The sequence below is a fragment of the Patella vulgata genome, chromosome 3 (genome assembly GCF_932274485.2).
Source record: "Patella vulgata chromosome 3, xgPatVulg1.2, whole genome shotgun sequence".
Classification (NCBI taxonomy): Eukaryota; Metazoa; Mollusca; class Gastropoda; family Patellidae; genus Patella; species Patella vulgata.
Genome location: NC_065881.2, coordinates 60280129 through 60424307, shown reverse-complemented (window position 1 = coordinate 60424307; position 144179 = coordinate 60280129). Strand labels below are relative to the sequence as shown.

General features: G+C 36.3%; 3 protein-coding genes across 4 annotated transcripts; 1 reads left to right on the top strand and 2 right to left on the bottom strand.

The window, feature by feature from the left end:
• Nucleotides 1–16916: 16916 nt before the first annotated feature.
• Nucleotides 16917–38165, top strand: LOC126815164 (fibroblast growth factor receptor 1; the record flags this gene model as incomplete). The annotated part of the gene is made up of 7 exons (XM_050540722.2): nt 16917–17106; nt 24550–24738; nt 33027–33097; nt 33499–33713; nt 34328–34465; nt 35634–35795; nt 36729–38165. Coding segments are annotated over 7 exons (1689 nt in total), but the record flags the coding sequence as incomplete, so codon positions are not given.
• Nucleotides 38166–48358: 10193 nt separating this feature from the next.
• Nucleotides 48359–58283, bottom strand: LOC126814236 (type I phosphatidylinositol 4,5-bisphosphate 4-phosphatase-A). The gene is made up of 8 exons (XM_050539273.1): nt 58167–58283; nt 57366–57562; nt 56803–56909; nt 54254–54359; nt 52331–52380; nt 51441–51531; nt 49764–49818; nt 48359–49437 (listed from the first exon to the last, which is right to left on the bottom strand). The coding sequence occupies exons 1-8, from the start codon at nt 58204–58206 to the stop codon at nt 49352–49354; spliced, it is 732 nt and encodes a 243-aa protein (XP_050395230.1). The 5' UTR covers nt 58207–58283; the 3' UTR covers nt 48359–49351.
• Nucleotides 58284–69010: 10727 nt separating this feature from the next.
• LOC126815389 (uncharacterized) lies at nt 69011–143777 on the bottom strand. Of its 2 annotated transcripts, XM_050541003.2 has the most exons (3): nt 143170–143777; nt 106098–106132; nt 69011–70983 (listed from the first exon to the last, which is right to left on the bottom strand). In XM_050541003.2, exon 3 carries the CDS (start codon nt 70975–70977, stop codon nt 70150–70152), a length of 828 nt encoding a protein of 275 aa, XP_050396960.1. In that variant the 5' UTR covers nt 70978–70983; nt 106098–106132; nt 143170–143777; the 3' UTR covers nt 69011–70149. The 2 variants fall into 2 exon arrangements, with proteins under 2 accessions (XP_050396960.1, XP_055955654.1); XM_056099679.1 differs by lacking the exons at nt 106098–106132; nt 143170–143777 and adding an exon at nt 86027–86092.
• Nucleotides 143778–144179: the final 402 nt, after the last annotated feature.

The following is a 144179-nucleotide window of genomic DNA, read 5'->3' as shown; positions in this document are numbered from 1 at the left end:
TTTCGGTTGAAACTGAAAACCGCGTTCCCGAGTATACCATTGACCGCGGTTAAAGATGCCCAGATTGGAAATCAAAATAAGAGTCTATGGTAGCTCCGTTCCCAGGGCAAAATGACAACCACAATGGCCAGTTAGAAATTAAACCCATTTCGTTTCATCGATAATAGCGACCCTGCGTCCTACTGGGCGTTCAAATTAGTGTTCAACTTTGAAATAATCATAACGATTTTAATTTCGCCATTGTAAACTTTAAAATAACTTTAATTTCGCCATTGTAAACTTTCAGTTGCGCCAGCCTAGTATACGTATCGCAAAGAGGAAGTTATGACATATACCTGACGCATTTTTAGCTCATTTTAGACTACCAATCGTATTTTAGATACGATCCAGCCCCCCACACCGCAACTATTTCAAAATCTCTTAATGGTACATCGAAACGCATTGTAGGCTACGGGGCCATCAGTAATTACGAGTGTCTCTACTGGGTTTCTATTTATTCACGGGTGATTGTATTCGAAGTTCCATGTACATACCTTCCTAGTTCGCGAGATAAATAACTGTTAAGCTTAAAAATCTCGTGTTCATTGACCATAAATAGATAACTACTATCAACTGTGTTCCTTTTTTCTATACACTTGATCTCATCCGGGGCAGATACATACTTGGTATATCTGTACCAAACATTTTCCGATTCTCTAAGCTCATCTATGTTCAGGATACTACCATTACGACTGTTACTAGCCGGTTCATGAAGATTTTTAAACAAATCTGTACTAACCACGGTGTAATTCGAACTAAGTGAACCAATTTCGAGTAACGTGGTTAAGGTATACCTAAATTATAACGCTTAGCTTTAAAAGTAACAGATGATGAATTAGCGTTTTGACGAATTTCCTCACAAATCAACTGGTACATCTTCACTATTGACTATTCGCTTTCGTGGATGTTAACCTCCGCTCTTCTAGGACTAGAGAATGACCATGAATTGATACCACGAAATGTGTGTAAATTAGATAAAGACTTGTCCTGATTTGGAATTCAATAAAGGAAATTCTGTCTACACGGGTGTTATTTTATAAAAATTAGGTTATGGACTAATTTTGGAAACAAACTTTGTGAGAGAAAAGAGGTCGATGTTGGTATTCGAATATCTTAACAACTGTGTTTTCATCTAAATTCGTTCTATAAATTCTGTGATATATTATATGGACATATCTGTACTTGCAAGAACACCTGCTGTAAATTGCTATAGGGATCTACGAAATCTAATAAATACATCAAAATTTCTGTCTGAAGCTAAGGACCGAATGGATACAATCGTTCATAGATTTATCATCATATTTATGTATAAGTGGACTACAGCGAAATGGGCAATATACCAAGAATAACTATCGATAAGTGATTGAACTTCCGTGGTGTAACATAAATGTGTTCACGACTATAACCATTTTTCTCCAGGAAATTATAGCTTAATAGCCATTATTAAGCAGTTGCGTCAATTTATCTGCACGATTTAAACGATTACATTGATATATTCTACACTCCATATCTCCCATCTGACGAAATAAGGCTCACGACGTAAGGTGTTCGTGTCAACTAGATGACCATTAATATTAAATAGTCTAGCATTTCGTATGACACCTATCTTTGGCTGAAACACACACACACACAGTCTCAGCGACTTCCAATTTGAGAGGTAAAGTTCTGGAATATCAATTGACAAACCTTCGATTTCCGGAATTTGTGGTCGATTCAAAACCTTTTTTTTAGACCAGCAGTCTGTTACCGGCATACTACATTCGTCACATCAATTGTTGTACTTAGAGATTTATCATAAGTTTACTTTGTGTAGGCGAGTTCAGACGAACATATTCATTTAAGTCGATTTATGTTAAACATTCATCGAGTATACCGTTGAATAATATAATCCGACTACCATGCATTTTGAAGATAAATCTAAATTGTTCGGAGGGGCTGTCTACTAATCAGTATCTGGGGTTTCTTCTATTTACGTCTTTATATTAGCCTATGAGAAGGCAGGGTATGGTGACTTGTCTATTTAAGAAACTCTGATACTTTTTATGATAACAGAAAGTTCCAAACAGTATTATACCACAAAATGACACCAACCTGATTAAGTTTGTGAACCTACGTATTTTAAGTGTAGTTTTATAAACATCTGTTTTGCCAAAAGCATTTTTCCACCAATCAGACATGAAAACCATGACACATTTTATAAAACGTACAAAAAGTTGATTTCTGAAATAGTATAATCCGAAGAGCGCATTAAAAAATAATCCGGCCACACAGATAGAAAGCTCTTAAGACGGAGTTTTCGTATCTTTCTTTCACTTCTATTTTGCGTAGCAGGAAGAAGTGGAGTTGGTAAGGGGGCGGTGTCCTTAAACCGTATGCGTGTATTAAAAGTGCCCTAGAATGTCACGAACTGCTTAAAAGAGAGTCCAGTTGATTGTGGATGATATTTTATTTATTATCTAGTATCAACCATCTTCAACCCAAATCGACTCGTCTTTTATTAACTAATGAACACACCGAAAGTGTATGTTATCAGGAACGCGTAGCTGTCATCTAATGATGAGCAAATCAAAGCGATAAGGACGTGTTATATTAGCAATCAATCGAATAACTTTCTTAGTGATTCACCCTTATAGTCACATAATTACAAAATACGAAGAATAGCTATTATCGCATGCCCATGTGACTCTGTTTACAAAAAGTAACCGTTAGTTATCTTGGAATGTCGCATCCCACATTAATTCTCTCTCTCCCATTGACTTCAGTATCAGATCCATGGCATTACTGGGCCGTTGAGATTTTTTATACATCTCGATGACCTTAATCTGTATAACAATATGTCACAATCATCTGATACAAATATTGAATGGGGGGTCTTGACCGTTTCGGCTTTTTGTTAGACCTGGTCAACGAAACATATAGGCAGTGACGTCATTTCAGTAGACGATCACCCCAAGTCCTGTCTCTTTACTTCCCGGTCACTTCAAAATTATGCAGAAATTGGGAATTCAAACACTTTTCTTCGATGCAAAATGATGGGAAATTGAGAAAGATAGAAATCATGTAAATAAGGTCACTACATTCATCAGATCAGCGGAAGCAATCACTAGCCTTAGTCCTGCTGATGGGTACCTAGTGATGGCTACTGTCGCCCAGATTGTCTTACCAGAGGAAATGTTTTCTTGGACTGACGTAGATCTTTTGTTTATATTAAAGTGGTGACTATTGTATCCTTTGTTTCAGCCCCAGACAGACTCCGCAATCTAAATGGTACAATAGGACCTACATATAAGGTTGGCGATCAAGTTTTAGCTGACGTAACTTTAAGATGGGCTTTACCTAGTTATGTTAGTGCTACTAATCCTATAGATCATCTCGTGCTAATATGGAGAAAAGAACCACCGATCCATCTTAGTAAATACATTGCACCACACCATGATGACGTGATTCTACCAAAGGTGAGATAAATGAATCGCAGGATAATATAACAATATGGTCTTTTGTAACGGCGCTAGAATCCACAGAGGGTGCTAAAAATTTGCTTTATTAGAATGCTAAAAACTTGCTTTATTGGAGTGTTAAAAACTTGCTTTATTAAATCATTACAAGTTTACTGAAATATTCTATATTATAATTTTACTCGGAAATTACAATTTCACATAAATATTATAATTGTTCTATGATAGCACAAAATGTCTGGCGCATTTCCTATTACATGTTAGTGTATCGAATCACAAAATACGATAGACGAGAAATCCTCTTGTAACAAAAGTCATCATGGATTGATAAATTCGTTTCCTTGTTTAACAATCGAAACAGTTTGGACAGAAAATCTTAAATTTGACTGCAATTCACATGTAGTATTCTTTGGCATATTTGTCAAACCGATTATCAAAAAAACATTGAGAAATTGGCCATTCACCAATGGATACCACAAGACTTTGAATGACCGAATAGTTCATATGGTTTAAAGAGTTTCAACATTTGAGCAACTAGGTTGTGTATTTAAGTAGAAAGCAATACCCGCCGTAATCATGTCATATGTCTACTATTTTACAGGATGTGAATAATGTAACAATAAGTGGATTACATTGGAATAGTGTATATGCTATTACTACCCAGATCAGGTCAAAGGGCGGTATTAGTCGAAAATACACAGTTCATGCTGTTTTAGGTAAGCATGTCACTTTCAGCACAATATGCATTATAATAATCTTTGATATCGCCTGGCGGTGTTTTATTAAGAAAATTTATGAAGCTGTAGAAATATATCTGTCATTTGAATGCATGTCGCTGTTTCAAAGTAAGGCGACGAAATTCCGCAAGGCGGATGGAGGGGTAGTGGAAGGGTATTGGAGAAGCACACAATTGCAGGGCCGACGGAAGCAATTCTTGATTGCGGCCTAGGACATTTGATGAGAGTACAGGGGCCGCCTTGGCTCCGGAAATTCCTGGGGGTTTAGACCGTCGGAGACGCAATCTGAGCGATTTCTGGCTAATAAATTTACTCATTAATGAAGTGGGGTTTAATTCTTTTCTAAACCCGTTACCATGAAAACACAGTCGGTGGTGGTTTCCTATGATGCTGTAACATACAATGAAAAAAACTCTTGTGTTAAACCTATTATACACAAACTTGTGTTGTTTTGCATTGCATTAACACAAACTTGGGTTGTTTTGCATTCAATTAACACAAATTTATGTAGATTAATAAAATCTTGTGGGGTTTTTTTTCATATAATTAACACAAGTAATGTGTACTATCAAGAATTTTTTTCTGAATTGGGACGTACACAGGTTTACGAACCAATATAGATCATAGTTTGGTTAACACGGCATAAAAAAATAATGATTGCAAAATAATATATTTTACAAAACATTGTTTTGTATATATATAAATACCAACTATGTTGTTTATCATTTAATAAAATAACAATTGACTATTAATCATTTGAACGTGGTTTCAACTAATTAAATTAAAAAGATAAATTCGAACCCCGAAAATTACATGCTGCTAAATTCTTCAAAATGCGGATGTGAGTACTAATTAATCAACTGATTAGTTAGCCACAAACACAAGAAATCATGTAAAATAATAGAAGCTTTGAAACCGCATCCATGTCCTATAAATCACCGTAGACTAAACATTATTCCATTATTAATTACATATTATGTTTAATCCTTTGTCATAACGCCGCTGTCCAGATAAAATTTCTCTCATAGTGTATGGCGTATGCCCGTCTTCATGACATAATAACAACCGAAGACAAAAATAAAGTCTTACAGTACCCGTGAATTTGTTTCATAATTACACTATTGAAGAGAAACAGTAATCCCAGTCATTAAAATCACATGCATATTATTTTATATAAAAGGGTCAGTATGTTGCAACGTACATAATTATTTCCATGTTTGAAATGGATTGCCGTGGAAATCCAAATTATTGCTCCTTGAATAAACTCTAAAATTATTTCCATGATTTATGTAATTAATTACAAAATTACTTTGTGGTCCCTTAAACAAGTTAGGCAAAATGAATATCTATAGCTTAACAATTCGGGTTCAGCAAAGGTTACGCGTCTCCCAAAAGCATATATATGCATTTAGTAAGTATTGTTTTTATTCAGAGCAAACGTGTATTTATAGCAAAACGATATTGTTTTCTAAGTTTAGGATATTTTAATCTGTGTGGCAAATTAATGTTCAGTCAGATAACCTGATACTATAGTAGGCTACATGAAAAATGAATTAAGTTAGCATCAAGAGCGTCCTGACATTGTTTTGAGCAGTGATATTTTGAAAAGTAAAATGGAAACAGAGAATACAAGACCGCAGGTTTGTAAATATTTAAAAAAAACTTGTGCCATGTATTTGTAACATTTATTTTAGCATCGAAATTGTTTCTATGTATTAATAATTCATTAACAAGTCATTCCTTTTAAAACAAACTAAGCCAATCCGGATTCACCGGAAGTGTTTTATTAATTATTTTTTTTTTTGTTATTTTTTTTTTTTTTTGTTGTATACGGTATGTTAATGCATGTCACAAAACCCTTGTAGAAAACCCTGCAATGGACCAGATAATACCTACTTGCAATTTTGTGTTAGTTGATTGGTTGAAATTAAATCTAAAATGACCAAAATAAGCAGTTACATGTATACCCCCCCCCCCCCCAACCAAAAACACTCTGTTCAATCAAATTATGCAATGTGTACCGTAACAAAAAAAATTATTTCAGGCCTTGTTAGACTGCTTACAAGCCAAGCATGCAACCACAACTTTATTATACTATATTAGGCTAATAGTACTTATTGTAGATATATTTGTGTATTATTGTTGTTTTATATTGGTAATTTTGTTTTGTGGCCTACCCAAGTACGAACTTTGTGGTTTGATGATAATACATTCAAACATATTCTAAACTAAATTACCTATCAAAACTTTGTTTTAAATCGATGGCGAAACATGTTAATTGGAATAAAACTTACATTCTACCTGAGTATGATTAAAAAGAGATTTAAATCGCTGAGTCTACAGTACGTTGACCTTGATTATTTTCATTTCTTACTAAAATGAACATGAAGTTATAACATACTACCTGACTAAACCACATAAATTATTTACTGAAAATGTTGAGACAACTGGTTAAATACATTCCAAATGTACTCTTAAAACATGTTTGCTAATGTTGATCCACAACAGTGATTTTAAGAATTGATAAAATGGCATAAAATATGTCATTTCAGAACTAACATATGGTTCAATTTTATTTGAATGATTCGCATGCTCGTAAGGTGTATTTAGAAAAGGGAGGAAACCGGGGGACCCTGTGAAAACTCACGAGGTTAAACAGACGACCCTACACATAGTCACGTTCAAGCCGGGAATCGAAACCATGATAACCCTGACTCAATGACAGACCTTGTGGTTTCACGTGCATGTGTTCAACCACTAGCCCGCACCTACCCCCTCTATCGGATAAAAGTATGGCAGGTACAGAACAGAAATGTAAAGGTCGAAATGTGAGAACAGTGAAAATTTGAATAACATACTTTGCGGAAAAAGAAGTAAGCAAAACATGATCTGACAATGTACTTAAGGTACTAAGCTATAATGGATCTTATTTCTGGTTGCTGAAATGAAATGGGGTTTAACGTACTATTGTTCCGCTCCATCTCTTATAGGCCTGCAGCCGAAATTTTTAGCTTGCTTAGAAACACAATTCCGCTACATGGTCCGCCCAAATAAACAAACTATACATTTTTGGAAAGCTTATAACACTAGGAACACAAATCCAGAGAGTTCCAAGCAAAATGTTTGCTCTAACTCGATTTAGGGCCAGATGAAGATTGTGATAATTTTCAAGTAAATGCTTTATTTATACTAACAATTGTGAAGTTGACATAAAATTAAATATTGGCAAAAACACTCAATGCCTCCATCCTTAGCAAAGAATATGCTATTGGTTAAATTTTGATTTAAACCAAAATCCCGAAAACATAATGGACAAGTCAACATACAGAATTTTGGAAATCCATTAACGGTAATAGAGAGTTATCTCCCTTTCTTCCAAATGTCTGCAATTAATAACCGTATTTCAGGTTGGTGTTGACTACTGATGCTCTATGACCCACAAGACCATGTGTGAGCACACAAGCCCAATATTTATATCGTTAATGGGGTCCTAGGGGACTGCAAGGGTTGGTGAGCGGGTGTTTACTCAGAAATTATGGGTCTAGTCTGATGAGCAAAGAAATATGTTGACATTTGTTGAGCAATATGTCTATGAAGTAATGGGGACCGGACTTTTTCCGTAGTTTTGTAAATCGCATTGAAACCATGTGATTTTTTCCACTAAAATTTAAACCTACACCTACATACCCTTTCAATTAGGCCCTACATTATTTTTACTACAGGTAGCTGTAAACCTCTAGTTCAGATATTTAAGGCTGAATTACAAACATATTTAAACTGAAACCGTATCTATAAGTGTGTAATTGGCTAACAAATATAGATATAAGAAAAAAAGTGAGCCTATTTGCCCGAAAAATTTCTTTGTCACCCAAATTTTTTGAGTGAATCAATCATTAACTAAAATGAATTTTCCACAAAGCTGTGATGGTAGTTTATTTTTGATTTAATTAGACAATTATACAACTATATTTCCATGAGATATGATCGCATTCTCCATTCTCTGATGCTTGTGCCGAAAAACTGAAATAAATTGCCCGAAAAATGGACGGTTCAAGGAATCTGGAGGTGTGGGGGGGGGGGCATATAAGTTCTCCCAAAACAGTATTTCTACTAAAATATCTGTAAACTTTTAATTCAGATAAGAGTTGGGGCTAAATGTTTGAATTGAAACAAAGAATCTATATGTAATTTTCTCACTAAAATAGATATATGGCAAATGCTAAATAATACTGTATGGGAGTGGCAATTGTAATGTAGAGAAAAAAAATCAAATGGAGTTTAATGCCTAACTGTACAAAGCTGGAAAGTTTGGGGAACTATCTAGGTCAACACGGGGATCAAGCCCCGGATCTCCTGATTAGTGAGCCACGGACAATGGGGGAACTAAGCCAGACTAGGATCAAACCCTTGGCAGTCCGATAAGTGAGCCAACCCTTTACTGAGTCACCGCGGCTCCCTTGCACATTGATGATGACATTTACCTACTAGCTGTACACGTACAATGCCCCCCTCCCCAAGCATCACGTATAACGTATGCTCATCTTCATTATATGGGTTGGTGCAGAAGAGTAAGACATTAAACTCCATTTATGTATTTTTTCTCTTCAATTACAATATTGTGACTCCTTTTACAGTAGTTTGGATTGTTCGTACTTGGTTTTATTTTATTTAATTTTGGCCATATCTATTTTAGTAAGAAAACTAAATATATGTAGATGCTATATTTCAGGTTAAATATTTGTTAGACTTTTAGCCTCAAATCCTATCTGAAAAAAAAAAGTTAAACTTATATAGGCTCTAGTCTGTAGTTAAATCCTATTCAGTTTATCAAATAAATTCTTTAAACAAAATACTGTTATCAATGATTATTGATATTTTCCATAAAGGGAGATAACTCCTTTACCATTAAATGCATTTCCGAAATTCTGTATGTTCCCCTGTCCTTTATGATTTCTGCATTTTTCTTTAAATCAAAAGTTAACCAATAGCATATTCTTTGCATAGGATGAAGGCATCGGGTGTTTTCACCAATATTTAATTTTATGTCAACTTCACAATTGTTAGTATAAATATAGCATTTACTTGACAATTATCACAATTTTCATCTGGCCCTAAATCGAGTTAATGCAAATTTTTTGCTTGGAACTCTCTGGATTTGTGTTCCTGGTGTTATAGGCTTTCCAAAAATGTATAGTTTGCTTTTTTGGGAGGACCATGTAGCGGAACTTCACTGTTGTTGTTCTTAGCGTTTAACGTCCGCTTCCACCGAAGGTGATATCGCAGACAAGTTCATTTTAATGATCTTAGCGCACGCGCAGGGGTCTTTGCTGTGGGAGGAAACCGGAGTACCCGGAGTAAACCCACGAGGTTGAGAAGGCGCCCCTATCTCCAAGCCACATACGCTCACACCTGGGATCGAAACCACAGCCGCAAGCCAGAGGTGACCGGCCAACTAGAGGTCGAAGCGTGACACTCTAGACCACTAGGCCATCCCACTTTTGGCTGTAGGCCTGTTATATCGAATTCCAATTACCAAGGGATCATTTATATGCAAGCCAATGTGTACAAGGGACCTCAGTTTTTCATAACATCCGAATGACTAGACAGGTGTCCTTGTCAAGCCCTCCGTTCTGCACCTCTGAAAGGGGAAACCACGCCTGAAAACCCGGATGAGCTTTCTCGGCCAATACTGGAAGCCAGCGCCTTACTCATTAAGCCACAGTGGCTCTCTTCTAATTACTGCGACATTCCAGTCCAGTCACATGGCGAACAGGCATTATTAAAATAGGTTTTTTATGGCTTGGGTAGTTCCTTGGGCTTAAAATGTTTACAGAGAATTTGTAACAAACGTTTGGTAGATACATTAGTTTCATTTCATATCACACAGTTTGTATATGGTAAGGTATCTTTAAATATCAATTACCTGTCATGTATTTGTTGTTTCAGTTTCAATATTAGATGCCATACAAATCATCCAAGAAAAGATCATATCAAAGCAGTTAAAAGTTAAAAAAAAAGTGGAAGAAGAAAGGACTGAAAAAATGATGATTACAGCAACTATAATTTCTGATAGGTGTTTTTGGAGGGTAAGTTTTCAAATCTAATAGAAAAGATTGTTGTTATGGTATTTTGGAATCATACCATAATATGTTTGGCGCAATAGCCCGATTGGAGCTGATGTGGCATAAAACTCAATTTCATTATTTTGGAATCTAAATTAAAATTCAGTTTAGTATAGTAAAACTGTAGACGTTCATGTATGTGTACAGACAGAATGTTATTATATCTAGATACATATACATACGACTCTCTCATCTGTGACAAAGTAAACCAAAACATCAAACATACAATGTAAATAAATTAATACTTTCATTTTTTTTTAACTAAGTCAAAACGTTCTGGTCAATTAAAGTCAACTAATACATAGAATGTTGTTTTCAGTTACCCACCTGGGAAGATCAAGACAGTTGGAAATGGCTTCTTATTGTGGAAACTTTTCTCACATAGCTTGATAATCAGGTAAGGTCTATGTAAGTACCATACATATATTTTTTTTAATCAGGAACTGGTTCTACACACTTGGGAATCATGTTCTACTTTTAGGGGATTTTTAAAAAAAAACCAAAAAAACCCAACACTTTTTATGAGAAAAGTGTCACGGTCATGTGCTTTATCCTTTATCGTCAGAAGGTGGGATGGGTTGGGCACTGAACGCGCTAGATAATGATATAGGCATAATATGTGATATCACTTAATGCTTTGCATCAATGAAATTTAATCACAATATCATCGTATTAGACAGGAGGCTCAGTGCCGGGGGATGAGGGTGTCCATCAAATGGGCACAAAAACAGACCCAACATTTCTATAGTAAAATTTTGCGAAAAATACGATGCCGACTGGTAATCAGTCCGCCGTTGTGGCGTTTTCGAGATATTCGAGGTCAAATGGGGTCATGCGCGGCCATTCTTGTATCATGAAAACATGCTGAAAATGATCGAAAGTAATTGAGTTTTCAATAGAAATGTAAACTTGCTAAATTCGCCTTTGTTCTTTGTGACTCCGGAGGTCAAAAGGAGGATTTAAAGTAATAAAATGTCAGCGTAAAATATAAAAACTAAAGCGAAAACTGTTCTAATTAATAAGAGGAACATTTAAAACTTATCTTTAGGTGGTCTTAGCACCTTACATTTACTTTGGAACGTCCAAAAAGATCTTGCATAACAGAACCAAAACACTTCGAAACCTGTTTCAAAAAATAAATCCCCTGCTTTGCTTGTAAGAAAACAAACTGGAAATGAAATGGATTTTAACTCCTACTGTTCTGCCATACAGTGTTGGGGGGGGGGGGGATTTTGCCCGGGCAGCGGCTCTATGGTCACTCTTATATCGAATTCCAACTACCAAGGGATCTTTTATATGCACGCCGATTATGTATACATAGGACCTCGGTTTTTAGTCCGCATCCGAATGACTAGACAGCTGTCCTGCACCACTGACAAGGGGAAACCATGTCGTAAAATCGGGATGAATTTTCTGGGCAATGCAGGGATCGAACAAGCGACCTCCAGGCTAGCGAGCCAACGTCTTACCCACTTAGCCACCATTGCCACCATTTGTAAGAAAACAAAAATATTTAGGACGTTACTGTGTATTTTTACAGTAAATAGCAGTATAAAAATGATGGACAATAATTTTACTTTTCAAGTAGATTTCAATAGATTTTAAAAGGTAATATTCAAATTGTTGTTGATGGAAATAGAAAATGGATGGTTTAAAAATTATTAGATATTGCCAAGTAAAAAGGTGCTGCCTTGATGTAGTAGGGGGTCTGGACTTGGAGACACAATGTGATGCAGGTGAATAGTTGACATATTTCTGACTTCTGACCCATTTTATCATAGTAATCTGCTTGGGTCTGCAAAGTTGAAACAAAATAGAGACTTGATGTGCCAAATAAATTGTTTATTTGTGGATTTAAACTTTGTGAATCATACAAAGTATTCTTATTGCCTAATTTATTTTTCAGACTGGAAGAATATTTGATGTATGATAACAACGAGAGAACCCAACCATACCTTTTGAATATTAAACCATCAAATTATTTTATAATTCTAGAATAGAATTTAAATATTTTATTTTTTGTTTTTAATGTTAAATATGCTTTTCAAACACAATTAGATTTTAATTCTCCCCAGAAATGTGTGTAAAGTAACCTATAAATCACTTAGAATTTGGTCGGAAATCATAAAGTTTTAAAAAGACATTATCTAGAAACCAAATGTGGATCAAATTTTCACAGAATTAGGAAAAACCATTGACCTACATTAAGATGACTTTCTCTCTGATCTTTATAACCTTTGTTAATAACCTGTAATCATGGTGTTTTTATAAATCAATGGGCACCCCTTTTATGTACAAAAGATTCATTTTATATAATTTGTTTTAATAGTGCATTTTCTTTTGTTAGTTGTTCTGCATACGCTAGTTATTTCTAGATGCCTCATAAATCACTTGTAATATGACTTTAAACCTTTTAAATATTTTGTAAATGTCTCTTCTATTCGGAGCAGAACAGTAGGACGTTAAACCTCATTTCATTTAGTTTTCAATTCTATTCCATTTGTTTATATAGCGCTTTTCAGTATTTGAAAGTATTTCAATTTAGTGCATGATTTATCTCACCATTGCTTGGTTTGGTAGTTAATATATTTAAATATATTTAAATTATATATTTTGGGGAGTATGGGGTAGGGATTTTGTGTACATATCTATATATTATTTTCTTTTTGTACATTTAAATAACTATTTTTTTATTTTGTGATTTTGTCATTATATAACACAATTTTATTAGTACTGGAATAACATTTTTTTATTAATATTATATACTTTTTTCTAACATTTAATGAATAAATTATGATTTAACAAACAAATTTATTGATATGTCATTTATCAAACTTTTTAGTTTAAACAGGACAAAAGGGGCAGCACTGCATGGGAAAGGTTGCTATACTGGATAAAAATTGGGAAAATACAACACAAGTATGTTGGTGGTCATACACAAGTTTGTATGAAACCACACATGTTTCTTAAATTTCAACACAAGTTTCATAAATTTCAACACAAGTTTCGGAAATTTTAACACAAGTGATGTGTAGATTTTTACACAAGCTTGTGTTGTTCGATAAATTTTGTGTTGTTTCAACATTTAACACAATGTTGTGTTGTTTCAACATTTAACACAATGTTGTGTTGTTTCAACATTTAACACAAGTTTGTGTTGTTTCAACGAAAGTTGTTAAATAGAGACACCTAACTTGTGTTGAAAATAACACAAGTCTTTGTGTGTTGTTTCAACACAGGTTTTTTTTTTCAGTGTACCCAATACGACAACGTGAAGTTGGCGCGTTACTCGGGATTCGGGTACCCAATACGACAACGTGAAGTTGGCGCGTTACTCGGGATTCGAGATTCGCGAATAACGAATAACGAGTCAGCACGTTATTCGGGATTTGGGATTCGGCACTAGAAAGACAGATTTACCTTGCATCCGGCCATTTCCTCGCTACCTCCAATCGTAGGGGTAAGTGACTGTTAGGTGGCCGACTAACACGGAGGCGACCGTTTGTCAAGCGAGTAGGGTGTTGGCTGGTTTATGGAGTGCACGGGGCAGGCCTCTCCAGCAATCGCCTGTTTTATTGCCGAATCACGAATAATGAGCCAGCACGTTATTCGGGATTCCGGATTCGTCAGTGGACTGGTTTGTTGGCGTGCACGGGGCAGTCCTCTCCCGCACCCACCTGTTTTATATTTTAATATACATGTTATGCTAGAATATTACAGGTCTTTTGATTATAATGATACAATTTATAGTATTAATCAGCAGATTTTATCAGTTAATATTCAAAAACAACTAAAACAACAGTTTTTTGGGTAAAAATACGAATTAATTATGTCCTTCAATTAACAAAAAAAAATAGAGATTTAAAAAAACAAATATTTTTTCTACAGTGCAGCCCGGCGATTAGACAGATTGTAATTATAAACTTTCAAACTCTGCGTTGAAAGATTTTCCCCAATCACTTCTATGTTAAAATCATGCCTCCTTCAGTTAACGTCATTGCATATAACCGAATGATTAAATTGCATGCAATAACCTGGAGGAGAGAGTACTTGCGGCGAAATTATTTGGTGAGTTGGGGTATTGTGTCTTTGTTTCTTTAAACTTGCATGTTTTAAATATATCAACTGTGCAATCATGCCAACAGAATCCAGATTTCTAATAAGTGTTTTCTTTTATTTAAGGTTACGCCTATAATAAAGAGCAATATAACGAAAACTATTCCGATTTAATTTTAATACCAAAAGAAGAACAGTTAAATAGTTGTAAGTATAGAGTTTTCACTAATACCTAAACATCTTATATATTTTAAAAAATGAACTAATTGAACTCGCGTACCATATATTAACTATAGTTTATTGGGCTTATTCGGCATGTTAAAGATACATTATGAAAAAATTATATAAAGAGCTGGGAGTTATCACTTTAATAGTTAAAAACTAGATGGTTTAAATGGAATATGCTGAAAATTTCAGTCAAATTGCTTCAGTCCAAGCCGAGAAAACCTTATTTTAAAATCTCTGTAGCCTGGATAATTAACAAAGTCTCGATTTTCCATTTCTACGTTTAATCATCAACAGACGCTGAACAGCAGATCGGATATTCAAATACAATGAAATTCAGACACATAAGATGGCGTCGAGAGTTGATTATAGTCTTTTCATGTTAATAAATGTCTAGTTTATATAAACTGATAGTTTATGTTACATTTCACGCCTAAAGAAAGACCTGAATAAATATCGGTTAGATTTTATTGTATATCAGATGCAATCTTCTTTGATATTACTGTAATCGAAAAGTCTTTTTCAGCGTGCATATAATTTAACTTGACGTGTGAAAACAGTTTATGTGTATAATCAAGCTTTTATGTGTTCGTTTTATGTCAGATATGTCCTGTGTGTTATTTTTTATCATATCATCACATTTTAATAATTGGTCTTATGCTGTCTAAAAATTCTAGATATATCTTTTTGATTTTATAGCACTTCCCGAAACTAATGGCATCACTAGTCTATATTATCTGTTTTTGATACCAGCTATATTAAGTATAATAGCTATTGCGTTGGTGTTAATCTGTAGAAGATATACAACAATGAAACAGAAACCTCGACAACATTGGCATACTAGAGGAGAGGTAAGAAATATAAACGTGACATCACACCCACTGACATCCATCAATCGAATCAAATTATTTGATTCATTGACTCCAGTATAATGGGGTATTTGGCACTTTGAATGTTACCTTGCATAACGGCGGGCATGCAATATAACCAACTTGCCCATATTAAGAAAACGGGTCAATCGAAGACAATTTTGATCCGTGTAAAAATATAATGGCTCGAAAGATAGAAAATTGTTAAATCTAGCGGTTTCATTCCAACTTGCTGATATTTAATTCGATATCATTGAAACTAAAGTGATAATCGAAATTTAAAACAAATGAATACTAATTTTTTTTTCAAACCTAGCGGAAGATTAGTTTCGGATCTAGAATTTTGCAAGTATTATTCCCGGAATATGCAAATTACAACCTTTTTCAAGCCTTCAGACTCTCACGGAACGTGTCCAGTAAATTGAATGAGATGAAAGAAACGGGCAGTACGTGCCGAAAAATTAAATTTATAATGATTTTATGTTTTGCAAATAATGACTTCACTGTGCACTGAAAATTCCTGTTCATCCTTGTTGCTTCATTTAAAAACCTTCTGTTTATCTTGTATTGAACACATAATATGCTCTCGTTCGATCGGTCCAGAAAAATGGGGCGTTAAACCCCATTTCATTTCCGCCTATATAGGCCTACCATTATTCTAAATTTAATCGCACTATTGTTGTCCCCCTAAACTCGGACTATTTGTGCCCGGCTCCTTTAGCTACAAGCCGTGACGGGTGTCGTTCCCGCGACATGTTATTCCTTAAGATTTCCGCAACATCTAATACCATTTGTTGATGGAAAATATGTAAGATAGCTGTCGTATAGTAGTATTTATTTTATGTCTTTGTGAAGGACTTGACCGATCACTTTGATATTGGTTTGTATTCTTCTGTGTTTCTGTTGGGCGGTACGTGGTACGCTGTCTATGAAATGAAATGAAATGGGGTTTAACGTCCTACTGTTCTGCTCCTAACCTGGGCTAATGAAGACGGGCATACGCCATACAGTGTGCTATGAGGGAAATTTTGCCCGGGCGGCGGCGCTACGGCCTACTCTTATATCGAATTCCAACTGCCAAGGGGTCGTTTACGTGCACGCCAATGTGTACACGGGACCTCGGTTTTTCGTACCATCCGAACGACTAGACAGCTGTCCTTGTCAGGCCCTCCGTCCTGCATCACTGACAAGGGGGAAACCACGCCGGAAAATCTGGATGAACTTTCTCGGCCAATGCAGGGATCGAACACCCAACCTCAAGGCTAGCGAGCCAGCGTCTTACCCACTTAGCCACGTGATTCCCCGCTACGCTGTCTAAGAGACAGAAAAAAGATGCCTTACTTACGTTACTAAAGGATGAAAATAATGAGTTTAGACGTTTTTTAGGAGATTAATCCAATATATGAGACGTCCAGATGTCCTGAATTGTTTACTGATGATAAAAGCCTGTTAGCGGATGAATATGAATTAGACATAAAAAGATTGATCATGTCTGAGATTATTGGGGAAGGTGCTTTCGGCAGAGTCTTTAAGGCAACAATGTCTCCAGAAAAAATTACCAAATCGTCCACTGGAAGGGTAGTTGCAGTTAAGTTTTTAAGAGGTAAGGTGTGTTATTTCCAGGGGGGGGGGGCTAAATTTGTATTTGTTTTGTGATCACTACATGGACTGATGGGTTTTCATATGTTTCTTATGTAGTACTACAGCCAATCTCTGAATAGGCCAAACTTTGGGTCTATATCTATTGCTTTGTAGCTCCTGGAGCACTACAAAATCCAGAAAATGTACAATTACACCAATTATTTTTCGGTTTTCGTGGCCAAGTAGCATGTCAACCCTACCACTCATCTGTAAACATACATTATGCAAGAGCTAAATCTGCCTAGTGCAGGTCTTTCTTTAGGCCTGGAATGCTATATAAACTATTAATTGGAAATTTATTAACAAAAAAAGACCATAATCAACTCACGATGGCATCGGATACTCGAGATTTTAACTAAAAATTTTATTTATAAATGTGAAAGTGAGGTTAAGTCTTGAGTGCGCTGGTTACCACTATGCACACGTCTTGCGTGCGCGTTGTATCATAAGGTCTGTCATTGAGCTGGCGTAGTTTCGATTCCCCGATTGTATGTGACAAGGAGTAGGGTCGCATGTCCAACCTCGTGGGTTCTCTCCATGTCCTCCGGTTTCCTTCCACTGCTAAAGACCCCTACGCACAAGCGAATTATTGAAATAAAATTGAACCATATGTTAGTCCCGAAATGACCCAGTTTGTATCGAGTGTATGTTAAATACCACCTCTCTCTCTCTCTCTCTCTCTCTCTATCTCTCTCTCTCTCTCTCCAAAACAATGATAATTTCGCTCAGAATGAAGTGATATGAATAATATCAATGAAGTATTTTCATTTTACATTATCTATTTTTGAGCTATTATAGTGAGAATGGTCAGATCTTTATCTTTATCTTACATAATGTATATTTAAGACTTTAAGACTACCAAATTTGAGCTGTATATCTTCACTAGACAGGTAAAAACAAGATATCTGAAACTCCAGTAAATTATTGATAGATATTTTGTTTCGATAACTTATCGGAATCACATGAAACTCAAATGCCCGTATCTCAGCCAATTTCCACGCAACAGACCACACATTTTGCTCGATTTCTAGTTTTTACATATGTACAATAACATATATTTTTCAAGACTTTTTCGAGGGGTCAATTTCCCACCCCTGGTCCAGTTGACATGGAATGACCCTACGGCATCGTTTGGCTTAGTAACTAATCATTATAATTAATTACGTCATATTTAACGAATTACATAATTGAAGGCCGAAACCCAAGTGTAGAAAACCATCAGATCTCTGGGTGATCGACAGGCAGCCGCTAGATTCTTAGATAGCTGGATCATGTAGATCCGAGAGAGACTGCCGAGGTTCAAGAGACACTATCTGGATTGAGTAGACCCCATTGATTTGTAGGAGCGCCTTATGATGTAGTGTTTTCCGTCAGTAAACTCGATCTGCGAGTTTGGGGTAGCAGAGAAAGACCTGTTAATTTTAAGTATTATAATGTAACCTAAGTCTGTAACCTTTATATTCAGTGCTTGACATCAAAATGTAGAAACGAACTGTGGTATTGATATACATGTAGCCATAAACTGAGTAAGCGGATGGAAGAAAATGCACAACATGAGTCATAAGAAACAAACATAACTAGAGACAATACAAGACGATCACAATGCTATTGAAATTATATGTAGCAGAAGAGAGCATGCGTCACACGTCGGCTGTGGGGAGTTTTCCCGTGTACTTTCCACATCTAACCAGCGACGCATAGTACTACATATTGCTTATGGGCTACCACGGCAAAGTTTGTAGATTGTCAAAAAATAAATTCTCTTGAAGTAACTCGAAAGATATGTTCTTCCTTCGCTTAGTTAGTCCCCCCCCCCCCATCCTCTCCATTTTTATTTAATTGCTGAAAGATATGTCTAGTTAGCTTATTACCCCACCCCATTCTTTTTCAATGCCCGCATGCATTTGACAGGATCATGCACAAATTTAAGACTGCAATTTGCGTAGAGACAGTTAAAGTTAATAACCTCCATAGATTTTAGTGCCATTAAACTACTGTTACGGCTCTTTGATTTTACATTAACAACTTAATTGTAATAGGTACGATAATAACGCGAATGGGTTATCCAAGTCCACGGTCCTTATCGTGTCGTATTTTAGCCGTGCCGTATAATTAAACGTAATAAAACCATGAATGGTTTTCTGGCCACTAGTTTAATGGCAGTATACGCCATTGAATTTTGAATGCAAACTATCTTTCGATCAACAATGGATAATTTAGTTAGTCGATATTGCATTGGTCGGTGCGTATAATTCCCAAGACAATATACAGATCTTAATCAGCTAGTGCCCACGGGTTATACTTTTATTCAAAATAATCAAAGAGTACAGATATATCAAAGTACCCGCCTATTTATCAGTTTAAAGGCATGTTTCTTCAAAAAGAATCTGACAAACGTTACTATAACTTATATAGGAATCCTATGTAATTGTCATAGGTGGTCAGTGAAACATGCATGTCATAAAAAAAACCTTATTTTGGTAGCCTACTAATTTAAGAATTAGAGTTTTCAAACGTTGTGCTTTCGAAATGTAGAGAGAGAGAGAGAGAGAGAGAGAAATGGGGTTTAACGTCCACTCGACACAAACTAGGTCATTTCGGGACTAACATGGTTTTAATTATATTTACATAATTCGCTTGCGCGTAGGGGTCTTTAGCAGTGGGAGGAAACCGGAGGCCACGGAGAAAACCCACGAGGTTGGACAGGCAACCCTACTCCTTGCCATGACGTACAACCGCGAAATGTAGAGAATTGTGCAAAGGTTGGAGGTGGTTGATAACAATATTGTTTTTATTTTAGTATAAAAATATAACAAAACCTACATCCACAGAAAACTATTAGTAAAACAATTTGACTTGAAATAGACACCATCATTTAAGTTGAGATAATGTTTATAGCATATTGCAAAGGAACTGTAAATTGTGAAGTGGACATGTTTCCCCTTTAGAGTAATTTCCAAATGGTGAAAAACTTTGGCAAATGGGATAGAAAGTGTTTCAGAATAAGTGATGAATTCGATAGTTCATATGATGAGTTGTCAAGTGACGATTTGCTTATTAAAGATGCATTATGTAAGATTTAGATAAAGAGGTGACAGTACTCGCTATAATATTTTAAAAATACATAATAAAATGGGATATATTGAAATTTCTGGTAAATTAATTCATTCTTGATTTTCATTCCTACTGTTGTTACGATAATAAACATTATCTCGATTATCCATGGTCATAGTGTTTCAGTCCGTTCATAGTCACATCCATCCGATGGTCTAGGTAGTTGCTTGTGGACAAAGGGTCGTGTGAATAACCTATATACCATTAAAATTTGAGGCCAAAAGAAAGATCTACAAAAGGCATATTTAGCTCTTACAAAATGCATCTTTAGCTATTATAAGTTTCTATAAATACATAACGTCATGGCTAACTCAGTTGCTTGTTGCTCAAAACACGGTTATTTTAACGACCTCATTTAACTCAACGGATCGTTATCTTGCTAACGTGCCGTTTGTTAACGGTCCGTTAAATTCTGTTGCAGGAAAGTCAACTTCATTATCCGTTAGCTTACGGACTGATTAAAGTAAATCCAAGAGAAGACTGTTTGGTCATTGACTGAATTTTAAAATTTTATATTCAATGTACATAATATATTATATAACACAACTTCACAAAAGTTAGTATTAAGAAGAAACTAAAGAAAGTGGGACAACTGTGCTGTTTGTTCACAAAACAAACTTGATTAAAGAATATATAGATAACTGTTGAATATCCTACAGAAAACCCTGTAAAACTATTTTCCTGTAGAAATATTAGCATAAACCTGTATGAAAAATTATAGGATTTGCACTACAGAAACTGTGGAATATTTGGGACCGTTGTTTCCTACAGACCCCCCAAGATTCTGTAGAATACTATAGAATTTCATCCTATAGAGAATGGGATAGCCCCCCCCCCCTCCCCGCCAACCCTTTAGAATTTTCTATACAATTTTACAGAAAACTAAAGTGGTAATCTATGACTTTTTGCTAATGCCATCGTTAAACAGATAACATAGCCCAACGCCGTTGTTAAATATAACGGCAAGTCACCGGAGCTTCCAACAACAAACTGTCTCTTCGTTAAAGATAACGATCCGTTAACACCATGTTAACGAATCGTTATAAGTTAACCGAGCTTTAAACAACCGGTCCCTGGTCTGCGTATATAAATTCCCTTCTTATTCCATTTACCATTAATAAAAGGTTATATAAATTCCTTTCATGTACAATTCTATGTTTTCGATTCGTTAGAACAATACGAATTGTGTGGACGACTGAATACTGGTTCGAAATGATTGCCTCTTACAATGGCTTTTACATGTAGACGATGTCATGCAGATATTATCACATTTCTCTAACCTTGCCATACCGTAACACGGCTTAAGTTTACATACGATGAACTCTTTATGTATTAAGATCAGGGAGATATACTTCTCGGAATTAAGTAATTAGATCATTTGAATAACACCTTTTGCTGATGATTTTAATAATGAAATAGACCAGGAAGTTCGTGTATAAACGTACATTTTTATACGTCCACATTCATAATGTGGACGTATTATGCCGTCACCCCTCTGTGGGTGTGGGTGTGTGTGTGTGTGGGGTGGGTGTGTGTGTGGGTGGGTGGGTGGTAACCTTACAGGAAGAACACGTTTTCAGAAATTGTTTACAATATATTTCAGACATTTATGTCTTAGTTCCTACATAAACCCTTATAATCAAGAACCAAGTCGTCTTATCAAACTCTGTGATTGCGGTAATAATTGTTTAAATACCGTTAGAAATGCATATAATATGTTGTTTAATTAAAAACATGTGAAGATCTTCTTCCTCAAAATCTTACTGTTTCATATTTTTTTAAAAATAAGGACTCAATTGTTTTTGACTTTGACCTTGAATTAAAAACACCGAGGTGGTTACTCTTGCCACTCTTTATAATAAATACATTATAAAAATCAAGGTTAAGATCAGCAGGGAGTAAATTTTCTTGAAAATGTCAAGCTAATAGTTTTTTTAAAGGATTAAAAGCAACTTTCCATATTACACACCATATGTCGGATTGCTAATAACAAAAAACGCCGCGTGTCGTTAGCAAAGAATCTCACGTTATAACCCAGGCCTTCATACAGTATGTCATTAACAAAGAAAAAAAGAGATATGAGACGGCATGATATCGTCTTATTATGCCTTAGATTTATATTTAATAAATAGAATGTAATTGTGCAGTCGTGGTGTTAAAATGTAAAGGCACCGTATTCAGATTTTTGTATTATTATAACCTTTGCCATTCTGGAATATTCATCCATTTTTTTTATGGGGGGGGGGGGTAATTAATGTTTAAATATTTTATGAAAGACAGTACAAGAAAGGATTAGAGGTTGCTGTGTAACGTAAGGGCATGTCTCGTCATGACTAGGGATAAATTGAGATCGTTCCAACACTGTTCCCTTTCAAATGTAAAAACAAGTCTCGAAAAACTATAATGAAATAACACAAGGTACAATTTTATAGTTACACAATCACTGAGTTTAATACTAAGCGACGTTTCGACGACGAGGATACTCTCGTCTTTATTTACTCAAAGATACATTTAGATAAAGAGCTAGCCATTCTTGGTAGTTCGAAAATAGATAATGTAAAATGAATAATTTGAAAATTTCATTTAAATTACTCTATTGCGAGCGACGATATTAGCCTTTGATGGTTTGACAAGACGTGTGCAATAATTTCAACCACCGTACTGGTTGTTCGAAGCTATGTATCGCTCCTCCAATTTTAGCTTAAATAAAAAAATATGACTGAACTGTTCTAATCTATTTAATAGGTAGATTTAGCTCTAAAGTCCCGGTCCCACTGCACTTACGGATGCAAAGAGGATGTAAAACGGGGAAAAAAAACGTGCCCTCCGTTTGAAAACACCATGCATCCGTTGTGTACTCATTGCATACGTGTTTCATACGCTCTATCCATCGAGCATCCGTTCACTTTGATTTCATCCGCGCAAAAAGTTTTGAGCTGCACAAAATTTTTATAACGGATGAACTTTCTGCCATGCACGATGTAAATGCGCGACATATACGAGCACCAAACGTTCCATGTCCGTTATCATCCGTTAAACGTCCACTGTATCCTCTCTGCGTATTTTGGGCATCCTCGCAACTCACATCGTTAGTAGCACGGAAATAGAAAGGAAAGATAAGGTACATGGAACGTCTATACATCGTTAGTAGCACGGAAATAGAAAGGATGTAAGCGTATGCATCTCGTATATAATTTTTCAAAACGGACAAAGCGTTTGTATCTGGGATGTATCTGGTATATTGAAGGATGTCTGGAGTTTGCCTAACCCCTTCGGAGCTGTCATCCACTTCCATCCGCTTTCATCCGCTAGGCTTCCGATGAACATCCATTTAACATCCCCGCTATATACTTCCCACGTTCGTTCTTTTCCGTTCTGTTTTCGCAAATTTTCGTCAATTTTGTCCATGAAAATGGATGGAGCCACCCACGAAAGTTTGACCGTCCGCTGTGTCCTTTTTGCATACGTTTTGTGTCCATCGGCCACTGGGACCGGGCCTTTTCATAATGTATGTTTAATAAAGATGTTCAATTACTAAATGCCTATCCAAGAAGTTATAATGAAATAATTTTATAAGCTTCAAATTTAACAGGTTGTATTTGAAATCTTGTTGGTTATGATAAAATACATATACTTGACTAATGGAGAATTGTGGACATTCATTCTATGTGCTAAATATATCAGTCTATGTAAATACTTTAAATTTTTACATGATTTTCAACGATTTCAGATAATTACTTTCCGAATTATTTCCCTTTACCACTTTAGAAAATACCGTGGACGCTCTCCGATAATTGTGCTCATAACTATTGCCTTTTATAATGCTACACTGAAATAATGTTACGTAGCCTATTGGTTTTCAACGATTTTGTTTATTACTAAAACAGATCGATTGACTACCCTAAACATCTTGTGGGAGCTCTAGATATCAATCTTCGCACGACTGTCAACAAATCAACTAGGGAATCATAATTTGACCTCCGGTCGACTTTGCTGCTGTGGGCTCAGTGTTCCATGCCGCATAATCTACATTTTATAATATGCAAAAATCTACCAATACTGTTGTTATAGTTGCATGAAAGTACATTGTAATACATTTACTGCAGACATTTCAAACATCACCAAGGCTTTAATCTTCTGAAATTTTACTCTAATTTAATTCTTTTACTGCTCCATACTTTAGGGCTACAAAGACTTGCGACATTATTGTGTGTCGTTGCTGTTCGATATAGGGTTGCTGGGGTTATTTGTTAATAAACTGTTTATAACATGACATGACATTTGTTTTCAGTGCACGCTCTACCCGAGGAACGTCGTAATTTATTACTTGAGATTGACGCAATGAAGCAGTTAGGTCATCACCAGAACCTTATTAGTATCATCGCTTGCTGTACCACTGGTCCAGAAATCTGCCTAGTTATGGATTATTGCCCTTTAGGGGATTTGAGAAATTATCTTCGCAGTTTTCGACAAACGGTAGGTATATCTAACTCGTGATGCTCTATATTAGATTTCTGTCTAGCTGTCCATTATGTTTCGTATTATGTCCATCGGACGTGAAATGGTCAGAAGGTGGGCTTAGCGCGACTGAATTCTAAACAACGGCACGTAACCCCAATGGCATTGACAAATTCCTAACACAAAGCCGTGATTCAAGAATGAAACCAGTGTACTTGAACAGATATTCAAATGAATATTTTTTCAAATTAATATTTCTGATATAGCATGAAAAAACATCTTTTGATGATTAATGAAATCGGGTGCAATATCAATATCTTTTTCAGCATGGCGCATCGTACGTTTGTATGGTGGTAGCATTATCTGTATAAACGACAAATCCAATATACACCAAGGTTACATATTATGTCATTTATAAATGTCAATAAAGTTTGTTTGCCTCAAATATTTTCTATAGTACCTTTAAACGACTTTAGTAATAAATTATCAGATACACTTCAGACTATATTAACTAGTTGAAGTAGATGTCAGAACGTAACAATGAGATAATTACCCAGTTAAAATGTTTATATGAAGTTGGCCAGACTGTATGTCCGCATTTCTCATTGATACCAGTAACATCGATTAAAGATATTATTACAAAGATTTGCTCTACATGGTAGAATTTATACACGCAACCACTTTCCATTATAATAAAAACATCAATAGGCAGATCGAACGTTTTGCGATTCCTAGATATGTAGACATTATTCTATTCTTATTCAAACATACTACAATTACTACTCCCTGAACTAACAGAATTTAAATTTGTATTAGGGTGCCATGTTCCGAAAATTTTCCCTACTAAAAGTGGTACTCGACACGGTGAATGTGCACGCCTCAGTGGCTTGTCTCGAAGTGATTTCTGCCTATAGTCATGCACTCTCACCTAACTGGTTAACACGTGCATGCTGTATCATAAGGTCTGTCATTGAGTCAACTGGCGTGGTTTTGAATCCCCGGTTGTACGTGACAAGGAGAAGGGTGTGTGTTGGGGGGGGGGGGCTCGCAACTGTCTAAATTTCATCACTGACAAGGAGGAACCACGCCGGAAAATCTGGATGAACTTTCTCGGCCAATGCAGGGATTGAACACCCGACCTCCAGGCTAGCGAGTCAGCGTCTTACCCCTCTTAGCCACCGTTACCCCCCCTCCCCCCGCCCGGAGAGATGAGTTAATTCGACTTCCGCGTACAACTATTATGGACAGATCCATGGTTTCCTTTATCCCCGCTTATTTCTGAAATTTACATGATGTCACCAGAAGAAGGCACTTTAACCGCTCTCTTTAACCAATTTCTGGTTCAGAAAGATGGATAACACTTTCGTCATGTTACAAAAAGAAGATGACACTGTCGTCCCCCTGAATCACCTGAACAACCAACATCCAAGAATGAAGTTCACAATGGAGAATGAAACGAACAACAGCCTCCCATTTCTTAATGTGATGGTAAGAAGAGATAACTCCAATGTCACCACCTCAGTGTACAGAAAACCAACACACATCGACCAATATATCTACTACAAATCTGGAAGTACAACATCTAAAAGACGTCTTCGTCCAACACAGCGACTATTCAGAACATAGTAAACATGTTCACCAAAGCCACATTATCCAACCTATCAAATCATACACCCCCATCTAATTTAGAAGGTTATTTAAAACAGAAGCAGGAATAGAAACCACATTCCCCAAAGGCGCAACAACTAACGAGTTAGTAAATGCTAATGAAAAGTCAAACCTCCCAAAGCCTACCTTCCCGAAAGGCTGTGTCTACCAAATTAACTGTAGATGTGGAGAATATTACACTGGTGAATTCAAACGACCCTTGACCTTCGAAGTAAGGAGCATGTGTCCAAAGCCCCACCAATGTCTTTCCTAGCTCCCTTACTATAATCTTACCTAATGCTCCTTTAATTTTTTTAAAAATAAAGTAGAATTGAGTTAAACGTTTCGTCGACACAATACCTCGATCATTTCTGGACAACCCCATGGGTTATTTTCTTCTATGGTGGAACTTTGCCCAGGCACTGGCATTTAAGTCCATTAGTACAGACTGCTTTATTCCACTCGGAGATATAGAGTTCCTATATCTTGATAATACATTTATATTGTCTAACATTGATAGTTTTTGAGTTATTGACTGCTCTTTTCTTATTGGTCGACCCTGACCTTTGACCCCGCCCAAAAATATTCCCCAAGCGATCATGATGGGTCATTTTTTTCTGGAGTACCTACGGACCCCACCTTTAAATCAAGACCAAGTTTGCTTTGATGGGACTTTTTCCAGGAAATAATCTAAATCCGGCAGACTAGTATAGCCGGAAAGTCTATATTTGCTCTTTAGTCTGGAATACAAAAGTATGATAATTGGTTTTGGATGTTCTATAGTATAATGGGTAAATATCCTGCCACGCAATTATATCTATCTTGTCCCTAATTGAACAGAAGCTATTAAGGATATTGCATGAGGAGATCCGTTCATAAGTTAATTAGATGGGTCTAATAGTATCAGTTCTCGGGGACTTGCTTTTATGTACACTTTGAACGGATTTTAATTAAATAAGACAGAGGCGTTCCCAACAGTGGGTACGAACCGCCAGGTCATACATGTAGGTGTATTTTTAAAACTTTTATAGCTACGTTATTCCAAAGAGTGCACTTTTTTTATTATTATGTCGTGATCAGACAGTAATACATGCGTATCATATACTTCATATTACATCCTCTTATCTTGTCCCTTTCTATAGATTTCTATTAGATAACAATGCTTGGTTGGTTTAAACATTGTATATTGTACTAGAACATAAATACACTTTAATACAGTACAAACGGGTTGGGACAAAAGTTACGAACACTTACCGATGCCCTTTCCACATAAATTGTAATTGGCAGTTATAATAGTACAATTGTTAAGAACAAAAAATGAACGATATAAATGTAATAAATAGTTAAAGACCCCATTATAGAAAAATTCTTAAATATTTGATTTATGAAAGGATTTTTTTTTAAACATGCCCAAAGAATCTCATTGGAGGATATAGTGTCTTCATTATGAGTATTCACCCTTACGAATAAAAAAAATCGAAATAAGAGTGCTTCTAGTACTGTCTGAAATGTAGTTATTTTAAGGCCAATAAAGGAAGCCTGAATTCTAACAGAAATGTGATGAAGTTAGCATGTTTCATTCTTGTAATATATCATTGTCAGGAAAACTTCATATTTCACAGTCTCGCCTATTTTAAAACTGTACATTGTTACCAGTTTCTGGTAGGGTGAATTTTAAGATTTTACTATATTAACTTCCTTTTCAATTTTAAATGTCTAAATGTCATACTCCTCGCAATGTTTCGTTTGATTAGAGCTAATCCCACTACTCACTGCTGTAAAGAAAGCAAATTCTTGTTCTAAATTATGACTGGTCAATAGTCCGATTAACAACCAATAGCTAACTGCGTAACAATACCAAACAGGGCTCCAAATTGGGCCAAATATGTTTACATAACGTTACGTCATGACTCACGATTTTATTATGCCAAATTAACCAATGCATAGGAAAATATTGCAAAAAAACTAATTGTGTGACAAACAAGGCTATCAACTGTCAACACGGATATAATGTTTACAAACAATATTGTTTTGAGACGAACAACACTTTCACCGTTTTTAATACCTTAAATCACTGTCCAAAGTTTTATGGAAGGCCCCTGATTAAAAGAAGGGCTGTCATGTTGCTATGTTTGGGGATAGATTTGATTGAACGGGAAGAATAGACACACTCCCTCAAAAGCGCAAGTATCAGAAGCTAATCCAGCAATGGCCAGAGAGGGATTTCTCGGGCCATTGCTTCAGGAATATGAAATATGTTAGCTCCAACTTACCTAGCTGAACTTTTATCAATGTTACATACCCGGTATAAGTCTTAGGTCATAATATAATGAATAATGATCTAAATTCTTTCATTGTTATATTAGATTTTAGTCGTTCGGAATGAACGAAAAACCGAGGTCCAGTGTACACATTGACGTACACGTAAAAGGGCCGTTGACAGTTGGAATTCGAAATAATAGTAGGTCATAGCGCCGCTGTTGGGACAAAATTTCCCTTCTAGCTAGCTGTTGTGTATGCCCGTCTTCATTGGTCCATTCAATAAGACGTTAAACCCCATTTCATTTCATAAGAATTAGCACCATTCTACACGATACACTGATTGATTATCAGACGTAATTTCCAGTATGAATAGTACACTCCAATAAGGATAAATTATCTTTGGTCGCAACCGTACCATCGAAACATTGCGCTGTTCATCTTGGTTCATAACAAGAGAATTATCAATACTGGACATCCAATAACTTAATAACGGAACAAAGTGAATACTGGTTTTAATATTTGGTGAACACCCGAGGAGCTGAAAATAAACAAAATGGTATACAGATCCCTATCAATATTCAGCGCCCCGTGACCTTTGTTCCAGAGTTACCCCCCTTCCCCTTTTCCGGAAACTTTCATAAAGCAGCTACAGTTTGAATGTATTTTTTTTCAAATTTGGTGTGAAGCATTGGGGTTATGCGAGGACGAACACTAAGGTCAATTTTATAAAGCGTATTATTTTCTATTGATTTCCTACGGGATATGCATTTCTTTTATACGCCCTATTTCAGCGCCACACCCTAAAATACAATTAAATTAAACAAAGATACAATTTACAAATCTGATATAACAAAATTAATGTCTGATTTATAAAACAAATATTGATTTTAATTTAAGATACAAATGTTAATTTTAGTGTACAAATGTATAAATACGACAACAAATGAAGAAACAATAATTAAGGACTATGAAATAATTAAGAACTAAGAATTAGGAACATTGAATAAAGAGCTGTTTCGTATTCCATAATTATAATGGTACCAATATTTATCTAACGGAAAGCCCAAAATAAGTTTGTTTGTTTGTTTCAACAAAAAGTATGAGCTGCACCTCTTTGTTTTAGGTCGTACTAAAGGGTAATTTCGATTAGTTATAGGAAAAGCTATACGACTAACAACTTCTTTTGAAAGATTAAGCAGGAAAAACACAATCTCAACATTTGTTATATCTCAACGTAAATTCAATGAACTCGACCCCCATTAAAGAGATCTTGCTATTTTAAGATTATTATTTTTTTTTTACATTGTCTTATATTTTCTAGCCTTCTGTTGGTTATAAAAGAAATTCTGATAGTGGTATAAGCCAAGCTGGACATGAATCTAACGGTAAGGTCATCCATAGACAGCGCTTTTATTTTCATATTCTATGCTACGCTTAATACAGTAAACGCTAACAACACGGTCTTCAAAAAGTCCCCTTTCACTTGTCCCGCCCCAAAATGAACTCCCATCTACATCTGTGTCCCAATAATGCTATCAGATTCCTCAACGAACATCTGAATAGATGACTTTTCAATGCCTCATAACAAAGTAAAATAATAAAAATCAAAGGAATTTGATTTTTTTACATTGATCTTATGTGTATGCAAACAAGGATTGAATAAATTAATACACATTTAATGATAGCCAATAGAGATATCTAATTGTTTATTGTAGAATATAGACACGGTGTTGATACAGGTGATAAATTATTATCAGTACATTTACCATATCCTTCTAAATGTGATACAGGTAAACCATTATTTGTATAGTTTATGATTCTAAACTGAGAAAGGTGTTTACCATATTAAAGGGGTATTATGTGCGATTATATAAAAAGCTGACAGATCTCCCTATAATAGTTACAAAATAGATAAAGTAAATAGAATATGCTGAAAATTTCAGTCAAATTGCTCCACTCTGAACCGATTATCCGTTTTGACGTTAAATCATCCATGACAAAATGTATTCAAATCCAGTAAATATCACAAGCTAGCGATGGCATCGAGAGTTGATTATGGTCTAGATAAGTTAATTAAACATGCTTTATGCAAGAGCTAAATCTGACTATCGGCGGTATTTCTTTAGGTCTGAAATGTTATCTAAATTATTAATTAGACATTAATTAACTTATCCAGACCATAATCAACTCTCGATGTCAAGGCTAGCCTTCGATATCGACTGGATTAGAATCCTATATTATTATGCTGCAAACGCTCATTGATAATTAAATCAAAACAATGGTTCATAGTGGACCAATATGACTGAAATTTTCAAGAAGTTACCTTTACATTATCTAGTTTTTAACTATTATAGCAAGAACTGTCAGCTCTTTATCTAATCTCCCATAATGTATCTTTAATGTCTAAATAATAATTTACATAACATTTCGGGCCCAAAGAAAGAGAAGCAATAGGCGGATGTAGCTCTTGCATAATGTATGTTTAATATTTATCCTTGCCCATATCTGCGAACGCTAAGACTCTCAATGAAATCATCAAGGGTAGATAATATGAATTTAGATTATGTATTTTTTGTGGAAATGTGTATCTAATACAAAATTTCTGTGTTAGCTGTCATATTGTACCTAATGTCCATATATAAAGAAGGCATCGCTTACAGAAGGCGGCGTCAAATTAGTAGAAAATAAAGCGAACTTATAATTTACCGATTTTAAAATGGTTGGGTTCAATATGTTTTTCGTTAAAAGACAATGTTGGCGTCAGCCAATATTACATATGTGACAGACCTGGTTAAACACATTCCAAGTATAATTTTAACGCAGAGTAGAGAGCGATAACAACATTCGATTTTCAGCTCACTGATAATCCCGTTGTAATTCTGTGAGACCGTGGTGGTGGTGGTTGGGGGGAGGGCGTATCTGTTCGAAACCAATTATTCATAAAAAGAATGGATTGTCACGATATAAAGCCGCGGTCACATCTTACGGTAACGCACTTAGTTGACCGTAGTTCATTTGAATTAGGGTCCAGTACGTTCAAACTACGGTCACAGTATCTTTTCATCCAAGGTCACCGCAGAGATATCCTGAACATGTTCAAAAAAATTTGTCAGTACTCCAAACATGGGAAGTGATATGAGGTGTTTTGGAAGAGTAAGCTTATCTCGAACACAAGAACGACCAGTACTTAGAATCAGACGTTGAAGTACCGCACCCAATTACAAAACGGGCTTTAAATATGCAAATTAGGCCTGAAAAACAATCTGGATAAAGATAGTGTTCATATAGTCGAACGTAGAATTCTCCAGTAAGTAGGTCAAGCATTACTGAACAACTCTTCGGTAGGGTTCGCCGATTTGTAATCCAAGTCATGGAGACATTCGTAACTTTTAAGAAAAATAAAATAATAGTACGTCTATATTTATAGGGCCGCCGGCTTAAACTATAATAATCACATTAAATGTGTAAATAGAGAAATGAAACAAAATATTTTCCTCGCATTCTCCTATCCCAAGACAGTCAATTCTTTTCATGTATAATTCGTTTCGAACAGCAGATATCCTCCCACGATGTCATAGAACAGCTTTACGACTTACGGGATAATCAGTGGACTGAAAATCGACTGTGTATCTAATCGACTTCAATAGTAAGGATAACTCGTGATTTAAAGGAGCTAAGTCGCTAATATTTGGGACCTAGAAATTGACACAAATGGTTCGCAACGCATACAATAATATAATATGAATGTATATAAACTGATTTACATTCAATCGTTTCTGTTTTTACTGTAATTTATAATCAGTTAGAATCGGCGACATACGCCAGTATTCTCAATCGAATTTCAATCTCTAGCTTCTGGTTATTCCAGTCTACGCCGATAGTATTTATTAGGCATGCTCTCCAGATAAGAATATAGCGTCACCGTTTGACATGACTTGTGGAATATGCCTAGCCTCGTTTTTCGAGTCCCTTATTACCCATAGCGCTGAAACGCATTATGATACACGATTCGTGTACCAATTGTAAAGTGTTTATTTTGTCTTAAATATTGGGTTTCAGAAGGCCATCTTTTCCCGGTAAGATCACAACATCAATGTTGATTTAAACAGGCAAATAAATCGTGTTTTCAATGTCGAAGATTTTGGATGATATTGAGTTAGAGACTTAGCTACTTTAATTGTGCGTCACTTCCTGATTCTTCGTATCTATGTTACGGATTAATCGTAGCGACGATCTCTGTGTTAAAATTATATTTGGAATATGGTTAGCCAGATCTATCACGTCAGATAATATTGGCTGGAACCAATATTGTTCTTTAAGTGGACTACCTTTTTATTGTGTGCAATCGGAAAGTCTACATTTGCCGTAAATAACAAAATATATTCTCTTTTTATAACCTAGAACCGAGTAAAGATGCTGATTTCAATCCCACCACCTTGTTGTCATATGCCAGACAAATTGTAATGGGAATGGTAAGAATTAACCTGATTTATTCGTTGATATTTATTTCTGTATTTGCCTTAGATATTTGTTGCTGTTCGTGTGTTCTTGCTTGAAATAAATAATAGTAATGTGTATCTGTTATCGCTGTCTACTTCAATGTTAAGGATATACCCGTGTTCCTTTTTCTTGCGTCACTTCCTTATTCTTCAAATCTTTGTTCCATAAGTATGCGTTATAGTTTATTGCGATTCCCATTTACTAAATCAATGCCAGCAAAGGACTACAAGTATATACTAGTATTACGTATTACGATTGACAATAAACGCCAATATGGCATTAAAGATACGTCTGGGGTGGGGTGGGGATATTATCTATAAGATGGTATTAAAAAGATATTTACAATTTTAAGCAGTGTATATCTATGTTTTAGGAATATTTAGCGGAGAAGAAATTTGTACATCGAGACCTGGCCACCCGAAATATTCTTCTGTCCACTAAACAACTACTTAAAATCACAGACTTCGGTTTGACCCGAGATGTTTACGAAACTAACATGTATCAACCGACGTCTAGTCGGAAGTTGCCTTATAAATGGATGCCCTTAGAGACCATCTTTGATCAAGTCTTCACTGTCAAAAGCGATGTGTAAGTAATCGATCTATTGAATTATCTCTATAATAAATAGTCTAATTGCTGAACTTCTGGGAATATGAAGGCGAAATTACAATTCTTCCATTTCAATCTTCCCCCACTTATTCAAATAAATTGGTCTTCGAGGAGAGTATTATATTTCAGGTTTCTGGTGAAATTTATTAGTTTCAATATATTATTGAATAATAGAATTTGTGTTTTGTACATACACAGAAAATCAAGAAACAGGATTTTGTTACATCTTTAGGACTTGCCGAAACCTTTGGTTTTATCAGATGCCCACATATCCCATTTCGTTTCGTTTATTATTGTTCAAAGTTTGTTCTGTGTAGAGTGGAGTCTTTAGAGCAATTAAGTAAAAAAAAAACCGAAAGGATTTTGGCAGAGATGGCCATTGCGGAACTTTCGCACAATTTTAAAATCACATTATATATACGAAAACCGTTTCATGCAGCAGATACGCGAAAGTAAACCCTTTCCAGTGAACAAATTAATACATAGATCTAAAATAACCTCCAATTTACTTGTTAATAATTGATTTTAAATATGCATCGATACGTTGACAGGTGCCAAGTAGTACTTTTTTTATTTCCGTTTTGTCTCAACAGGTGGTCGTTTGGAATTGTCTTATGGGAAATTGTAACTCTGGGTGGCTGTCCGTATCCTGGTATTCCGAATGAAAATCTTTTCAAATTGTTAAAAGATGGTTACCGCATGGAGAAACCAGATAATTGCGGACAGGAACTGTAAGTAAGATAAATGTGTCTGTGCCGACGTAAGTTATATTTATTTAAGATATACAGTTTATAAATTATGCAATGTATTATTAGCCTAGATCCAAACAATTATTACTATCGTTATTTTAGATATCTACACTATAAGAATTATCCATTTTTTATGTGACCGAATTCTTTTAACTCTTTTTTTTTCTGTTAATCGATGGGGGGTGGGGTGGAGAAAATGTGTTAAAAGTGTGAATTATTTCTTCAAATTACGTATTTTTGTGTATTTATATGGAATATTCAGTATTAAACAGGACATTTCGTTAAATTTAGGGATAAGAAAATAATGGACTTATGTTACCGCAGTATATGTTTAGTGAGGTAGGGCTACGGGCTATGTAGGCTATACCCAACTGATTTCTGTTTGCAATATTATTTTTATTTATTTTCAGAATATTAGCCCTCCAAGCGATAAAAAGAAAGTAGAAGTGAAAACGCGCGCAAAATTGTTCGGTTTCGGTATATCCGTTGATCTGAATCAAGCGCGCCACACTCAAATTTTGACTGCGAATAACCCGATTCGGAATAGTTGTTCCAGATTGAATTCGGTAAAATATACGGACTCGTTATTTCAGATTCAATCGGATTTTAGCGAATTGAGTGTAACGCATAAATGGGTTACCTTACTTTCGTCTATCGATTAGGATGTTCTGTATTCTTATGTTACCAGAAAGAGGTTGCGTATTAAGTCAATGGTAAGCCCCTGGGCATGCTACAACAGCGAAGAGTTAATTACCTCTAAATCAATGACATTTATTTCTCTTTCATGCGCTGAAAACAAAAATTACCAAGATTTTTTTTTGGTATTTGAAAACGGAATTTATGTTAATTGATGGAATTTCTGTAAATTACAGGAAAAACAAATACGGATAAAATTTTCCTGTAAATTTTTGTTTCCGCAAATTTTTACGTTTGCGAACTTTCTGATTAAAGTCAACGTTACATTTTAGTTTTTCTTTAGTTTTCTTGATTGATCGCCAAAATTTACTCGCTAGGAAAAATCTCATCATAGAATAATTATGTCGACGTTGTAAACAAAATATTATATCTACTTTTGTATTGTGAATATAAACGCCTCTTCACAGATTTTTAATCTATGGTAATAACAGGATTACAATAATAAATATTTCAGATATCAAATGATGTTGGCGTGTTGGCATCCTACACCTTCTAATAGACCGACATTTAGACAGTTACGCCTGAAACTAGAGGGGTTATTAGAAGCTACCCAGCCATATATCGATTTAAGTGTTATGATTAGTGATGATTATTATCAGCCTGATAATTCTTCAAGGTAAATTCTTACAGTCTGTAAGTCTATTTTCTTACAAAAAACTATACAAAGTCATATCTAGTGTCCTCAGATCGTCAGTTTGAAAAGTACACATCGACCCTTTGCTGACATATGTTACGTTTCCTGCCAAGCAAAAGGTTGAGGTTCGGCAAGCGACCTTACTCTTTGACAGGTAGAAAGCTGGGATCGAAACCGCGACATTTTGACATGCATCATAATTTAACACTTAAATAATAATAAAGTTGAACGCAGGTTTTATCAATAGACGTACAATTTAATAAAAACAGATGACATTCCACAAAACTAATCAATATACCAAATTCAAAGAAACTGAAGCTTTTATTTTTGACCCAAATCAAAGAGGTCGACCCATATCAAATATGGAGCCTGTGAAAATTTTCATAATATATAAAAGTTCTCGAGCCAAACAGTGTCCTTCAATAGCTATAGCCCCGGACAAGAAGTATTGATTGATCTTTAATTGTGAAAAACAGATACGGTCACCGACCTGGGTTAATTTAGTATTTAACATTTTGACCCAGTGCTTTCTGTGTTATGAAAATTAAAGACTGTAAAGCCAGATAGGCAATATTTGGATATATTGCATGTACAATTGATATGTACATATCTATATAAAATATATGCAAAATTTGATGAATTCATGAATTTCCCCGTGCAAACGAGGTTTGATCGACTGAATATAATTCACCAATGGTGAAAAAGAAGTTAAATATCAACACAGTCAATTGTTTATGAAAAATTGAACTACCGCCATAAAACAGTGTTTCGTAAATTTACGGTAGTTAGCAAAAGGAAAATTAGTCACCAATTAGTCACCAATTATTGCACTATCTTGAATATTTATCAAAGAGATAAGATTTTATTTGATTTATATAATTTTGCAATTACCTTAGTGTTTCCTTTTTTTTATAGTAATGACACCATACTACAGAATAATAGTTTTAAATTATCGTTTAAGTGTGACGATCATTCATGGCCGCAAGATCCTAATATCGACCAACAAGAACGTTACATTGAGCTGCCGAAAACAACCACTAGTTTATCGGGATTGCCATCACACGCTCAAAGTTCGGCACACTCGTCTTCCGAATATGTCGTCAATGGTAATTGGAAGGGGAAAGGAAAGGCTAAATCGAGCATTGAACTGAGAAACACGTCTTGTCCACCCACGAAGTGTTCACGCAGAAAAATTCATAATGGAAATTGCTCAAAATCGAACTTGTACACAACACCGTATTCACGAATACCTATCAAAATCTCGAGATCATATAATGACGTCAGTGATTCAACAAAACGAAAGAAAAGGTCAAAACCTGGACAGAACGGAAGTGAAAATATAGATAATAGCGATGCGCATGAACATATGAATGTGAGTCATGAGAGTAGTTCTAATCTTACTTGTAGTGAAGGCGTAGGAAGTGATGACATTGACAGCTCTTTCTCTTCACTAAATTATTCCAAATCAGTGTTTCATACACCATCGCTAAAACATGGATTACTTAATCTGCTGAGTCGCGTCGGTCGTCGACGTCTCGGTAATTCCGATTGGAGAAAGTCATTTAGTTTAACGGAAGTGTCGAATATCCACATGGCCAATAACGTAGACATAAAATTGGGCTCAACATCCGCCATTTAAAATTTGATTACATTTATTAGCATTTCATGCCTCTATTTAATAAAAATTTACCGTAATATATTTAGCTGCCTTCATCAACTGCCTTAAACTATATAAAATTAATGGTTATTGTGATTTGATTGTTGAAGCATAATGCATATTGATCAAAGTGTAAACAGGTTAATTTTGTAATACCTACGTTGATGATACGCTTACCCGATAACCAGATGAGGAGTTCGGCGAATTCCATATATTGTTTGTGCTTTTAAATCGGTGTGCCGTGTGTATTAAACTGCTGTTACTGTCCACCGCCTTTTTTTGTGTTCGTCTGTATGCCCGCCTATCTTCCCGTGCATACCTTGACTGGGCATCTACTACCTAGACTAAGCAGATATAAACAATTTGATATACGGATGCTTTGTGACACTATAGAGGATATTGAAACTTGGTACATGTATTTAGCTCCATTACATCATTACCACGACAAAGTTCATCGATGAGCATTTTCTACTTTGGCAAAGTAGAGATCAGCGGTATGATTGCTCGATGCTTTACAAAAAGATAAATTTTCAAGGAAGTAGCATTTGCCATAATTAATTTGGGATTGAGGTTTGTATATATCTGGTAAATATTGAACCTGTGTGTTTTAAATCGCTTAGATTCCGATAAAACATTCACGTACGTTCCGAATCAGTTTTCATTCTAAAATTGCTTTCCTCTCCAGGGACACAGAAAATTACCGATGAGGAGATGTGGCTTCAAAAAGTGTTAAACATGTCCGCTTTAAACTTATTATATTTTAAGTGACCTTGGAGTGTTTACATATTCATTTTACGTTGTATATGATATGAACAATATGTGTAAAGTTTTTCCTGTCGACTCAAATAAAGTCACATGATATTTAAGACACTACTCTCTAAATTCATTAATCGCTTTAATGCCGTTGATATTAGTATTGGTGAATAAATTAAATATGCTTTTTATGTAGTGGTTAAACTATCCCGAATTATTCGATATTCGAAAAACTGGGGATTAAAAGGATTAATACCCAACTAGGTGGATCATTTTGTCTATGTTGTTCTGAGTTCCTACATTTCTAATATCTAACATATATTCAGAACAGCTTGTGAGGTGTGTTTTTTTTATTGTTCAGTGGTGTGACGGACCTGTTACATTTTCATTGGTTGCTTACAGTACACAACTAAGTACATAATAAACTTGTTAGATGTTTTAAAACTAAAACTGTGTGCGGAATTAACGAAAACGGGATATCAACCAAAACGAAACAAAAGACTAATTGAAAAACATATTTGAAAGATACCGATGTATGAAATGCGGAGCATCATGTATATTAAATATATACTATACAGTTATAATATATGTGTATATTAATTGTTACTGTTGTTATATTAATTGTGCATATCATATTATGTTAATTGTGCATATTATATTGTTATTAATGTTCAATAAATATAAAAGATAGCCACTCAAAACGTGGAAGTACGTCCACACAGCAGCAATGTCTCTACTTGGATGTTGACCAAATTTGATAACTCTTGAATATATAAATAAGAGGTAAAATGCGGGATATCGATCGGGTTCATCCTTTATTGGTACCAATGTTTCACACAAAATGTTAGAACATGTTAAAACTGTGGCCTATATCGCATTCACTCAAATGACCCTTCGAGAATTGAATTCTGTCAATCCCAAAAATAGTGACAATCGAGTGAAAATGGGAATAGGGTGCTAGAAAATATCCCAACCAACCATGAAAGCTGAAACATATTCGCTGTGTTTAATTACGTCATGATTCTACTCACACCACCTCCGTTGTTGGGACTGACTGAACTGTGAGACAGGACTGAATTGTCCGTCACTCGATTGCAATTCCGTCAATTCGGAGCATCCCCTAGGTCTTCGGCAAGGTGAGTGTGTGTGGGAGGGGGGAGGGGGCAGAAAGTCGCGGAACGCTGGAAATCGATAGGATTTTATCCAATGGCCCCAATGCGTCCCACTAAATTTGCAAAACAAACGTTAAAATCTGTAGCCTCGATTGCGTTCACGAGGTTTTCGGAAAATGATTCATGGTGACAAAATAATATGAAATGAAATGAAATTGGGTTTAACGTCCTACTGTTCTGCCCCGAACTGGGCTAAGGATATTTTGCCTGGACAGCGGCACTACGGCCTACTCTTATATAGGATTACAACTGTCAAGGGATCTTTCGGTACATGTACTAAAATCAATAGTTGGCGTCCTTAGGCTGTAAGGAAAATAAATGCCAAGTTCCAAGACGATCCATTAAGAATTGTGGCCTAGCTGTAGGCAGCACACAGACATACAAAGAAAATTTGGTTGTGGCTCTACCCCTGGGGGTCGGCCATTCACCAAAAACAATAGGGGTGATTCTTAGGCTATAAGGAATAGATATGTAAAGTTTCAAGACGATCGATTAAGAATTGCGGGCTGTAAGTGACAGACAGACATACAAAAAGAAAATGGGCGTGGCTCTGCCCCTATGCTGGGCATTCACCACAAACACTTGGGATGTTCCGTAGGACAGAAGGAATAAGTATGCAAAGTTTCAAGGTGATACGTTAAGAAATGCAGTCTGTAGATGACAAACAAATAAATACAAGAAATGGGCGTGGCAGTGGCACGGGGAGTCGGGCATGCACTAAACACAATAGGGATCATCCTTAGGGTATAAGGAATTCATATAAAAATTGCGTGCGGCCTGTAGATGACACACACGCACACATACACACACAGAGAGACAGGGGGCGACAGCAATATTCTCATCGAAAAGTATAGAATATGTGAACTTCCCAAATAAACAGGAAATGGTGATCGATGTTGTATCCCTTATTAATTGCCCATATTTAAATGGTTTTGTATATTGACGATACCCATGACCTTAGGGTCACGCCCGTAATATCTTTTGTTTTGATGAAGATGCCTATCAATTTAGGACGATAATTTATTATCATTCCATTTATTTCAATTTGGGGTTGTGTGTGTGTAGGTGAGAGACATGGGTAGGTGTTGTTATGTTCATTCTATAAACTTTCTTTGGGATCTGGCTGTTGCAAAACACACTGGTCAACCATACAGCGTCGATTTGTTCATCTGTAAAATTACGAAATAACAATGGCAAAGTAGCTATGACAATAAACACATTTTCAAACGTACCAATTCACAATTTTAAAACAACAAATATTTATTCTATATTAACAATTTCTATTTTCCAACTGTTTTTTTTTTTCTTTTACATTTCTCACATTGTTTTGTTGAATTTATTGACCATAATTTGGTGTCATGGCGAAGCGCAAATGATGGCCCATATACCAAATTATAAAAGTATATGTATATCCAAATACGCTTAATAATAAATCTTTACCTTTTAGAAAATCTAACATATATCAAAGATCTACCTTGAAGTGTCCCTAAGCTGTTATTATTCATTTGTAAGGGGTTATTTTTAGGGTTAGACTTGGATGTGAGAAATGATAGGAGTTCAATGTTGTACTATGTCGGGATCAGGGCGAACTCAGCAAACTTAAAATCTTCTATAGCCTAGAGTATTACAAGAAATAATATGTGCTTATCTCGGCAGATTTAAAAAGTTACATTGTCTAGAGCTTTACAAGAAAACATAAGATACCTTAGTATGGTGAGCGCAAGTGGCTGCTCCCAGTTTCAGCTCTGTGAATTTTCAATTTAAGTACTACAAGTCTAGTTTCTAGATATAATTTTTATAACAGTGTTTTTTGTTAGGATTCCTAGAACCTGTATATTTGGGACTTTTAGCAGAAAAATCTATATTTTTGTTTTATTTGAAGTTTTATAATTGTGCACCCAGTGTTATGGTCATCACATAACAATCACTGAAGCGTGAAACTAGGTATACGTTGAACTAGTGACAGTTGTACATGGTATGGCTGTCTGTGGTGATAACAGCTCAACTGATGTCAAGTTCAAGTATTCTAAAGGTGATCTACTAAAACTAAAACACAGTAATATTTTATCCATCCATGATTCTAAATATATAAAGGGTATTACTAGAAACATTATTAAATTCAAACGAACACGAAGGGGATGCTCATCTGGCTTAAAGAGACATAATCACATCCCAGCTAGAATTACTGGTAGATTTCTAAAGTATTCAACACCAACACAAGTAAATGTTAACAATCTTATCAAAGTCAACTGCGACAATAATGATAATCATAATGTAATTACCAGAAGTAACAATATCAAATTAGACCTGTGCCTATTAAACTCTAGATCAGTTAAAAATAAGACATCGGAAATACATGATTTTGTTTGTGAAAATGACATTGATTTATTCGCTCTTACCGAGACTTGGCTAAATTCCGATTCACAAGGTGTGACGTTATCTGCTTTAGTTCCGGAGAGCTACGCCATTAAACACATTGATAGAACTTCTCGTGGAGGCGGTGTTGCCTTGATATACAAGTCATCTATATCAGTTGTTTTAAATAAACAAGATACATTCACATCATTTGAATAACTAGATAGTACAATCTCTCTAAAATCGATTAAAATCAGGAAAATTATTATTTACCGCCCACCAAATCAAAGTCGTTTTCCTCTGTTTATCGAAGAATTCTCAGCACTGCTAGATAAACTGTCTTCATCAAATCTCAAACTGTTAATTGTTGGCGACTTTAACTGTCATGTTGACAGTGCGACAGAACCAAATGCGCGCAAATTTAGTGAACTTTTAGATGCATATTCACTTAAACAAAATATAGACATCCCTACTCATACCCGAGGGCATACTCTTGACTTAGTAATCACCAGAAAAGATGAACTTGCAGCTAATAATGTTAACATTGAGGACAAACTCTTATCGGATCACTACCCCGTATTTTACTCTCTTGATATCAAAAAGCCCCTCCCATTGATAAAGTACATAACCTTTCGGAAGTATAAAACACTTTACCTCGATGATCTGAAAGACGCAATCAGCAATTCAAATTTGTCAGACATCTTGGGGATAAAATCTGTGAATTTACAGACCGTCCAATACAACAAAATCTTGCAGTATATTGTTGACTCTAGTGTACCGTTACAATCCAAATATATCACAGTGCGACCTGGTACTAGATGGTTCAATGGTGAAATTGGGTCAGCTAAACAGCTCCGCAACAAGGCTGAACGTACTTGGAGGAAAAGCAACCTGGTAGTCCATAAAGAGATCTATAAATCATGTAAAAACAGTGTCACTCGACTTATTGAAACAGCGAAAAAGTCTTACTTCTCAGAAAAGATTGAGACCAGTGAAAATAAACAGAAAGAACTTTTTAAGGTAGTCAATTCGCTCCTTGATCTGAATTTCGGTAAAACTACTTTACCTACTGACTCTGAGAGTGTCGACTTAGCAGAGCGGTTTTCTAATTTCTTTACCAATAAAATAAGTGATATTAGAACTGAACTGGAAAATAACACGTCTTCTCAACCAACAACAGGCTACTACAATCTCCAATCTGATACCAGTCAAACATTTGATCACTTTAATACGCTGTCCGAAAACGAAATTAGAAAAATAATACAGTCATCAGCCTCAAAGTCTTGTTCGTTGGACCCCTTACCAACATGGCTTCTCAAGGACTGCCTGGATGAACTGCTTCCCAGTATCACACATATTATCAATTCGTCTATCAATGAGTCAGTCTTTCCTGGAGTATTTAAAACAGCAAATGTTGTGCCGTTGATTAAAAAATCGACCCTTGACCCAAATCATTATGAAAACTACAGGCCGGTATCTAACCTTAGTTTTATTTCTAAGATTCTGGAAAAGTGCATTGCTTTACAGTTAGTTGAATACATTGGTGAACACAGTCTTCTTGAAACATTTCAAAGCGCTTATCGCAGAAACCACAGCACTGAAACAGCCTTGCTCCGTGTGCAAAATGACATTTTATGTTCCATTGACTCTCAGAAATGTGTTGCTTTGATACTCCTAGATCTGTCATCAGCCTTTGACACAGTTGATCACACAATTCTCTTAGAACGGTTATTGAGTGATTTCGGAATCGTTGGTCATGCTCATAAACTACTCGAGTCTTATCTTGAAAACCGCACACAGCAAGTCTGTATTGGGGACTTATTTTCTGATAAGAAACAGCTAAAATGCGGAGTACCACAGGGATCTGTGTTGGGGCCTATCCTCTTTAGCATCTACACGACCCCATTGGGCAGAATTGTCAAAAAGTATGGCATCGCATTCCATCTCTATGCGGATGATACCCAGCTGTATCTATCCTTTAGGCCTTCTTCTAACTTTAACCCATCTAAATCCCAGCTAGAATGTTGCATCGAGGATATTAGAACATGGATGTCAAACAATTTCCTTAAGTTAAACGACAATAAAACTGAATATATCACTCTTGGTTCTGATAATTTATTTTCTAAAATTGATTCTGAATGTAATCAAAATGTTTTAATAGGAGATTTTAATGTAACCCCGTCAAACTGTGCCCGTAATATAGGTGCTATCTTCGACAGTCGAATGAGCATGGAAAATCAAATAAATAGTGTGTGTAAATCATGTTATTATCAACTTCGTAATATTGGCCTAATACGTAAATATATTTCGGACGAAGCAACGAAATCTTTAGTGCATGCTCTGGTTACATCTCGTCTTGACAATCTTAACTCTCTTTTAGTTGGTCTTCCTTGTCGCCTATTGCATAAACTACAGAAAGTCCAGAATTCAGCTGCTAGACTGGTTACCAGAACAAAACTGAATGAACATGTTACACCCATTTTGTACACCTTACACTGGCTGCCAATTATTTATAGAATCCGTTTTAAGATTTTACTCTTAACTTTTAAATGTTTAAATGGAATGGCACCTGCGTATTTGTGTGAACTAGTAGAATGGTACTCACCATCACGAAGTCTACGTTCATCAAGTGACTATCTCCTTAAACGTCGAACTGCGAGACTATCGACATATGGAGAAAGATCATTCTCGTACCAAGCCCCACTGCTCTGGAATGGACTTCCGATTAATATACGCAGGTGTCACACCTTACCAACTTTTAAATCACTTCTTAAAACTCATCCAATTTGTACAAGCTTTTACATAATTTATCTATGTTTTATAATTTTATAGAGGTTCCATAATTTTTATAGACAACTTATTTTTGAATAATTTTATAGTGGAATCTGCGCTATATAAATTTATGTAATAAAAAATTTATGTAATAAAAAAAATTGCTTTAATATACTATTCAAAAAAAGTAGGGGATATTTGATTTTTAAGTGTTATTAAAGTCACCTAATGAAACTGACGAAGAAACAAATGACAAAATGAAATGAAGTTCACATTCATCGATTTATTCCAAATGATCGTTAGACTAAGTAAGGCACAGACTGACCATTATAAGGGTAACATGATACCCGGGGTCAAACAGCAAAGTTACCACAGCATCACAACCTAGTCAGTAACGGGTAAATCCTCCTCTGTTTGCCAAACAAGCATTGATCCGACGTGCCATACTCCTAATGAGACGTCTAAGGTCATTTTGGTCCAGATTGTCCCATTCCTGTTGCAACGCAGCAGCAAGTTCTTGGACATTGGCAGGACGTTGTTGACGTTGACGTAACCTCTGTCCAAGCATGTCCCAGACATGCTCGATGGGGGAGAGGTCGGGACTCAGTGCTGGCCAAGGTAATGTGGTGATGTTCTGTTGTTGGAGGTAACCTGTAACGATCCTGGCCCTGTGACATCTTGCGTTGTCATCCTGGAAGATGAAACGGCGGCCATGACGTCGTGCGAACGGCACAACATGGACTGCCAAGATGTTGTCCCGGTAGTACTGGCCTGTAACACGCCCTGCAACAACATGTAAAGCCGTTCTTCCAGCAACAGTGATGCCTCCCCACACCATAACAGAACCACCCCCAAATCGATCATGTCTGATGACGTTAACGTCTTGGAAGCGCTCGTTTCGACGACGCCACACCCTCCTACGTCTGTCCAAAAAATCAACAGTGAACCTTGACTCATCTGAAAACATCACATTGCTCCAGCGTCAATTATCCCAGTGTTGACGATCCCTACACCAACGACGTCTTGCCTGAATGTGATGATCTATCAAACAAGGGATCACGCGAGGACGTCGGGCGCGAAGGTGACCCCTATGCAGTCGATTCCGAATCGTCTGGCCACTCACTCTCACACCAGTGTCTGTTTGAAGACGAGCGCTGATCTGATTTGCTGTGATGACACGATTTCTCAAGGCCAAGGTACGGATAAATCGATCCTGGGCTTGAGTTGTCGCCCTTGGTCGACCTGAGCGTGGTCTGTCCTGTACAGATTGTGTATCACGGTATCTGGACCATAGCCTGCTTATGACAGACTGAGAAACATTCATCGTCCGCGCCACAACCGCCTGTGTTGTGCCGATCTGTAGCATGCCAAGGGCACGTAACCTTTCATTTTGGGTAAGCCGACGCATATCAAAATTTGTTTTCTGGTCACTAAAACAATTAAACTGATGTTTCCACCCTGGAATTCAATGCCACAATGACTGTAACATTCAAAGTCAGAGTCGTGCAAATCTTGGGTTGGACCCCCATGATGATCCCAAGCATCACCTGCATTCCATGCGGTAGCTATTGGTGCGTTTGGGCGTCACATGTAACTGGAAATGTTTCTTCTGTTAGGTTCTATAGTGACTTTTTTCGTAGTCATTTGCATATTTTAGTATTATGCCCCCAAAATCAAATATCCCCTACTTTTTTTGAATAGTATATATCGACGGACATATCACAATGAAGCAAAAGCTATCCCGGACAACATATATTATAGTGGATAGGAAGCTTTACAGGCAGGTCCAGTATATTGAATAATACAATGTCATTAACTTCCAGCCCTACACAACATGCACATAACATTGGTTAACCAAACAAAGTGTGCCGCGTAAGAACGTAGGTACTTAAAAGGGGGACATGTTAAAAGACATGACACTTATGTTCAACACATGACATTACACTAATGTTACAACCCATAATATTAAACTTTGACCTGTGAATGATTACAAATAGTTTTGCGAAAACGTTTTTTAAGAGATATATAGGTGTAATCTGTGCCACGCGTTACCCTATCAGATGAAAAAGGAATCAAAGATGTCGGTCATATTTGAAATAAACATGTTTATCGGGATCACAAAGGGGCGTTCTGAAGTGCAGAAACCAAGTGATATTCTCGTCTGAGGGGTACATTTTTTATAGGTTAATTGTGGCACCGTTCTCACGAAAGAAGAATTTTGTCCGCCATACTTGAAGCAAATCAGTCTTCTACCGGGATTTCGTAATGTGTTCAGTTTGGAACCGGTTCTAAAGTAGGAACCCAGGGGATACCCGATCAGCTGAAACAGGAACCAAAGTTGTTTGTAACATTTGAAATAAACATGTCTATTGGGGTCACTAGGGGGCGTTCTGAAGTACAGAAACCAGATGATATTCTCTTCTGGAGGGCACTTTATACTTATAGGTCAATAGTGGCACCATTCTCACGAAAGAAGAATTTTGTCCGCCATACTTGAAACAAATCAGTCTTCTACTAGTTCTACCGGGATTTTGTGATATGTTCAGCTTAGAACCCGTCATATTTTGAAATGAACCTACGCGCTCGGGTCACTATGGGGCGTTCTAAGCCAGAAGCCAGGGGATTTTATGTTCTGAAGGGCACTTTTCAAGTTTGCCTTAGCAACGTGAACAAATGTAGCAAAGATTAACTTTGTTCACAAAAATTTGAATTAAATCGACTTTTTCCGCGATTTCGGGGGCGTACAGCCCCTAAACCCAGGGGATGTTCAACTTAAGAATTCCCATTCTGATCATCGGCCATGATGGTACCTCCGTTAGGCATAGTGCAAATTTTGTCCGCGAGTTTAGGAATAACGGTCAGCTAGCTCCCCTACTACTTTATGGCTTTTATGAAAATCTGTTAAAAACTATATTCTGTAGAGTAGGTACAACTAGGGCATCAACGATCATATATCAGGGGCAGTAACTCTGAAAATATATTTAGGAAAACCCCATTATAGATAGGAATTTTTTTATTCCATTCTAACCATTTCGTGAAAACTTGCGAAGATCAGTCGAGATGTATGCTCTCTGGAGAAAGTACTCGTGCTGTAATATACTTAACCAACTATGCATTTGACACCGTCTTCGTCCTAATACTACCTATACAATTTGATCACGTCAAAAGCAATAAGTCTGGAACTTCATCTCGGAAACACATGACAGGGACTATCTCACTTCGATATTACAGTTACAGTGTGAAGGTTAGAATCGAAACCACGCCAGTTGACTCAATGACAGACCTTATGATACAGCGCCACGTGTAAACCATTCGGCCATTCGGCCATCCAAACCAACGTGTGAAGGTTGGGGCATAGACATCAGACGAACAGCGGCGACGACAATATAAAACCACCTTAATGTGTGAACAAATAAAACGAAGTCCTTTATAAAAAATGAAATGAAATGGGGTTTCACGTCCTACTGTTCTGCTCCGAACTGAGCTAATGAAGACTGACATACGCCCTACAAATGTGCTAAGAGGCACTACGGTCTACTCTTATATCGAATTCCAAGTGTCTAGGGATCTTTTACGTACACGACAATGTGTACACCGGACCTTGGTTTTCCGTTCCATCCAAAAGACTAGACAGCTGTTCTTGTCAGGCCCCTCTTCCTGCATCACTGACAGGGGAGGGGGGGGGCACGCCTGAAAAAGTAGTTGAACTTTCTCGGCCAACGCAGGGATTGAACACGCGACCTCTAGGCTAGCGAGCCAGCGTCTTACCCACTTAACCACCGTGAACCCCGTCGCGTCCTTTGTAGTTTTTACATACTTATACATACTAAACAATATTCCAAGTATATATATATTTGGGTAAGAAAAAAAACTAAACGTATAACAAGCATTATAATACAATAATGGTTTCGAAAGCAGCTTAAAGGTTTCATTTATATTAAATTTTTAGCAAGATAATTGTTTGATCTCTTTCAGTTGCGTTCAAAATAATATTGTCGATTTCAATGGATTTTGTATGTTGCTTTGTTTTGTTGCTTTGACAATCTGCTTTCGTTGAAAAAACATTTACGTCCAAAACAGATAAAGCCATTAATGATATATAACCGGTTGTGTGTTTCACTGTCGACAATAACAGACAAAAGTGGGTCTACAATTAGTAAACAAATCTAATTAAATTCCTTATTTAACCTAATTCAAAGAGGTTTAGCTAGTTGTTAACGATAGCCAAACAAAGTGTGGAACACGCCAAAATGCTTTCCGGAAAAGGGCTCAATGCTTCACACCAAAAAAAGGATGTTAAAAACTGTAGGCTCTAACACGTTTACAAAGTTTTCGTCAAAAGAGGCATATCTCTTGGAAAGAAAAGCGCAGAACATTGAATAATGATTGGTTCGACCTCTCATTAGCTCTATGCTTTACATCAAACACGGGTTTTGAATAATCCGATTTTTACAAAAAGAAATAGGGATTCCCGTCTGGTCAAAATACAAATTCCCTGAAAGTTTCAGAAAAGTCTGCTAAAACTCTGGCCTATACTAAGCTGACAAGCATTACAAACATTACAATAAGTTGCAAGCATTAAAAGGATCCTCGCCGGACAGGGCGATTACAATTAACATGTGGGCGTATATAAATCAATGCATATTTTCACATTAACGTTATAAACAGATGGTTATTAATACATTTATCACACTAATATTTAGTTGGAAAATAGTTTCGAACAAAAACGGAAAATGAAACAAAAAATAAAACAAAAAACGAAATATATTTGATTTACATTGTAAAATTACATTGTAATAGTAAATCGGCGATAGCTGCCCACTCATCATCTAGGTTTCGCTTATTATGGTACTAGTACGTATCGTGTAGAAATAAATGGCTCTAATCAGCAGTGATACAGCTGTTATAAAAGCTCCTGAAACAGCAGATCAATCATTTTAAGAACAATTTAGAGGCATGATAAAGAGACGGAATGGATCCAAATAACTTAGTGAAAGTCTATACAGTATCGACAAGATATAATTATCGAATGTCAAAATTATACTGCCAGAACACTAAATGTGGGCATGCAAAAATGTTTATATTGGTTTTATTTAAGACAACAATGACTCAATGGAAATATTTTGTTTATTGTACCAAGTTGTGCTTATCAAAGTACAGATATGTGTTATTCGTATTGCCTTATTTTATTTCAAACAAACAATTACTGTGTGTTAAAGCAAATGTGTGATGACAACTTACCAATCCACACAATATATATTCCACCAGCTTTACTTGCCGCTTCATACGTACCCACCTAAATACCAAAATATAGGACAGTCACTGTAAAACCGATGTCGTTCACTTATGAACCAATGACTAACTATTACAAAAGAGTTTTATGTCATTAAATGATTTTAGTCCTCATTAATTTAAACTAAAGCATCTACTTAAATCTACTTAAATAAAATGAAATGGGATTTAATATCCTTTAACGCCTTTTCTTTCTCACCCAGCTAGTGAAAACGATTGGCATAATTACGCCTAGTAGTAATGTGCTATAGGTGATATCGTGCCAGGCGGGCGTTTCCTACTGCTCTTCATTGGCACCTGTGTCCATCCCCAGGCCCTCTGCTGGAAATACCCAGGAACTTTCGGGTATAATTATACTATAATGAGCGAGCACTTTACTCACTGAGCAACTTGGCTCCAGGACCTACTTTAAGTCGCTGGTTGTTATTTGCATTTTGAGGACCAAAATGTTTTATTGTTTAATCTACGTTTAGATGTACTCAAATTAATAATGTAACATTAAATAAAGAATAGACAAACATATAAACAGTAGAAAACCGCCTGGTTTGGCATCAATCGCGTTGGGCTCTTTTGCAAAATTCAAATTATCAAAACGGCCAAATACTAAAAATGCGTCTTTTTGATCGAGATTCTATGGAAGGGTATCGCTGCCAACATTATATGCTCTGCTACAATGTCTTTTCCATTGATTATATGTTAAAAGTACAATGTACAAAGTTCTAATACCGGTAATGATAAAGTCAAAATACCTCTATTGCAAGAGTTACATGTAAAACGTCAAATGTTAAGTGTTAAATGACAAATGTTTTGTGGGAAAATGCTTTTTTGACGTGTCTACATTTTACATTTTTCTCTTATTACCTTTTACATTTGCCCTCTGTCACATCCCATTTGTCCTTCACGAACAGGTATGCAAAGTTTCAAAAGGATATGCCAAAAATTGCGGTATGTAGGATATACATAGACACAAAAATTAGTCATCCTTAGGGTATAAGGAATAAGTATAAAAAGTAGAAACACAAAGAAAAAATGGGCGTGGCTCTGTCCCTTTGGGGGGGGGGGGGGGCATGCGCGCGCCACAAACAGTAGGGATGATCCTAAGAGTATAAGGAATACGTATGTAAAGTTTCAAGATGATCTGTTAAGAAATGCGACCTGTAGACGACAAATACAAACATTGGGTGTGTCTCTGATCCTGAGGGTGGGGATGCACCACAAACAATAGGGATCATCCTTAGGGTATAAGGAATGAGTATGCAAAGTTTCAGGGCAATCCATTAATAATTGTGGCCTGTAGGCCACCCCAGACACACACATACAGGCCTGTAGGCCACCCCCAGACACACACACACGCACCACACACCCACACATACATATACACACACACAGAGACAGGGGCGACGGTAACATACGTCCACATTATGAAGGTGGACGTATAAAAAGTATTGTCGATTTTACAAGAAAACATATTATTTAAGTATTCTAAGACATGAATATTGCTTTAAGAATAAACTATAACAGATACTTATGGAAGAACAATCACTGATTTATTTGGCATTTGTTCATTTAAATTTCTGTACGATCTTATAAAAATATGACTATTGTACTTTAAGAAATTATACTTACAGTTACTCCGATACCAGCAGCAATAAAAACAAGAGCGATTATTAAATAAACATGAGCTTTAATTCTCGCATAGTTTTTTCCAACAGCAGTCCTAAAAATACATACATGCTTGTTCTATAACTAATAACCCAAAGATATAAATCAAGCATCTCAAAGCCCAAAATACACTTGATCGTTTCACATTTACTAGACTCTTTTTATATTTTATAAATCTGTAAGAACGGACGAATCCAATATATAGAGAATCTCCTTCGAGTCTTTTTTTTATATCAAAAAATATCAACATATGTTGATAAAGTAAAAAAAAAAAAGGCGCGAGTCTCAAACTCGACTTGCCAGATACGGTGGTTACGACTAATACACGCATCTTGTCAAAACCACATTGATATCTTCGCTCAGAATAAGGTAATTTGAATGAAATTTTCAATATATTCAATTTGCATTATCTATTTTTGAAATATTATAGCGAGAACGACCAGCTCTTTATCTAAATCTTCCATACTGTCCCTTTAAAGAATGGTAAGTCGGACGACATTCTAGATATTTGTTCACTATCTAAAAGTCAAATCCTCGTATATCAATTTATCCTCTTAGCCCAAAGATTTGTAAGTTAAAAGTAATCATTTAATTGTGTAAAATATGGGTTATTACAATATGTTTCAGTATCGTTTGAAAACTAAATAATTCAGATTGTTTTCTCTATTGAATAATTTCAGTGAAGGCAGTTACGATGCTTTGCAATGGGTTTTGTAGTACCCTCGATGTTATGATTATATTAACCATATCCCGAACGGGTTTTGAAATGAATATCTCCCCAAAATGGAAGAAACTGTCTTCAAAGGAGAGATATTGTTACTTTCATTCTACGTTCCTGGTAGAACTATACTTACAACTTTCGACAATGTGGGCATCTTGCTAGTGATTTCTTAGCAACATCAAACTATAATATAAACAAGCCAACAGTGAGGCTGATGTCCCCCGCCGAAATAGGAAAATAATTAGAGGACACATATAAATTTATCACAAATTATCTTTTACAAAGTATTGAACAATCAAACAGTATATCTTTACTTATAGTCTAACAATCAAAGTAGGAGAGTTATTGTTTTCCAAAGTCTCGACCAATCACATTGCGTATCGCTCTGCTTACCCTGAGCAGAAAATGCTCATTATCAAACTTAGTCAAGGTATTACTGTAATGAAACTATACACCAAGTTTCATCAATCTCACTTAATTAGAACTAAAGTTATCGTGTCCCAAAGCATCAACCAATCAAATTGCTTATCTCTGCTTACCCTAAGCGGAAAATGCTCATCTTCGAACTCCATCAAGGCATTGACCTAATCAACACATACACCAAGTTTGAACATTCTAGCTCAATTAGGAAGAGAGTTATCGTGCCCCAAAGTATCAACCAATCAAATTGCTTATCTCTGCTTACCCTAAGCGGAAAATGCTCATCTTCGAACTCCATCAAGGCATTGACCTAATAAACACATACACCAAGTTTGAACATTCTAGCTCAATTAAAAGTTATCGTGTCCCAAAGCATCAACCAATCAAATTGCTTATCTCTGCTTACCCTAAGCGGAAAATGCTCATCTTCGAACTCCATCAAGGCATTGACCTAATCAACACATACACCAAGTTTGAACATTCTAGCCCAATTAGGAAGAGAGTTATCGTGTCCCAAAGCATCAACCAATCAAATTGCTTATCTCTGCTTACCCTAAGCGGAAAATGCTCATCTTCGAACTCCATCAAGGCATTGACCTAATAAACACATACACCAAGTTTGAACATTCTAGCTCAATTAGGAAGAGAGTTATTGTGTCCCAAAAAGTGTGACGGACAGACAGACAGACGGACGAACCCATTTTAATAGTCCCCTGCTTTCTTCGAAAGGCGGGGGACAATAAAAATATACGTTATATACCACAAAAGATTTATTAAGTCGACGCCTAAAGCAACTTAACCCGGGATGTTGTAGTCCTTTCTGTGTTTAAATTGTAATCACGGAACAATAGTCGCATTTCCAAATTAATATGTATAATGCAGTTTAAAATATCAGGAAAAATAAGACAGTTTAGAATTAAAGTCATTCAAACCATCTGCTAGATTGTCGTAGTGTGTGTGGTTCCTTAACTCACAAAATCACTACTCAAACAAGCCCGTATTAGTAAAATATATTTGTAGAGTTTTCTTGTAGAATTAGTAATGTGAACGCCTTTTTATACTATTAGGTTTAGTTTATTCGGTCAGAAACAATGTAAAATTAAATTTTGATCTGGTGGAATATATAAATTAGTATTATTGTTATTGCAGTTGTGTTACCCGGCGTTTAGTGGATAGAATCTTTGTAACATCAACATTAACCCAATAATCATGATCAATTGCATACAACACCAAATCAATAGCTCCATTTAATTTCTTGTAAAAACGGTCATTATGAAATTATCTTTAAAAACAATGCAAGCGTAATTTAGTACGAGAGAAAGATGTTATTGAAGAAAACAATAACGTTCTGGGATGTTTCTTACGTGGCCATGGCCTACTAAATGACAAGAGCGTTTTTTGTCGAAAGCACCCAAGATGTTGAAAGGGTGGCTGCGACACGGTAAAATGTGGGGTTTGTTAAATCTGTCAAGGGTGCAAATATCTTGGACATTCTGTCATTCCGAACAGAATTGTCACCAAATTCAAAATCAAGAACATCATTAAATTTCGCACAAACAATTTATTTTATTTTAGCCGTTTGGTTTTCTATAACAACAACCGCTCAAAAAACTTACTGTAAATTATATATACTCACGATGAAATTTTGAGCACAATACACACACGTTGCTCTTACTGAACTTGGTGGTCTAACTGTTACACTTGGCGCGACACCACATAGATTAAGATTAACAATACGACCACTGTAATACAAAATATCATTTTAAATGTCCCCGCATTTTTAAAAAAACCTTTAGTAGAAGTTCGAAGAAACTGTAGTAGAGCAAGAGACTCGTTTAACAGTTGTGTATACCCTGCTGCGACCACCATCGATTACCATGCCACCTCAAACCAAGGGATATTCTGATAAATTAGGTAAAAAAAATGATGAATCATCTGTATGAATGAACATTTACGCATGCGAAGATTTTAATGAGCCATGGGTTGTGTGTACTTGTAAGGTGCCCCAATTATCTTTGTAAATATATACTGCACCATCCTACAAGTACCTATTTACGACTGGGTCGACTAGATAATGTAAGGTTTGGACACCAAACGTGTAACCCACACATTTACAAATCTAACCACAAATCCCCCCCCCCCCGCATCAATATTGTTATTCGGATGATTTTTAATCAGGGAATGGGGAACAAGCAAAGTATATCAGACCAAAAGGTTTGGGTTTTTTTAGGTTTCTGGTAGTGTTAAGTGAACTGAATGACATCCTAAATGTTTACCAAAACAGAAGTAGCTGAAAGTTCCACATTTTGAGGGTAAATGCCAGGTTTTTTCATAGATCATACAGGACAGTGTTTTTTTGTGGTATCTGGTAGAGTGGGCTGTACTAAATAGCATCCAAAAAGTTTACCAAAATCGGAGTACCGGAAAGTCCCAAATTTTGAGGTTAAATGAAACTGAAACTCTTCCTTAGGTTGTCAGGGCCAATCTTTTCACTCGAACTGTTGTTTATAGATGCCCGATGCTCCCTTGTGTCCTATACCACTACCCTGTAAACCACTAGCCGAGAAGCTACATATATACATGTATATGAATGGGCATAAATCTGTACTGTTTCTTAATAAAATAGCAAATTTGGTAATTCTATCTCACAACCTGTGATTGAAAAACTTCGTCATAATATAGTAAATTTGAAGATATGCTCAGGGGCGTTAACAGGTCCCCTATACCTTTTACGGGGTGCTTCATGACATACTGGCATATTTGATATGTACATGTTTTGAGGGGATACATAATACCCCCGTAACCTGCTGTGAAGCAAGACAGACAATTAGATGTGTAAGGATCGTGCACCAGTTTGCTTTATATATAATTATTGCGAAGATACATGGGGTTGCTCTTTATTAACTTAGTATTTTTCACTAAAATAAGCGCCAATATCAGTAAGTCATATACAAAGTTATAGATTGCATCTATAGGAAAGAATCTATAGGAAAGACCGTGGATCAGCGGGTAAGACGCTGGCTCGCTAGCCTGGGGGTCGCGTGTTCGATCCCTGCATTGGCCGAGAAATTTCATCGGGATTTACCGGCGTGGTTTCTCCTTGTCAGTGGTGCAAGAAGGAGGTTCCTAACAAGGAAAGCTGTCTAGTCGTTCGGATGGGACGAAAAACCGAGGTCCCGTGTATACATTGGCGTATACTTAACAAAATGTTTTTTTTTTCTTGGTATAACCATTTACGGACTATAATTTATCAGTTTGGTTCAATGATAATATGTCAGACAAAATCATACTCAAAATCGGCCATGGCAAAATGACATGATTAACATAATTCAATTTGGCGTTCTTCAGGAATTATCGAGAGCGCTATATCGTAATCAGTGTCTTTCAGTGGTGGTAGGATAAATTTAATTTCGAGAATTCTTGATGGTAGAAATTCAAAATGGTGGAATTTTCATTAATCGTGATTTTTTTCCGTTGGGTATGACTTGTAATATGTGGTATATTAATCCAGAAATGACATAGTTGCTCTTAAATGAATATATTGTTAACGCGCTTTAAACATCTAGATGCAATAGACAAGGTGTAGAAAATTCAAGCTACATTGAAATGTTGGCAATAAAGATCTAAACATAGATTTTAGTTATACACTGTTAACCACCCATAGATGTTATAAATCACATAATTTATTCAGCTCGAGGCAAGATTTCACTAGACTAAACAAAACATTGTGTAGGAATGTAGGCTTTTATAGATTAAACAAAAAGCTGATAAATGTTGTCGCAACTTTATCTATATACGGCTTTGGATTCCGGTACCCTAGATCTAGCTCCGGTTGTAGGTAATCGGAGTCTACCGATGTTTGCCGGTGGTATTTCTGTATTAGGATTGACCATGGTGCGCTGGGGGCATCTTCGTCCTGTCCCAAAAGGAACTGTGTTCATGAACTATCATGATAACATTTCCGGGGCCGTATACCATACTTTTTAGATGGCAATCACAGAGAACATGGCACAGTAGTCCACATTGCGTCATTGTAACCTTAGGGGTAAAATCATCAATTGACTGGTCTATATGTACCCCCCCCCCCCCTTCTGTCTGTTTTGTCCATAATTGATCGGGATTCTATAGCTTCTATTTTGCTATGTGCGATTTCAATATAGTGTATTAAATGAAATATTAATTTACCAGTTTGATCTTGGGCAAGCAATCCTTACAGCCCCGGCTTTACACAGTAGTAAACAATTACACTGACATCTGGCAAATCGTTTTCCTGGTGGTGCAGCTTTAATAGGCTGTAAAAAGAACCTGATATTTAATTTGATTATCGCACATAATATTTTGGTGAGCGATTTACATTATTCTTTTTTCACCCAAGGTCACGGATAACAGCAGACAGTAAATGTAATAAATTTACCTTTATTAGTAGACAAATGGTAAAACAAATAATATAAAAATAAATATAGACAATTGAAAGAAAAATCGAAATGATTTTAAGTAAAGTATCTGTAGTGAACTGTATAGTTGGGGTGAGCATGTTGCTAATGTTTTTAAGTTCAGATTTATAACGATCACGTACATGAAAACGCGAGAAATGAAGTGTGTATCTACTGTGAAAAGTCAGATTGTAATAAAAGCTTTGGTGTAAATGCCTGCTTACTTGAGTAAATAAATTAATTTTATTTTTGTTGCAATTATGTGATTATGCATTTTGTGACAATCTGATGTCGTCTATGAAAGTGCATACCTACCGTTGTTTCCTTACAGATACCACATTTTACAACAGATTGGTGTTGTCTTCCTTCAATGTTGATCAAAGCCTGGCATACTTTACAGTTTATCATTGATGTAACACCCTGGGCTGTGGGGGTATACGGAGGGGGTAAGTCAGTAACCCTGGGTGGTGGAACACCAGAATTATCGGCATCTCTCCTATCTGGTGGCAGCTCTTTAAACATACATTGAAATAAACTTGAAATTGATCCATGTAAATAATGCAATGTTTAAAAATAGTTGCTTGTGTACAGCTTTTGTACACTAGTATATAATAGACTTTTGGTGTATTTGAATTCAAATACGAAATTGAATAGATTAAACGGCTAAATGTATGCACAATTTGAATAGATATGAAAGGGGGAATTTTCCATGGCCCATTTTCAATCACCTTCAGTTGCCCTTGAGTACTTTTAACAAGCTATTATGCATTCATCATTAATCCAGGATCTTTAAACAATATAAAGAAGACTGGTCATTTAAAAAAATTACACCAAACAATTACATGAGACTATGGCAGAATTTGAATTTAAATTTGAATCTTACCCAAAGTCAAAGTGGCTTAAATGTTATAAAACATCTAATGATTTAATAACTGCATGCTTTGTGACATCAAATAGGCGGGGTTAAAAAGTTTTTATCCACCATTGCTCATCGATGGCAACTTATTTTCGATGTTGTTTGTACGTAAATTCAGGATTCCTGCTTAAAACTAACACTTAAATAAAATAAATACTGCTCATAAAATAATTGAAAATAAATACTTTCTATATCGTTACCTGATATTATGAGTTCTTGGACATCTACGGGGGTCGACATGTTCTTAAATAATCCTTGTAGCTTTTACCAACCCGGATCAAAATACTTTATCTTTTTTAGAAAAGACTACTTTTTATTAGGCCACACAAGAAGAATTGTATGTCTATATTTAGTGTTCTGACAGTATAACATTGACTAAATGTCCATTCATAATCATTTCTTGTTGACACTCAAGAAACTTTTATTGTATTATTTGGATCCATTTGAAATGGTTTTTTTTATTAACATCAGTAGCAGGCCTACAGCCCATATTACATGTGACATAAATATATAAATAACAAATAAGTTTAAATAAAATAGAATAAATACATATTGGAGAAAACAAAAAAGATGAAATAGATATAAAATGTTAAAACATTATTCAAATTTCACCTAAATAGTCATCTCTTATTTTCATAGCTCTATGTATATACCTTGCTATAACATCAGCCAAGCCGTCATTTGTCATGTTTTAAATAGTAATCTATAGAACTAATTCTAAGGTTATTCTTACCAAGACGTTTATCTCTTACTGTTTTATATAATGGACATTCTAGTAGAAAATGAATTTCATCCTCAACAATTATAATTTGATTTATATTGAAACAATATTCACACCTTCTCTCATCTCTAACTATGCCATTCCATCGACCAGTTTCAATAGCTAATTTATGGCACCCACATTTAAATCGTGCTAAGATATTTCTTAAGTTTTTACTTGAGAAAATATTCAAATAGGTTTCACAATTTAAAATTGACTTAAATTGCTTGTACAAAATAAATTTCTCAGTTGAATTTAAATGTTCATGCCACTCGTGCTGCCAAATATCTGACAGTCTTACTTTAACATTTTGCAAGAACATTGGTACGTCGTTGACACCCTGTGCTATCCAAGCATAGCTTAAACCTAGGTTATCTAGAATAGTTTTAACGTGAGTTGCCCAGGTTATCCTACCAACCAGATGTAGATCAAAAAGCATTTTATAACACGCCTTTGGATACCTATGCTCAGGCATTTTCAAAATTTTATGCCAATACTTAATTAAATTAAGCTTAAACAACACATTTAAGTGGTGTCTACCTAACTCACCGTAAACGGCAGCATTTCCTGTTGTACAACTAACTGTTAACATTCTCTTACAAAATTTTAAATTTACTGATTCCAGACATTTATAATCTGTGTAACCCCAGATTTCTGAACCGTAGCTTAATATTGGTGTAACCATTCTGTCAAACAGATATAGGGAGTCCTTTACATTAATGTTATTTTTACAACAAAATTTATACAAAAGATTCATGGCTTTTTCTCCCTGCTGGGATAAGTTGTAACAGGATTTACCCCATATTAATTTAGGAGTAAATAGAATACCTAGATATTTATATGCTGATATTGTCTGAATTTCTTCCCCTGCATAGAACCACTTCTCATAGCTCTTAAGAACCCCACCACGCCTGAAAACAATCACCTTAGTTTTTGCCATGTTAATTTTCATTCCAAAGCGGAGACAAAATTTTCTTTTGCAGTCTAATTGCTTTTGTAATCTACCTACACTGTCTCCAACTGCTGCTATGTCATCAGCATAAAATAAAGATGAAATGTTTGATACCAGCTCATATACATATATACCTTCACATTTATCAGTTTAACATTTCTAGTAACTCATTTAAAAATAGGGTAAACAACAGGGGGCTTATCATACAGCCTTGTCTTGTGCCAACTGAACAATCAAAATATTCTGATTATCATAATCTATCTGTCTGTACATTGATGAGATAACCCTAAGGAATTTAACATTAATATTATTTTTAAACAACACATATATCAAAAGGTGATGCTGCACACTATCAAACGATTTGGAAAAGTCTACAAGTAAACAATAGAAACGACCTTTAGAGTGGGATAGATACTTCTAAATCAGCGAATGCAAAGTAAAAATAATATTCGCTGTACTATACCCCCTTCTATATCCGATTTGTTCCTCGTACAACTTTCCTTCGCGCTCACACCACCTAATCAAGCGGTTGTTCAGGATTTTTGTAAATAATTTCCCCATAACTGAAGAAAGTGATATTCCTTTGAAATTATGCGGATCACTTTTATCTCCTTGCTTGTGCAATGGGATAATAATGGCTCGACTCCAAGCTTCTGGATATGCTCCGGTCTGTAAAATTGTATTGTAGAGCTCGACTAAAAAAGGGAGCAACTTGACAAGTGATTGTCGCAGATGCTCATTAAGAATACCATCTGGTCCAGGCGCATTTCCATTCGGAAGGTCGTTAATAGCCTCAGTTATCTCCTGTTCTGCAATCATCTCATCCAGGAGATCTGGCTCAGTATATTGGCGAATCTCAGATTCTCTATAATTCAAAATATTTAAGACATGCTCCCCGAAAGCAGCATCAACATCATACTTCGTATCATTCAGGAGGATTTGGAAATGTGTATACCACTCATCTGGTGAAACTGAACTATTCACTTTATTATTACCCTTTGAAGCTCTCTTGAAGCCTTTCCATAACTCAAGTGAGCCAGAGAACTGGATTGGTATTATTCTTGAATTGTCACGAAGTTCACAGCAGTCTTTCTTTCTCTTACAAGCTGCCTTAAATTGGTTCTTTGCCCGGTTATAAGCTACCTGATCGTCAACCTCATTTGTCCTCCTCCATACCTTTAACTTTTCATACTTCTCGATCCTCTTAGTTCCACATTCATCATCCCACCAAGGTGGTTGCTCTCTTTTGTCGCTGGAATGAAATATCTGACAAGCCATACCACTAACTTGAGCAGCACTGGAAATGGTATCTGATAATCTATTGATCGCATCGTTTATCTTATCACTCTTCAGATAATCTACAAAACACTGAAAGAAATTGGTATTTAAACTGTTATCCAAAATCTCATGAAAGATTTGGGCACTATCAGGTTTCCATTTCAGTCTCTTCCACTTGGTAACATGTATTTTATTTTTATGCAGTTCATCATACCCAATTATAGTTTGTATACAACACTTAAGAGGTAAATAGTCTGATACGTCATTATCAAGAACCGCAAAATCCATAACTTGCTTGTATAAACTTGAAGAAACCAAGACACAATGTTTCGAACAAAGCTATAATTTCAAAAGAACTAATAAAATTAATAAATTCAGAGTTAATGTGTTTTCTTAGTTCATTCACATTCCAAAATTAAGGGAATTCCGTGAAACCCCTACTTGATTTACTGAACAGTGTTTAAAATTCGGCAAGAAAAGTTGTAAGCCAACAGAAACCGCTGGTAGACGCCATTCGTGAAAGTTGTAGGTCCTAACATTAACATGTGGGTCCAATAAATATTAGCAAAACACACATATACTACCCTACCCCAAATGCCTTGAATTTCTAAGTTCCGTAGGTGTCTTCTACTGCCATTTGGGACAGGTTTAAAAGTTAAAATACGTATTCAATATTGATTGACTGTTCACATTAAAATTTTAACTTCTGAAAGATTTAATGTTTATACTTCGTGTACAGAAAGAAAAAAATCATTCCTGCCCAGACTTGATATTTATTTTTCTGTAATAAATAAATATTCACTTGCAATAATCTTGGTGATTATATGTAGGTCTACTTTATAGTAGACACCGTATCTCGAAACTCCATTCACATAGAAATCTGAAGATTAAAATGGCCCTTCACATTCTCCAAAAATTAACAGAAAATATTGCGCATATAAATGAAATGAAATGAAACTGGCGTTTAAGGTCTTACAAAACATAGATTAAAATGTCTTACATTTCAATAAACTTATTAAATTTACTGTCTTGTAGCAACAATCATTTGATTTGTTTCATTCATAATGACGTGTGGAACTGTGAAATGAAAGACCGTGACCTCTTTCAACATGAAAGTGAACTATCAGTGCTATTTGGCAGACGACGCGTCATTTTTTTTTATCATTATTAAACTGACTTTATGTCCACGTTGTGATAGCCTATATTTATGGAGCGATAAACTCTTTGTTATTCTTCCTATATGACATATTGCACGTGCCTGATTTCGAAGACATAGGTCTCCAGTACGGTAGTGAACTCTTCATTTTAAAGAAATAGACTTGATAATCAAGTCTGCTATTAAATCACGAGAGTTAGAAAGAATGGCGGGAAAGGCCACTCGTTTTACCTCGCTGGAATTATTTTGTTACCGGTAGTTAGGCTTTCGGGGAATTTTCAGCTCTGGTTTTTCAATTTCATTTTTACAAGACAAAGGATTTATATTACGTGAATATTTATTCTTGGATTCATAGACAGTAGATAGACTGACCTAGTTTAGTAGCATACGCGTTTGGATCTCTCCATTGAAGGACTACAATAATTATGCCGGATTATGCATGTGTATTCTATATCGGATAAAGACAAATAAGACAGTAAGTAAGGCATACTATCGGAACACACACTCATCTATTCCACACTTGATCAAAATGGTTAAATAATATTCTGCCGAACTCTTGAGAGCGTGCTGATATTTGCAAGCACGACCTCACTCCTACAACGATAATTTCAGTTCCGGTAATGAAATAGTGTTAAATATCTGGATGAAATATATTTCGGATATAAATAGGGGCAATATAAATATTTGATAGAACCATGAACAAAATAGCCATGACAAAAACAGTCGGCTCAAAGGGCCGACCCACCATCTTCAAAATAAAAAGATGTCGGCCCGTCCAGTTATTTATCGGCGCCGGGCCGACATCTTCAAAATAAAAAGATGTCGGCCCGTCCAGTTATTTTTAGGCGCCGGGCCGACGTAAATTTCAATCTCGTACAGACAAATGGGTGGATTGGGACAAAACCAAATCCCTTCTGCTTTGACCGCTGCTATTTATAACCAAGCATTTGAACAAAATGCTTGGATGACATAGTTTCCTTGTATTATGTATATTCATAAATAAATAGTTCTTGTCATTTTATTAGAACAAAATATTATACATTGTAAATTGAGACCAGTAATATCTATAGTCAGACACTAATCTCCTACACTTGTTCATTATAATTAAATGTATTCATTGTTTTAATCTTTAACAAACAGAAGTTTCATTGTCACATTGTTTTAAGATTTAGTATTAACTAAAGCCCTTCTATGTCCATATCCATTGTCTTTATAAATCTAGCATTATTTACTATTTTAATTAACTGTTTAGTTCAAGTCACTAGGGCAACATTTTACTGATCTGTTATTGGGTAACTAACTAAAAATTAGACTACTGGAGATTAGTGTCTTAACAACCAAGTCATATAAATTAAACCCAAGTTTCAGATACGATATATATTATTTTCACCCTAAAGAATGCATGCACATCGTCTTGTTCATTCCTTTTTAGTTATAAAATAAATTCATTTCCAGATTATACAGTTGTTCCTGATTTTATGGAAGTAACCCACTAAGTTATATATTTCCGTCTATACAAGTCAGACAATTAGTCGTTAAAGTACGGTATTTACAACATGTCGACCATCTAGCTTGGTGTGCCTTTAATCTGTTATTATTTATTTGTAAATGGCCTGCTTGTGGGACACGATGTTTTTGTATTTTGTCGGAAGTCTGTTCAACTTTTGACCAGACATATGATAGCACAGAGAAAACATGACATAACGCGAGTGTTATTACATTTCTTGTATGTTAAGGAATAAAATAACACATAATGTATAGAGTTTAAAATATTGTGTCCAACCTATTTACTTTTATCATTATGCAAGTTAGGATATGTGTCAAGAAAACAGCCTGTGAATCAAATTGTACACCAGTACTACCAGAAATGTCGTTCGCATCCGTTGCATCTTTATTACGAGCCGGTGTATCACTACACAGAAGTTAGGTTTTTGATTAATCACAATTTATTTTATTATTCATTTGAAAGAAGGCTTTTTATTTCTTAACCCTTTAATGTCATTTATAGTCATCTTTGTAACACCCTGTTTTATAACTGTGAAATATTTTGACCGTTAAAAAAAATAATGTAAATCAGAATAGTGTTAGGTTTATTTTAACATAAAGGAAAGTTGATAAGCTTTAACAGGGCTTCGCTTTCTACAGCAAAATAAAATTATCATTCTGAATTCATATTATTTGTCGAAAATGTTAGCACTTGACCTTAGAGAGGTTACTTTATGCCTGAATACTATTTACTACTTTGGTGTTTGTTATAGATGTCTACGAGGTTGATTTATTTGTATGGCTTTCCACCAAGAAGTATTCATATACAATTGGACGCCTGCCCAAAGGGCTGGATTAAGGACTTTATATGGATCAAATAAGTATTCAGTAGATTATGCGTCCTAGTAAATATGTATTTAAAATAAAAACGGCACTAAACCATAAAATATTTTATCTTTTATAAAATATTGTTTGTCATTTTTTGTGGGGTCCCTTATTGGGGTCCCTCATTCCATTTCGTTGCCTAGACCTCGAAAGATTCCTTCTGCTGTTGAAGATAGAATTTTAAAATTTAAAGCTAAACGTGTTTCAAATCGTGAAATGTTCCAGTACTTCGTCCATTACCGATCCAACTTACCACTGCCTTGAATCGAATAGTCAAGTGTCTATATCTCAACTAAATATTAGGAAAATAGTCTCTAATTTTGCACACAAAATATATTTACCGATTGGCGGCGATGACCGATATGAGAGTGCCACTTTAAATAACAACGGATGAAGATTTATACAAATGTAAAAAACAAAATGATTTCTTTCGACATTTGGATTTTTACGACACAAAAGGCTGAATAAGACTTCAATCCATTGTGTATTGCTTTGTGGTCCTTGTTTATTTCTAGAGGGTAATTGTAAAAATAATGCGCTTGAATATAGTATCAATAAATATGACATTTTAAGAGGATCAATACCGTCGATTTATTGCCTTATTTCGATGTATTCTTGTTAAATAAAATTTCTTATGAATTTTAAAGCCGGTTCATTATTGATAGGGAAAACTGTGAATGCTGTTAATTATTGTGGATGTTTTAGGCATTAGAATTTAAGCGTGTAGTTTACAGTTTGACATTCAACAATATCAACATATTGGTAATCAAATTCTTTATATATGTTAAAGAAACTAATTGCTTATTCAAACAGTCCATCAAAATCTGGTATTATATTGATTGATATTGGCCCTACTACTTTATATAAATGTTAAATATATTAGGAGATTAATAATTTGTTATCAATTGTTCTTATCCTCTTGTAAAGAATTTTCCAATAAAATATTTTTTAGTAACCGACATTGGCAAACCCTAATTCCCTCATCTTTATTAAAGGAAAATATTCGCTATTCCACTGGCATGGATCTGTAAGTAAACTTTCATTTTGAATATAATATTATCAATATATTAATATCATTGATTTTCTTGGTGATGGAGCAGTGCTTCTTTAACCTTTGGGAAACATGATCAGAATATTATCTCCTTGTTCACACTGACAAAAGGAAAAGGGTGAAATCATTTGTGATGGCTCTTCGTGGCTAGAAGTGTTTTCTATTAGTCTCAAACGATTGATTTGCCCGTTTGTTATTAGTTTGCTGTTATATTTCTGATGGCCTACATTTGAAGAGAGATAAATCTAGTTAACCAATGGCAATGGTAAACGGAAAGAATTAGCCCTCAATTCATTCTAAGGACTTCCACGTTAACCTTTTTCCAATTTGCACTTATTTCCTTCCAGTGCCGAGTACACTGGGAAACACGTGTATACACGTCCCAAAAACATACTTGAACAAAATAAATGCCTGATTATGATTCTCTTGTAGAGGGAAATCAAAAGAACAGGCCATGACTTTTTATAACCAATTTACATTTGTGTGATCTGAAAGGACTCAAAGAGAATTACTAGTCTCATTCACTGAAATATATCTAGGATGTCTAGTTTAAGGATGTTTTTGGATTTGTAAACCCGTTATTTGTTAAAAAAAATATTAGTTATTTACAGAAACTATATTGGACTAGAGGCAGATATACTCTTCAAAAAAAAGTAGGAGATATTCGGAAAAAATACAAAACTGCGGAAATGCACTGCTGTTTTTATTAGAGGTAACCAGTGTATGTTAATAACAGGCCAATTGCCTACACATGAACATAAACAGTTCATATGGGCGGCTTATCTGACGGCCCCATTACACCCGCAAAGAGATACACTGTCAAAAGTGAAAATGGACGTTTTTGATTCTTGTCTTAATAATGAGTAATTGCTCGTCGTGGCATGCTCCTAATCAACCATCCAATCACGATTTGGGACAGTGTGATCCACTCCTCTTGCAGTGCCACGGCCAATTCTTGCAGTGTTGTCGGTTGGTATTGACGTCGACGAATAAGTCTCCCGATCAAATTAAACGAAACACCCTAAAGCAAAGATACGCTGAACAGTAAATCTTATGCAAGAACCCATAGGAAAGTAAACATGGATAGATAAACCAGCACGCGGCAGTTTTCATCAACCCTTCCTTGAAGTGTCAAATTTGACAACGAACCCCTCCCACGTGTATGGCGCTATTGCGTGCCGCATGTGCAGCTCAGTGGTTCTGTTGGGGCGATAAGTTCTTCATCTGTGAACATACTCTCAAAAGCATGTCAAGTGTCCATGACTATTTATCATATCACAACCTGTATAGGTATTTGCATTTCAATATCCCCGACTTTTTTGAAGAGTATGTAAGAGTAGGCCATAGCGTCGCTGTCCGGGCAAAATTTCCCCCATAGCCCAGTCTGAACAAAACTGTAGCACGTAAACCCCCAAATTGCAGGTCCACACAGTACGAGTTTTAAAAAAGCATGTCAAATTAATTTTTTTACGGACTGTGATGTTATGTGACTTCTAAGTATGCAGATCTAGATTTGACGTTCTTATTTGGAGTGAGGTTGTCAAAATCCATATTGTACCACATGTGAAAAGTTAATGATATGGTTAAAATAATTTGAATTTTTCCACTTTAAATAATGTACTAATTTTTCTGGGCCACCCAATATAGTGTCAATAGCAATAAGCTACTATTTATGGCACTATTTCTGTTTGCCTTACGGTTCTTATGCCACTTGGTGGGGGTGGGGGGGGGGGGGGGGCGAATGGTTAGCGCGTGCACGCTGTATCATACGGTCTGTTATTGAGTCAACTGGCGTCGTTTCGATTCCCCGGTTGTACGTGACAAGGAGTAGGGTCGTTTGTCCAACCTCGTGGAATTTCTCTGGGTCCTTCGGTCCCCGCCCACTGCTAAAGACCCCTACGCGCAAGTGAATTATTTAAATAAAATTGAACCACGTGTTAGTCCCGAAATGACCTAGTTTGTGTTGAGTGGACGTTAAACCCATCTCTCCCCCTCTCTCTCTCTCTCTCTCTCTCTTATGCCACCAACATCCTAACAGAAAATATGATGAAACACCACTGAAAATTAAAATAAACTACGTTTAGAAATGAATGTGGGGATGCGGAGAGGGGGTGAAAAGTAAAAGTAATTATCCGAAAATAACGAGGAATTCTAGCTAGGGAGTGAATTAAAGATAAAAAAAAATGTACCGTTTGACTTCTTGTGTGGACCGAGAATACCTTAAATATTTTTACACGTCGCAGCCGACTAGTTAGGGGGAATAACTCTTACGGGAAAATAAGCGGGGATCAGGACTCAGACTAGCAATTATTTGCCCATTGACTTCAATGTTAAATGACTGTAACATCACAGGCTGTAGCGTTTTGCTCAACATTCCATTGGTTCCAATCTTTACAGGCACAATAGGGACCACATTTGGCAATCTCCTCATCATAAATTTGTAGAGGGTTGACCGTTTAGATTTTTTGCAACGGGGATTTGCTGTTGACTGGGGTGAAAATCTCACGTTCGACACAATGATTGCTTTGCAGAAAGACACTTTACACCCACTATCCCTCCGCCGTAAAATCATCTGTATTACCCCAAACTGCTATGAAATTGCAAATTTGATCCCTTTTCTCCAATTCTAGACCAAAAAGTCAACCAAAAAATGCAGGAAGAGTTGACAAAAAAATTTAGGGAAAAATTGTCTATTTATAACTCGCACTGCATCCATCATGAAATAAGGGGCTTAGTCCATAAGCAGCACAGGTAAAATAGATCCCATTGTTGTAATTCGAAACATTATGATTCAACAAGACGACATCAAGCATATTGAGGAGATGATGACAAATAAAACCAGTATGTGTTATTGGTAATCAACAGTCAAATATTAAAATGTATAATGTATTCAGCAAATAGTGTCATATCTCTCGATTGTATGTCTATTACAAACAACCTCCATCGATTGTTTAAGAATGAAATTAAATGGAATGGGGTTTAAAGTCCTACTTTTCTGCACCGACTGGGCTACTGACATACGCCACGCTGTGTGCTATGAAAGAAAATTTGTCAAGAGTTATTTTACGTGTACGCCAATGTGTACACGGGACATCGGTTTTCATACCATCCGAATGAATATACGTTGTCCCTTGCCACTAATGCTAAGCCCTCCGTCACACACAGGGGAATTTTTTTTCAACCAACAAAGGGATCGAACACTGAACCCTGCAGGTTAGCGAGCCATCGTCTTACTCACTGAGCCACCGAAGCTCCCTGGATTGTTTAAAGTCGCAATTATACACCTAAGTGTCATAACATCGGATGTATAAATGACAGGCCCCATTTCAATACCCCACTCCACCCCACCTCGATCGCTACGGATCCAGGAGTCCAATGTATTCATTGTCACTAAATTCATCAAAAATCATGCTTTAACTTTAGGATATTTAAAACTGTGGCATATCGACAAAATTTAAAGACATTAACTCATGCTGCTTCACAAAATATAGATATTTTTTATTTTCATAATACAGTGTAAATAAAAACAACGTTTTTTTCTTGGTTATTTTTGGGTTTTTTTGGGGTTTTTTTACACAAGACCATAATATTCATTATTATATTTATACACGTACCAATATACAAGCAAGTTATTATTATTTACAATTCTTGTACTTACATATTAATTTTATATATTTTATACTCAACATAATTTAAATGGAAAGAAATCACATGACATAAAATATAAGCGATCTAAATATTCCAAGATATGGTGCCTGTCAGAATAGAGCCAAGTTCTCGGTGGCTATTTTTGTCTGTGACAGTCCGAAAAATAAAACTCATTTTGAGGGGAGTTTCCTATCTTTCGGGTGTTGTGGACGATTTACAGTTTTTCACACCGCCGTGTACATAATATGGCACATGGTATGTAAAAGTGTTGGCTGCACCCCTGAAGTAAATAGTAGGACGCCTAGAATACAATCTGACCATAAGTTCCTGCTCGTACCCCAAATCCCACCCCGAACCTTTAAAAAAATTACATCGCGTCCTAAATATTCCAGAACATTATTCCTAATTAAATTTCAACTTTCTGTAGAATATGAACAGGGTCTCCGAATAGAATAGAGTGATATCGCAGACAAACGTTCTTGCCACCCGCCTTTTAAGTATACGGGATAATCAAACCGCTGACATTGGAATTTCATTGGTAAACAGATGGAAAAAGCGAAGGAGGGCATTTTAAGGTAGGGTGGCTTTTTAACACGACACGTTTTAAGTAAAACGCCAGACAACACCTGCATTCGATTCACTCAAAGACGAACACAATAAATTATTTAAAACACAGAACACATTTTATTACCTGGGAACACATTATCACCATTTTTGTAAACACTCACAAGCGGCAACATTTTAAATTCCTTAAATTACAATTATTAATAATATATACCGTACGAGGCAGGGTATGTTTACTCGTTCTGTAATACACGATATACCACTTCTCGGTGCCACATAATTTATGGGCATAAAATAATCCAATAAAAAGGCAATTACACGTTCGTGGAATTTTCAAATCGTTTCCTTATACCGAGAACAAACATATGCCTGTTAAATCCCAACAAAACTAAATTCACATTTCATCACATAGGCGGGAGTTGCATTTGACTTCTAGATTTTATTCTATCGGCATTGCTTAATTTCAAGGTCTGTAACCAACGTTCGCACTTGTCACGTCCGTCATCCGGTAAATGGTTTTGTCCATGATATTTTATAGAATCGTCATCCGAGGTTTCACTGACTCGATAGTCAATACTGACATCGGGAGGGCTATCATATAAATCAGAAAACGTTTTGGAATCGCGTTCACGTCTCCTGTCGAACCTGGAAGACGTGTCTTCGCGTAAAGGTAATCTTAGATTTATCTCCCTTGGAGCACTCTCTGTAGACGCTATCCTGTCGTATTTATGTTCTTTTCGAGCCCTTCTGTGTAACTTGGGAGTGGAGCTTGGCGATGAGGGGTCCCAGCTAGGGGTTGTATTACCTGGAATTGATTTGCTAGTATCACTGCGGCGACTACCCGGAGAAGACGGAGGAGTCGGTGTACACGACCGATCCGAATCTGGACTTTGAAATGTGCGACTGATATTAGGCGAAATATCGTCGGTGGAGGGTTCATCAATTGTTAGGAGATCGCTTCCTGGAGAATCCGGCTTTGATAAAGCTGAAGCTAATTGTGGGCACGAGCGATATCTTGATAATGAAGATGTAGAGGGTCTTCTTGAGGAGTTACCAGCTTCCGGACCGTACATTTCGTCTTCTTCGTAATCTCGTAGCTCTAATAACATTCCTGACTTGCGACGAACGGGTTGTTGTTGTGGTCCATTCGTTGCCGCTGACTTCTCTGACGATTCGTGCTGGTTGACGGTTAGTGTAGCTTTCTGTGTGGCCGAACTCTTCCCGGTTGCCATTATGAACTGAAAACAAATAAGAAGAATAAAGATACAGTACCATTAAAGTTGTTGTTATCAATATATAATGGCCCCAATTGATGTCGTCTATTTACCAGAACCTAAATTGGCTTTGCTTGACCGATCACAGCTATGTCGTTACATATATTATACATTTACCATTACCTGTTCTATTCAATTCTAATAACTTTTCACAAAAGGCTAATCAATTATTCATTATCATGACTTTCGATAACCACTGAAAACATATTATCGCTTAAATTTTAACCAACGAACATACGTTATTTATGTATAATCAGCTACAATAAAAAAACCATCGTACATTTCCTGTTTAAGTTATGTTAATAAATTATAAAAGATCTAAAAGGAACATGCAATAACAATTGTCGATTTATTAAAGTTTGGCGGGTTGATTTTAGGTCTACATATAGAGCCATTGTATTATTTAGTGGGACAACAATCTGTCTTTGTTGAAATTAGTAAATAAACTGACTTCCGCTTAATATTTCGAACAAAAATTAAACAGTCTATTTTTTATCCTATCATAACTCGAAATAACACCTCGGATCAACCTAATTCAACACTCTAGTTTAGCTTTGATAAAACAAAAAAATAGGGAACTCTTTCCAGAAATTGCAATAAGATAGGCCTACTATGTTTGTTCGAATCAGATGAATGATCGCCTCGAAATATTTTATGTTAATGAAGAAAAAAAAAACAAGTCTGTTATAGGTTCTGAAATAACTATAATCGTGACCTTATACCACTTGTTTGAGAATTTCAAATAGCTAATAATATATCTTATGCAAATTACACGCCAAAACGTGAAGAAATATCCTATTTTCCTCTCCTGAAAGTCTCAAATTCAAATATTGCTCCATTCGGGTTTTATCGTTTGATTTGCTTAACGAGCCACGATGTCAAAAAAACAGCTAGTTTTGGAGCGATAGTTACGTATCCAATTTTAACTATCTCATTCAAGAAAAGCTACTGTTAAATTGAATGCGTGACTTCATAATCGCGACGACTGCTTACAAGAAGCACTTTTATTTGCATAGAATTAATTAGTTTTATCCCTAAAATACACACGTGACGTGACACCCCTTTAAAAATTTCACTTGTGACTGTTGTTGGTCAATGTTACCTTCACAAAGCAGGTTCGACCTCTAACAATTTAATTTAAACTATTGTCTCAATTACTTGTAAATTACGAGTGGCATCCTGCACAAGGCAAGGTATGCTTGTTATTTCTAGCTTAGTCTTTCCCACGATGTATCCGGGGCGGCGGGGTCGAGTGGTAAGTGTACTGGACTCTGGATAAGAATATCTCAGTTTCGACTACCGTCAAGGTTCGTGAAGGGTAAAGCCTGCATGGGTGGCATGTATATAATGTGTTCCCGGGACGTTGTTAGGATGGGATGAGAACTTGAGGAAATAAAAGAACACTCAACAGTTGGAATTCGATGAAAGCCGCGGCCCCAACTTCCCCTTCATAACGTTGCACACGTGATGATATAAACAAAACAACCCATAATGTCTGTGTTAGTCCCAAAATCACCACAGTATTGTGTTGACCAGATGTTTAACCTCGTTTCTTTCCTTTCCATCTATGTATTGTCATTTTGGCCAAATAAATGTGAGCATTTTGTGTAATTGCTTACATGTATTTGGATAATTCCCATGGCTAACCTAGTTGTACTCCTTACATAAACAACATTTCTGAACGCCTGTTGCAATTTACCAATATATAGCTAACTCACTGTGTTTTGCCAGTTTCATTGTCATAAAGCTAGTAATGTGATTCAGTCACTTTTGTTTTCTTTGCAAATATTTTTTTTTTTGCTCCCTTTATCATTTGTTATTCACAATATACTGGCCGAGTGAGCTCCTTCGTTACGTCTTTGTCAAAACGAACAGAAATTCAATCTATGTTTTCTTCTTCCGTTGCCGCGATGGAATCAATAGGGATTAAAAAAATCATAAATATTAGTGCTTCTAGACATTTGCTGACATCTTGTAATCTTGGCTATTATATTTAGGTATATCTTGTATTACATATACAGCTTTCAAATTTTATTTTCCCTAATAAACAATTGCAAAACATGTTGAATTTTAATACTCTTATGTTTCGGGTGTTTGTAGGTTTTCGTTAGTTCCAAAAGACTAATGAATCCGTTGTTTTTATTGTCTTGTTCCTTTGAGTGTATAGATTAAAGTCGGATGCCTAATAACAATTTTTTTCCTAATTTATTGAAAATAAAACAGAAATGAGACAGGGCAATATAAACTCAAAGATCATTCTGCCTGTTAGGCAAGATTACTTATTTGTTATCGTTTATTCTGGAATATTTGGCCTGTAAAACCTATTTTAAAAGTCTGTTTTGCCTTTTAGTCATGAATACCGTGCCTCTAACTAGGCAGTTGGATCTGTCCGATTTCAGATAGGGCGTGGTCAGTCTTGTCAATTTCTCCCATCAAAGCATAATTGAGAAATTTTACTACATATATACGCGCATGTTAATGTCAAGTCTGGTTTCTGTTCATCGCCCACCAAACGTAGTTAACACTACGTCCACCGTCCTCCATCTTCGGGATTCTGGCCAATTGTTAGTAATTTCAAATTCTTCTTCACATGACTCCTATTTACTTTCAAGTTCAGTTCGTATTTTGTTTGCGTTTTGATTAATCGGATTTGTTATTGGCGTATTAAATGCACAATTTTAGACATTTTAGTCTTCTGAAATACTTGACGGATTCCGATGAAAGCAATGTAAGAATACTGCATGGATTGTTTTTATTTGAATGTTTTCAAATTTAAGTTGCTGGGCACAGAAAGTGCAAGAATCGTTGATTTTAAAATGCCTCCTACACTCCTTGACCACGCAGGCAAGATGCGCCCACATTTTGCAAGCTAAAAGCAAAAGCGATTTTTTCGTAGAATCAGTTATGGTCTGAAATTCACAAATATCGAAAGGGACCGAGATCTTTGGGATATAAAGATATATTTTTAATTTCATCAAAATCGCATAAAAATTGTGACCTCTTGAGGGTCCACAACCTTCGTATTATATACTTTTACACAATTTGCGTACAAAGAGCAGCCATTTTGCCGGGCAGTTTTGTTTTGATTTTCCCGAAATTCTAATTCAACCTTCATTATAAACATACTTTTCAGGTTTCATCAAAATGGGATAAAAATTGTGACTTCTAGAGGGTCAACATCCTTGGTATTACATACCTTTACACTATTTGAGTACAAGGAGCGGTCATTTTGTCTGGCAGTTTCAATCAGATTTTCACGAAATTCGAACTCAACTGACATTATGGTGTAACGGTGATATTTTCGAACGTTTTGTTTTTAAATCGGATAAACATTGTGACCGCAGTGGGATCACACACTAAAAAATTTTTGTACAATAAGGAGCCATAATTCAGGACTTACGATCAGATATGCGCGAATATCGAAAGGAACCAAGATCTTTGGGTTAAAGACATGCATATCAAATTTCATCAAAATCACATGACAATAATTGTGACCTCTAGAGTGTCCACAAGCTAAAAACGTGATTTTTCGTACAACCAGGGGGCATAATCCATCAAGTTATGGTCCGAAAGGAACCGAGATCTTTTTTGATAAACCTATATTTCAAGTTTCGTTAAAATCGGATTAAAATTGGAGGGTCTAGAGCACAAGTGATCTAACTACCAACCATTTTAGTTGGTTGTTAGATCACTTGTGCTCTAGACCCTCCAATTGTGACCTGTAGACTGACCACAAACAAATTGTGGACGTCCGGACGGACAGGGGCGATGGCATAATACGTCCATATGAAAATGTGGGCGTATAAAAATGTGGAGCAAGATTTGATAGGGATGTTGTTTGGGTGGTACATAGGCCTGCTGTTATGACTTAAATTTATCATAATTTCAATGTAAGTTACAGTTTTGATCCATGTTTGATTTTGACTTGAAATATGAATAGCAATATAGTCAGCGTCGTAAATATTAGTCAGATTATGTAAACATAACAACACTATCTAAATGGCAATAAATGTCATTTTGATTTAGCATTTTATTATCTTGACCATGCTACATTTATGATAAACTAATGGAAGAATTGCGAAAATAATTAAAACATGGAAATATAAACCAAGGTTGTTGTTTTTTCTTGTCAAGAACGATATTACACTGTATTGCAGAAACTGGCACGCACGGTCTCATCAGTATTAAGGTGGATTATTGCTATTATCAAAAGATTCCGACGATTTAGAATCGTTTAGTTTCGTAATTATCGCTTATGAAATATCACGAATAAAATTTCTTAATTGGGCCTTTCATTAGCAAAGAAAAGATCTCTCAACGTATCAATCAATAGACCAATGACCGTATAACGCCCACAAGACAGATCTCTACCATTAAGTTGCTATTGTCCCATCTCTCTTCCATACCATATTATTATTATAAAGTAAAGTGGGGAAAGGGATGTAGGGGGGGGGGGTCAGGTACCTCACATAACATGAATAACAGCGCCTATGACTTGTGCTAGGCCTATCATCTAAGTTTGGATTAAGCCTGGCTTGACCAGGATGTTGTTGGTGGGACGGGGATGCATTCTTTTAGTTTGTTGGTATAAGTTTGGAATAAACCTGTTATTGTTGTCGGGGAGGGGGGGGGGGTCATTCGTATAGATTGTTGGCATCTTGGTATACAGTTCTGCCAGGCGGAGTGGGGGGGGGGAGTGTCCCCCCCCCCCCAATAATTTAGCCGCAAGTTCTCTTTTCTCCGGGTTATTGCACGCAAGTAATCATGCCGTTAGATACAACGAGGTCTTATTTTAACATAGAAGTGAGACTTCTAGAACGTAGACTTTCAGAAGAAAATCCTATTATGCTCTATACAGATCCCTGGGTTGTGAGACCCCCAGTTGCGAGCAAAGGCGTATGGGCTCGATGAATGTAAAGGGGGCAGAACCTGAATTGCCCCCCCCCCCCAAATAATTGCGGGTTACAGATGGTGGTGCCGGTCGTCTGCGAGAGGCGAAGGAGCAGAGCTTACCATGTAGGACTACCTCCACCCCACACCCTTTAAAGATAATTTGGAAAATTGGACGATCGCAGACACGTTTTCCTGGCATGAATCCTGATAGTGGAAACCTAGCATTAAGACGGTTGTATTAACATCTTCAATTTCTATGAAACATCTCAAATAGATATTAGAGTAACGTCCTAGCTGAATAAGTATGCCAATAATAATATATAATATAAAGAAGACGATGAGTGAATGTTTATAACATCAACGGTAAATAAATTCATTATTTATACATTTGGAGCATGACGTAATTTTTATGAAGGGTGTTTCACGTTTTGCCGATATTCTTTTATCAAGATAAATCTATACATAAAATGATCATGTGATGCATAGGCGTATGATTTCGATGAATGTTTGCAAATTTATCTGCAGCAAACGCGTTTTCCTGCTCGACCATTCCGTGAATACAGATACTTCAATGTGGTCCAATATAGCCTACCATAGGTGACTTAGCTAAATCCCAAATCCCAAACAACCAATTAATCGTCGCGGGGTATGGGGGTCTCGTTTTTCTGCTTTTCTAGCCCGTGAATTAAGCCACTTCAAAGTTTCCAATCCCACTCTATGCCAACCCGAATTCGAACCATCCAATCAGACTGTTGCAGCTGCATTCACAAAACATAATCGATGCCCGAAAAATGTCGTACAATCAGGGGCAATAATCCAGAAAGTTATGGTCTGAAATGCGCAAATATCAAAAGGGACTGAGATCTTCGGGATATAAAGATATGATTTAAGTTTGATCAGAATCTTGACAACCTTCGTATTGCATACTTTTACACAATTTGCGAACAAAGAGCGGGCATTTTGTTGGGCAGTTTCATTTCGATTTTTCCGAACTTCGAATTCAACCTTCATTCTGGTGGAATGGTGAAATATTTAAAATCGGAAAAAAATTGTATTGTATAATCTCTAGAGAATCCGCAAGCTAAAAATGCCATTTTTCGAACACTCAAGGGCCATAATCCAGGAATTTAAGTTCTTGTATCCGCGATTATCAAAAGGATTCATGATCTTAGTGTGTAATGGTGATATATTTACACATTTTGTTTTTAAATCAGATAAAAACTGTGACCACAAGCTAAAAACGCGATTTTTCGTACAATCAAGGGCCAAATTCAGGAAGTTACTATCCGATATGCCGAATGTCGAAAGGAACCAAGATCTTTGGGTTATTAACTTACATTTCAAGTTTCATAAAAATCAAAAGAAAATTGTGACCTCTAGAGGGTCCACAACATTGATACCATATTTTTACACTATTTGAGTACGAGGGGCGGCCATTTTGTTTGTCAGCTTTGGTCCGATATTAACGAAATTCGAACTCAACTATCCTTGGGGTGTAATGGTGATATATTCGATTTTTTTTTAAATCGGATAAAAATTATGACCTCTATAGGGTCCACAAGCTAAAACACGATTTTTCGTACAATCAGGGGCCATAATTCAGTAAGTTACGGTCAGATATGCGCGAATATCGAAAGGAAACGAGATCCGATTTCAAGAAAATCGGATAAAAATTGTGACCTCTATTGGGTCCACAACCTTGATGTACCATATTTTTACACTATTTGAGAACGAGGGGCGGCGATTTTGTCTGTCAGTTTTGGGCCGATTTTCACGAAATTCGAACTTAGCCGTCCTTAGGGTGTAATGGTGATATACTAAAACGATTTTTTAAATCGGATAAAAATTATGACCTCTATAGGGCCCACAAGCTAAAAACGTGATTTTTCGTACAATCAGGGGCCATAATTCAGGAAGTGACGGTCCGATATGCGCGACCATCAAAAAGAACCGAGATCTTTGGTTTATAAACTTACATTTCAAGTTTCAACAAAATCGGATACAAATTGTGACCTCTATAGGGTCCACAACCTTGATATACCATATTTTTACGCTATTTGAGAACGAGGGGCGGCCATTTTGTCTGTCAGTTTTGGGCCGATTTTCACGAAATTCGAACTCAGCTGTCCTTAGGGTATAACGGGGATATAATAATACGGTTTTTTAAATCGGATAAAAATTATGACCTCTATAGGGTCCACAAGCTAAAAACGCGATTTTTCGTACAATCAGGGGCCATAATTCAGGTAGTTACGATCTGATATGCGCGAATATCGAAAGGAACCAAGATCTTTGGGTTATAAACATGCATTTCAAGTTTCATCCAAATCGGATCAAAATTGTGACCTCTAGAGTGTCCACAAGCTAAAAACACAATTTTTCGTACAATCAGGGGCCATAATCCATGAAGTTATGGTCCGATACATGCCAATATCGAAAGGAACCGAGATCTTAGGGAGATAAAGCTATATTTCAAGTTTCGTTGAAATCGGATAAATATTGTGACCTGTAGAGTGTCCACAAACAAATTGTGGACGGACATCCGGACGGACGGACGTCCGCACGGACGGACAAACAGGGGCGACGACAATATACGTCCACATGAAAATGTGGGCGTATAAAAACGTAATATTTCGTAAATTAGGAGTCATAATTCAGAAAGCTACGATCCAATACGTGCCAATATCGAAAGGAACCCGAGCCGTTACGATATATCAAAACTGGATGAAAATTCGAACCTCTGACCGACAATCTGGGTATTACATTCTTTTAAGGGTAGCGGCCATTTTGTCGGGCAGTTTCGGTCCGATTTTCACGAAATTTGAACTCAGTCGTAATTAATAATTATGGTGCAACGGTGATATATTTGAACGGTTTTGACAAACAAATAAAAACTGTGAGACCAAGAGGGTCCACAAGCTAAACATATCGAGATCTTTCGGTTATAAACATACATTGTCAGTTTCATCAAAATCGTATAAAAAATAGTGACCTCTAGAGTTTCTACATCCTTGGAATTATTATGCATATATTTGTCAAGTTCAGCATCACAGAAAGTCACCATCGAATGTGCTTGTATGGTAAGGGATTTAGAAACATTGCTGAGTAATATCATTAGCCAGAAAGCGTCTCTAGATCCCCAGGAGCTTCCAGGGCCTGGGCGACCCCTGGACCCTCGCCTAAAGTCATAGGATAGTAGTTCCCTATCCCCCAATCAAGAATTGCTTCAGCCGGCCTTGTGGTGCCAGGCCTGCAGTCTAAATATTGAATATTAAATTACTGAATATAAACATGTGTTTTGGGAGAGGTTTACCTATATAGCCGACTGACAGATGGCTAGTAAATACAATGGAAAAGGTTCAGTAAACATTAATTTAACTCTGTCCTTACACTTGAGACTATGGTTATTTCTGGTCAGTGAATGGTAAAATCAAATTGCAAAATGACGTTCATCGACACGCGTACGTAAGTTCCACTTCTTCCAGACTATTCTTGGAGTAGTATTCTTTTTGTATAATTGCATTGAGGGGTTTCGGTTGTTAGAACTAATATATTTGGGGGGTGTCTATTACTTATAATGTACACCGTTTTGATTCTAGTAGCTGGCTTTGTTCAAATATAGAAAACGCTGTACAATTTCCTTTAAAATGAATACATGAAATGAAATGAAATTGGGTTTAACTCCCTACTTTTCTGCACCGACCTATATGAAATACAGTGTCCTATGGGGGAATTTTTTGTCTGGACAGTGGCGCAACGTCAACTCTCATCTCGAATTCTGTCAAGGGTTCTTTTACGTGCACGCCAATGTGTACATGGGAGCTCGGTTTAACATACCATCCGAACAACTAGACATTATCCTTGTCACCCCCCCCCCCCCCATCCTGCACCACTGACGAGGGGAGATCGCGCCGTAAAACTAAAGACACCGGAAGTAGCCCAAAGATCAGGAGAAACCTCCTATAAAATGTCTAATTTAAGAAGATATTTATGTATTTGTGATTGATATATCCGCCATAAAAGATGGGGAATGTGTTTTTGAAATTACACAGACGGTTATACAATTTGTAAACAATATGTTTAATACATCCACACTGTTATAATAAGGTGATTATTGTTATCTTGTCTACATAAGATATTGTTTTTGATATGTTCTATGTAACAATAGGAATAGTAGTTCTTTTGTTAGTTATTTTGAAACAGACGGGGGGGGGGGCTGAATGGTTAGCACGTGCGCGCTGTATCATAAAGTCTGTCATTGAGTCAACTGGCGGAGTTTCGATTCCCCGGTTGTACGTGACAAGGAGCAGGGTCGCCTGTCCAACCTCGTGGGTTTTCTCCAGGTCCTCCGGTCCCCCCCCCCACTGTAAAGACCCCTACGCGCAAGCGAATTATGGAAATAAAATTGAACCATAATTATGTTAGTCCCAAATTGACCTAGTTTGTGTCGAGTGGACGTTAAACTCTCTCTCTCTCTCTCTCTCTCTCTCTCTCTCTCTTGAAACAGGCCGTGGTATTAAAACAAATAATAGGTCCAAGTGGCACCAAATACGGTTTACATTTTATTCTTGGCATACTTGTACTCAAAAGTGTATTCTAATGGGGACTGTCCACAGTCCTTTCTTATAATATAAAACTTCGTTTTGTTTCAGTTTTGATGACTTTTGCTTCTGCGACGTGCTGGTTATTGCCGTCTACATTTGTTCGCAAGTTATCTTGAACGATGGCGTCTGGTAGCGTTCATCGATGTATCTTTAGAATATATAATAGGTTGATCATCTCCTTTAACGTATTGTCTGCTGTATTTTTTTTGTAGAAGCAGACGTTAAACAACTAAGCCACCACAAACTAGCAAATGTCACCTTATAAACTCACATCTTGCCTGCCAAAGATCTTAGCACAATATTAGATTTCGCCTTCTTGAAAATAGTTTAATCATTATCGTTTACTTTGAACACCCACCGACGTAAACCAAGTCGTTTTAACTTTTGGACGACATCGACCAAAATAGTACGCGCGTTATTTTTAAAACATAAATTACCTATTCTCATTACTTATGATTTGTTAATATACAGGTCGATGTCTTGCCAAAAGCAGTTGGGATACAAACGAGTATATCCTATAGCTTTGAAGAACAGTGGATTGGCTTGCCTATAATATCCGAATGCAGGAGAACGTGTGATTAAAAGCCATATAACTATAAATCATTGAAGTTGCAGTTGTAACTAACAACGGTTTGTAAATAACTTATTCAAATATAATTGCTTTAATCTATCATGTCATGGCAGATAAAGAATTACAAATGTAAGCCTAAAGGACAAAATAACGATGAAAAACGATGACAAGGATAAAACCAGGAATTAAATTGTTATCTAAATGACCTTTTTGTATGATAATGTTTATTTGAAATAATTACGTATATATTAAATACGAGTTTGTAGATTATTTCCTTCTAATCAAAGAATCAACTCAGAAGTGCTACAAAAAAGACTTGAACTGCCTGATAGGCTACCTATGGAACAGTTTAAATTCTCTCAACTAGAAAGTATCCCATTGGATTCTGGACTTGGGCCTAGAAGCAATCTGGTTAAAATCTGAAGTTTTTCCATTCAATTTTCGTTTGTTTTGTTGTTGTTTTATTTTTGTTTTTGTTGGGGTTTTTTCCCATTATATTCAGCATTCTAAAGATTATCGGACTGCGTGTTACTTAACATCTGACAAGTTTTATCATCATGTCGTTTTCTTACTTGCTAACTATAAATAAACAGCCAATGAAAATACGTACATTGTCTATTTGATCTATTTTAAACTCACTGACGTCGAGTGCATAACAGGGTTGACGTCTACCGTCTGACTTCAACATTTCTGTGAGATATTATCCAGTCTAGAAATCAGAACCATAAACGAAATAAAGATATATATAGTCGAAAATAACCTTTTTTGTGATTTTTAAAACTCAATTCTTTCTCAATTTCTCAATGAGCTATACATAATTAAATCATGACCCTTTGAATTTCATCCGTTCCATAGAACAATTTATCAAATATATATTTATAGAACCCTACCTGTATTCTTGTATATAATTAATAGACATAACATTGTCTTATTAATTAATTAATAGTTTTTGTTCTCATTATTACATAATAAACATGAGTGTAAAAGATGTAATCAGTTATTAAAGTATATCATTAATTATGAATAGGCATAGCATGTGTCTTATAATTAATTAAAATTAAATAACGATGCATTATGCAAGATATAGATAACTAGCTGGTCGTTCTCCCTATAATAGTTTAAAACTAGCCAAGTTACGATTGTTCGAAGCTTTGACAAGAATAAGCCTAAATAATCTCGATTGTCAGGTACCATTGGCATGATAATATTAAGTGACGTCTCGATTTCAATCCTGCAGTCGTAAATCTCCGTGAGTAGCGTCCATATTAAAGTTTAACAAATATATGTCGGACATTGTCTAATCTAATCACTATATTAGCTATCCGATAGACTAGAGAACTGATTATGAGTTTTTGTTTGAGTTAATGTCTATCTATATAACATTTGAAGGCAGAAAAAAAAACTGTAATAGACAGATATACTGCTTACATAATTCCTTTTGAAGATCTTTTTTGTTCATTATTACGCAAGAAGTACAATTGAAATTGATGCAATCAGTTGGTGTCGAGATTTCTTCGTTTCTATTGTGTAATCCACTGACCTTAATAGTCTTCTGTACAGGATTCAATAACGACTGATTCAATTATTTGAAATACACAGAATTGTGTAAATCCTCACGGATTCACAGCTTACGGAAGCATAGGAGACGTTTAGACAGAACTTCATTAAATGTGTTGTAAAATAGCATTGTTTTGTATTTCTAGATAAACTCCCCGGCCTTTACGAGACGTTCAGACAGAACTTCATTAAATGTGTCGTAAAATAGCATTGTTCTGTATTTCTCGATAAACTTCCCAACCTTTACGTATGTAATGATTACGTCAAGCAGATTGTGAAATACGACTTCGCGACAATATCCCTCTTTAGTAACTCAATCAATTGTCAATCTACATGTAAAAAGTGCGCCAAATTTCCGCTTCAATACTGTGGTAAGTCAAAATTTGAATTCTATGAATTGTGGGAAAGAGAAAGCCGAGAAGGTTAAAATGGCCGTCCCATATGTGTTTTTCTGACAAAAACGGGTCTTTTTTGAAGCGTTCATTCTCTAATTTCGTTTAATTGTCTAATGCTCTTTAATCTTACAAAATATATATAGCTGGCTTCTTTGTGTAAGGGAGTTACAGTGGGTAAGTGAGTGAAACGCTGGATCGTTAGCCTGGAGCTCGCGGGTTCGCTCCCGGTGTTGGCCGAGAAAGTTCATCGAGATTTTACAGCGTGGTTTCCCCTTGTCATTGGTGCAGGATGGAAAGTCTGAGAATGACAGAAATAACGAGGTCCCGTGTGCACATTGGCGTACACGTAAACGATCCCTTGGCAGTTGGAATTCAAAATCAGAGTAGCCTTCGTGCGGCTGTCCGGACAAAATCTCCCTCGTAGCACACTGTGTGGCGTATGCCCGTCTTCATTCGCCCAGTCGGGGCAGAACAGTAGGACGTTACAACCCATTTCATTTCATTTCTTCTTTGTGTAATTGTCAGCAAGTTTGCTAACCGAAGGCTGTAGTAGTGTCTGGATATTCATATCTATAAACCTGCCGCTGTGTAGTTGATGCGTTTATCAGATCACACATATTCAGCCTGGCACCGTTTAAATAACTTCATTTGAACACAGGCCGGTCAGTTTTTTTTTAAGTGTGATGACTTGTAGTCTTTTAATCTATGGACTTCAAATTTGCAAAACGATAAAGCCTACCATGTAAAATGGGAATAATAGATAAATAGATAACAGTTGTTATATTAATCCCTTGATAAACCCATTTGATAACAGACTTCAATAAATACTCACTTCATTCCTCGGGGATATATTAAAGGAATTAATATAACAGACGTGTCCAACCATACCTTGATTAAGTTAGATTTATCAGTGAATAAAGTTATATACAGGTTATTGATATACACATTATAAAATAACCGTTCAGATTAATTCGATTCGTTTGTTTTTGTATCTTATTCCGTATTATATATTGCTGCTAGTGTCCAATGTATAGTCCCGCTGAACCCTCCTAACCTTCGGTATAATAGTCTCGTAAAACGCCCCAATGTGCCTGTAAATCTATGCATATTAGCCCAAGACTGTATACATGCCGTAATTTCTATGATGCGATGTTGATGTGTATTAAACCATCCTCGGTACCCCCGTTGGTTTCATTCCGTTCTACTCCACTAACCCCTGGGTTAATCTATGTGGGGACATTTTTTTCAAGTTATCTGCCCTTGATGATTGTGCTATTTTTATAGACCAATCCCATAAATCGTTAATTGAAAAGGAAGTTGGCAAAGGGAAGTAACTCTCATCGGACAAGGTTAGGACTAAACGAGAGAAATCCAAATTATTCTAAAAGCGTATTTTTTAACAACAAATTATGTAATATTATATTAACGGAGACCGGACGTTTATATAAATACATGTATATGTAGGTTCAAGAGTTTTATTCAGAATCGTTCGTTCGTTCCCGGAATTTTACGTCCCGTGATATCGCAGAGACGTTATTGCGAATCAAATTTCCAAGTATAAGTTCAATAATATTAAACATACATGTAACAGAATGAAACGTTTCAGACAAAGAACGAATAGTAATACTTATAACAAAACTCAAACATATAGATGTTATACATATTTGACATCAGCGAAACCTACTACAGATTTTGATAATACAATTAAATATAAATGAATTAGAAATATATATTTACATAAATCATTCAGTAAATGGACATGGATATGGTTATCTACCCTTATAAATACGAAGGCGAAACGACTGGTTTGTAAACTGTTTTTTGATAATTTGAAATCGTGGAAACCCTATGGATTAACCCAGGGTATGGTGGAGTGAAACGGAATAAGAACACTGGGGATAGCGAGGATGGTATTAAATAGCCATTATGCAACAGCTAAATCTGCCTATTGCACGTCCTCCTTTAGGTTTGAAATGTTATATAAATTATTAATTAGACATTTATTAAAATGACAAAACCATAATCAACTCTCGATGCCATCTGATAGCTGCGATATATGTAGATTTAAATACGTTTTGTCGTCGATGCGGTTACCGTAAAAATAGATAATCGAGACTTTGTTTAATGTCGTAACAACGGTAGTAATGGCAATCGAGGCTAGACTATAATTGTATTTTTGATATCTGGGCTCCAAGTGAAGTAATTTGACTGAATTCTTCAGCATATTATTCTCTTTTCATTATCTATTTTGTAACTATTATAGGGAGAGCTGTCAGCTCTTTATCTAATATTATCTAATACCGCTTTAACAAATTGCAGCAACGGACCCATAACCTCTCGCTAATCAGCCAATAAAAGATGCGGTCGTTTGTAGACTATCGATAGTCGTGCCCATTCTGTAGAAAGGGATGGATTATCCAGACTATTTGGCGGCCTTATTCACAAAAGAAAGTTTATATGTTGTAATTTCTCACGAAATTTGATTTATACCAATCAAATGTTACTGTTTCTCGTAGTCACGATCAATAATGCAATAACTTGAAAATGAGTCAGACTCATGGTTATGTAATGATCGATTATACAATGGTTAAGTTTTCATTTGAAATAATTGAAATAAAATACAAAATGCACGTGATCTTTAAAATGCTATATTAGGATGTCACGATTTTAATGCAGGACCATGTGATAAATATTAAGAAAATAATCCAGTTTGGATTTTCATTTTTTATAGAAACTACACATATTTCTGATAAATAAACTTATAAATATATTACTATATATACGCGTAGAAAATGTATATAGAGCCATAAAAGTAATTAAAATGTTCTAGAAAAAAATGTAATATCCTTGCACTAAATCTGTCAAGTTTTATAGAATGATATCGCAATGTTAAACACGAAATAAAATAAGGATGTTGTCTATAACATGTCCCCGCCTTAATCCAAAAATACATCGATTAAAATAATACATTTAATTTGCACATATACCTTTTTACAAAACATCTAACCATTATTGTTGACAAATCAAATCGCTTATTCTGTGCTGTATGATGCTCACCGTTGACTCCTTCTAGCTGAAAATTTGAAGCAGGGTTACTGTGTACAGACGGACAAACCCATTCCAATAGCCCCCTTACTTTTTTCAAAAGGCTGGGCACAATTATATGCAAATAATATTATATCTATATGTGGACCCTTTTCAGGAGATCAATGACCCTAACTTTGTAAAACAAACGACAAAGAAATAGAAGCGACTTAAACCACATTAACACATTTCTCGACCACATCCAAAAACTAATATTCCGCTTAAGCGCCATTTTGTGTGTTTACTCCCCTTTTAAAGTCATGTATAGGGTTAGTTATTATATAAATTTAACTACATGATAGCAGCACGATCACAGAATGTCCGACAATACTATTAATTCAACTGACTACCAGAATTTCCAATAAATCAATTGAACAAACCATACAGTAAATTTACCGTGCGTGCAAAATTAGACGAATAATTGACAATTTTCATCATTTTATTACAAATTATCGTGGCTATACAACCCCATATTGATTAGTTGGTAAACACTATCAGATTTAGCGATAAAGTGTGGGATGAACAGAACATTTACCAAATTAAACAGAAAGGCCAATAGCGCTGATAATATCACTCGAGTGGGTGACGTTCTATTTGAAAACATCGAAATTATAAATAAAGACAAGAATGTGAGCAAGTAGAAATAAAACATTGTAGGAGGTAATTTATATTGAGAGTGTGGCTTAGATAGAGCTGGCGGGAAGGAATAAAACATTGATTGATGATCTATGAAAATACATAAAGAGTTCACTCTATTAGACAAATGATATTCATGCACCCTTATCATGCATCACGAATGTTCTATAATAAAGAGGATTGACAATTATACTAATAATGTATAATTATACATTCTTATTTTGTTATATTCTTTCACTAAACAGATTATTATAATTGTAGTATTAGCATGACGTTTCCGCAAGCCACACTTATAAAGTAAATTATTCTGAATAATATATTTCAGAACAAAAACGTGTATGGCTACGTGAATTTAGTTGTTCAATTGTTCTACGAGTAAGCATACCTGTGTGTGACACCCGTCACTAATATATGTTAGGGTAAAGCTATATTGTAGACATCCTTGATTGTTTAATGCATGTGTCAATTTATTCAGCTTTGGTGTTAAATATTCAGGTCTTAATAATTGAATTCTTAGAAATAACCCCTAACTAAACAGTCCCCATATAATGTGCATGCCCGTGCATAACGGTTTAGCTAAGAAATGGTACGGATGAAAGGCGGGGAAAATTTTGAATTGTGGTGGCCTTTAACATAAGCTTAAACTGTGTACATTATTCCAGACAGCCATGTGTATCAGTTTCCAAATATAGCATTCTTGTTCAAATATAAGCCATTTATAGTCAAAATTAAATTTAGCTACAGGAAGTCACGAAGACCATTCTGTCTATGGATATGAATGCTATTCTCACGGACTTTTGGATAGGCTGTATACATTGTCATATAACCATACCAGTTAGTTTCTTGATCTTTGCTCTCTGATAATTATTGTAACAGTATACCAAAACAGACATGGCGTCTAGATATAACTATAAACGGAGAAGAAAAAGTGGAATTATTAGCAATAAGATTTCTAATTAGGATCGTGACTGGGCACATTCAAAGATACGGCAAAATAATGATAAAGTAATTTAGTTTCTTGGGATTTTTTTTAGCCTACAAGTATAAATAAAGACTGGTGGATATCTTTATTCATATAGCTGATCGATAAAAGGAATAACCAATTTTCAATCTGACGTCATTTTACACTAATGCATAGGATATGTTCGTGTTATATTGTATGCTATACTTAAGGTCCATCCACTCATCCTTTAAAGAAATTTGTATAAAATCACTGTTCACTATTAAAAAGTTTTCGACTTGTCATTAGGCCAGTGCCTAATTTAGATGAAGAGAAGCGCTGAGATAGTCCAGTTATGAGGCCCATCAAACCACCCTCACAACAAGGGGAAGGTGGTGTTTTAAAACAAACCTGAGCAAAGCCAGTGGTCGTGACGGGTGTGTAAGGCTACAGTGTTTGTAAGAAAGGCTTATAACAATGCCAAAAATAGTATAAACTTGGCAGACGGCCCTGGACTTCAACCTGTAAATCCGGCTCTGGATATGCAATACGTTGCTCTAAACGGATCTGTATTTTAAATCAGATAATGCACTCGTCTAAGCTAGACTCATGTTCTTGAAGCAACGACTGCAAGTTTTACAACATCTAGCCATTGCTAGTTTAATCTGAAATTGTATTTCTCTGATTTGTTGTATTTTGATATTTTCGTCAATATAATTACATGGAAAAACGACTAGGCGCTTTGCACTATGTCTACGATGAACTACTATGATGTATCGCTGATTGGATGACAATACGACAGATGAGACTTTTCGTCGATGCATAAAGGAACAAGTTCAATCTATTTTTGTTTTCAATATTCAGACGGGAAACTATAATGTAAGACTATCGATCTGGTTTCACTGAGGGAATCTACCCATCCACAGCTGACATATAGGCGTTGTTTTAAAGAATTATTGGTGAATTAAATTAAACAATAAATTAGTCGTCTTAAAGAGTCTTTGCCGTTAAATTAACATAAGGAATCTATATGTGACCTTTTGGATGAGCCCCGTCCTGTCCAATATGAGGGGATATGGGCACTAGGGACCGGGTATTCAGTTAATAGATTGCCATGCAGAAAATGTTAAATACCATCAAGATTCATCAAAAACCGCCCAGTTTGTGCTACCGTTTAGTTTGATATCGGTTGTCTAGTTTAGGAAACTAAATGGTCATAAACTGGATGACCAATATCAAAACTAAACTAAATGGTCATAAACTAGATGACCGATGTCAAAACTAAATGGTGTTTCTTAAACTAAACGGTAGCACAAACTGGGCGTTATTTGATGAATCTTGATGGTATTTAATACTTTCTGCATGGCAATCTATTAACTGAATATGTGTATTATAGATGGTAAGCTCAGTTTCTTTCCTTTTTTCATCAAATCTGAATGATACCCGGTCCCTAGTGGGGGATGGGACCTGGTTTGGGACAAGGTACAGTGTTAAAAATGATTTTGTTATTACATAAAGGCGTGTTGTTTAATGAAGAGTATTTGCTATTCACTAAGGCCCATATTTTCGAACAGTGTATAAAATAATCTGTGATTCGGTCTAATCAGTAACTAGCTAATTAGAGATTAGTAGTTGACTAAGTTTGGCATTCTCAAAAGTCAGATTAGCTAATCTTAGACTAGAATTTCTCTTCGTCAACGATTAAAATTAAGTTTTAAAATTTGATTGTAAACCAAACATTTAAATCACTGATTTCATATAATCATAGATTAAAGAGTTTTCGTTTAGCATTAACGAAAGGGTTCAGAACAGGAAGTAGATCACAAAAACATGACATTGTGTTTGAGAACCGCGTTTCCCAACCTAGGGTTCAAAGGGATCATGAGTAGGGTGTAAGCAAGGAGAAAAGGCAGGTCCGGGTAAAAAGCCATCCAAATAAATTAGAGTGTGAAATGTTTAGTTTTGGTATTGTAGAAATTGTTATAGTATTGGGACAGTGAATTTCAGTGGTTGTTATCCGTCACATTTCCGAGAAGCGATCTAACTGAGTTCACAAAGTAAATTAGAGTATGAATTTTTTTGTATTGTAGAATTTTATAGTATTGGGACAGTGGTTTTCAGTAGTTGTTATCCGTCAAATTTCCCACAAGCGACCTAGTAAAGTTCACAATGGCGAGGTGAGGAGGTGTAATTGTCTTCACTACAATAGAAAAGATCCGAATTTATCATTATTTGTCAATGTTGTATAAACTTGCAATATTTCTATTCAAAGGGAACATCCCGGATTTTAACAGTCTTTGAAACAAAAGTGTAAGTATGAAATCTAAGTGCCAATTTTTAGAGGAATGGTGTATTTACCTTGTCTCAAAATTTCAGTTCGAAATATTGAGTCGTTTTGACGGACGTCAAAACCGCTTTTAAGGGTTTGATTCAATTTTTTGGGGGGTTAGGTGACCTGATATTCTATTGCTGTTCCTTTAAAGAAAGATCTATACAGTGTTTGACCCACGTGCTGTACTTGATAACGAAAGGTACATTTCACCTACAAGTTATTTTTATAAAATAAAAGTCTGCCTTTATCCAGACACCGTATAATACTGCTTGGGACACCGGTCTCCGTTTCCAGATGAAAACTGACGGATTTAAGTTGTTTGAAAACGTATCACGTATATTAAGTTAGTTGCTCGGCTCAAAGGTAGAAATGAAATGAAATGGGGTTTAACGTTCGACTGTTCTGCTCCTATACTGGGCTAATGAAGACGGGCATACGCCATACAGTGTGCTATGCGGGAAATTTTGCCCGGGCAGCGGCACTTTCGCCTACTCTTATATCGAATTCCAACTGCCAGGGGATCTTTTACGTGCATTCCAATACACACACGGGACCTCGGTTTTTCGTCTCATCCGAAGGACTAGACAGCTGTCCTTGTCAGGCCCACCGTTCTACACCACTGACAAGGGGTAACCACGTCGGAAAGTCTGGATGAACTTTCTCGGCCAATGCAGGGATCGAACACCCGACCTCCAGGCTAGCGAACCAGCGTCTTAAGCACCTAGCCACCGTGGCTCCTTCAAAGATAGAGGATTTTAAGGGCTTTTAACACAAACTTAAACAGTTTTATTCTCCAAAATATAATCGAGATTTGCACTTTAAATAATACCCCAGGCGTAGGCCGGTCACCTGGAAGATGAAAATGTAATTATAATTTTTAATAAAGTTGTTCACATCGACCCGCTTGGCATGTCATTATATAAACATAAATTGTGCCTATTTCATGTTTCAATGTAATTTAATTGGCCGTTCAGATACTGCTTTTTCAATTTTTATACATACAACTGTGTACCAATTACATTAAATTTCATGAGATATATTAAATATAATATCATTTATTATATAAAAACATAAACAGTATATTTGTAATTATCAAGCTTCAACGATCAAAAATACAATTATTAACTTAGCTCCGCTTTGAACCTGGCTGTTTTTCATTTCTTACATCTCTTTGTTGGAAATATGAAACGACAACAAAGAATGTAACAAACTATTTTAATGCCACGAATGTCATTTCTAGTTGACTTTGCCTTGTGTTTTTTATCTACATAATCGCTTGAAAGTGTCACCAAAAATGCTGTCTTCGATACGCTCGACGTGACTTTGGTTTGGATGAACCCCACCCCGTTTGAAAAATCATGTATTCACCCTTGTGAACAGGTCCGTAGCCAGACTTGGTGGAGGGGGAGGGGGCATTAGTAACAAACAAGGAAGGCCACGGGCTTTTTTCCGTACAACATATCAAGGTTTTAAACACTCGGTCGTTGCTCCAGGAACATGCATCCTCGAAAATTTCTTGCACTTTGTATTTTTGGTTTGTATTTTTTTTTTTGGGGGGGGGGGGAAACTATATCTAAATATGGACAGACAGCGTAGGTTTAGTATGCGAAGAGTGTGTGCGAATTATGGAAAAAGGGAAATGTATGGTGTTAAAAATAAATAAAGGGAGCTTAGTGGGTAAGATCCTGACTCGCTAACCAGGTGGTTCGTCTGGATTTTCCTGCATAGTTGGTTACCCTTTGTCAGTGGTGCAGAACGGAATTCGGAATAAGAATAGTCCGTAGTGCTGCTGTCCTTGATTAAATACTCTGATGGCAAACTGTATTAACCCAGCAGAAGCAGATAAGAAGGACGTTAAACCCCATTTCATTTCATTTCAAAATAAATGTCGTTTCATGCTTATTTGGTTCATCCCTGCATAACTGAATGCATCATAATGGCATCTCCATTGACTTAATCCTTTCTTCAACTACCCCCCTAAGATGACAAATATTTGGCGTGATTTAGTCAAAGATTAAGTACAAGTCAACGTTCCAGAATATCACATTTTATGGTATTCTCGAACAATGATTAACTCAATGATTAGGCTAATCAAAGTTTATAAAAATCCTAGGTTAAAATTTAGTCAGCTTTCCAGAATATGACCGGTCAGAAAATCGTATAATCTACTTTCGAATATATGGATGGGCCTTTTTGTCTATATAGAATGTCTCACTACGATCGAGGACGGGAGAATGTATACTATAACTTCAGTTTACTTGGCAAGAGTTCACAAATACAGACTGATGGGAATTAAGCATGGCACAGATCGGGAAATTGGTCAATGATAGGCCTAGTAAATAGATTGGTTGAATCGAACATGAGATCGCATAAATAAGCAAGGGTCTTAAGAGTTATCGATTTAGAGCGCATGGATCCAATAAGTTATTTAAGAGATTTGACAAGACGAAGCAATTACCATTATTAAAACGACATAACGGATATTATAAATATCACTCAATAGACTTTAATTCCTTGAAATTGGCCCAGAATCTGCACCAGTTGACCTTCCCTCTCGAGATTTATCCATTCACCATAACATTTTTGCCAGTGTAATTCTATGTTTTATGTACCAACATGCATAATTTTCAACATTATTCCTCCTGTGGCTTAGATAAATCCAATATCACTGTCAGTGCCTTTATAACATCAACATGTCAACATAATTTTTGTGAAATTCTGGTCCAGAATTATTCAAATCGCGCAATTTTGATATACGTTAAAGGGACATATCAGGTTTGAAATTTGGGAACTTATGCCCAACCACGTCATTATGCGAGATTCAAACAGGTGATTTTTTTTGTTGAGATTCACATACTTGAGGGATCCACGGTGGCTCAGTGGTAGGGCATTGGCTCACTAACCAGGAGGTCCTGTGTTGGCCGAGAAAGTTCATCGGGATTTTCCGAGTGGCTTACCCTTATCAGTGGTGCAGAACGTTGGCTCTGACAAGGGACAACGTATAGTCGTTCGGATAGGACGAAAAACCGAGATCCCGTGAACACATTGACAGGCACGTAAAAGAACACCTGACAGTTTTCAGCTGCAAGGAACAGTGTCTAGTCCCGCGTAAATACTGACATGCACGTAGAAGAATCATTGACAGTTGGGGTTCGAAATAAGAGTAGGACGTATAGTGCCGCTGTCCGGGCAAAATTTCCGCATAAAACATTGTATGGCGTATGCCCGTTTTCAATAGGACAGATGGAGCAGAAAAGTAGAACATTAAAGTCCATTTCATTTCATTTCAAATAGATGTACAGGACTAGAATATAGGTTTCTTAGAACCTCCCACTCATTTGTTTAATTGACATATCTCTGAGACGGCTCATTTGTCACATATACGTTCGTATAATGTTTATGTTAACATGATTAGCTTTGGACAATGACGATTTGATCTAATAGGTTTTATTTGACTGATCGCAGACATATTTGATAAAAAGATGTTAGTCTTACGTAGAAACCGGAATTGAATTATTGTGTGGAATTTCGAGCCAATTGATTTGTACGACTATATGTAATGCTTAAAGATGCATTCCCACAAAAGTATTTATCAGGTAATTATTTCCAATGAAAGTATGACAATCTTAATAGAAAATACTGGATTTCCTGAATAATCCAGGTATTCATTTAGACTTCGATATTTATTGTAAATAGATGGCTACTAACAATAAATGCAATCTGAAAAAAGATTCTCACACAATCAAGTCACGTGGTAAAAATAGATTCCCACGACATGGTGTAGTTTTCTTCCAATTAAAATGCTTTGGAAGAGATTTCTAGCAAACTTTTGACAGATCAATTAGTTTGACTATGTTTTAGTCAAAAATTTTTATAATCAAATCACACGGTTTGTATGCGGGAAGGCATCTTTAAAGTTCACTTTGACGACGGTACGCTCTTATCATGCAGAACTGAAAAGGTGGTAACAGGCTGGAAAACCCATGGAGAGGAACTTTCTCGGTTGAGACCATTCAAACAAAAATCTTGGCATTAGGAAATTAATGAAGTGTAGGCGGACTGAGAGCATATTGCATGCGGTGGTATGCCTAGCCTGTCTTCATTATAACCCGTTGAGCACATCAATACACAGTCTATATCGGGGTGAAATTTGGAGTTTGTTTGAAATACGTTAGATATCGACTGATTACTGGGGGGGGGGGCGAAGACTGCGTGTGTGTTTTTATTGGTCATAGCTTTCTCTACATGCTAATTCCAGTGCATGTCAAGTATACAAGCCGAATCACGCAGATACACACAGACATCAGGGGATACAAATTATGTAGGGAAGGTTCATAACATAATATTTTCCTGAAGAATAGATTTTAACAAAATGCTGTTTAGAGACTACGTCATCAGTGTCATCAATAATGGTTTTGCGTATCGGGAAACCCAAGAAGTAACTATATGATTAACCATGTCAGTGCATACGGTGGAAAGCTGTTATATCCATCGATTTAATAGCTATAGATGCAGAGATTTCTGTTACGATGAAGTCAGCGAAATTTTTTGATGAAATATTGGCGACAATCTTGACATTCCAATCCAATCCCTCTACTATATGAAACCTTTAAGATGAGCCAAGAAACATAAATTCTGATATAAAATCCGTACAAAATCATAGTAAAAATCGAGCTGACTGATATGGATAATCAAGTCAGAACGCCCTGACTATTCTTGGCTCGGTTCTCCAATTCTCACCCACGTTTATCCAGCAGAGCCAAGAATTGTGGGATTTTGATATATTTGACTCTTCTGGTATACGCCCCACGTGGTTAACCATTATAGTACTCGCCTGTTGTTGTTGTTTATAAACATAAACCCACGCTTGTGACTTAATGACTTTTAACATTATTTCCCGTGATGCACACGGTTATTTTAATATTAAAATATCCTGAAGTCACGGTCTGGAACATCTGAGTGGCAATGCAAATAAATAATAAATATGGAGTAGAGGAAATTGTGGGCGTATTTTGATGCATGTATTCTAATCACACGTTTGTTTATATAAGAATATGGTTGTAAACAATACAATATGTGGATCCAGGTTGATTTTACTATCTAAATAGAGGCTAGATTTATTTCTTAAGGCCACCTCCAGATTTCTTCAAGGTTGCTGAGATGTGCATAATGTTAGAGCACGTGATTGTTGAGATTGTGGATTAGTGTCTATGAAAGGGTTACGTCTAGGGTTAGGATTAGCCGTAGCCATATTTAGATCTCGTGACCATTTGGCCAAATTTGGAGATGGCCTTAAGAAATAGATCTAACGCTAAATATTACCTAGTATTTAGAGGTAGTGAATTCACTCGACCCAAATTGTCTGCGATATCGCATCATCGGTGGAAGCGGACGTTAACCCCATTAACGAACTATGAATAGAAAAGGCGTGTTTGTGAAGTATATTGACAAGATTCAATATAACCAAGGAGGTAGAATATAAGAATGAATGAATTACATGGGGTCTGACGGCCTACTTTCTGCACCTACCGGGTATACATTTCATGGAAAGTAGGAGCCAGACAGGTTTTCCGTCCCACCCAAATGAATAGGTACTGTCCTTGCCAGATCCTCTGTCCTGCATCACTGTCAAGGTAGAACCTCGCAGGAAAATTCCGAGGAACATTCGCGAAAATTAACCCGGGACTTCATGTCTATAGCGGGTCAGCGCCCTACTCACTGAGCACGACGGCTCCCTATTACGAAGGAAGTAGAAGCTCTTTATAATTCTTTTGATTAGTTCGTTCTTTGGAGATCGTTTCATTTTCTATGAGTTTCTCGGTGGTATATCTTTAAATTATTTCAAGAAAATGTCTAATATTTGGTATTTTAGAACCGCATATAATCTAGATTAAAATATAAACTAAGCAGCATAAGAAACGTCAGGTTGGTATGTTACGCATTGCATAAAACTTGTCGAATGTTTTTATTGTATATTTGTGATCACATCTTCAATTTTACCGAGCAATAAGGATCCTCCCCAAACACTGAATTGAACCCAGGAAACGTTCTCAAAAACGCAACCTGACTTCTGAGATGGTAATGTGTTCTCCATGATTTTCATGTAACTCATGCTGCACGTGCTGTTCACCGCGACCAGCCCTATAAAATGCAACCCCATACCTGGTAGAATCATTCACACTACAACGTCAGCAGCATGCCACGACTCACGGCAGCTCAGAGGAACCAGGCGCTTGGAAGATTCGACGCATGCCACACTGCCCAAGCCGTTGCCAATCACTTCCAGGTCAATGTTCGGACCATGTACACTTTCGGGCCACCAACACCACGGATGATCGCTCCCCAAACTGGTAGACCAAGGGTTACCACAAGGCGACAAGACCGCCATGTTGTGCGACAACACGTGCAGAACCCCTTCACATAGACATCTGAGACAGCACGTCAGACTGTGGGAACACACGGAAGACCCATCAGTACCGATACAGTGCGCCGACGTCTCACCAGAGAGAACATCCATTGCCGTAGACCGATCCTCACCCCTCACCATGGACGTGAACGTCTACAGTTTGCCCAACAACACCAGAACTGGCAACACAGGCAATGGAGAACTGTTCTGTTCACAGATGAGAGTCGGTATTGCGTATCAACTGCAGATGACAGGAGCAGAATATGGCGTCGACGTGGCCAGTGTTATTCTGACCAATGTGTCATGGAACGAGGCTCATGGCGAGATTCAAGCATAATGGTTTGGGGTGGAATCAATCTGAACCAGAGAGTGGGTCCTGCGGTGTTCCAAAATCTTGGTCCAGGGAGAGGAGGCGGCATCACAGCAGTACGTCCGCTACATCGATCAAGCTCTCAGGCCCCACGTCATACCACATTTCGCACGTCATCGAAACAACGTTTCCCAGCATGACAACGCCCGTGCCCACACCCCCAGAGTTACTCGGGACTTTCTACAGCAGAACGGCGTCAACGTTACGCACTGGCCAGTCCTTAATCCGGATTTAAACCCGATTGAACATCTTTGGAGAGTGTGGATCTAGGTGCCAATGGCGTTCATCAAGCGTCTGGTCCACTACATGTACAGACGCTGCGCTGCTGTTATTGACACTTGCGGTGGACACACCAGATAGTGATGTATAGACTGTGTACAGACTCTAAACCATCGCAATGTCTTGGAATTGTGATGAATTAATCACTAATGTGTCAACATACTATTCACAAAAAATTGCTTTGATCCATTTAGTAAGTCGTTTTCTAGAATGATTTGATTAAAGTGCCTCTCTGGTTTTGAAATCGTACTGACGTGGTTTTTTTTTTGGGGGGGGGGGGGGGTTGGGGGGGGGGGGTGTTTGGGGTTTTTTTGTTATTTTTTGCTGTTTAGTATAAATATACTCAGCCAAATTAAAAACTTGACACTCGGAATTTTTGGGACTAGATTTTTAATATTTGGTTTAAGGCAACTATTTTAGTGTTATGTTGTGCACAGACGACCTTGACATCAACAGAAAGCAAGAATACGTCTCGCCGAAAGTCCTTGACATTGATAACGTTCGTGATGTCACAGTACCCCCAAAAATGAAATTCACAGACTTGGAGAACAATCGGAATAAAGTGTTTAGTAACGGTTGTGGCCTCCTCTAGCGTCTCGTACTGCCACACAACGTCTTCTCGTGGATCTCAGAACATTAGTAAACACTACCCGAGGAAGACGTCGCCACTGCTCAGCAAGAGCATGTTGAAGATCCTGCAACGTCAGGACTTGGACACCGGCATTTCTTAAAAAATTCTGGGTAGCAATTGCTGTATGGGGTCGAGCATTGTCTAGTTGAAACGTTAGTCCAGGCCCATGTCTCTGCAAAACGGAAGAAGAACAGGTTGCAAAATCTGATCCCTGTACTGGACAGCATTTAAGTTCCCTTGGACAACAACAAGAGGAGAACGTCCATGTGCACAAAAAGAACCCCAAACCATGACGCTGCTACCACCAAATCGGTCAACTTCTCTGACGCATACTTCAGCGTAACGTTCACCTCGTCTGCGGTACACTCGGACCCTGCCATCGGCAAATCTCAAAGTGAATCGAGATTCGTCACTAAAGACAACCGAATTCCACTGTCTTTGAGTAAATCTTATGTGTCTTGTGGCCCACACAAGTCGGTTACGACGATGAAGAGGTGTCAATATTGGTCCATTATAGGGCCTCCGAGCTCGAAGACCAGCAGCCTGCAAGCGATTTCGAACAGTTTGTGCAGTTACCCTTCCACCAAACATCTCTCTACTTGTGGAGGTTGCAGTGACAAATCTGTTTCTAAGATGACGTAATCGTATTGCATGATCTTCCTGGAGTGACGTCACACGTGGCGCTCCCGCCCTTGGGCGGTCGTCAATAGTTCCAGTTTGAAGCACTCTCATTCTAAGATTAATTATTGTCTGGCGTGAACAATTAAAGGCTCTTGCAACAGCACGTAGACGTTCTACATTTGAAAGGCGCGGCATTTTCTAACAAAGATGAAAATAACAATTTTAATTTGTTTTTCCAGTTTAAGTTACGTGTGCGTGTTCCGTTTAAGCAAACTTGCATCGATTGACCTCACGAGTTTGTGTTTACACGTGTTTTTCATCTTTATATGCTCAAAAGTCACGTGATCCACGTGACTTTACAATTTTATGAAATTAAAGGCTTCTTACTACTTACTATCGTTAGAAACACTTTAAAATTTATTTGACTTACCAGAAAAAAAAAAATTGTTGAAATTCATCAGTGTCAAGTTTTTAATTTGGCTGAGTATATTTACAAACCAACTTTAGTAACCTGAACCTACTGTTTTCCAAAAGTCTTGCATTTTTAATTCCTAAACCGATTCATTTAACATGCATTATGCAAGAGCTAACTCTGCCTAATGCAAGTCTTTCTTTAGGCTTGAAATTTTATCTAAATTATTAATCAAGACTAAAATCTGGATGAACTTTTTCTCGACCAATGCAGGGATCGAACATCCAACCTCCAGGCTGGCGAGCCAGCGTCTTACCCACTTAGCCACCTCAATATAAAAGCAAATGGCCGTCATTAAATCCTTCTTATTACTACAAGGACGACTGACCGAAAATCGCCAACCCGTTATCGACAACGGGGTGTTGGGTAGCCAAGACTATAATCAATTCTCGATATCATTGTTAGCCTGCGATATTAAGTGGATTTGAATACATAGCGAGAACTGTCAGCTCTTTATCTAATCTTATCTAATGCTCGTTTACCAAAGTACTCCGAAGAAAAATTTTATCACGTACTAATATTATAACTTATGATTCGTGTAATAAAGGACTGCTTAGCTGTGGGTTATAGACAGACTATAGAAACCCCTTGAGGTTTGGGAATTCTACTTTAGCCTACAGAATTGGTATTTTTGTCTGCTTTCGCCTACAACCATATATTTAAACCCGCGAAATTTGATAATGCGTCTAACCGACCCTCATCAATTGTTGAATTGAAGATAATGTAAATATAACTGTAGATCGTTTAAATTAATTATTTATCACCGAATTAATAAATACACATGATAAGAAGTGTGGGTTTTTTTTAATTTTAATACTATTCTGTATTCAGTCTAAATTAAAAGATATGTATTATATGCTTTTATTAGGTCTCTAAAAGCATTGCCGAAGTCACATTATTAGCAATGTTAATACATCATCACTCACTATTTCCACAAAAGATCTATAAAATAACTGAATAACGATCGGAAAACAGCGTCAAGTTTAAAGTTACAATTTCATATTTTCTAAGAAAGTCAAAACATAATTATTTCTATGTCTTTTGCTTAATAGGTTCTCAACTCACTATTATACGATCATAGGAGTCATTCTCAGACTTGAAAATCATAACACCGGAAATAATAACACAATTAACCCCCTTGTTTTCCTATTCCCCACCATGGAATAGCTATCTTCAAACGTTTGAATTTGAAGTTGAAAATGATACTTTGGCCAATTTCTCAACTGGCAATAGTGAATTATAGGATTAATAGGATTATTCTTTAACAAGGTAGGGCTGTTTATAGATACCATCTATTTTAGGGCTTTATTTTAATACATTTTAAAAATATAACTTAAAAATATGAAATTGTAACTTTAACTATTTCTTTAATTTGTGGGTTGGGTTACTACACTGAATGGTAAGCGGTTTGCCCCCAAATCACACAGGGATAGAGCAAAAACATCGCCACGAGGGTTAACTTTACTTGTCATAAAAAAAAAATGTTTTAGCACTAAAAGAAAAGGAAAAATAAAAATTAAATCCATATTTCAACATCTTAGTAAGTTATTATGTACTGACAATAACCCCTTAATAAAAGATAGGTTGCCAGGCAACAAAATATACGCCCACAGCAGCTAAATCGTCTGAGCAGTCGACAAGGGTTGTCACATATTTATTCTTTTGTAGGTAATTAGGGGAATTTAATAAGACAATTTCATACAGATGACATTATAATTTTCATTGTTTGAAGGTTCACAAGGTTCTAAAAACTAAAACAAGGGCCGTAACTCTGGAAGCAATCTACAGAAATTCGACGGGCTTTTTTCGTTTTACTAATTCAAATATTGCATATAAATTTCATACAGATCGGATGATAACTTTTGTTGTTCGAAAGTTCACAAAGTTCAACAAAGTAAATCAAGGGCCATAACTCTAGACGTAATTGACGGAAATTGCTGACATTTAATAGGCTTGTTCGTCTTCATTTCACTAATTTAGGTGATAACTGAAACTCAATAGGCTTGTTCGTTTTACTAATTTAAATGATACATATAAATTTCATACAGATCGGATAATAACTGTTGTCGTTAGAGCATTTCCATGTGGGCGTATAAAAATGAAATGGAGTTTAACGTCCTACTCTTCTGCTCCTAGCTGGGCTAATGAACACGGGCATACGCGATACGGTGTGTTGTGAGGGAAATCTTGCCCGGACAGCGGCACTACGGCCTACTCTTATGGATCATTTACGTGCACGCCAATGTATACACGGGACCTCCATTTTCCGTAGCATCCGAAAGTCTAGAAAGCTGTCCTGGTCAGACCCTCCGTCCTGCATCACTGACAAGGGCAAACCACGCCGGAAAATCTGGATGAACTTTTTCTCGACCAATGCAGGGATCGAACACCCAACCTCCAGGCTGGCGAGCCAGCGTCTTACCCACTTAGCCACCTAAATATAAAAGCAAATGACCGTCATTAAATCCTTCTTATTACTACAAGGACGACTGACCGAAAATCGCCAAGCCGTTATCGACAACGGGGTGTTGGGTAGCCAAATTGCCCATGTCGTGCGCTTTAGATCATAAGGTCTGCCACTGAGTCAAGGAGCGTGGTTTTGATTTAATGCTTGTACAGCCTCGTATATTTTCTACTGATCTTGCAGGTCCCTTCCACTGCCGAAAGACAATTACGCGCGGGCGAATTATTTAAATAAAATTGAACCATACATTGGTGCATGACGAAATGACCTAGTTTGTGTCAAATGGGCGTTAAACACTATGCAATAATATCTGATATTGATTTTTTAAGAGATATGATAGAAATGGACTCCTAAATACTTTTGCTCAATGACTGAAATTCAGTCTGCTTTATTCAAATGGTAAAACTATCAAAATTCATTGCTTGCTTGAACAGATTCGTATTCTAGTTCTATTTCTAAAGAGAATGAAATAATTGGTCACAAAAACTAGATACTGGCTCCTCAAAACATGCAAGTGCTGCGAAATAATTATCTTTCAAGCATAATTGCATCTCTACATTTCCTCAATTGTTTGATAAAAAGATAAAGAATCCGAATTCTCTAAACATCAATCATTCCCATAAAGAAACCGTATATACAGTTACTAGAGAATTCCGTTATTAACAGTTGGGTTCCGGTTATTTTTTAAAGATGCATTATGAAAGAATCACATCTACCTTTGTTGTGTCTTTTAGGGGCTTTGAATGTTATATAGATTAAACATTTAATCATATGACAACTAGACCACCAGATGACTTAGAAATACGTTAAACGGTAAGATGGCCGAATTCGCGACTTGATTTATTATCATCTCTCTCTCTCTCTCTCTCTCTCTCTCTCTCATTAGAAGCATCTATAGATTTCCTATTACCTTGTCCGATATATTCGACCTTAATTCCAGAGTAAATCGATCAACGGCTGCTATTTTGTTAGCAATGAAACCTTCTGGGATCTTTAAATAATGGCATGAATGAATAATTTTCCCATTCTCAATAAAGACCGAATTATCTACTGTCACAGACAGGAAATTACTCGCCTATAAAAAGAAGCCACATTTATTTTTAAAATTTAGTACAAGAGATCTGACACGCTAAACTTCTAAATGTGCACTATTCATCTCGTGGAATTAGTTCCTTACATAATATGCAGCGTTGAATAACACATTTGATTTAATAAAAACTTACATAAATATTACGCAAGTAATTGCGTCTATAATATTAGGTTGTTTAAACATACATTATGCAAGAGCTAAATCTGCCCATTGCAGGTCTTTCTTTAGGCCTGAAATGTTATCTTAATTATTAATTAGACATTAATTAACTTATCCACACCATAATTAACTCTCGATGGCATCGCTAGCCTGCGATGTTTATTGGATTAGGTTCCGATTTGCTGTTCGACTTCCATTCATAATTAAATCATGAAATGGATAATCAAGACTATGTTTTTTATCCTACCGACATAAGTAATGATGATCGAGGCTAGGCTGAAAATTCAATCGCTAAAATCTCGGTTAATATTGGATCAATTTGACTGAAATTTTCAACAAATTCCCATTACAGTATCTAGTTTTTAATTATTATAGTGATAACTGTCAGCTCTTTGTCTAATCTCCCATGATGTATCTTTAAGTACTACATGTACTTAGTTTCATCAACAGTGAACACTATTTAAAGAAATACACGACAGTTACTAATGACTATTACTAATATGAGAAAATGAGATTTCCAAAAATAACAAAGACTCCTTGTAAATTTGCCTGAAACGAATTGATTTAAATGGGATAACCCTCCTTATAGGTCAAATAAAGTGATGGGATAACATTTGGCTGAATTTTATTTTCTAAATGCTAACGGCTAAGCGGAAGTAGAAAAGGGTAAATTAACATATTAAAGTATGTCAAAACATCTGCCAGCTCAACAGCATAGCCTGGTGCTAGAGAACCACTGTCGCTGTATAAATTTAAATGGAGAGGGGGGGGGGGCGTGTGACCTAAGCAGTTGAATAAAAACTGCTTAGTAGAGATCAGAAATAAGCCCACCGCTAACAAGATCTGTATTACACGAAAAACAGATATGGGTTAAGGATCTAAAATTATTCCCTAACTTTCAACATGAAAATAAAAAAGTAATTTATGTTATGTTAGTCTTTTTGATTTAACATAGTGTATTACTTTAAAGTAAACAGCCAGACAAATGTTACTAAAACTTAGAAATGAATCCTCTCAAATGTTAGTCTTTAAATGTCCATGGTAATGTGTTCACTATACTGTGAACTGATACGTCTCGTTAATTTGATTACACGATTGAATACAAGATTTATATTACGTACATTATTGTAATGTTATCCTAAGATTCCTTTAACAATAGATATTTCTTGCTTAAATAACACGTTTTTCCTTCTAAAATATAAGCCCTACCCTATGCAAATACATCTACTAAAACTCTTATTAGAGTTTACACTTGGTGTAGTACATCGGGTATTAGTTGTACGGTTTGAACTCAGTTTCAGGTAAATATATCTACATCTGTTATACTTCTATTGTTTTCACAGAGATAGAAGGTAAAATAGGTATGGCTCAAGTGCATTATCTATCAAATTCAGAATGTGAGTAAAACGAATTGTACAGCCGAATAGTAAAAGCCCATCCAATATACTTATTATCTAAATATTACCCATAATATACATTACTATCGGTCTAAGATTCATAAACTCGGCCAGTATTATAAGATAAGTCCATTCTTTTTTGTGCACGGCATCCGTTAAAAACTTCATTTAAATGTTATAACGGGTGCAGGCTGTTTCGTAACCTGGCTGTTTCGTACTTAGTTCATTCGTACCTCACTTCGTACCTCAAACTGATTCGTACCTTTTTCCTATGTTGTTGAAATCAGTTGAAAGAAATTGAATATGCCGAATCAGAATTAGAATATGCACGAGATTTGTACCTCAAATTGATTAGTTTCTTTTCCTAAATCAAAAGGCTGCGGTAAATTTATAAAAATGGCTGCCGAACGAAAATTAGAATACGCACGTGATTTGTACCTCACGAATCATTTTGGGGTACGAAGTGAAGTACGGAACAGCTCATGTGAGGTACGAATGAACTAAGTACGAAATAGCCAGGTAACGAAACAGCTGACATCCGTTATAACCATGGGCACCGATTGACCAGTTCCACACAATTATGGAGTTCTGTTGACTTTTTAAAAAGTTCATAGATCCCATTTTTTTTTAACAAATAAAACGCATTCAATCAATCACCAGACACGAACAGAAGTAATGTATCATTTACGTAAAATCAAATTTCGTATATAAGGTGCAGTATCTTATGATACGGTGTCGTGACTTCCATACAAAATGAACGAAGGTGGTATTTAAGTAAAACGCGTTCAATACACTGAGGAGTTTTTTATCAACACAATATTAAGACAATTTCTGGAGGAATACGCGTCAATTTTTTCCCCATATTTCCAAAACCTTTTATCAGACGATTCATTAAATCAAAACCTAAGTCTGCTCACAGATGCGTAGTCGAAAATTGTAAACCAAAAAAAAGAAGACTTTTTTTTAGGTATCTCCTTTTTGTTTGTGTTTCGTATCTTTTTATGCTCTAAAGATAAACGAGTGTTCTTCAATAACCAAGAACTCCATTTAGCCATAATATAAAGTTGTATAAAACAAACAGCTCGACAGAAATGGATTTTGTTCGTGACATATCAGAACCAGTTCGGATGTAACTATGTCGCCACTGTAAGGATCGTCATAAAAATTTCAATACGCTAATATGAAAGTCACTGAAAATCATTTGCATGTTTTGGACAATATGCTAATATGAAAGTCATTGAACGTCATTTTTATGTTTTGGACAATACGCTAATATGAAAGTCATTGAACGTCATTTTCATGTTTTGGACAATACACTAATATGAAAGTCACTGAACGTCATTTTCATGTTTTGGACAATACGCTAATATTAAAGTCATTGAACATCATTTTCATGTTTTCGACAATACGCTAACATGAAAGTCACTGAACGTCATTTGCATGTTTTGAATAATATCTATTTTTTTACCGCTAAATCCACTCGAAGATGTACTATATTGATTATTTAACATTTAATTAAGAAAACAGAATCATGATATCAAGGCTAGATAACCTCCCGGCTTGAATTCAATCAGGACCAACTGGCGCCTATCAAATGATTTCAGCGAAATAATAGGTGGCACTGGTAGGAGATGGCCATAACCTATATCGTCTGCAGTGGATGCCCAATGTGGACGCATTTTCAGTCCATAATGTCTTTGTAAATACTGAACGGATTTAGCTGTTTTTGAATTGCAAGAAACAGTTATAGTCCAGCGTACTGGCATGCAGTTGGGTATTGAAAATATGCCAGGTCGTAACATCGCTGCCGGGGCAAATTCACCCTCATTGTTCGCGTCTTCATTAGCCTGGTTGGTGCAGAAAAGTTGGAAGTTAAACTCCAATTCATTTCATTTTTATTTTCCTAAACCAAATAAATAATACAAAAACCTTGAAAGAGTCGTAACACTTAATAATAATAAATCAATAATATGTCTAAACATTACTATGTTTCAAAAACAATGTTTCAACATAATCACCTACATATGTATGTCAGTCAAACATGTTGATTTGTTATAATTATATCTGAGTTTATCTGTTTAGCATATTGAATTTCGTGGTTTTTATACGCATGGAGTAAAAGCTGATAATCTCGTATTTCGCCTGAGAGAAAATAACAGAATTCATATTTCTCTTACCTTTGAAAGGATTCACCAACTAATCCAATTGGCACCTAGAATGAAAACAAAACACCTGCATTATAATATGATCGGTAACACATGCATTTTAGACTTATTCAACAAATGAACTGAATAATTCAAATCTTATACAATTATGTTCTGTATAGATTATGATATTTGACGTATGCGTGACACGTTTTTATGGTATTTTAAATATATGTTTCACGGAAAACAATAACTGTGTATGTTAAGTACAGTGGTGAACGTGCACAGACATACTCTAATATAAATAACACAAAATCTTCAATCTATTCATTATTATTATTCACGCCATTGTCAATCGCATAAAGCAACGCTAACGACCTTTTTACGACTGTCGTAAATGGTGTCAAAGAGAGCAAAATTCGAATTGTCATTGCCTTTCGTGGTTGTGAGCTAATGTGATAGTGATCCATTTGATTTTTGAGAAAAACAAAATGTAATTGACGAATTGGTTAAATTTAAGTGTTAAAGGCATAGCAAACTAGATCGTACAAATATGTCTCAAAAGCAAAACAATGTATAGAATTTTAATATCCAAACTATTAATATTATGTAATTAGACACACCCGAGTATAATGGCCTGTCAGAATTAAATAATTACTATTTTCTTTCCCTAAGAGACGAACAGATACCTGTGTCGATAGAAATCAGTATAAACTTTACATATTAAGCGGCCAGATAATTTGTGGATCAAAATGTTTTTTTAATAAAAGTATTTTGGATTGTGTACTTTGGTCTTAAACTCTATATGTATTAACCCCTTATTCTTAAATATTGAGGATTATACAGTTTTATTCAAAAAATTTATCTCGATGAATAAGCCAACATAGAGATATTTTAGCAGGTTTGTATAGCAGCTTATTTCATTTTGAACTAAACCAATTCGACGAAATGGCCATTTGAAAGGAAAAAAGATAGCCCATTAACCTTAACTCATACAGGGCCTATCAAGTAATGGAATTGGTTAATAACACAATTTATGTTTTATATAAAATTGGACATTGACTTCTTACTTTTGATCGAAAAAAAAAAGAAAGAGATCTTTATGCAATTTGTGTCGGGATTAACAGTGGCGGTGGTTGGTACTCGTAGAATGAATATCGTGATACAAACCCTGGTAAACTAGTTTAAAACATCGGTTATTGGAGAATGACCGAAGTTCAATCATTATTCTACAGTATTGTTAAAGGAGATGATTCATCTCTGTTTATATTCTAGGTAATAAGTGACTGTTAGTAGTTCTACTTCTTTCCAAATGATTTTGGCTATTTCCCGATTCAGGCGACGCCATGAACACAATTTTTAATTTCGTGTGGCGTTGAACGGGAACCAAGACCCTTTAAAAGTTGATTTATGCAAGGTGGTGGAGATTTAAGTCAAGGCAGTAACCGAACTTAAATTTGAATCACTAACGTACTGTTAAACACCTTATATTTCAAAACAATTATACATAGAATAGCCACATTGATAATATAATTAGTAAAATATCAAAATTAGTAAACTGCCTTGGCTCCTTAAAATATCGATCTCATATTTAATATAGCTCTAACAATCTGAATACATGTGGGTCAATTGCTATAAAAGGTGTTTAATGCCCCCCCCACCCCGCCGTTAAGTACCAGAAAAGACATTCACCCGAATTCAACGAACATAATATTATATGAAATAATTGATTGGGATTCGGTAAAATTAGATCAACCCAACTGCTATAAATAATTGTCAAGTTAAAGAGGTGCTATGCTTGGGGACTTGCTTTTATAAGAATAAAATCATTCTGATGTGTATATAAATTACGTCTGCATGTAATCAGATCATAACTGCTTCTTTGAAGCTCAGTTCATATCCATCCATCAATCACACTCGTCTAAGTAGGGACTAAAGGCTGTACTTAAAAGCAAACATCAAAGGCATGAATGAAAAAAAGAATAGATCAAATTGCCAATAACGGTAAGATACCAAAGATGTCTATGCAATAGTTTATGTCCGTGTTCATCTTAAATGAACAGGTTAAGAAATGGAAAAGGTTTCTGTGTACGTCCACACTTTGCAGAAAATGCCATGAATTAATGAGCTATTCTGAGACATAGCAACGGTCAAATCTACTTGAAGATTAACAGTATTGTGAATATCACGAATTATCCTTATTAATAAAAATTATAAACAGCACAAAGAATCCTGACATTAAAAAGCATAAAAACAAACTGTGGATGACTTTTACAAAATCAAACAACAGGAATAGGTTAATAAGGGGTTTTTCTTCAGAAAATGATGGATGTTGAGTACAAAGCAGGATATGCAATCTTGTAGAATGCCTGATAACACTTGGCAATCGTTGACACAGTTATATTTAGGTACATTACATTATGGGTGTACACTTACGTTGGCCAGAAGGTCTGTTATCCATGCAAATCAAAGGTTCTACACCAGGTTTGTACATTACACGGTATAGCGTAGCCCACCTGAACTCAATGTTAGCCGAATAGTGACAAGATCGGTGGAAGTTGCGTGGAGATTACCCCATGCCCCACCCCCTCTCTCTCCCTCTCTCTCTCTCTCTCTCTCTCAATAAGTGAATGATATAATCAAATTAATTATAAAGTACCCTCTAGACTAATACTAACATGCAATAAAATAAACAGTATTACGTACACATATCACGAGAATTTAATCCATCAATCATAATAACTTAAAACCAAACAAAATATGTTTTATTACATAATATCAATTATATAACGAGGTTTGATTTTAGACCATAGACAATTTGGCACCAACAATTTATATTACGGTAGATTAAATTGATTGAGTGTAAACCAAAACATGGCGACGGTGGAAGAACCTTCGGGATTTTTCGGTCACGTTTTGCACTTAATTGTCCAGGGTGTCGCATTGATCGGCATAACGTATGCGCTTTAGATCACAGGGTCACTTAATGAGTCCTGTATCGTGGTTGCAATCTCAAGCTTTTCGGGGCTACGAGTACGGTCGTCTGCCTAACCCCATAGCTGATCTCCTCGTCGTAAAGTTATTTCCGCAGTAAATGACGTCAGAGCGCAAGCGAATTATTGGAATAAAGACATGTTAATCCAGAACATCCCCTACCCCCCCCCCCCTTTCTCTCTCTCTGTGTAGATTGAGTCAACTCTCTCTCTCTCTCTCTCTCTCTCTCTCTCTCTCTCACTCACACACACACAGAGTCAATGTAATCAAACAGTCAAGCCAATCGATTCTAACCAGTTAAAAGAATACAGTTAAGACGAAATGTTTAAATCCTAATCCTTTATTTTCACGTTTATTTGGAGGATTAAGACGTCATCCTTATAAATAAGAGTGTAATCTAAATTCAGATTATAAATACATCGTGTAAAGAGAGTGTGTGGGCTGAAATCAGCGCCTACTGCTAGCTGGTGGTGATATCGAAGAAACATCGATACGTGAGTAAGTGAATGGTTATCTTCGGAAGCGTACTAACTGACCCGTGCTCCACGGGGAAGAACATCTATATGCATGCTATCATTGCTATACTAAGTTATATATTTTAAATGGAAACCCCCCTCGGGAACTTTTCGACGGACGAGCTAAATGGTGGCTTGGTACTGTTTTCTATCTAATAAAATGATGAATTTGAAAGTCTGATTAAGCTAATGCTCTAGTTCCCTTTCCTGGATCCAGTATATTCGAGCAAACATGACTTTCTGTTCTGAAAACCGGCCAGCTTCACGGCCCAGGTAATAAGAACACACGTTTACTATGTATTACATTACTCTCCTTATGAACTTAAACACAGATATATGCATTGCACAAAACATTAGCTGTGAAGGGAATTCAAAAGTATGTAAAACAGTTAAAATGCATTGAACATAGCAAAACATAATATGCAGAGAGCTGTACAGTACGCCGTTTAAAGAGACATTATGTAAGATTTAGATAAAGAGCATGCCGTTTCTTGCTTTTATAGTTTAAGAACACAAGTTTGTATTACTTTTCTCTATTACGAACTTACACACAAAAACATGAATTATGTAAAACAGCTAAAACCTACTGAACATAGCAAAACATGCAGAGAGATTAAAGAGACCTTACGTAAGATTTAGATAACGAGCTGGCCTTTTCTTGCTTTTATAGTTTAAAACTCGATGTGAATGTTTGAAGTGTGGACAAGAAATTGCCTAAATTATGACCAACGAATGTCGATTGACAATTCATATTTTTTTCTGCCATTTTTTTTTTTTTTTTAAAAAAAAGACCACTTTAAACTTGAAAGAACACGTTTGTTCCAAACCTATTTATTAACTGCATTATGTGCATATATTTGTATGTGTAGATATCGAGTATTTATTCCGAATATAGTGTTAAGTATATAAGAGGAAAATGACCCCCCCCCCCCCCCAAAATGGGTATCGGCGTTATTTGATATAATCTATATCACAAACAAGGCGACCAAGCCTTACACAGACACCAGAGGAAATGAAATGGGGTTTAACGTCCTACTGTTCTGCTCCGAACTGGACTAATGAAGACGGGCATACACAATACAGGGAAATTTTGCCCGGACAGCGGATCACGCCAATGTGTACAGTTGTTCGTCCCATCCGAACGGCTAGACAGCCGTCCTTGTCAAGCCCTTCGTCCTGCCTCACTAACAAGGGGGAACCACGCCGGAAAATCTGGATGAACTTTATCGGCCAATGCAGGGATCGAAGACTCGACCTCCAGACTAGCGAGCCAGCGTCTTACCCACTTAGCCACCGTGACTCCCCTAGACACCAGAGGGAATCCACGCTTTGGTCGAACATGATTATTTATAATCGGTCATTACACTTCGTCTAGCCTTGACTGGAAAGTTCGTTTAAAGATCGACATGTTCCTATCAGTATCCTTAAGTCTACAAACAGCTTGAAATAAACTTAAAGTATATTTGACTAGAGGTTATCGTGTTATTCTAAAATCCACACGTGTAGGTGAAGAAAAAAAACATTGCCAGACTTCTCATGGATCGTTCGATTTTTCTACTCGGCGGTTTTCTGTCAACAAATTATTTGGTTTTCTCTGACTGTCGTTATATTAAACAGCGCGCTATTTAAGAGCTGAGCTAAAACTCTAAACTCCAGGAATATTGCAGTATACACGTTAGGTTTTTGTTGTCTTTAATTGATTAAGAAGCAGACACATTAGCTTTCTCTATTTGACTCCAAAACTGGTTTAAATTGGATAAATCGTTCAATTAACATTTAATCTGATCTGTACGTGAGCCAACAGCTGCGAACCGGAATACGACGAAAGGTTGATCATAAGTTGGTCGAGAAATCTACTATCATTTTAATTGATGGATGTCGTGTACCGGACACAGGTTATGTTTACCATCCGATGCCACTTCTCATTGGTTAATAAGTGCACGTTTCTAATAATATGTACGTGACACAAATATAAGACCACCCAAAAATATTCTACATTCATATAAGTTGAATGATACTTTTGACATCGTCAGATTTCAAGACAAAGCTTCTTTGTTTTTACTTAATAACTTTAAAATCAACCAGATTTAAGCATTTGTAAAGAAGTGCAAAAACATTTTTTTTTTCGATTTGATGTGACTTGTCGATACAGCTTCACCGAGCAATGTATTCAAACTCGGCCTGGTTCTCACGTGTTTTAACTTTAAATTTACGAATCGTGCCATGTTCAGTGGTGCCCAAGGAGTTTTATTTAAACATCTAGATGGACCTGATATCATTCCAAACTAATTTATTAAAGTGTGTGGCAGTGCATCTTTATCAACAAAATAAATGAGTCCTACCTTTATGTATATTTTTGGTTAAATCCAGACTGACCAGTCCACGAGTTTCTTGCAATTACAAATCTCAGACTATACGAAGGCTGACATGTGAGTAATTTAAGATGGCAGTTGGAGACTGATGTTTAATGTCGTGTTTATAAGAAATCGATAACCCGATTAATTCATGCTTACCTCCAAACACAACAATTTGTATTAATAGATTTTTTTTAAAAAATCGTAAACAAACTTCCGTTATTTTTCTTATACATGATAATACGTTTTACATTAACTCTTACTTAGCATCTGTTAACAGTAGACGCGAGCCGACCTCATGCGTATATATCCATTACAATTTATTTGATATTTTAAGCCAGTGATTACACGACTCCGGTTATAGCAAAAGAAATGAAATGAAATTAGGTTCAACTACTCGGCATGGACACCCAAAGGATTATGAGAACGTTGTCGACAAACGTTCCAAGACTTCAGACTTCAGACTTTAGTATTAAAATACTTTTATAAACCGATCCCTTATTGCCATTCAGGCAGACTGTGATTCTTAATAAAGGATCTTACTACACAAATTTTCAAATTGTAAGTGAAATTTTATGACCATAAATATTATATCGCAAAGATATTTTACAATCTTTCGGCAAATCGATCAATAAAAATTTTATGTGAAGTCATTTTGCAATCATCTTCGAGACAGTGTGTGGACTTTAAAAGACTTAATGGACAATATGACAGTATAAGACGCGTTCTAGCAAAAGTACTCAATTTCCTGAGATCAGTTGTGTATGGTATGACAATTTGTGGTCGTCACACATGGTGCTTGTTTATGGGTATGGTTAAAGGGCATTATCATCAGAAAAAAAAATAATTCAATTACATGCACATGTAATTTTGAATAATATTCAAAGTGACGTAAACGTTGCTTCATTATTTAAAATCCAAGCACTAACCCACTCAGAGTAGAGTATTTTGGACTTACTGTCGTTAAACTCATTAAGCGGAACAGTTGTTTGGATGGTATGGAAAACCGAGATCCCGTGAAGACATTGGCATACACGTAAAAGATCCCTTGCAGTTGGAATTCGCTATAGGCCGTAGCGCCGTTGTTCGGGCAACATTGTCCCCATAACACTCGGTATGGTGTATGTCCGTCTTCATTAGCCCAGTTGGAGCAGGGCAGTCATTCTGCACACAGAGATCCATCTACTTCATACTTTGAGAACAGATCTCTGCCATAAATGGCCGCCATATCAAAAAATTAGTATACTGTTTTGTAACGCGGTTCTACTCCGTTTCACATTTGTCATACACACAAAGACCAAAAAAACCTTTTTCAGTTTTATTAAATGGAAACAGAATGAATACATAACAAAATTCTCGAAGTATACTTAGTGTTTTCTACTAAAATCGTCGATTTGTGACTTAAAATGTCGGTCAACTAGCTCTGTGTTTGTTCTCAAGCGGAGCTAACTGTGGACTGGACGCCTATTGCGGCCATTTCATAATCTCGCCCCTCGACTTCCCGCTAGCTCGTGTTCTCGCCATTGACTTCTCACCTTCGACTTCACACGTTCTCGCCTCGGAAGTGCGTTGTATGCGCATGTCCACTGACTACCATATCGGCATTTATATTTAAACATGGATTTAAATAGAAGGAAATGTTTGGGGTTCTAGAAAGTTTAATAGTCCTAATTAATTTTAATATGTTCTTGCACAGATAGTATTGTATTCTGTACTCGATTTTAAGTCTTCAGTCGAATCTTTCTTTGCTCTCTAACTTCATCAACGTTTATGCGGATTTTTCATGCGTGGTTCCCTCGTGTCAGTGGTGTAGGGCGGCGGGCCTGGCAAGGGACAACGTATAATCGTTCGGATGGGATATAAAAAACGTTAAACCTAATTTCAATATAAAAAAAACAACAGACGGTCAATTTATTTACGATGGAACGACAGGGCTGTCCCAGTTTTGGTACACAACCTAATATGAACTGTGACTGTTTGATCAACTCAAGTCGAATCAAAAATTTATTTTTATCGACAAGCGAAAGCCTTCCAAGCAGAAATCTTTCAAGCAGTAGCCTCTTTAACCAATTCTTGGATTTAAATCAGGTCCAAACGACTTTAAGATGGTGCTTACAACATGACCTAACAAATTAAATCAAGCATTGACTGGCACTACGATTTTATTTCATCATGTGGCTGACACTATAAAATTCAGGCTAATTTTCTAGAGAAAATAATGTACATGTTTTAAACAAACCGATGATATAGATGTATTTTAAGATTCAATTTACTTGATCGACTCTGACAAATCCAATTTACAAGATTTTCATTACGTTTAACTTAATTTAGCCAGTATATGACTAATATTGACCTTAAGCAAACCTGTTTGAGTCGTGCGAATGACTTCGTAATGTCTGGCTATTGTACGGTTTGTAAGGCAATCTCTAAATCTACAGTGAGGATAGTCCCTTTCACGGTGCCATGTTTTATTGACATAAACTTGAACGACATCGCAAAATACATCTTTGAGCATGACCGCAATATTTCCCGTTCTAACTAACGTGTATAACAAATTGTACTCAAGTTCAACAAACACAAAGCCCTCTTCAACCATAATATTGACAGTATGGTTAAAATATCTTAGGACCTAGTTATTTCTTAAGACCATACAAGTATTTTAAAGACATGATAATTCAAGAGAAACTGCTTTATATATCAAATGCACTTTATTAGAATATACGGATTTTCTAATTAACAAGAAAACTAAAATGATAAGCCCCGAGTGTAATTTGCGTCGACCGGTATCTGGAGCCACGGTGGCTAGGTGGTTAAGACGCTGGCTCACTAGCCTGGAGGTCGGGTGTTCGATCCCTGCATTGGCCGAGAAAGTTCATCGGGATTTTCCGACGTGGTTTCCGTCAGTGGTGCAGAACGGAGGGCCTGACAAGGACATCTGTCTAGTCCTTCGGATGATACGAAAAACCGAGGTCCCGTGTATACATTGGAATGCACGTAAAAGATCCCTTGGCAGTTGGAATTCGATATAAGAGTAGGCGATAGTGCCGCTGTCCGGGCAAAATTTCCCTCATAGCACTCTGTATGGCGTATAGGAGCAGAACAGTAGGAGGTTAAACCCCATTTCATTTCATTTCATTTTGTATTCATATTTACAATATACAACCTTGTATACAAATACAAACAAGGATGCTGATGGAGTACAATAAAGACAATAGAACAAAACGTAACTGATATCTGATATTAACCAGCAATATTGAGTTATAAAGGACAACCGAGTATTGTTTGTGTGAACTGGATATATTTTGTCAATGTGTAGGGTACAGTATAATTACCGATTATATTGTCGAGGGAATACATCTTTAAGTAATGTATCAAGAGTCCTTTGAGATCAGTTAAATAGAAGTTTTAATTTTTTTGTTTGAATAATAGAAATAATATGTAGATCAAGGCTACACTGACTCTTCCCCTCTTAACACTGAAATATAATTCACGATTTTTGATTTATAATGAAGATTAATATCATGACTTTAAGGATCCCAGACTTATGATGTGGAAAATGATACTTATTTTGTTTTAAATAGACACGGATTAGAGGTAATAATACTAATTAACTGCATGGCCTCCAGCTCTTTTAACTCACCAAATAGTTATGATACACTCTTTTTAGAAATGATGGGGGTTTAAAACATCGAAATAACTATACAACCGGACGATAAATACTGAGATTTATGCTATAATGATTGGTTTTATGTCTATATGAATGTAATGGAATGGAATGGAACTTGGGTGTCTCGTCAATACAATACGTTGGCCATTTTGGTCCAATATGTGGTATTGTTTAGTTCTCTGGTCACATTTTTGCACGGTTGGTGGCGTTTCCCCCTATTCTTCATCGATTGCCAACTGTCAAGGGTTATATTGTGTTCTCGCCAATGTGGACCTGGGTTTTTCTGGCCCCGTTTCAACGACTAGCGGGAAATCGGCTTGAAAATTTTCGAAAATTATTCTCGAACCACGTCTGGATTAGAACCCGGGACATTCGAGTCGAATAGTATCTTCTAATCAAAACATACATTCCTTCTGTGTTCATAAATGAAAGTCTAAGCTATGTCTATGTTAAGCCAATCTATCATTGGTATATGACACGATTTAGATGAAATTTATTTAAAACCCCACATTATAAATTATTTATTAATCCAATTTTTGAAAGAAAATTGTATTCCTTAAAGACAAATATTATTAGTCCTTTTTTGTAATAGATTTAATTTTTTGAGATTCAAAATGATTCTGGAATGCACTCGTTTCTCTTATTATTAAAACGGAGCCACGGTGGTTCAGTGAGTATGGAGCTGGTCCACTAACCAGGAATTCCCAGGTTAGAAATCCCCTCGGGGTTTTCCCGTCTAGTTCCCCCTTGTCGGAGGTACCTGATCGCGAGTCTGGCAAGAAAGAGCGTCTAGTTTTTCGGATTGTACGAAAAACCGAGGTCTCGTAAAAGAAGCATTGGCATAATGTGGAATTCATTAGTCTGGTACTAAAGTAGGGCGTTAAACTCCATGTCATTTAAAATTAAAACTGTGTATACTCTTCCGTTCCATGTTTCATCCGGTCTAGATTCTGAAGAATTCACGACAAAGGAAGTAACAATTATATCTCGTTTTGCCATATTCTTATCTTTATGATAAACGATCTCTAGATATAGCATCCAATGAGTCATACAGTAAATGTCAATCTCTAAAGTTGATGGGATATGAAACTCTCTGATTTGGGGCTTGATAAAGCCTTGTGGCTATGCATGTGTAATATGACGGAGTTTCTTGTATTTATATTCTAATTAAAAATACATTGATCAGACTCAAACACTAGTAAAATACGAAAATAAAAGTGGTTGTTGTCGGGGATATAATGGAAGTTTCCAGAATATTCAAAGATCCACCAATGTCAATAATTGTATGGCTTACAGAACAGACGATGTAAAAGCTAAACGTGTAAATTATACAGTAGTTTGTAAGACGTCTCGACTTTCGACAGAGAAGTCATTATCGTTCATTAAATTGTTAACTTTCTGATCAGGCGAAGAAGACATCGGTCAAACCATTTATATTTATGAAACTAAACAGTGAGATTTATGAAACTAATCTGTACAAATCAGGTTACCGATATTAGTGCTAAGAGGATATGGCAGAATGTTCTAAAGCATGATATCCACAATAATACATGACAAGTTATTGAGTCACCTACCTAACAAAAAATACATATAAGGGGTTAGAGTTTTGCATGGTCTAAAGCGTTGCGTTGTGTCTTTTGGGTCAGTAAACACAAACATACGTTTAATTCCGCGATGGTGAGAAGCAAACAATAAGGTCGCCTCAATCTTTTTTACGGCGGTGATATGATAGCCTTCTTTTAACTCTGTACAAGGTGACTGACTGACCGTTAGGTTCACGTACAGTATAGGTCTACACGTGACGTTACATCGTATGGCTCCAATAACCATGCGTTGTTTACACCTGACGCAGTAACTCAAACTGGTCTGGGCAGGAATTATGCCTTTTACTCATTTTACGCCTTCGCGTACTATATTATGTACCCATTTACACTAAATAGGACATATTTTTTATGCAGATAAACTTCAAACACTATTAGGTTTTTTTCTTTATGATTTAAAACAAGCGAATATTTACTGCTGATCAGTTTGTGCTCGTCTGCCTCACCACGGTGAATTCCTCCAGTGTTCGGTATTGCCGCCCCTGAATAGCCATGTTAAGGCGTTTTCAATGGAGTATGTTAGTCCAGAAAGTTATTTTGAGTGGACGTTAAACAAAATTTATTTTGCACTATGGTTTACTATTATCATAAACGTATAAAAGCCTGCAACATGATCCAGAATGATTTTATTATTTGTTGCTGGAACATTCAATTTAGGGTGGCCCACCACAAATAAATATCTCCGAATATCTCGACAATTACACCACACAATTTATACATGTATATATATACCAAGCCTTAAATCAGTTTCGCATATTTATAGTCACTAAATAAACGGTCATCTTCTACTTAATAAGCTTTGACCATTAAACCATCCATAAATAATAGACTGAAAAATGGTTACTAGTGTCGGCCATAACATCGGGGCACTTTTGAGTAAAAAATAGGTTACGTGCTCGTGTTTTGAAATTAGTCTCGCTTAACTAGTCTACCGACCATTTTACGTCTGATTGACAGCCCGGAATAATCAAGACTACTTTTTTGCGAAACATAACAGAAAGCTTGAACAAGAAATTGAATTTAGAAACACGCAGGATAGGAAATTCAACAATTGTTTTAAGAACCTTGTAAAAGTAAAATGAAACTACTGCTAGTATCATGTTCTTGCCTAACCCGAGTGTTTCTGAGATATTATTTGTACTAAACTAAAAGATGCCGCTCCTAACGGTATAGTTAATGATAAAGTAATTTAAAAAATAAAACGAACGTAATTTCTAAATCTGCTGTAATAACCAAAAAGCTAAATATTACTGCTATTAAGAATCGTCCACAATAGATTTTTTACGCCTGTAATAGTTCATAGATATGTAGAGAATTTCACGTGCGATGGCTATTTATAGACTCACAGAATCTGGCGCTGAGTGTTATCGCACTGCGTGATTAGCCAGAAATCACTTAGAGACAAGCGACTGAAGCGTGTACATTCGCCGTGTCGAGTTCTACTTTCTGTAGGGAAAATTTTCGCCGCACGGGGCACCCTACTGCCAATGTTTATAATAAATATTATTACTTTATTTATCTAAGACAAATAAATAAAGTGGTGTTAAATCAACAGCAACGAATGTAATCTTTTTGATCGATTTGAGAACAAATTTTGAAGCAAAAATGATTTTTTAATAAACGTACTTTTGATTGTGCTTTGTCTTAAATTTAACTCTATCTGGCATGTTGGGGGTGTAAGTCGTTCATAAATATCATGAACACATTTATTAATCAATTAATAAACGAGACATTCGTCGTTACTATTCCATTTACTTTTACGAGGTATATGGGAATATTTTTATTACACTAACTAAATGTAGTTCTCAGGTTTCTAAATTTGATAGCAGGCCCAATTACATCCTGAAGTATGATAGATCGATTCGCGACACGATCTAGTTCTTGTGATCTGACCGAAGTGTCTGTAAAATAAACTATTTCTATTTTTACAATGTCCCTTCGTGGTTTAACCACATCATTAATTCAAAAAAATGTCTTGGGATGTTTTCTCATTAATTTCAAGAAACATGATTTGCCTAATTGAGCCAGTGGGGATTACGTGTAACTGGACTTCCTGGGTTTTGAGGAAGTAAGAAAAAGGCGACAGTGTTCTGATACAATTATTGGAAATCTTCGGGGGAGGGATGTCTAATGGCGTGTGTGTGGATGTGTGTGCACATAAATAGTGTTTTACCAATTTATTTAATTCTTTCCGCTTCAAACAATTCGTCAGCAATATCATTTACTTCTTCAAATTTAAAAAGGAAGGAATGAAAGGACAATCAAAAGACCGAGTCAATCTCTGTACAAGCATGGCGACATACATAATTTATGTACTACAAATTCTGGTTAGCTGTGTGAACTCATAATTGAAGAGCCTTCTTATTAGGAATATGAATGTCGACAAAATCCGACTTTTTAATAATTTGAAAATAATCAACGTCGTCTTCCCGGAGAAATGAAATGAAATAATGTGTTAACGTCCTACTGTTCTGCTCCGACAGGGCTAATGAAGACGGGTATAAGCGATACAGTGTGCTATAAGGGAAATTTTACCCGGACAGCGGCAGTACGGCCAACTTTTAACTGTCAAGGGCTCTTTTACGTGGACGCCAATGTGTACACGGGACTTAGATTTTTTGTCCCACCCGAACGACTATACGTTGTCTCTTACCAGGCCCGTCTTCCTGTACCACTGGACAAAGTTGAACTACGCTGGAAATCCCGACGAACTTTCTAGGAACCTCCCGGGCCCTTATTCACGAAAACTTAAACTAAGATAAAATCGAAATTTTAAGAAATACTGCAATTCAATTAGCTGACCAGTAAAATCATTTGCATATATCCAATGAAGTTGCAGTATTTCTTAAAATTTCGATTTTATCTTAGTTTAAGTTTTCGTGAATAAGGGCCCAGGTTAGCGAGCTTACGTCTTGCTGAGACACTGAGCCACGGTGGCTCCCCCGTCTTCTTGGGGTAACGCTCTTCGAGAGAATCCCAGGGCTCCGCCAATTCAAGTACGATTGACATGTAACCCGACATGTTTGTTTCTTGGACAATTTCACATCGTTTGAAGGACTTCGCTTATGACGTCACATATGGCGGTGGTTACGTCATGATCGGTTCCTGTTCCCTATAGTACTATCGTACTAAATTGTTTCTGAAAATGTAAAATAATGTTAACGGAATTCGATGTTAATATTGATTAGTTTTTGTTTTATATTTCAATATAAGATAGAGCAACGAATTTCACCAATTATTTTTTCTACCTATCCTGAAACTTGCTGGACTGAAGTTTGGATATTTCGGAATCGGAATCCCCACCAACCTTTCCGCCTAATTAAAAATCTCTTCAGAGTTTGAGGTAGGGTATGCGTTTCCCACTTTTCCCTACAACTCTGGTTTCATGTAGGTTCTAAAGACAAGCAAATCATTAATTTAAAGATATACCTTATGTTAATACCGAAATGGCCTACTTAGTGTTAAGTGGACGTCAAAGTCCATTTCTCTCTCAGTCATTTGTTATCTTTACCCGGCTAACATTATTAGTCGGGCTTTTTTATTTGAATATCAGACGCATCTGACAGGATGGTGTGTATCTGAAAATTGGAGGCAACTGTGTCATGCCAACCCTTAAATGATCTATACCAATTTATAAATGATACTTAACTTAACCGAGAAAAAATAATGTATCGTTAATACTCAAGATTGAAAGTCTATACTGGTACTTGAATAGAAATCCATTATGATGTCAAGACAAATTATCCATGTTAAAGAACTAAACGCGTCTGCGATTCACCTCTGGCGCCATATTGGATTTGGACATTGATTGTTTTGTAATACGATGGAAAGGGGAATTGTTGTCACATAAAATCTGAAGCTGATTTAGAATGTTGGGATTATTACTAGTTGTGGTAATTTAACCAGATGATTGTTCACGCTTAAATTAAATTTAGAGCTATTGCCGATAACATCAAACCGTTTCATTTATTACCACAAAGATTAATGAGAAACGATCTTATTGTAACCGTATTAAAAATAATTTCGGATTAATGAAGCAAGTTATATAAATCAACAGGATCTAACTTTGTCTAATGATAATATTTTATGTAATGGTTCTTCTTCCAGATATCAATTAGCGAATCATCAAGCAGAGGAGTGGTATGCAAACAACATCCTTTTACCTTCTGTAATACCCCGTAGCCCACTATGACAGTTTCTCTGGTTTCCAGGATTATCACATCAATCACATGTCAGTAAAATTAGAGATCACAGTTGTGGTAAATTTAAACATACAAGTACACGTCGTCGTGTGTTGAAATGGTTTTTTTTCGTAGTATGCCCATGGTGCAATACCCACTCCATTTCCACTAACATAAGAATAAGGGATACCCTAATTCTGTTGGGTAGACGAGGGCAATGTGTCAGCCAAAGGGTAACACGTCCCTGAACAGACAACACGGATCTGTGGTCTAGACAATTTATTATGAAACACGTCAAGACAAAGTGAAAAAATCAAAAGAAACAAAACAGATATATCGTGTAATGGCTATTGAGACAAAGGTCTACAGTATAGCATACAGATACAGTTACAATTTGTACTTCCGTCGGTGATTGGATCGGTTCTAGGGTCTCAGATATAAGCTTGCGGCACTGTCAATTTGAAGGCATGGGAACTCTGCTATAGCGACGTGTAATATACCAACAGTTACAAAATATGATTCTCCATATGATAGTTAATAAATTGAAATGAATATTATAACATGATGATTATTTGGAATGGTTATATATGCATACAATTACTTATCGTTGCTATAAAAATAAAATAAAACCAAGTACGAACAATCCAAACCATTAGACAAAATTCGATGTCCTAAAAAAACGGTATAGGCAAAATAGTGTAATAAGGCAAAATAGTGTAATCAGCATATGGACTGTTCACCGTGTACAAAATACACGACAAACAGTGCTATGGAATAACAAAACCAAATAAAGAGTTCAAATCGGGTTAGCACACAACTATTATAGTCCTTGACATCAGTTTTTAATGGAATATAAATTTGCTCCACAAATAAATTTCTCTGTGTGCTGTGCCTTATGGTGATATTAGTAATAGTGTAAGGACCACTGCGGGCCGGTTTATGAACGCGTGTTTGTCCTAACAGTGTAAGAATTTTTCCAGTAACATGCCACGCGCAATTTATGTTTCTTTTAATTCCTCTCGGATCGAGCCGCCGAAATTCGAATCGTTATTTCGCGAAAAAATCCCATAGGATATTCATGGGTTGTTCAAAGTGACAATTCCAGAATATTTATAGTGGTTGCATAATAATACAGCTACCATGTAATCAATTTTCGTCTGGAATATTATCCAATAATATGAAAATTATAACAAGGCTAAAGTAACTATAACATATAATGCCAAGTTAAATATAATCGAATATATATATAGTGACAATGGATATGATTGTGTATTCGGAGTGTGCCGCCAGTAAATGACATAATCTATTCACATACATGTACGCACACTTGGTTATGAAATTGGAGCAGAACTGCGTGGAGAAATCAATCCAGTTTACCGAGAAGTCAACAGCCAATGTTTACAAAAAACATCGAATTACAATAGATTCATTTAAGTAGCTCGAATCGTACGTTTTTATTTACTTTAAAGGGTTGTTTCATTGAGCAGAAAATCGACATTTTACTGCTCTGCATTTGGTTCTTTTAAGTCCACTTTAAAAAATATTACACCTACACATCGTATTTGACGTAATGTGACACGACGCTGTGTGAATTCAGAATAAAAACCAAGCAAAATCAATCCTAGGCGGTAGTCACAAACCCGGGTCAGATCGTATCCTTCACATGGGGGGGGGGGGGGGATATGAACTGATTGTTTAGTCTATGTGTGTCTTAAAGCCCCACTCTACCGGAATAAAAAAATAATGAAATGAAATGGGGGTTAACGTCCTACTGGTCTGCCCCAACTGGGGCAAATGGCGGAAATTTTCGCCTTGACAGCGGCGCTACGGCCTACTCTTATATCGAATTCCAACTGCCAAGGCACCTTTTATGTACACGCCAATGTGTACACAGCCGTCCTTGCCAGGCCCTCCGGTCTGCACCACTGACCAGGGGAATCCACGCCGGATGAACTTCCTCAGGCAACACCGGGATCGAACCCGCGACCTCCAAACTAGCCAGCCAGCGTCCTACTTGCTTAGCCACCGTGGCTCCTGTCAGAATAAAGGTTACATGCATGACCATCCACTATAAAACCATTGGAAGTTCATCTCGGTGGGATGCTCTTTATCAGATGTATTTTAATTTACAACCAACCTTCAGAATGAAATCACAAATTATTATTATGATAATTTTCATATTCACAACACTACTAAATAATCGTTGTTCCAAGCATAGAAACAATAAGAATTGTATCAATGATCGGCCCAAATATCTTCACGGATGGTCCTTTAAATTTATGAATCACGAACAATGAGTGCACGGGTTTCCGATTACTGGCACTCCAGATTCCGGTAAATTGATAATTTGTGTCTCAAGAAACGTCTATTGTTTTAAGATAAAACATATTGATGTATAAGAAAACAGTTGGACCTATATAACATCACATATTCTATTTATGTAGATCAAACATGTCATTCTCATGATGCAATTCTACAAATCAAATCACCATGTCATTATTGACAATAATATCGACAACGTCACGAGCAGTGTGATAATTATTGGTTAAAATTTCCTTTCGTTCATACTGTACTTCTTTTTAGCATGCATATGCATAATTACTGTATCTATCCATATTCATTTTCTCAAAACTAAGAAATTTCGGTTAAAAAGGTAGGGGTATTTAGTATCAAAATGATTTGTCACCATTCACGTGGCGGTATTGAATCTCTTGTACATCATAGTTAAACCGCTTAGCAATAAAATGTCGGGGCGGTGGGGACTTCCTTAATCAATGTATATTAACGGTAGAAAATACCTTGTATTTCATATGGGGGGGGGGGGGGGACTGTGTCTAACAACGTAAATATTTGGGATTTGCATTTTTCGGAAAATATCAAATTCTTACGGCTTAATCCATTCGAATATGTATTAACCATGCATTATGCAAGAGCAAAATATGCTTATTACAAGTCTTTCTTTAGGCCTGAAATGTTATCTAAATTATCAATTAGACATTAATTAACGTATCCAGACCATAATAAACTCTCGATGTCAAGGCTATAGCCTTCGATGTTGGCTGGATTAGATTCCTATATGCCGCTAACGGCCATTGATAATTAAATATAAAAAAGTGGATAATCGAGACTATGCTGTTTATATTAATGATTTTAGTAATGATGACCGAGACTATGCAAACATTTCACCCACTTCTTTCTCGGCTCATAGTGGATCAATTTGACTGAAATTTTCAGCAAATTCCCTTTACGGTATCTAGTTTTTAACTATTATAGCGAGAACTGCCATCTCTTTTTATTATCTCCCATAATGTATCTTTAAGAAAACAGAATCAAAATACCAGTGCTAGATAATCTCCCGAATGGTATTCAATCTGATTCACAATTTGAAAATCAATTTGGTTCAAGTCAAATAAAGATGACGGTCGTCTGACAATGTAAATAATATTTGTGATTTGCATTTTTCGGAAAATATTAGAGATTCAGCTTTCACAATACGATTGCAATTTGCCCCACCCCCACCCCCAAAAAACCCCTGCACTTGGGAGATCCCGTCTGCACTTCGGAAATCCTGGATACGCCAGAGACATCAAAATGGCTGATTGGTATGGAAGAAAATGTTACGCTGTCCTTGAACTCAAGTTCCTTGTCCTTTACATGCCATTAATCTAAGAAGTAGTTAAAAAAATAGCATTCTTCTATAAAGCCACAGGCCATGTATTGCAGCACATACTTTGTCAAGAATTTCCTATTATCGACAAGTATTATGTATAGTGATATAGCCGTACATGTAATACTATTCAACTGGGTGGGTTTTTTGTTTCTTTTTATCGGACAATCTTTTCTTTACTCAGAAGATACAAAAATCAATACTCTGATTACTAGGATGACAATTCATCAAGATACAAGAACAAAAAAAAACATACAAAATTATAAAAGAAAAGCATAACACATTAAAGGTTTAGTGTTTCCATGGTAAAAAAATAAGTAGTATTACCTCTTAACTTTAACTTAAAACTTTATCCCAGTAAAATATCTACTGCCTACATAAATGATCTCATTAGGAGATACCCACCCCCCCCCCTCTCTCTCTGTCTCCCCCTCTCTCTCTCTCTCTCTCTCTCTGGCAGGTAACCCCACTTTGTTCACGTTAACAAGTGCATATAGTCCTCCTCCGCCCAATACTCTCCGATACCCTACGTCTCCGACATAGTCTCGAACATTAAGGTGCTTGATTATGGGCATCTCGAATTACAGTCAATGAAAGAAATGTGTAGATTGAGTCAACTCTCTCTCTCTCTCTCTCTCTCTTTAGCTGAGCATCAAAAGTATGAAAGAGAAACAGAAACAGAATAAGGATCAAATTTTAATTTAGATTGTCCTGAGGCAAGTGCTATTTGCATACCAGTTCTCTAAAGTTAAGACTCGTGGATATAAACCAGTTATATTAAACATATTTATTTTCTCTTTCTAACCACATAACTAATTCAGACAAAAGATTACAATGAAAGAAAAAAGAAACATTAGCTTCCAGAATACGCAAACTTGATACAAATTCGTTCGCGCTGTACATTATTCAACAAATAATTTCTATCAAAGCGAGAAAGTGATCAAAGTTAGGCCTAATGAAGCCTGGTATCCGCCATACAGTGTGCTATGAGGGAAATTTTGACCATATTCTTATATCGAATTCCAACTGCCAAGGGTTCTTTTACGTGGACGCCAATGTGCACACGGTACCTCGGTTTTTCGTCCCATCTGAACGGCTATACGGTGTTCCTTGCCAGACCATCTGTCCTGCACCACTAACAAGCGGGGACCACGCCGGTTGTATTATAATAACACGACCTGTAACGCCTGTAACAGGTTTTAATGCCAAAAGATTAAATCTCGACATAAGTGACAGTATCTCTTTAACTATGTGAGTTAGCGATCATCAACTTGTAAATGGGTCACATCCCCTGGGATTAGCCAGTATTATTTTAAGTTCCATTTCACAATTCATCTTCGTTTTACGGTTGACCGAATCATAGGACAAATTCAGACATACATTGAATAATGAATAGAGTAATCGTCTGTGATCTCTGAATTACAGAAGTGCCTATTGTTAGTTTTCATTGATAAACATAGCTATCTAATTTCATCCGGACCAAAACACAATAAGGGCATATCGGGGTTCAATCACTTGGTTGTTTTCTGCGATCTCAGCGGGACAAATTGATACCAAATTACACACTTTTCTCCATGGACCACGTCACGTCTGTAAGGCGCTGGCTCATTACGTCTGTAAGGTCGGCCGAGAAAGTGTCCCGGGATATTACACCGTGCTGCAACATACCGTCGTTCGGATGGCACTAAACACCGAGGCGTTCACGTAAAATAATCCTTGACAGTTGGAATTTAATTGCTGCCCGGGCAAAATTACCCCCATAGCACACCGGAAAGCGTATGAAAGTCTCCATTAACCCGGTTGGGACAGAAAAGTAGGGGGTTAAACCCCACTGCTTTTCATTGATTCATTGTATACTACTGAGCTTGTGAGTGTACTTAAAGGAATAAAGGCTCACAAGTATGTTGTACACGTATTTCTTAGCGATGGTCTATATTCCCTTCAGTATTACAAATCAACTCATATCTGTGTACAGAGTAAGAAATCATTGTTAAGAGACGTTTTACCACACTGAACACTCATTAATATTCAACGAGCAACATGTAGATGTGTTAATGAGGTTAGGTCACGATGAACATTAAGATATCCCAGGTTAACATTGAACACACCTACTTAATATAGATCTCTATAGCTTTCCTACCCAAAGGCTATAGTCATCGTCAAGTTTAAATTATAACCATGTTAACTATTAATTGCTTTCTCGTTCGATTGATTTCGTTGATAATAAAAGATGAAACACGTGTAAAGTTGCGCCCAGGGTTTCTTGAAGTGGGGAAACCATAGTACATACAAGTCATACCATTCCATACCGCATACCCATCTAGGATCATTCTGTGACTAGCGCAATGAATGCCCACCGTGAAGCAAGATGGTAGTTGTCGTTTCAGATGCTCGATTTAAACAAAACCACTAAATCGACTAATACGCGTCTGAGTTAAATCGTCGCCAGTCAATTAAAGCCTGTGGCCATTTAACTCTTCATACATATAAATACAAGAGTTACACCACTAGCTGAAATACCTATACAAGAAATTGCATACTGATACTTCAAAAAAAAAAACGTTATTGCAACGGGTTGGTATACTGTATAAAATGTGTTGCGCTCCAGAAACACCAGAGCCATTATATTTTTGATTTTTGGCACAGAGAATCTAACCCGTGAAATATCCATGAAATGAAATGAAATATATGGGGTTCTTCTCCGTCTAGGCTAATGAACAGTGGCGGCGCCAGCCGTCGGTGATTGGAGGGGCAAAGCTGGGGCAAAGTCCAAGGTTAAGGGGGCAAAGGCACGAGCTTCAACTAGGGGTAGGGGGCCTCCCCCAGAAAATTTTGAAAAACAGGTTGCCGGAAATGCAACCTGGCAGTATTTCAGGCACTGATCGATGAGGTAAAGTGTCATACGAACTGACTTGCGAATCACGACGAAGCCCACTCACGAGCGTCAAAGTAGGGAGTCCTCCCCCAGAAAATTTTGAAAAATAGACTGCCGGAAATGCTGTCTTACAGTATTCCCAGGCACCGATCGTCGAGATAAATAGATCTGACCAGATACTGTCCATCGCCTGATCACTAGTTTATCTGACTAGAGAACAACATGTCAAACGAACGGACTTGCGAACCTCAACGAATTCCCCTTGTGAGCGCCAAAGTAGCGAGTCCATTGGGGACCTCGCCAAGAAAATTTTGAAAAATAGACTGTCGGAAATGCTCTACAACATTCAAGTTTATGACTTAGTGGGGATGTGGGATTTATTCACCGTAGAATGTATTGATTACCGAAACGTATCACAAATACTTTTGTTTATTTTCTAAAATTATTGGGGGGGGCAAACAGAGGGCATTTGCCCCCCCCCCTTGCCCCCCCCCCCCTGGCGCCGCCACTGCTAATGAAGATATCCAATGAGGACCAGGCCCCGAGTTCACAAAACATCATCAGACTTATGTTAAGAATTTACTTAAAATTGTTCGCCCTATTTTAACTTGTGGTTTTAATGTATCAAATACATCAATAAGAAACTATGTCCAATGTTTTGTGTTTCTAGATCGAAGATAGTTCTCATAAACAGAAATTGAAAGTTGAGTAAATTCTTAACTTAAGTTGGATCATGCTTTATAACTCGGGACCAGATTATTTAGAAAGCATAATTTAACGTATACTATAGCATATTGATCTAAATATTGATTTTAATATTATGTTAATTAAATCATAAAGCTTTAAAAAAAACTATTAAACAAAAATAAATAGTTACACAATGGCGAATGATCTTAACAAAGACAAAAACATGTTGACGATTAAAAAGCTCATGGTAGACACAGGTGTTGGAAATAATTAATTAGTGTATAAATTAATGTTTCTTTTCTACATGTACGTTCAGGTGAATTATCAAAGAAAGCAGGTTACTGGTTAAAATACGAATCTTTTGTAATAGACGTAAAAGTTAATGACTCAGTTAATGACATTGTTTTATCATGTTATGGGTTGTCTTTCTTGCCTGTCGTTTTTTGTTATTGCTGTTTTTGTTGTTGTTGTGGTTTAGATGAGTAGGGTCGCTTAACGTAATTCCGCGAATGTTTTTCATAGAACGAACTATTTAAATATAATATATTACGTGTTAGTCCTAAAATTCCCTGACAAGTTACAGGCGGTAACACAAACAGTAAAAACCATCAGTTCCAAAAACACACATAATAATAGCACTACAGATTTATGTTAACAAGGTCCGACCACAATTAATTATTTTAAACCTCAGCCCACTATCATGTTTCATTCTGTCGACACCTTTTACACTTCCACAAGGAAACGAGTATTCGGTTAAAGGGGCATTAGGTAAGATTAAATAAAGAGATGATAGTTCTCCCTATAATAGTTTAAAAAATAGATAATGAAAACAGAATATGCTGAAAACTTTAGTCACCTTGCTTCACTCCGAACCGAGATATTAGCGATTCAATTTTAGGCTAGCCTCGATCGTCATTACTAACGTCGGTACGCTAATAAACAAAGTCTCGATTATCTATTTTACCTTAAATTATCCATCACAAAATGTATTCAAATCCACTTAATATCGCAGGCTAACGATGGCATCGAGAGTTGATTATTAAGAAGACCTGCAATAGACAGATTTATCTCTTACATGAAGCATGTTTAATAGAAGACGAATTAAAATAGAGACCGTCAGGTCGGTTGTGGCAATCAGCAGTACAATCGCGAGTACTGACCAGATCAATGGTAATCAAACAAATGCAATCAGCAGATTGGCTAAAGCTGGTGTCACAGCTTGAACCGATACCCGTTTTAGCTTGGTTCCTTGTACACGTGATCTGAATGAAAAAAAAACCAGATCAGTCGTACCTATTTCATTTGGTTCCCTATTATCAACTTTCCTGGCTTTTTATATGAAATAGTCTGCTACCGATATTTACAACAACCCACATGTCTATTATTAGCATGGAGCCGCAGTGGCTCAGTAAGTATGATACAGGCTCGCTAACTAGGTTTCAGGTTCGGTCACAGTGTTGACCTAAAAAATTCCTAGAAATTATCCGGCGCGGTTCCCCCTTGTCAATGGTGCAAGACAGAGGGTCTGGCAAGGCCGGTGTCTAACTGTTCGAGTGGGACAAAAGAAATAGGTCTAATTAAAATACAGATGTATATTTCGTTCCGTTTTGTTATACGTTCGATAACCTCTACTACATGAAGATCTGACCAGTTGTAGTGGGAGGTCGCGTCAGGGGTCATACGAGCGACTTTTGTCCCTATGACTTCAGACATTTGATTAACCAATCAGCGTTGATGCTTCTAGTAGGAGACGCACAGATCCGTGCATCGCACGCCAAGAATTCACTGCATCAGACCGTTTCATGGCCAATCCTTCTCATCAACCAGAACGCGAGTTATAGAAAAAACGAAATTTTGAACTATAAAAAATCGAAACGAAATAGGATCTGTGTTTTAAATCAGATTGTTGCATAATTGTCAATGCTAATTTCGTTTTTTGTTTCTAATTAAAAACAATAAGGTATCAAACCAAACTAGATATCAAATGAAACTGTGATAGCGGTTTGCGGGACAATTTATATACAGTAGTGTGATGTAAAAGCCAAGTCCAATACAAAGGAAAATCAATATCATTAATTCTTCAGTTTTAGCATTCAGCAGCAACGATCTGAAGTCTGCTATACCAGTGGTCGTATTCTCTTCTCAATTTCTATTAACAAAGTGCTCATTGTGAAGAACAAAAAGTGGTCTACAAGGTTTCTGCGAACCTTTGTATGGCTTCCATGATTTCAATTACCATAACTCAAATACCAAACTAGCTGATTATTAACAGTATATCGTTTCTGTGATACCAAAACATTGTCTTCTTTTTCGGTGCAAGAATCAGGTGTAGGGGAGAACTAGCCAAAACGATAATTAAATGCCTGGTTCGATCGCGTCACAAGTAATCTGAACGTTCTAATACATCAAAACAACCGGGCTTGAAGGGACCTCTTTCATTATATGTTGACTATTGATTATTCTCACAAATTGTTACATAAATTTGCTTTTTATAAAAATGCAATTTCACATGTTGCATATGGTGGGTTTTACACTGCGTCGTGCAATCATTGTTTGACAAAATGACATCTGCTTCATTCGTCGATTATCTTATCAAAATAGTTTGACTATAATTAGCTCCGATACTATTTTTGAACATGAGGATGAAAAGCGAAGTGACAGTCTCATTAAAGTTTAATATTGATATTAGGTCATTTGACAGGCAATGTATTCGGAACACCGGTACGCTGGATACTTTAACAAAAAACACCGAAATTAGCAAATTGCAAATCACTGTAACAATCACGATTCTCGTTATATAAAACACAACTTTGGTAGCCATGTTTATTTTTAGTGTGTAATACGTCATCTTGGTTGTTTAGATTAACGATTTTTTACCCCCACAGTTTCTTCTGTATATTTGTTCACTTGTTGTAAGTGTAAGGTGTCTAGTAAATATATATTTTTTTTCTGTCCCTACTTTCGTTTAGTTTATTTACATTTTGACTAGTTGTATACCTTACACAACAAATACTGTTACTGCAACAAAACAAACAGGCTTAAGGTAACATTTATTTTACACTAGATGAACAAATCTTGGGATTTGGAGGGAGGTGGAAGAATAACTTTGGCAGCTTCGTTTTTGTTTTTATAGTGGAGGGAGGGGGAGGATGGTATTACAGGGATGTTGGCGTCATAGGTTTTATACATATTCATCATTTTCTCGCTATTAGAGAAATTTGTCAATGTGGAAATAAACAATCATATGTCACCGACTTTTAGAATATTGGGTATAACCACACAGAAAAAGAGAGAGAGAGAGAAATGGGGTTTAACGTCCACTCGACACAAACTAGGTCATTTCGGGACTAACACACGGTTTAATTTTATTTCAATAATTTGCTTGCGCGTAGGGGTCTTTAGTAGTGGGAGGACCCGGAGAAAACCCACGAGATTGGACAGGCGACCCTACTCCTTGTCACGTACAACCGGGGATTCGAAACCACGCCAGTCGACTCAATGACAGACTTTATGGTACAGCGCGCGCACGCTAACCATTCAGCCATCCACCCCCCCCCCCCCCACACACACACACACACACACACAGAGAGAAAAAAACTATGATATCAAAAACCACTATCATGCACCAATAACATATCAATAAAGTTAATGGGGAATGTCAACGCATTTGCTAAACTTAAATACCGGTACACAGAATTGTATTCACCCTACTATAATATGTCACCTCTATTATTCATTCTTTATATTAAGGATTTTTTTAATTAAAGGAGCATTATGTAAGATTAGACAAAGAGCTGACAGTTCTCACTATAATAATTAAAACATAGATAATGAAAAGGGGATATGTTTTGTTTAACGTTTAGTCAAATTACTTCACTTTGAGTCGAGTTATCAGCGATACAATTACAGTGTAGCCTCGATTGTCATTGCTACCGTTGTTACGACAATAAACAAAGTCTCGATTATCCACTTATATGTTCAATCATCAACCGCAAAACGTATTTAAATCTACTTACGATCGGAGCCATACGGTGACATCGAGATTTGATGATCATCTTGGTAAGTTAATTAATGTCCAATTAATAATTTATATAACATTTAAGGCCTAAAGAAAGACCTGCAATAGGCAGATAAGCTCTTGCAGAATGCCTGATTAAGTACATAAAAAAGAATTCCATTATAACACCATTATTGTACACAGGAAAAACTAACAGGCTTTCAGATGAAAAGAGTAAGCACGTGCTGCTTCGTGAATGACATATACTACATCTACTAGATTCCAACTAGGCTGTCTTTTAAATATTTAATCTAAAGTTAAAATGTCTATTGTTGACCCCACCCACCACACCACCAGAATATTCAAAATAGGTGGAGTTGTGTATTAGTTGAATGTATTGACAAAGTTCGATGATGAACATTTTCTGCTAAAGCCAAGCAGAGATAATTTAGCAACTGTTCATGAGATAGCGTATCTATCTACCTCAATTAAATCAGTAGGCGTATACGTTCATAATAACGACATCCCAACCGGCTCAGATTATACACTGTGTTCCTCTCAGTGACAACCGCTACAGGCGTACACGGCAGGGGCACACGAGCCTTGTCGGCTTATTTTAAGCTGTATTTTATGAATAACCCACGCGAAACATTCTAGACAAACAGAATGTAAACACGCTATGAATTACACACATAATATAAACAATAGGACAGGAGAATTTATCAGGATGTCTTGTTTAGTTACGTATGTATTGTGTTGTGTAAACATTTTCTTGCATTTCCTACAAAGTCTGAAGATATTTAGTAGTTTTCACAAAATGTAACAACCTTTATAGCCTTTATAGCCTTTATAGCCAACAGGCTATCTTTCTCATATCCAGAGTATAACTTGTACAACTGATAGTCTACATATGAACTGATCAGATACTAACTCTATCTGATTATGCATATTATTCCCGTTATGATTATATATAATAAATCTTAATAAATACTGTTTAAATTATACTAAATGTGATCACATTGATTTACCAGATACTGACAATAACCATAATGAAGACATCAGATGAATTTAACAGATAATAACAATGACCATACCGAGGACATCAGATGAGTTTTACAAATACTAACAATGACCATACCAAGGACATCAGATGAGCTTAGCAAATACTAACAATGACCATACCGAGGGCATCAGATGAGTTTAACAAATACTAACAATGACCATACCAAGGACATCAAATGAGTTTAACAAATACTAACAATGACCATGCCAAGGACATCAGGTGAATTTAGCAAATACTAACAATGACCATATCGAGGACATCAGATGAGTTTAACAAATACTAACAATGACCATACCAAGGACATCAAACGAGTTTAACAAATAGTAGCAATGACCAGATGAGTTTGACAAATACTAACAATGACAATACCAAAGACATCAGATGAATTTAACAAATACTAACAATGACCGTACAAAGGACATCAGATGAATTTGACAAATACTAACAATGACCATACCGAGGACATCAGATGGGTTCAACAAATACTAACAATGACCGTACCAAGGATATCAAATGTGTGTAACAAATACTAACAATGGTCATACCGTGGACATCGGATGAGTTTAACAAATACTAACAATGTCCATACCGAAGACATCAGATGAGTTTAACAATGATAAAATCAGCGATAGTGAACTCAAAATGTGGCAATAACTATAATCAGATCACACCAGATTGTGATAAAAGTCACGATCGGTGACACCAGATATAACTACACCATTAAGTGGTTAAAACCATCTGAAGAAATATTACATGATAACCATAAAGTGGTGCAAACCATCTGAAAAAATATTAGATGATAACCATAAAGTGGTGCAAACTATCCGAAAAAATATTAGATGATAACCATAGTGTTGAAGGTCTTGATTAGACCAGTAACCGTTGATGTCTTACAGACTGTAATTTTGTTATAGACCATGATCAGATCAAAATAACTTTCTACATTTTCTTTACCACGGAAACTCCACACCAATATACCATTTAACATACAGATATACAACTTATACGCTCCTGATTTTAAACAAAATTACCAACACGCCCCTCTCAACCGACGCCATTCACTGGATGTGCAACTTTAATTCTCTGAAACCCTGTACAATCCGGATATTTCTATATCTAAATCACGTGACAAAGACTTGACATATTGACATTGTATCTTGATACCAGTCATATATAAATCATCGCACTACTTATTAAACATGCATTTAATTACAATCTTCATACAATATTTATGAAAAACATAAATAGCCCAATGTCCGTGACAATAATCAATATGAGTTGACATTTAATAGTCCTATATCCGTGACAATAATCAATATGATCTCACAGTGTAAAACCTGTTGAGTTCAATTGATATTAACATAATGGCAACTAATAAAACTCAAAACATTCAATAAATAAAAGAGGTGACAAATCCATTCAATTCATTCCATCTAATTCAAGGGGCATTATCACTCTTAGCGAGAAAAATAACTGTATATATGTCAAGGATGGATTGACAGATCTGTCTCATGGTTTGCATACAACCTAATATAGACGTGTACAATGTAAGTGTGTCTGGAAGTCTCATATATTGCATTGCAGGCCTCACCAGACGGGGTGCCGTCGGTGCGCCGCCACAGTTCCCATGTAAATGGTCCAAAGACCTTTTGAAAAGATTTTTGATTCTTCAGAAATAGTGCAACTGAAACATCTAGATATGACCAGTGTTGGAAAGAAGGTGGGGGGGGGGTCTCGTCCCAGCACAGTATATGGGTTGTAGAAAGAATAAGCATTTCCTGTCTTATGCCCGAAACTGGTGATCGTCCCTGCCTTATAACGAAATTATATTATTGTCATTTTTTGTGTACTGGCAATAGAATCGGGCCAATATGCCGGCAATCAGATAATTTTAACAGATACTCACAATGATCATATAAACAATAAAATCTGATCACCAGAATGTGATACAAATACCAAACCGGTCTCATCAGATGGTTATATCAACTTTTATTGTAAGTCTTGATAATATCTGTAACAGCCGATGGTAATATCCGAAAATGATGCAGTCCTGATGACACAGGCGTACAAGACACTATCGAATCGAAATCTGAAGCAATATATAATTGGATCAATCAAATTAAATGATAAAATCAGACAGTTGTGTAAGTCCTGATTAGATCAGAAATATTAGTTGAGATCAATATACTTAATGATCTATAGGCAAACATTTATTGATAAACAAGATGTTACATGATCTTATACCAAAACTTGGAGGTCGACCTGATGGTCAACAGCTGTAAACAAACGTTTCTCTACCAATTAGACATCACTTCCGGACTGTAAGGACTTTCGTTGTAACACCTCATCTAAACTAGTACATAAGACAGTGATAAAAATCAATGGATTTGAAAGAATGACTAAGATGAAATTAAGCTTCATTTATATTTTATAAGTATAACAATAGGGAATATCCCAACCTTAACAAAGGTCAACATTCAGTGTTTAATTGTTTACTTTTAGTTTTTATTCAAAGCCATGAAGGACACGGTCTTTTGAAGAAACGATTTGTCTTGTGAAGAAGCATTGTTTGTTTGTATTTCAGTACCGGAGACAATATACTTGACAAATGTGGATTCTCATAAATCAGAGTCCATGTATTGATTAAGAAAACAATGTCGATTATAATGATAATATTAATATTATGTAGAAGAGAAACATAGTGAATTGAAGTAGGTTTTTAATATGCAAGGTGGCTACCACAAAAGTTATAAATCACCTTACATAGCACCTGAATAAACACTCGTAGAAACTCCTAACAATCTCTCATCTAAATACAACTAGTACTAAGCTTTGATGTAGACACGGCACTTGATACACTCCGGCCAATTTTTGTCATACGTTTCTTTTTTTTCTTTTTTTTTTAATTTGTTTTTTTTTTTTTTTGTTTTTTTTTTTGATTCAAGAAAAACTTTAATGGGTTTTCTGTCATATAAATGACCATTCTTTATAAGTGCAGAAATACATAATGCAAATGCAGAAACACCCCCAAAACATAATATTTAATATCAGCGTCATAGCAGTCATTTTGACATAATCAATAAAAATACAGTACACCTCAGACAGAAATATAGCACGGAACTAACAAGAAAATATACCACAACATATTGTCATTACCAGAAAAACATAGTACTCCACAGACAAAAATATAAGCCATCTAGCAAGGAACTAGCAAGACACTATAACAAAAAAGTTACATTATCGTCATATAACGGTATTATTAACGTTTCAAAACGCTTGCCTACAGATATTCCTGACAAAATAATACAACCAGAAACTCTTAATAATAAAACGTGATTTATTGCCATGTATATATAATTCGATATATAACAGAAAGCTAATAAGGAACGGGAATGAATTCGGTCAAATAGAGACTTAAATAATTGGTATATCTTTTTCTATGATCATGCAGGTGGACAATTTTATAATTCGTCGAATTCTTATTTTAGAGATTTTTTTTTTAAAATTGGAAAGTCGGGTTTTGATAATGCAATAAAAAAAACCGAAAAGGACTCTATATCAGACAGTGATGTCTTTGTTATATTAGCAAAGGTTAAATAAAAAACATGACGTCATCAAATCAGCAGGAAGATAATTATAAAAAATAAAGTGTCGTTATATCACCAGTAAATATGTATGCCATATAACGACTATATTAAAACAGGTTTTGTCACATATAACCTTTAGTATCCCGATAACAAGTTAAAATCATACAGTATATTATGGGCATTAGTGCTTTCAATATCTTAGCTAGTTGGTCAAAGCAGTTTAACAACCGCTGGAGCGAAATGCTTTACTTTAAGTAAGTGCTTGGATTTACTGTAGCTAAGTGATTTTGAATATCATATTATTTCCTAGGTGAGAGTAATAGTACCTCTTCTTTAAAACAAGCGGTTGTAATGGAAGATACGCCCACATTTTGCAAGAGATGGACAGAAAACAACCTAAAAGAAAAAGTGATTTTTCGTACAATCAAGGTCCACAACCTTGATATTGCATACTTTAACACTATTTGCTTACATAGAGCGGCCATTATGTCCGGCAATTTTGGTCCGATTTACACGAAATTCGAACTCAACCAACATCGGTTACAAATTGTGACCTCTAGAGGGAACAAAAGCTAAAAACGTGATTTTTCGTACAATCAAGGACCATAATTCAAGAAATTGCGATCCTGCGATCCGATATGCACAAATCTCGACAGGAACCAAGACCTAGAGATACAAAACAAAATACAAGTTATATTCTCTCATATTACAGAAAGATAATAATTATTTGTCGTCAATCTTCATATTATTAAACATTAATCGACTAAAGACAGGATATGCAGGGCGGATGGCCATATTAGTTTTATCAATTTCCTTCTTGTATTACACAATAGCTACTTTAGGATTGGCTTTTAATATGACTGATAAGGGCGTATTTGAACAGGATATGCAAATTATTAAATGATAAAATAATAGTGATTGGCATAATAGTATTTTTCGTATGCTGGTGGCCCAGAACGGTTTTCTCGGACAACCAAAATTGTGATACTTAATTTCGTCATTCTGAACTGTATTTCGGTTTTCCAAAAAAACACAATCATTATGGATTTGATTAAATTAGTTTTAACCTACAGCCAAAGAGTGTTCAATACCTATTTTGTTCCATGGCTGTAATTCGCGGATGTCCAGAGTTTAGCACCTTAAAGATGCATTATGTAAGAGCAAAATCAGCCTATTACAGGTCTTTTTACTGGCTTCAAATCTTATATAAATTATTATTTAGACATTTATTCACATGACAAAAACTTATAATCAACTCCCCTAGAGTATCGGATGGCCGAGATTTAAATGGATTTGAACACCCGCGAGATTTAAAAATTTAACGATAAACTCGGTAATCGCGATTTAGCCTCGGTTGTCAAGTACCGTTACTACGATAATAAACTATCAACGCTATGCCTACAAACAGTCATAACTTCTCCCAAAATAAAGTAATTTAAATGGAATTTTTAATATTCATTTTCAATTATCTAGTTTTGAACTATTTACAGCTCTTCATCTAAATCTTACATAATGCATCTTTAATATTGGAGACTATGTCGGAAAGGAAATGAAATGGGGTTAAACGTCCTACTGCTCTGCTCCAAACTAGGCTAATCAAGCCGGGCATACGCCATACAGTGTGTTATGGAGGAAATTTTCCTTTACTTCCCGCTTCCAAAAAAAAGACGACATCCCGAAAGCGAATTATTGAAATATATACAAAGTGTTCGGCCAGACATGGATCTAGTGTTGAGTGGGCGTTAAATCGATTTCTCTACACCTTAAATGATTTGAATACATTGAATATTCAAATAAATAACCCATCATCGATACCACCAAAGTATTTATCATTATGTCATAAGTGTTTCAATAATTATATTGCCGTTTGTATGCCCATATCGTTATAATGACGTATCATATAAAACACCTAATAACCCTGACAGTTCAATACTAACAATACAGATATTTATTATTTAGTCTAAGAATTCCAGGTATGTCTGAAAATAAAAGCATATTCTAAATATTTCAACTGGCTCGATGGAATGTTACGAAAACATCTGGCGACTTTCATAATCGAGACTAAAAAGTACATAACAAACCAGGTTTGTTGTTCATTTATTGAAGTTATGGCTAAACTAAACCGTAAAAAAATGTTCTATATACTCGAGGTTAAAAATCGATTGGGCGAAATTATGGACTAGACCGTAAAATAAGGTCTATATATGTGACAGTCAATATCTACAATCAGGCAATGTGTACAATGCCTGAAATATACCAGTCAATGTGTACATTGCCGGGTTAGGGTTAGGGTTAGGTTTAGGGCTAGGGTTAGTGGTTGGGGTGGGGGGTAGCGTTAGGGTTACAAAGGCATTGTACACATTGCCTGATTGTAGACATTGACTGTAACATATATACATAATACTAGAAGCCAAACTTTTTATATTATGAATTTTCGGATTTAAAATATCTTTCCCGTGGTTATCATCCCGGTGTAGGCCGAGAAAGTTCATCGGAGTGATTTTCCCCTGTTAGTGGTGTAAGTAAACGCGACATGTCGTTTGGATGGTGCGAAAACCAAGGTCCCGTGAACACCTTGGCGTGCACGTAAAAGAACCCTTGACCGTTGGAATTCAATTGCTGTTCGGTCAAAAATGTACCCCTAACAGAATGCATGGCGTATGTCTGTCTTCAACAGCTCGGTTCGTCTTCATTACCCTAGTCGGTGCAGAAAAGTAGGACGCTAAACCCCGATTTCATTTCGTAAGATGTTAAAACCCGTTTCATTCATTCCCGTGTTTATATGCAGTAATAAACGTCAAGTTCTGTTTAACATTGCAATTTATAGTTGATGTATCGGCAACAAGGTTGGATTTGAGAGAGAGAGAGAGGGAGGGAGAGATGGGGGGGGGGGTAACGTCCACTCGACACAAACTAGGTCATTTCAGAACTAACACATGGTTCGATTTTATTTCAAAAATTCGCTTGCGCGTAGGGGTCTTTATCAGTGGGAGAAAATCCGCGAGGTTAGACAGGCGACTCTACTCCTTGCCACGTACAACCGGGGAATCGAAACCACGCCAGTTGACTCAATGACAGAGACCTTGACAGATTCACTACCAGCGTCAACAATATAAATGAGTATATAATTGTAATTAGGTATATTGATTATATACCTAATTATATATTAGATATACATCTTGAGTTAGTAGGATGGCTTCACTTAAGAATAATAATCATTTCATTTAACTTATATTATAGACAATCTTATCATTATTTGGGATCTTCTAAGGAAATCATTGGAGTGTAATAATGATTTGGGTTGGGGACAAATTATACTCGTCTACATCAACAACCTATCATCTAGGTAGCAAAACCTGGTTAACCTTTCGAAATCAGATGATGTCGCAACAATTCCGGAAGAAATAAGAGGGCGAAAACAAACTACACTTGATTGATGCTGTGCACTTCTCTCAACTGTATTTTTAGATATATTAGTTTATATACACGAATTAAAAGCGTCTGAAGCGGTATCTTGGAATCAGGATAAGTTCTGCGAGTCAGTTATAAGTTACTGTACCAACTGCATAAATATGTCGTAATAAATAACATGCCATTATGACATATATCCCAATAATTAATTACGTTAATGGGCCTATAAATAGCCTTCGTAAACACAGTGGTTTTATGCAAGCTCTTAAAAAACAAGTCGTTCATTGGCATTCATTGGCATTCATTTAGCGTTTCTCCATTGTAATCATGCGAATAATACACATACATAGCAGACATAGTTCTATGAATAACACAATGAATATTAGTCGAATTAAGGTTCATAAATAACTATTTCTTGTGAACAAGATTATTCAGTTTTGTTCTATAAGCAATACGCCTATTATACTTCGTCTGGATATATACGACCAGGCATTATACCAATAAAAATACAAATCATGGTCAACACGATTCTATTGCGTCCCAGTCAGTAATGATTCATTACCTGACTTCCTATATTTATTTTGTCAGACAAGGGTGCTTAGTTAGACTAGGGTGTGTGGTCTTGGAACTTTTAGTCACCAAAGAATTAAGGGGATGTTTAACCCACACATAAACGTAGAGGTGGTATAATGTTGAAAATGAAATTATAGTTGTATTATGTACACCCATATCAAATGTAATGGCTATGTGGCGTAGACAGACAGTTAAAGGGACTATCCCGATTTGAACAGAGTCTAAAAAAATAAAAGTCTGAGTACGTTTGAAATTTAAGCGCCAAAATATAGAGGAATGGTGTATTTACCTTGTCTTAAAATCTCAGCTCAAAATATTGAATCGTTTGGACGTGAAGACCGACGGGTTTAAATTGTTTGAAAACGTATCACATATATTGAGTTAGTTGCTCGGCTCTAAGGTAGGGAATTTTAAAGGATTTTAACACAAAATTGGGCAATTTTATTCTCCAAAATATTATCGGGATTGGCCCTTTAAATATCTCCCTAACATTATAGTTATTTGAGATTAACCATTACGTGAGCAATTCACTGGAAATAATTTCGTTCGAACGTCCTTTCCTCCTATTCTTTTAGAATTTCGGCTGCCATGGGTTCGTTTACGAGCATACCAATAATTATGTACACAGGCGAGTCCCTAGTCTCAGGTTTATGGCACCATTCGAACGACTAGGCAAATCAAATGTTCCCCAAACAGAGGTTTTCGCATGTGCCGCGGTGCCTTTTCATAAAAAAAAGTACCCGCAATCCAATATTTTACTATTTATCGAACTTTACATGCGCTTAGTAAGTAGGATTTCATTTGTGAACCACGCCCCCCGTACTGTTCATACATAAACTTGACATACTTTCAGGAACATGTTTCCTTATCACTGATAAACTTATAAGTACAGGAACCACTACTCAGAGCCAACTTAATGTATTATAAACTAGTTGTAGACTGAGTTTTAAATCGAGATTTATGTATCTAACGGAGGCTCGTTATCATAGATTATAAACCTGTAACGATAAATCTCTTTGATCTTTGGGGTATATTCTATGCCCGGAATAACTTGCGGTCTGAAAGGCGGGGGCGGCTTTGGATATATACAGGGAAATTTGGGGTTATTCTTCTGAAAGTTTTTCTATAAACCTGTACCGGGTTATTCTTCCAGGGTAGGTTTTTTTTCCATAAGAAAACATGATATTATAAGGTTTTTCTTACGGGAATTCTGGGATATCCTCATCTTGCGTACATGTAAACATAGACGGTTTATAAGCAAGATAAAGTCCTCGACTTCGGTTAGGGTGGGGAAGAAAGCCTTCTATTGCGGAGAAGGACATGATCAGGCTTCATTAGTAATAAAAGATGCGACCAATTAGATTCGGTACAACTTAACATAATCTGTTTCTTTAACACAATACAATTATTTGAAAATAATTTAACGTGCTACAGTTCTTCTCCGACTGGGCTAATGAAGACGGGTATACAGTGTGCTTTGGGTGAAATTTTGCCGGACAACAGCGATACGACCTACTCTTATAACGAATTTCACCTGTAAAAGGGTCCTTTTCGTGCACGCCCATGTTTACAGCGGGCCACGGTTTATCGTGCCATCCAAACGACTAGATACGCTGTTCTATGCCAGTCCCCCTGCCCTGCAGACATGCAATTATTTATAACGATGTGTGATGAAAACAGCAGTTACTATTACAACGAGATAACCACCGAGCTGTGTATATACATATCCTGTATCCGGTACAGTTTTGCTTTTCATAGGGGTTTTTCAAATATATGTGAACATTTATATATACAAATGACAGCTTGCAATACATCAATAACGAAGTGTACATAAATAACACTTTCTATAAATATATGTCTATAACGTTCAACTGTCGAACTATTGATCCTCAACAACATTGGCCTAAAATATTGATATAGACTATAACCTTACCTGTGACTGGCTTTCAATCAAACAATCCCCTGCACGTACTTCCTCATTTACTGTTGACAAATTATACACCGTATCAACAAAACCTAGCGCCAAGATCTACACCCTAACTTAGTAACTGACGTAACACTACACTTAAAAATCAAAAGTTATTGGACTGAGTGAACATCCATAAAAATATTAGCTTGTAAAATCACGCTGAGGTCATATATGGCTCAATACTGTCGATGTCATATTACGATATTGTTTGCATGGTTTGATACAAATATAAACACTCCGTTCGAACAGACACTCTACATATGATACAACATAATCCTATAGCAGTCTGTTAAGCTCACTATAAAATTCAGGACTTTGATTTACCGTGCGTAGCGGTAACAATGCTCGCGCATTCAACTAGCCATTAACACCGCCCATCTCACGAGAAGTGAAAACATGTTTACGTCATATTAAAGAGCGCGTTTCTTAGATACTGAACGGGTTCCAGATAGAAGTTCGGGTCAACGAAGTCCAGCAGGTCAGTGAGTCGGTTCGATCGGTTTGAAATCAGTATACTAAACGTAATTAATCATGGAACCAAGACGAGGAATATCCCACGAAAATAAGCTCGGCACAAAGTGCGAAATATAACCCGTATAATATTTGCTCACAGCTAGGAAACGTGATATTGCGTTTTCTCACGCTGGGGAATTTACCGTACGTTTTGTAAACAAAATGTCAGAAAAACAACCAAACTTTCGTGAAAAAAGATCTTAATTATTTAGATAAAACATTAAATAGTTTAAAGAGATGGTCCTTCGAGACTAAAACAGTATTTATTCTACGATCTGAATAATAAGTATCTTAATATATAATTGGGAGTCGTGGTGCCTATAAGTGGGTAAGACGCTGGCTCGCTAGCCTGGAGGTCGGATGTTTGATCCCTGCATTGGCCGAGAAAGTTCATCCAGATTTTCCGGCGTGGTTTCCCCCTTTCAGGAGAGCCTGACAAGGACAGCTGTCTAGTCGTTCTG

Coding starts and splice junctions, on each gene's coding strand:
- LOC126814236 (XM_050539273.1), bottom strand. CDS start 58,206: ATGTCGACCCCCGTAGATGTCCAAGAACTCATAATATCAG. Junction 54,360..56,802: donor GCTTGCCCAAGATCAAACTG/GTAAATTAATAT, acceptor TTTGTATTACAG/TGGTCGTATTGTTAATCTTA. Junction 52,381..54,253: donor ATTGTGCTCAAAATTTCATC/GTGAGTATATAT, acceptor TTTATATTATAG/TTTGATGTTGCTAAGAAATC.